A 144179-nucleotide genomic window follows, 5' to 3' on the forward strand; every position below is an offset into this window, starting at 1 on the left:
TATAAAAAAAGACTCTCCTAATTATTAGGGAGCTTCAAAATTATTCCACATTACCAATAAAAACAGAAAAAAAAAAAAAAAAAACCCCACCACGACACTAGTTTAGTTGAGAAAAAAATAAATAGTAATAATCCTTATTAAAAATCTGGATTATCGAATGTAAAATGGAAGTCGCCAAGCAAGGCAAAAATAAAGCCAAATCAATAATGATGGGAAATTTTAGGGATGTTATACAAGACAGAAGGATCGCCAGAAAAGTGATAAAAGGTATTTTTAGAAATAATTTTGTCGACAGAAAGCGTGAGAAGTATTTTAGCAAGTGAGTGGGACAGGAAGTGAATGTCCAAACATTTTGTTAGTAGCTCAAACAAGTTACACAAAACATTGCTAATGGATACATTGGAAAATTGTAAATAAACTGCAACGGTTTAAGAAAAATGATGAATAAGGCAGAACGTAAAAAGGTTCGAAATAGATATTGTACTGCACTGAGAAAGGGAAATTTGAGATTGATTGAGAGCTAAAAATTTGAAGATGAATGTAATTAAAAGAAAAAAAAAATACGATTTTATCGCAAGTGCATCAATCCAATGTTTCAAACTGCGCACCGTTCAAAAGAACGGTCGTGCATTTTTTTAAGTGAACGGACGGATCCGTTCATTTTAAGGATTCGTTCTTTTTGACCCATTCGTTCATGAACGACGACACACCCCTACTTCTAACACAGGTACATGAGTACATTCAATGCACGCATTCATTTGAATTATTAAACAACAATGATTATTTAATCGAAGTAAAATTAAGTAGTAAGGGGAAAGAAAGTTTTTTTTTTTTTTTTTTTTTTTTGCGTCTGAGATTTAAAATTGCCCAAAAAACCGTACAAAACGTAAATAAAAAACAAAAATACTGTACGACAATGCCTTAGAGTGAGCAAAAATGCATTTTAAGTAATTACCCCCCCCCCTCCAGTTTTTCGTGAACCGATACAAAAACGACTTACAGGAATTGATTTTTTAAATATTGACAATTTTAACATTGATTCAATGGATATTTTGAAAAATATTGCCAATAGCGCCAAACTGGCGCCGAATTTGAAATTTAATTTTCGATGATGTATTCCTAGGTTTGAGACAAAATTTAATATCCAAAAGATGATTTATGACATTTTTTTATGCAGTAAATTGCTCTGCACTTTTGCCAACACCGAAAAATTGACCAATTGAAATTTTTACCGAATTAATAATAATAACACCTCAAGAAACGTGTAAGCATCTCTTTTGGTCAGGGCTGCGGAGTCGGAATTAAAATGGCCGACTCCAACCCCGACTCCGACTCCTGGATTTTGAAACGCCCGACTCCGACTCCAACTCCGACTCCGACTCCGGATGTTTTTGATTTTTTTAATTGTATTTTTTCAACTCCCTCTCTCCCTTCAGGGGAAGGGGGAAAACCTCTAAACAGAGATTGAAATATTGATTCCTTTTCATGAAAATTTCGCATCTTGTTTTTTATTGTAAACCCAAGACGCATACAACGTTAGAAATTCAATTTAAAAATCAAATTTTCCAACAGTTACGAGTTAAGAAGCGAGATGACTTAAAAATCCCTTTTAAAAAATTTGAAAAGGATTATCTGCAATTTGCCCCCCTTTAATGTTTAACAAATAGATATTGATCAAATCGTATGCTTTCAATTTTTGAAAGCTGTAACTTGAGAGAAAAAAAGCTTCTTTTTTTTCTAAATCCAAGTTCTTGAGATTGAGAGGGGGTGGTTTTGCCTGGGTGACACCCATCAGGTAGATGACACCCAAAGTTAATTTCAGAGTTTATAAATACTTTAATTCTGAAAATTTTCGCGAATATATTTTAAATTATATTTCATCAATCAAATTTCAACGAAAATAGGGCACATATACATCAGGAGCTAATTTTACACAAAATGCGGCCGGTATACAAATTTGTACGAATAGCTTTTACTATACCTATATTTCTTCTTCGCTAAATTTTTAATTTAAATTTTATTGTCTGCTTTAGAATTAACCTTAATGTTAAGATTTTAAGATTAGCTGCAATTATTGAGTGTTGCAATCAAGAAATCATTTACACTTATTTTGTTCCATACTTTTTAGTGAGAACCAAGCTTATAGAAATAGTCTTAATAAAGAAAAAAACATTAGATTATTTTTCATCGGATCTTTTGGATTCGTGCTTTTGCGCCAGAACGTTTTTGAATTTGTCGATCACCCTTAAACGTTTCAACCTTAGCTACGGGCCTCGACTTATTAATTTGTTACGTTTCTTTCGCTATTTTATAACTGAGATCGAACAAAACACTATATTTCTATTTTTATTTGAAAGTGATTACTTGAAAATGTTAGGCAACAAAACCGTTTGCTGACAGTCGCTGTTAGTTAAGTTAAAAAGCAAGCAAACTAGAGGACGGCTACAGTAAGTTCGGTAAGCATTCAGGCTAGCTGATTGCCATAATGGCAGTTATTTTCTCATTAGTATCTTTTTATACATGTAATTAAACCAATTGGTAGTCAGTTTTTAAAAAATGCAAGGAGAGTCAGTGAAAAGGAAAGAAAAAAAGAAACCCGGAGTCGGAGTCGGAGTCGGCAAGTTTTCTAACAACTCCGACTCCGACTCCTTTACCCCAAAATCATTCCGATTCCGACTCTTCGACTCCGACTCCGACTCCGACTCCACAGCCCTGCTTTTGGTACATTTGAATGCATCCAAAAGGGGAGGTGAAAAACTGGATACTACTCAGAATCTAAGTACAAAATTTCAACCTTCTATTCATGCTATATTTGAATTATACAAGTTACACACTTACATGACCACTGTGCTGCTTTTGGAAAAAAAAAATGTTTGGGGAACTGACCTTGTGTTTTGGGAAGATTCACCAAAGTGAAAGGTAATTTGAAGCCGATGTACATTACATTTGCATTATTATTACAATAAAAAAGCCAAATTTTTCTGAGACCCAAATTTTTCTGTGGTAGGGGAGGGGGAGAGGGAGCTCCTCTCCCCTCTCCCCCTCTTATTGCAGACTTGCGAAAGCACATATGGACGTTAGAAGAAAACTCGTGATAAATAAAATTCGGAGATGAGTGGACGTGCCGAAAAGAGAAAAAACAAAGAAAAACTCGAAGGGTTGAAATTTAAGTTAAAATGTTTTCGCAAACGTATTTCTTCCTGTACTTTGTGCAAGAAAGTTAAAGAATTTGTTACGAGTTTGAATTTCATCTCGATTAAACAAAATCTTCCAACAAAGCAAAGAATTGAAAGATGCATTTATTTCTTTAATTTATCATTGACAAATTTATTGTACAATATTAATCTGTTTTAGCAGTGAAATGTATAACATTACATTTTTTCCTATCAGGAAGAAGGGAGTTGATTTGGGTTACAGCTCGGTAGAAGAACTTGCTGATGCTTTGTCTATTAAAACTCCAACAACATTGGCTGATTTTTTAAAGCCTTTTGATATCATACTGCCTCTTATAGCGTAAGTATTATCTTTTTGGTTTGAATATTTAGAAAACTGAACACATTTCTTTTTAATTTTATATAAAATTGTCTGTGAGTACAAGGATAAAAGTTTGTGTTTGCAAACATCAAGAATCAGAAATTCCGTGAAATAATATTTCCAGTAAAAATGTTAAAAAAAAAAAAACATCAACGAAAGTATTCCAATGGCGGACTAGACCCCGAGCTCGATTAAAATATGGTGGGCAAGGAGGGGGGGGGGGGGAGAAGGCAACGCCAAACTTTTTTTGAAGTCCCTTTATTGTCAAAATTTACAATTTTAGCCATTGTCTAAAACAAATTCACAAATTTAGCCATTTGGGGGTCTTTAAAGAGCCGGGGTCCTAGGTCAAGGAATAGGTCATCTATTCAGTAATTAGGCCCTGACTGGACCTGAAACAGGACGGTAGACAAGTTGCCCAAAAGGTGGCAACTTCTTTAAAAACTCGTTTCCACGAATAGCGTGATCATGGAACATGAACTGCTAATTTACGTCTCGGTTTACTCCCCTCCCTCCCCCCCCCCCTTCCTCAGCCACAGAAGGACAAATCTGAGACTCTTTAAAAATAAGTGTAAAGCAGGATTAGAAAAACACACACACACACACACACACACACACACACACACACACACACACACACATACATTTACAGTGCTGGTAAAAAAAATTGCACTACCCTCGTATTTTCACAACAATGGGATTTTGTGAGAAGTTTTGGTCGACCGATTAACGAAGAATGTATGTGAAATTCTGCAAAACTTATGCAGTAATCCGACAATTGTTTACGTAGATCGGGGCTGTTTCCGGGCCAATGCAAGCTGCTGACCCCATGCTCATTTTTCCATTTCTGAACCTGGCCGTGAGTTCAGAGAAAAAAAACTTATTTATCCCCAAGTCAATTTAAGTCTAATAGCAGGATAAAGGTTTTTAAATTGTTACTTACCAGTTTTGCCCTATGGCACGGAGCAGAATCATTCTGGAAAATGACGTTTGGAACTGAAGTAAAGTGATCCCGAATAGTAGGAAGAAATTTCTCCTCCAAAATGCCAATATACACCTGAGCGTTTACTGTCTTTCTTGCACAAAGTGAAGCCCACCAACTCCTTGATCAGAAATACATCCCCGAATCATCTGGAATACGGGATGCTTGAATGTGTGTTGAATGCAGTCGGGGCGATATTCCTCTCTTTTGCGGTGCGGGTGATGCAATAATTTTTTTTTTACCACCACTGTATCATTCATGTGCAGATAAATACTGTTTTTAAAACTGTTAGGGTTTGTAATTATTTCGCATGATTTATTTTCGAAGGACAATATTGCGAGCCACGTGGGCGAAAAACAGACAAACAAGCTAAAATAATAATTTGAATTTGTTTCAAACTCAGACAAATGGACAAATCACGTTTTGACAATGTTGTTGTTGTTGTCGTGTGCCGGCCAGGCTCGCAAATTGAGGTGCGTGCTTCACTTTTCCAACTGTTCCGTAATTTTGGCAATCAATGTTGAGATACAGTAAACTCCCGGTTATCGGCGGCCGGTTTATCCGCAGTTCGGATTATCCGCGGGTCTTTTCACTATTTTTTTTTAACAGTTATTAAATGCTTTTAAAACTTTTGATTGTGTTGTTTGTTTTTAGCTTTTACATATGTTTATCTTTTACATTCCATGTTAGAAGATGGAATATAGCAATGTTTTTAGTTATAATTTAAGTGTAAATGTGAGTGTTTTTCATATTTTCCAGCGATTGTGGTAGTAACTTCTTTTGCTTATTATTTGGATTATCCGCGGTTTTCGCTAATCCGCGATTACCGTGCCACCCTATTCACGGATAATCGGGAGTTTACTGTAAAAACCTATCACAGTAACAAAACAGAGAGAAAAGGAGAAGAAACGAAAGCATTTCGACGGATAGTAAAAATACGTACATTTTACCTCTACTCCAACTGCATAGTTCTTGAATAAATATAGCAAACGGCTATAAATATCGCTTCCATAAATAAATACAATAACAACATTAACAGAGCAGTTATAAAGAATCCCATCAGAAAGAGGTGTTTGCAAAAAAAAAAAAAACTCTCATTTACTATCATAGCATTGCCCGTTAAGAAAAATGTAAAGGCCAGTTGCTTCGCCTCAATATTTGTACAGGTAACTTTGTTATATGTATAGTAACATTATTTTTCAAACATCTATATAATGGGGTCGTTTCCGGCATTTTAAAAGTTTTTTTTTTTTTCTGAAAGAGCATGCAGGGTCATGGGATAATGACCATTTTTTAAATGATTTGTTTAAGTTTAATATTTTTAAAAAATCACTTAAATCGGTGCGCTTCATTGTTTATGTTTCTGCCCGATGACATCACAAATGATGAAATGCCATTCAGTGTTGCCATTCACAGACCAAAATATTTAATTCTCATCTTTACTCACGTGTATTGGCAACGATAGGGTTGATATCAAGCGTAGAGCGCAATTTTAATTCGCTTGTTGATTATCATAACGTGGAACCGTGGTAGAAAGATGCGCCAAAAAGCATAATTTTTGACGTCATAAAGACCACGCCTTGTTTGAAAAATCAGACATTTAAAAAAATTAATTGAAAAACAACTGTTGGGAAAATAAAAATATTTTCTGGGTCTAGGTTTTTTTTTTTTTTTTTTTTTGCTTTTTCTATCAATGTCAGTGACTAAAAATAGTACTTTCGACAAAGGAAACAACACCATTTCCGTAGAATTAAAAAATTTTCACCTATCGGTGAGCAGTTCATTAGCATCGGACAGTGGCGCCCAATCTTTTTCTGTTCGAGGGCCGGACCCAGGTTCGAAAATACTTTGATATATATCGGATATTTTGATATCCATCCGATATTCGTATATGTTATCGAATCTTTTATTTTCAATCAGCACAACTAAAGTCTTCAAAATAATAAATGCACCTTCAAATCACTCTTTATTTTCTTACATTATTGGTACAAAATGTAGACTTAAAATTATTATTTATAGCTAATTTTCTCTCATTCTTTATTTCTCAACCCTCAAATCACTTTATTTTTTTACATAATTGTAACAAAATGCAGACTTAAAATTATTATTTATATCAAATTTTCTCTCATTACTTATATCTAATTTTTCACTTTACATTTTTGTCAGTTTTAATGAAGTTAAGTTGGCATTAGCTGTTTTATTTATTTTTCTTCTGTTACATACTTTTACGTAATTATATGATTCAGAAATAAAAAAATTTGCATTAGTTGGTGCAAAGTCATAAAAAGTTTTACTTTTTTTTTCTGACCAATGTTTATTATTTAATTACGTACTTTTATTAAGATTTAAAATTCTAATAATAAAAATATAAATATTAAATAAAAATGAAATATTGTATTACTTTGCTGCATTAATGATGTATTAATACATCATAAAAATATAGGGTCTAACTTTTTCGTTATATTTAGCAATAAATGAACAATATTACTTTGATTAATATTATTTTTATATTGAAAATACCGTAGCTGAAAAAAAAATGTTTGAAAATATCAAAATATCATAATATTTAGAAAATAAATATCGGATATATATCGTGAGATACATATCATGATACATATCGACTGATATATATCGGTGAACCTTGGCCGGACCTTATATTAAAATCACTTTGAGGGGCCAGCAAACATATAAAATTGCAAAATATTTCATTCTTTTCAAAATAACATGGGAAAATATGAAAAAGAGAAGAAAACTACGAACTAAAATAGTTTTTGCATTGCTTAATGCTTTATTTATTGAGCGCATGCTTTTTAGAAAACAATTTCTGAGTATTTGGCTTCAAATTTGTGACATTGTCACAAATCGTGCTTTTCGATTTCTAACATTGAACGAAACAACGGGCCGCATAGATCAGCTTAGTGAGTCAGATGTGGCCTGCGGGACTTAGGTTAGGCACTTCTGGCCTAGGATAAACGTAAACAACTTTAACCGATTTATGTTTCATTAGAACATCTTTTACCCTAAAGTGGATGATCTTTTGAAAACACTTTAAAAGTTGCTGTTCAGCTTTAAACTTCCGTTTAAATCATGAGAAAAATGCTTAAAAAAATCATGATTTGATTTAGATATGGTTATAGTTAAACAACTACTTGGTAACATCGGGCTTCAATTGAAAATCAACAAATAATTTCCCATCCAATATCTCAAAAACATCGATAAAAATTTAATTACCTTACTATTTATGTAGTAGTAAAACTTTATTTGTCATCGAATTAAACGAAGTAGGTGTTTGAAAGCGCACTAAGCTTTAAAAAAAAAGTTCAACCTTTGCCAAAAGAGAAATTCATTTATGTTTATCATCAGATTGGTGCATTTACTGTTTTAAATTGATGTAATACAATCTTTAGTTAGTATTTTCTTGGCATAGGTACGTACGTAGTTTCAATTAGTTCTTATAATATTTTAGAAGGCTAGTTTATATGTTGCCAAGTGGCAACATATAGTAAGTGGCATTTAAGGGTTAAAAAGTGAAATCTTTGACGTAAAGAGATGCTTTTCAAATGGGTACGTATTTACAAAGTTTGACCACGGAGAGGACCTTGAAGCGGAAACATCATTTGTATCGTTTATAATGGGGTAGTTTCCAAAACTTTAAAATTATTTTTTTTTCTGAAAGAGAATGCTTAAAAACATAGGATCTGACCATTTTTCAAATAATTTGACAGAGTTTAATATTTAAAAAGAATATTTTAATCGGTACGCTTTCATTGTTTACACTTCTGCCGATGACATCACAAATGATGAAATGCCATTCACTGAGTATAATATTTAATTCGCTTCTTTAGTCACATGTGTTGGCAACGATATGGTTGATAGCAAGCGTAGAGTGCAATGTTTAATTCTCTTCTTGATTATCATAACGTGGAAACGCGGTATAGAGTTGCGGCAAAGTGCATCATTTGTGACGTCATAAATGCCACGCTTGATTTTCAAAATCGGACATTTAAAAAAAAAAAAATTAAAAATTAAGCATTAGGAAAATTAAAGATTTTCTCGCTTCATGTTTTTTTTTTTTTTTTTTTTTGCAAATTCTATCAATTTCAGGAACTAAAAGTAGAACTTTTGACTGAAGGAAAAAACCCCATTGGTAGAATCAGCCAGAAAGTGCCAAACAGAAATAGGCGCGTTCTCACTTACCCTATCTATTCCAAAATAATAACAGGCAACCTATTACAAATGATGCAAATGATGTTTCTGTTTTGTGGTTATCCGCAATCTCTTCGTGGTCAAGCTTTACCAGCGCATAAATCTGTCGTGATGTGAAATCCTCGCAATAAAATAAAAAAAAAAAACAATCAAGTAAATAGTGAAAGATTAAAAAACTAGATTTAATATGTGATCATAATAAATATATTGACATTGACTGACCCGTTTCAAAATGACAGGCAATTTATCAAAATGTAGAAACAATTTAAAATATCCTTTAAACGCACTGTAAAAACGATTCAGAAACGTTCCTGAAAATTAATGGACAGTTGATGAGCCCAATTTCTGACAGTAACGTATCTTGCAAAAACCAGGAACGTTTTCTGCTAATATTCAGTAACCTTCCTGAAATTAGGCTTGATTATTCTAAGGAATATGGAGATCTCTCCGGTTAAAACCATTCTAGAGAAATTCAGTATGTTTAATACAATAGTTTAGAACCTTCCAGAGTTACTAAGAATGCTCCAGAAGCATCAATGCAGCCACGTGCAAGACCCTAGGACAGAATTGAAAGTAAGAACCAAGCATCTCCCTTGCCTGCAATTCTTTGTCTTGCAAAGCTGCAGCTATCCAGAGACTTTTTCACTCTCATTGGGAGCTTAGTCAACCTGGATGGGCAGGATTCGCATGAAAGAAAATAAATACACTTAGTTAATCTTTAAACTGGAAGCTAAAAGTATTTTTCACGCCAGTGAGGAGTTTGCATTCGTATAGCTTGTAGCAATTCAAGAAACTTTTTGACACCGATACTTGATTTTCTCAGGAAGTGGATGAAAACCAGTCAAATCCCTAAACAATACACGGAGATAATCAGTAACGTTTTGAATTTTTTTTTTTTGCAGTGTACAAATGAAAGTTAAACCTATCTTTGAAAATTAGGTATTTTGCCTACCTTAAAATAATCAGTGTTGACAGTAACACCAAAGAAAAGTTTTCTAAAATAAATACGATAAAATACGAGCAATTGAAACTATTTTGCAAAGATACTTGATTTTACGGGGTAATAAGGAAAAACCCGTGAAAACCGATACGTTCCACGGAAATAATCAGTAACGATTCCGTATTTTTTTTACAGCGCGCTATCAATAAAAAACAAAATGAAATCGAAAGCAATGGTGCGGACTAAAATGAACGTGATGTTTATTTACTCTAAAAATAGGAAGCAACAAAAGTGCTTCTTCTGTAAGCGTCAAAAATTATCTTTACTAATATTCAAATATCCTCTCTTCAATCTTTTACTTGTCACGTTGTGTTGAAAGATAATCAGATAGATTTACAAAAAATATTAAAAAAAAGATGATTTAGTATTTATCGCTGGAAAAACCTTCAATGACCTCATGATGATACCAAAACTAGTCACTGTTCGAGAGATTTTGAAATGATAGGAATTGTTTACATTGTTATAAAAAAACTAATGTTTCACTCCATACGATTCTAGCGATGATTATTATCTCCTTTTTGTGTACAATTTAACTGATAGACCAAAATAAAAAAGATAATTTGTAACACGCATTTTCCTGTTAATTAAAAAATATCATGATGGTGAAAGGTAAAAGTAAACTTTAGTTTTAAAAAGCACACATTTTTTTAACACAATTTCAGTGGTTTTAGGATGTTTTACGCACTTAATGGAACTCTTTAGAAATTCTTTTCGAAACAAGAATTCACTCCATATGGTTCTAGCGATGATTATTATCTCCTTTTTGGGTACAATTTAACTGATAGACCAAAATAAAAAAGATAACTTGTAACAGGCATTCCTGTTAATGAAAATATATCATGATGGCGAAAATTAAAAGTGTAAACTTTAGTTTTAAAAAGCACACATTTTTTTTAGCATAATTTCAGTGGTTTCAGGATTTTTTACGCACTTAATGGAACTCTTTAGAAATTCTTTTCAAAACAAGGATTCACTCCATATGGTTCTAGCGATGATTATTATCTCCTTTTTGGGTACAATTTAACTGATAGACCAAAATAAAAAAGATAACTTGTAACAGGCATTCCTGTTAATGAAAATATATCATGATGGCGAAAATTAAAAGTGTAAACTTTAGTTTTAAAAAGCACACATTTTTTTTTAGCATAATTTCAGTGGTTTCAGGATTTTTTACGCACTTAATGGAACTCTTTAGAAATTCTTTTCAAAACAAGGATTCACTCCATATGGTTCTAGCGATGATTATTATCTCCTTTTTGGGTACAATTTAACTGATAGACCAAAATAAAAAAGATAACTTGTAACAGGCATTCCTGTTAATGAAAATATATCATGATGGCGAAAATTAAAAGTGTAAACTTTAGTTTTAAAAAGCACACATTTTTTTTAGCATAATTTCAGTGGTTTCAGGATTTTTTACGCACTTAATGGAACTCTTTAGAAATTCTTTTCAAAACAAGGATTTTTTCTCAAAGGAATTTTTCAATGCGAAGAAGATATGAAATTATACACTAAAAAAAAAAACGAAACGTTACTGAGTATTTCCGTGTAACGTTCCGGGATTTCAGTGGTTTTTATCCACTTCCTGGAAAAATCAAGTATCATCGTCAAAAAGTTTCCTGAATTGCTACAAGTCACACGAACTCAGATTTATAGCATCCAAAGGCTGCAAATCAGGATATGAACTACGTTATTTTGCAAGAATTGCAGGCGAGTAAATTCTTGATACTTGTTTGCAATTCTATCTTAGCTTTGGCCATGTTTACAATACAGCTTTTGGAGTTATTGCATTATACCAAACTAAGTTTACTCGAAAGTTCCAGAGACACGACTGGCTATAAACAGGACGGAACGTTCCTGACTTTCATAAGATATGTTACTGAAGGAAAATGAGCAAACCAGCTGCCCAATATTTTCCAGGAACCTTTCTGAATTGTTTTTACAGTGTAGATGGGAAAACCATTCAACAAAAACCAAATGTTCGCATGTGTACCAGTCGAAGGCCTTTACATAAATAAACTCAACTTTCGCACTGAAAAAAACAAACAATTGTGTGTGTAAAATCAATATTTTATAACACACTAAGAAGTAGTGGAATATAATGCTTTCTTTATTGGGCTGCTATCAAATACAGCGGAGTCAGTCATAAAATTGCATTGAAATAGAATGTTTATTAAAGAGTGAAATTTTTACCGGTATTCCGGAACTGAAATTATAGCTTGCTACTGAACCTGTTATAGATAATAGAATAAGGATGATTTAGAACATCTGTATGGAGTGGCTACTATTACTTTGTTGTTTATTGCCTTTGCATAAATGCTTCAAACTCAGAATTCAGAAGCTGTCAAAAGAGCGAATGTATACAAAATAAAGATATAAAGGAAAACTAGAATATTTATGAAATTATAATCTCTACTAATAATAAAGCTGAAATTCTGTGTATCTGGATCTCTGGATGTCTATTACGTGCATAGAGCCCAGGACCGTAGAGCCGATTTTCATGAAAGTATGCACAAAATGAATTCGTAGCATAGGAGTGAGGACCTCAAAGCGATTTTTTGAAAATTCGATTTTGTTCTTTTATACTCTAATTTTACCGAGCGAATTACCATACCATGGAGGAACAAATTACCACAACATGGACGAGCAAATTACCGTTACATGGACGAGCAAATTACCGTTACATGGACGAGCAAATTAACATAGCGTATTGGCGAGAAATTCATCATCCATTATTTGTAAATATACAGGCGAACCAAATGACCTTTTAATTTTCTGCTACGGGCAAAGCCGTGCGAGTACCGGTAGTATTTAATGTTTGCTTTCAATCCCATTTGCTTTTCGTAGTCTTTTTAACTGTTTCAAAGTCATTGGAGTTCTAATTTCTATCTTTAAGGCTGCAGCAGAATCTTGAAAAGTTGGTGCACTTCTAGAAAAAACTCATTGAAAAATACCAGCAATTTAATGTATGTTCCACAAAGAAACTGTTTTGAAACAATCCCTTTGAAATCGCTTGAACATGCTCCTTGGAAATTTGTTGCCTTCTTCATTATCACGTGACAATATTCTCTTTCCTACTTGGCTTGCAAATTTTTCGGCGATGATTGGTTTATGTTACTCCAGTCAGAAAAACTAACGAAAAAAATATTGAATGAAATCCTGTTTAAATGTTTTTCGAAAACGAAAGTAGTTCATTAACCCAAACTTTATCGTTTTCAGCGAAGGGGGTAGAGGAAGTGTTGGATTTATATGCATAAAATTTGTTAGCCTTGCAAGTAAGTTTCGAGATTTTTTATAAATAATTGCAAAATTATGGCATTACATATTTTTATAATAGTTTTGCGACATGAAAGCAGGGTAGTTAATAAAATAAAGCTTTCAATCAAAATTTCATTATTTTTCAGTGAAGAGAAAGACGCAAAATTAAATTCTAACTTCAAAACATCATTTGGAAAATGAATAAAAAATACTGAACATACTTTTTATTATCTATTCATTTATATTTATAATCGGCAATAACAGAAAAACGTCGCATACGAAGTAAAAAAGAGTGACATAGAAATGAAAACAATTCTATTTCATTTTTGTTCGCTAACATTTAAATCAACAAAAACTGCGATAAAAAATATCAAAAGTTGAAAAATTATCTACATACGTCCATAAAAAAAAAAAAAGAATTCGTTTTTATAGTTATTAAAGTTTTCTCTCTGAAGTATTTATAAATATAATAACAATAACACACTAAAACCAAAATATCTCAAAAATACTCTTAAAAAAGGAAAAACAAAAACAAAAAAAATAAAGAAAGAAAAATGTATACATATTTAAAGAGAGAAAAATAACCCATAAATATACTCAAAATCGCTGGCACGTTGTTCGGGGTTGCATTGAACCCCTTTTTAATGAAAAAATGGAGAGTTTCTGAATTTTAAGACTCCGTCTTTACCCATTTTAAGCCACTTTATTTCACGTTAACACTGTACAACTTATAAAAATCTAGAAACTAACCTTTAAAGCTAGAAATTTTGTTAATATCTATCCAACACTGACATCTCCCCAAATACCTTCGAAAACATTACAAGTTGGGTTAAAATACTTATTCATTTATTGACTACTTTCGTTTTACAAAAATAGTTACAATAGGATTTTATGCTGTATTTATTACGCCAATTTTGCAGTTTCCTACAATAACAACTAAAATAAATTTCTTAGCCTATCAATTTGATGACAGTATGAGAGATGATTCGTCAATCCAGAAACCAGGGCTGCCCACTAGAGGGGGGGGGGGAGCATGGTGCAGACTGCGCCAATGAAATTTTTAAAGGGGCGTGTTTTGAGGAGTATTTTCCTTTGGATATGGGGCTGCCATGTTAAGGGGGGAGTGTTTTTGCTGCAAGGGGGTGGACACTTCTGCGGAAACGACCGTTTTTTAGTTCGGACGTGAATAGTCGCGTGACAATGAAACAAAAAATCTTGTTTTATGTTGGTATATGGGAAACAGCATCAACTGCGCTAATAAAGAAATGTCGAGCAGTTACTGCAGTCTAGAGACTGCATTGTTAAGCTTTGGTAGTACTCCCTCATCGACACGGAGGAAAAGTAATGGGAGTAATGATCATCACCCTAACAGGTTCACCAAAGAAAAAATACACTGTTGAAGCTATTCAGAAACGTTCCTGAAAAATAATGGGCTGCTGTTCCCAATTTCTGACAGTAACATATTTTACAAAAATCAGGACCGTTTCTCTCTAAAAATCACAACCTTTCTGAAATTATCCCATGGATGTTTCTAAATAATACAGAAATCCCCTCGGGTTAAGCCAGTCTGCTTGATGGAGCCTTTAGCGGTATATCAGCTCCAACGGCATTATTGCAACCAAGGAGAAAGTTAAGACAGAATTGCTAGTGAGGGCAACGCGGTTCACTTGCCTGCAAATCTTGCAATGCTGCAAAAACCAAAGACTCGTTCGCTCTCATTGGAAGCGTAGATAGCCTGGACAAGGCACTGGCAATATAAAACTGACACATTTCATATATACACTCAATCAATCTATAAACTGGTAGAGAATAACATTTTTCAAAATCGTGAGAGTCTACATTCGTGCCAATTGTTGCAGTTCAGGAAACTTTTTGACAAAAATACTAAATTTTCTCAGGAAATTGGTAAAACCAGTAAAATCCTGACACCTTACACGGAAATAACTAGTGACGTTTCGGATATTTTTTAAAGTGTAAAGCTACAGTGGTGGTAAAAAAAATTGCATCACTCGCGCCGCAAAGGAGAGGAATATCATCCCAACTGCATTCAACACACAGTCAAGCATCCCGTATCCCAGTTGATTCGGGGATGTATTTCTAATCAAGGAGTTAGTGGGCTTCACTTTGAGCAAGAAACAGTAAACGCGCAGGTGTACATTGGCATTTTGGAGGAGAAATTTCTTCCTACTATCCAGGATCACTTTACTTCAGGTCCAAACGTCATTTTCCAGGATGATTCTGCTCCATGCCATAGAGCAAAACTGGTAAGTAACAATTTAAAAACCTTTATCCTGCCATTAGACTTAAATTGACTTGGAGTTAAGTATTTTTTTTTTCTCTAAACTCACGCGCAGGTTCAGAAATGGAAAAATGAGCATGGGGTCAGCAGTTTGCCTTGGCCCGGAAACAGCCTCGATCTACGTAAACAAGTATCGGATTCCTGCTGTTAAATGTTTATTTCATAAGTTTTGCAGAATTTCACATACATTAATCGTTAATTGGTCAAAAAAACTTCTCACATAATCCCATTGTTGTGAAAATGCGAGGTTGATGCAATTTTTTTTTACCAGCATGTATATTTTGGGGCTGATACTTCGAAATTTTAACCCCTGACTCTCTATGGATCCGCACTCTCAAGGCATCAAATCTTATCGATTTGTGCCTTGAAGGCTATTAAAGTTCATTGCATTAGAGATTCTTTGTTATAATTTTGCAACTCTTCGATCCAGGTTTCTTTAAGCTCACTGGGGATACCTCTATCAGCATCATACCTTGTTGCACTTTACTTTGCTCGTTCGCGAGTTAGAACTTCCATCTTCAACATAAAATACGTTTACTGTTAGCCTCATTTTGTCTTTCTAGGGGAGATGAAGATGCAATCGAAAGGATGGCCTATGAATTTTGCCAAGACAGTGCGGATCAAGGAGTACTGTATAGCGAAGTTCGTTATAGTCCACACCTGTGGATGAACAGTCCATCTTTGAATGATGGGCCCACACTTGACCCCGAACAGGTGGTTAGAGCAGTCAACAGAGGCCTATCTAGGGGATCCAACGACTTTAAAATAAAAATCAGAAGTATTTTGGCCTGTTTTCGAGGGCGCCCAGGTAAAGCCTTTTAAAGTTTCCTTTTTACCCTTTTTAGCAATACATATATATATATATATATATATATATATATATATATATATATATATATTTTATATATATATATAGATATATATAGACACACACAGGGTGTTCCGTTTTAACTTGCAAAAACCTCTATTTTCACAACCGTTAGTCCTAGATGCATACTTCCAATAGCAAAAAAGTTTAAAATCAGATGTAGAGTAAAGATATTGAAAATTTTAAGTGAAAATAAAAATGAGTACAAATATACAAAATATAACTTTTTATACGGGCTCCAAGTCCCCTAACTTTTATTTAGGGACATAATCTCCATTGAAAAATAATTCCAACACAAAAAGTTTGAAATTAGTTCGACCAATAATCACCGAGATATGAAACGCAGCGTTTTGTGACTTACACCACTTTACACTCGTCGTCAATAACAGCTTTTTGGGAGAATATGGCAATGAACAAGTGTTTAAAACTATATGTGTGCAGAGTGTGATTTTTCAAATTGATCGAGGTTTTGCAGTGTGTTTTTGTGTATTATGGCAAAACATTTGCATGAGTTTTTGAATAACAATGAAAAATATAAATACCTTGCTTTTTTTTTACTTTAATAACTTGTAACTCTTCTGAAAGGGCGATAAGTTCCAATCTCATCTTCTGCTTGATCCCCTAAAACTTTGAGCTGGAATATCTCCTCGAGTTTTGGTCGCACAAATGTCATGTTTTTTGTGTCAGTAATAGTTTTCAATGGAGTTTATGTCTCTAAATATAAGTTAGGGGACCTAAGGCCCGTAAAAATTGTTAAATTTTGTATTTTTTTATTTATTTTTATTTCGAACTTTCAATATCCTAACTCTGCATCTGAGTTTGAACATTTTTGAAATTGGAAATATACATCTAGGACTAATGGTTGCGAAAATATAGGTCTTGCAGGTTAAAACGGAACACCCTGTATATATGTGTATGTGTGTGTGTTTTACTATGCCATGGATTGGCCTCTTTAACTGCTATTATTTGTTTTATAATTGGTAGATAGGAAGTGCCATGATCTATAGAATAGGTATACGTATATCTGTATATGTGTTTTGTATGCTGTGTCTTCGAGGTTGGTCACGGGGCGTAAGGTCAAATCCTCTACACTTGTTATGTCATTTGCTTTGTTAGATTACAGCTGATGAAATGTACCGACTGCCCTGTTATGCCACCCACAGTTTACAGTTCCGTCCTTGTTATGGATTCACCTAGAACCCCTATAACTGGAGAGGCCGACGCATCCGCCATGTTGGAGCACGCGGGAGCAAGCGTACTTATCGCACAACAGGGAAATACGGAATGAAAGACACTCAGTAGAGCACTGCAACATGTTAGCAAAGATTACAGATCATTTATGACGTAATGATAGTAAAAGTATGAGAAATAAATCGATATTAACCTCCCACAAGCGAGCTCCATTTTCAAGCCGCCATTCGCTTCGTCGACTATTAATTATCCATTTCTCCAAAATGTCGGATGCGTCGGCTGCCCCTCTATAGTGGCCTTAGATTCACCGCATCTGCTGGAAATCTGCAGTGCTGAAATCCCTTTCTGGAGAGTCTGTGGTACAACCACCCATTTGACTCGATTTAACTTGTGTTAAAAAATGTAAACATCAGCAACAATGCTATCGCTGCGAAGCGCCGGATCAAGTTTGCTCCAAAATGTCGGATGCGTCGGCTGCCCCTCTATAGTGGCCTTAGATTCACCACTTCTGGAACAGAAAATTACCGAACTGGCGGCATGTGTCATCTGATTCAAGTCTGAGCGCCAACAAACTACTTACTAAAGAAGCTACCAGTTTGAAGAAGCTAACTTTTATCTACTAGTTTGTTGACACTTTCAACTTCAATGAGTTGACATCTGCCTCTAGCTCAGTTCTTTCCTGTTCTGTACTGATGAGTCTATAACAAGATCGGAAATGTAGTCTCGGGATGGTATAACCGGGCTGTCGATACACTTAATGTACAGTTCTACCTTAGTTCTGGCAAAAGGGCGGAAACTTGCTGAGTATTAGATTACAGCTGGTTAAAGGGCTTCTACATGTAATTTAAGTGAAATCTGCCAACTGTTTTCGAACGTTCATTTTGATATGCGCCTTCAATCATTAATTTAATTTTAGTCAGTAAAATACGGCTCTTAAATCAGAAATACGGTAGAACTTCATGTAATAAGCCGGCAGCTCGATTATGACATCAAGATTCTGCAGTTTCGTCTTGACATCTGTTTAAAGTTTGGTTTTTGACTCTTGCTGACTGATGATTTTGTAACAAGGACGAAATTGCAGTCACTGGATGTCATAACCGAGCTGTTGGTTTATTGCATGTAATATTTTGTTTTGTTACTTCTGTTTACAACGCGTCATTCGAAGAAATTTTCACCTTGTACACAGCGAGTAGAAATTAATTTCCTGCACTTAACCAAACGCTGCACCCAAAACATTTGCGACATTAAAGCCTTAAATATCATAAATACAGCATTTGCACATGTTTCACGATTTTAAAGAACTTCTCCTCCTACGGAGACACGATTTGTATTTGGAAATTCAAAATTTTTTCTGCATTGTAACAGAAGGGAAATTTCAATAACTGAAACCAAGTGTTATGATGCCAAAGATTATGCTCAATTAATCGAGAACTGATAGAAGATTGTAACAAAGCAAAGTACAGTAACGCTTGGTGGAGCCATTGCTTTTACGACGCTGTCAATATGGAAAACAGCGGGATTTTGAATGAACATTTTGAGAGGCATAAAGGTTGCACGACTTTTTTTTTTTTTTTTGAGATATCATTCTACATTCATGTTAAAAAGCTATTTAAAAAAAATAGTATTCTCTGACAGAAGAAATATTGATCTCGCTTTTTGGCCAAGCCTCATGTTTAGTACAGCCTTGACTGAAAAGCCACGAAGTTCTAAAGAAACGAAGGAGAAAAAAAACACTACCAACTAATACTAGGTCAATACGAAGAAGTTGATTGCCGTTAGCAGCAGGGTCCGACTAAAGTTTTTGAAGACACTGGGCACGAAATGTATTTGGTGCCCCCCTCCCATCCCAGGCGTATTTTATATGCAAAAGTAGTAAAATATCTTGATACTTTGCGTATTAATTTATCTGTAGTTAATTGGTGGTACCTTATGTTACAAAACGTAGGAGTGACAGAGTATTACGATAATTAAAGGTGATAATATAAGCTATCGTCAAACTTTGCCCGTTGGAAAAAGGTATTAATATCAACATTATCTATGGTATAACTTTAAAAAGTGCTGTAAATGTATAACGAACTTAGAGTGATTTTGGGATTTACGAAAGGTATTAAATTTTTACAGGGATTTTTTTTCTAGATTTAAGGTTTACATCTTGCTATAGTACGATGCGGAATGAGTTCAAAATCAAAATTTTACCTACAGATTAGGTCCCCCCCCCCAAAATGTTGGTGCCCTGGGCCCTTGCCCCATGTGCCCATGGATTAATCTGGCCATGCCCGTTAGGGAGCTCCGTCAGTGTTTTCCAAAGCATTAAAGAGGGGATGAATGTTTTTTTTTACTACTTGTAACTCCAAATGTTAAGTATTACGTAATTCTTGCTTTCCTAGACAAAGTTAACTGTTACAATTCCCACACAAAACCAAGCTATTTAAAAAACGAAATCCGATTCTTGAATGCTTTGCGTACGTTATCAATTAACAGATTTTGCTTATAGAATGGTCCGAGTCTGTACTGGATTTGTGCTTGGAATTCCAATCAAGGGGTGTTGTCGGTATTGATATCGTTGGCGACGAGGCCAGTTGCTTTGCCCATCCGTCAGACATAGAAGTTTTCAAAGTAAGTTTCTTAAAGTATTATGAATGAAATTCAGTTGAGCTTTGATAAAACGAACCCAAAGGGACCTTGAAAATGAACTCGTCTTAAGCGTAGTTCGCTTTATCCGAAAAACAATCAATATTATTATGTGTAAATAAAATAGGATGGGGAGGGCAAATGCAGTCCGTCTTAGCAGCAATTGGTTTTCAGTGTGCTCGTATTCACTGTGTTCGACTGCATTTATTGTTTATTATTCTCTGAGTATGCGCTCTACCGCTCAAGTAATCTAGTTACTCACTAGACAACGCCCCAGCGAATTCATTTGCTCTTCAAATGTAACGCAAGTGGCGTCATCTATTGAGAGGTAAATTGCACATTGATAGAATAGGGGAAGTAAGCCCAAAGCGAGTGCGTTAAGTTTGATGATGTTCCGTCCAGAACTAAATGAGCCTACTTTCCCGTTATCATTATCGAGTTTCCAGTATCTGATCAATATTCTCAAAATTAGCTAAAATCACAAATTATTTCAAACGTAACTTTTTAACGTTTTCACGTCTGATTATTGGAAATAAAATATGCCTCACTCATTTGAAGAAATAGGTGCATAAAAAATAAATAAACGAACAAATAAAGATATAGCACTTTTAACAAAGCAGCCATTGAAAATTTAATTAGTACTTACTAATAAGTACTTAATTCAGTCTAACACTCCCATTATCAGTCTCATATGTTTTAAAATTGGCTATAATATTTTCAGCTTTACTAAAAATATTAATTAGATTCTATCAAAATATTGAGTAAAAGAATATTTTAATCTAACTACTACTTCTCGCCGCAGCAACGCGTGGCTGGGTCAGCTAGTATATATATATATATATATATATATATATATATATATATATATATATATATATATATATATATATATATATATATATATATATATATCGTGACACGATGTACGATGTTTGTTCGGGGTAAACTCCGAAACTACTGGACCGATTTTTATCAAATTTCATACGTACAGTCATAGAAAAAAAAAACGAAACACTTTTAATTATTCAGCCATTATACATGCTAGGAAGGAAAGAAAGGTGTCATCCGACTTGGTTTAAAGTCTTCTTTAAATTTACGTTGGTAAAATTTTGATAAGGGACCATGTACAAAGCAAAATGAGCACCAACTCTTGATTTTCGAATAGGAACCCCTAATTTTTGCTACATAATTATGTTTAGACCGCAAAATACAGCCAGGGTACGAAATTTCACTGCATTCCGTGCAGTAGAACAGGAGTTATTAACGAAAAACGTTTTAGGGACCGTCACCACATTGAAAACGCTTCTTTCAAGGTCACGGCTTCAACGGAATGTAAGCACTTAAAAAATCGAGATTATCCAGCTCAATTCATGATTTTTTGAAGTTCTCTTTTTTTTCCGTAATTCGATACTTTTCAGCCGATTATGTAGCGGCAAAAAGCGATTTACAGTCGAAAACTTTTTTTTTTTTTTTTTTGAAAAAAAAAGTTAAAATATTTAAATATTTATTGATTTTTGTCTATCTGGATTAACCTAAGAAAGATGGATGGGGTTTGGCGGGTCCATCGTATAGACCGTTGTTTAGTAAATCGAATAATGACAAATTAAAAGTAATGGAACTTTTTGCCTTTTGTAATATGAACCTATTGGATTGCTTATATAATCATTCAGCAAATTAGCCTCATAGAAATGTAAATATGCAACCTTATAACTAGAAATATGATGTGAATATGTTTGATAAATGTATTGCACCTATGTTACAGGTTTATTTTGGAATGAACAGAAAGTCTTTTGATGTAAAATGGAATTGCGCGTTTTTAATTTCGCAGAACATCGGCAGAAGTTTGGGTCATCGAACACAAAAATATAAAAAATGTACCGCACTACGTGGTAAGACGCAGCATTAAATAGATTGGAGATTCGAGCGAAGCAAGGTCAATTTATTCCGTGAAAATTTGCTCTAAATACATAAAATGAACGAAGTATCAATCTAAAAAATAAAACAGAAACAGAATATAATTACCCGTTAATAAGCAAACCGTTCATACTCGAACTTTATTTGGGAAAAATTTGGTTATTTGAATTAACACAGTGGACAAACACATTAATAGTTCTAGCGGCTTTTTTGTAATTAAAAAAAGAGACTTTGTTTCAAATCCAAATTTGATGATAAAGATCATAATGCGTGGTATTATTTAAAAAGCATAACACAATCGGCGGTTTTAGTTAAACATGTAATGTCTCTTAAAAGCAATTTAGGAAAGTAATTTCCCAATGCTGTTTCTAGCAACGAGATTCGAGATGGTCCAATCCGTAATTAAAAAAGACCAAAGTTATTTTAGCTTAAACCAAGGTGAACCGAAATCTAAATTCTTGTCATTTCTTCGATTTTGCAACATTACAAACAAAACTTAGCATTATTTGATTTTGTTTCGCGCACTATATACCTGCATACTAACATTTTTTTGTAATATCAGGCTGGCGCACCTGTAGCAATACTATACGCAGCATACCCGACAGGTGGATTGATCTATCCAGCCGAGACAACAATTTCGTCCTGCTGTAGATTTCTCAGACTGGAATCGAAACTAATCATGCGAGAAGCAGAAGTCACCTTATTGAAGCTGAGAGTTCGAATAAACTGGTAGGTAAAGTAAATTTATCTGCTGTATGTTTAAGGCATCTCACTGGTGAGATAAATTTTCTTCATCCACCAGTTTGTAGGCACTCTCAGCTTCAATGACATGACACCTGCTTCAATGTTTGGTTAAATCTAGTTCAGGGCAGTTGTGCTCATTATTAAGACCCGCAGCAGCCATCGAAGGGGATAACTAAACCGCAATTATATCGTAGTGAAGACGCGGGCCGCATTCAGCCTTTGAAGCTGGTGCGTGTGGCCAGTTGTTTGCTTTATGATTAAGATCAGAAAGTAGGATTAATTCCAGTGTCATAAAGTTGGAGCCAAATATTCAGATATTGGATTCTGAAAAACATGCATTTAATAAGATAGGCATCTAGTAGTTAATAACAATAATTTATTATAACTCTTTTTTCGTCGATATTTTTCCATGTTATTCAAAAATGAAAATAATTTGAAATTTTATCTTTTTCTTGCGAGGATGATTTTAATGGAAATACACGGACAAAATGACCGAGAAAGTAAAAAGAAAAATAAGTATTTTAATTACAGTTAAGAATAGACAAAAACTCAACTTAATCTAACACGCAAATTAATGTTTTGTTAAATCTTTGACGAAGTCAAAAAAAGAAGTTCACAATTAGCTACAACTACTACTTTTGTGCAGAATACAGCTCAAAGCACGTTGCCTACTAATGCGACTGACATTTCCCTTCTTACATCTTAACACATTGAAAATTATTCAAACACTATACAAAAAATAATAATAATAATAATAATTTCTAAAAAACAGTAAACTTATCTAAGAGCAAATATTTTTCACCCATCTGAATACTGTTAAAGTCGAAACTTCACACCGTTGGCTATTTTTCGAGTGCTTTTTCCCGATTTTGGCAAAGCAATAATTTTTCCTTTTAGTAAATTATCACCGGAAAGAGCCATTAATTCTACACTGTCTATTGCAACATGACTAGCAAGACAATGAGGTTTTGTTGTATGTTTCTGTGAAAAAGTTGTGCATGTTAATTTTTTTGATCAATCACGATTGCTTATTGCTTTCATTTCACCGTCCTTGATGTTGTGGTTCTTTTTTCAGCTTGACCAGCACCACCGCCCACCGGCCAGGAGAAGCAGATAGCTCAGGATCGGAGCAGCCGCGCCGCGCCACCTGCAGAGGACGGTGGGCGGTGGTGCTGCAGAGGCTTCTGGTTCAAGCTAAAAAAGGCACGGAACATCAAAAACAGTCAAATGAGAACAATATGCAATCGTGATTGCTCGAAAAAAAAAAGAAAAAAAAGAAAGTATTTTAAGTGTAGCTTTTAATTTAAAAAGTTCTATAAAATATTCTTTTATTAGACAATGAAGTAGTGTTTCTCATTATTTAAACATTGATGTCTGAACGATATCCACAAAAAACTGACGGTTGCAATATTGTGTTGTTCTTCTGCAGAGACAGCGAAAACATTTATGCATTTAAAAAATTCATAGACGGCAACCTCTAATATAGAAAAACCGCGTTATAATTGGTTTGCTTATTTTGTTGAACAATTTTTTTCTTTTTTCACGAAGAAACCAACTTTCATAATTTCTGTTTTAAAAAAGTATACGGTCCCCTAAACTAGGAAAAAATGAATTTTTAAGCATAGCGCAAAAACTACTGAATATTTTGAGCTCAAATTTTGGATTTCCGCATAAAAGCTCTTCCAGATTGTTTTTCTGTTAAAATTTAATATGGTTTCAGATCATATTTTTTTCAAAAAATATTAAAATAATTCATAAAAAAACTAAAATTACATTTTAGGTGTTGTAAATTATGTATTTATTATTGGGTCGATTCATATTTTGATATAAAAAAACAATCTTTGCCGTGCCTAATCTAGTTTTTGTGTTATGAGTAAAAATATCAAAATACGTTTTAACATTACGAGAGGAATTTTTCAAAATTCGATTCTGAAGTAACGGCTGGATCGAATCAAACAAAACTTTGCATACAAAGTTAAAAAAGGATGCTGATCACAAATATGTGATAAAAAAATGGGGTTCTCATTGAAAAATTTGAAGTTGATGCTCGTTTTAATATGAAGACGACCCCTTAACAACAATTTTTTAATATAATTATGTAGAACTTTTTATTTCTGAAACAATGACACCTTACACGTGACTCTAGTGTTAATAGTCTTTGAATACGATCGAGTGTTTCGTTTTTTTTTCTATGACTGTACCTGTAATTTAGTCCTACTTAAATGATAGGCTTGTTTTTATAATCTTTTATCAAAAATAAATATTTATTAACACATTAATAGTGTGTATTGATTGTTTGGTTCTGTAAATTCTTAATAGATGGCGCTGTGAGTTTATTCATCCGCAAATATTTTATTCTTAAGTTAATTAAAATTTACAAATGATACTATGTTACGGATATTGACGGTTATTAATAATATCGCCGTAAAAAGGAGGAGTATAGAGGCCACACTTTTCAATGTAAATGTCAAATTTCTACTAATCAAGTTGAAATTGTTAAGCAGCGTGTCGTTCCATACTCACCACTACTTTTAAAAACCTATGAGGCTCATATAAATGTCGAGTTTTGCAGTTCCAATCTATTAAATAATTTGTCAGATACGTTATTAAAGGTCTTTATTAGATCGCATTAAGGCTCCTATATACGGGGAGCTGACTTATCTGACATTTTGGTTCCAAAATTGTCGGGGGAAAAAATAAACATTTGTACAAAAGCCTCATTGCAGAAAACTGGTGTCAAAGCTTTAAGTATGTTGTCCGATTGATGTTTGATTATTTTATTCTGTAGATGAAGACAATTTAATTAATACAAATTAAAAACAAATAAGGTGTGAAAATGAGGTTTATTACCGTAAACATTTCTCGATACATTTTTGCTGAATTTGAGAACGAAGTTATCTTTCTAAATTTACCTTAAGGCACATTTTACTCAACTTATCATCAATTAATTTACGACTTAGCAACCAGCGAATATTATAACGTATTTATAAATACTAGAAACGAGGTTGGATCCAATTCTGCCTTGGAACCAAAATGTCGGATAAGTCAGCCTGTCTTTTTCAAGGAGCTCTAGATCGCATTTGAGGTACGAGATGAGTGGATATATAAGTAGCAACGACGCTATCTGGCATAATTTAGTTTCCCCGTAATACGAAAGAGACCCTTCTGTACAGCATCTTGCAGTATATCTAGAAAACGGTCAACGAGTGTATCTTACCGAAGATATTTTCTACGAAAAGCACTTGAACCACCAAAATCGACCCTGATTTTTTACTTTCTTCTGTATCTAATATATAGAAGAAAGTATTGGATTCGTGCAAAATTTCGAATTTTGACGGATTCGAACTTTTTGAGGTGTGCTGAGTCCATTTTGACCATTTTTGGAAAATGTCTGTGTGTGTGTGTCACGTATGTGTGTGACCAGTTTTTTGTGGCCGCTCTACAGCAAAAACTACCGCATGAAATCGAACGAAATTTAGTACACGTATGTGCCCCTATGTAAACTTGTGCCCATTGGTTTTTGGCGCGAATTCCTCCAAGGGGGGTGGAGCAATGGGACGTTTTTTGAGTTATGCGTGCTTGCTGTTCCCCAAGAAGTAACTGGCGGAATCAAACAAAATTTGGTCCATATGTTGCCTCTAACAGAAACAGGAGCTGATTCAATTTTGATGTCACTAGCTCAAACGAGGGTTGAACTATAGAACGTTTTTTGTCGTCAATTGTGACTGCTGTATCTCAAGAAATATTGAACGGAATCAAAGAAAAATTTATCGACAAGTATCCCTTAGTGGGTAAAAGAGCTAATTTTATTTTGGTGTCAACAGCTGAAAAGGTGCGCAATCGCACGTTCTTTTTTTCCATTGTGAGAGCCATATCTCAAGAAGTAATGCTACGTTCTAGATGACATTTGGAATATATGTGAATCCATATGTAAACAGGCGCTGGTTCAATTTTGGCGCCAATCGCTCCAAGAGGTGTTGATTTTTTCTTTTCGAATAAAAATAGCTTTATTGATGCAACAATAAGAAAGATAAATCGTAATAGATTGTCGTCTGCGTATTTCTCGTGATTTTAATTGTATGGAAATGATCGGAAATATTATCTCAATGATTTAAAGTTTTAACTGTTGCCATTTTATGTTTGTTAACAAATAAAATATTTGTAATTTATTCAAGCAAGGCTTTTAAAATAACTATCAATTTTCGCTCTTTGCTTTGCTTTTGTAATAATTCAGACATTGAGATGGTCGTCAAGTTTTTGCATGTGTAATTTTGTTTTTGTTGGGAATATTGCTTCCTCGTCAAGCATGGGGAGGGATCAGAAAAAAAAAAAAAAAAAAGAAAAATATAGAAGAAAGTTTCGTGATGGCCACAACATATTAGTTTTTAAAGTTGTCCTGACTTTTGGATCACCCAGGGGGAAAAAAAACAGGCTGTATGTGAGTGCTTGTGTCTGTATGTATGAATGCATAAGGGTTGCCCAAATGAAAAGCGGACAAATTGAATAAAAACAACACTTTTAATGAAAACCAAAAGAAATCGCCAATGGCGTTGAAACACAGGTCTCGGCGTGGCGGCAGCAGGTTGATGCCTTTGATGTAGAAAGACCGGGGCTGATTCCTGAGGAAGTCCTGCACGGCTTCCTTCACTTCATCATCCGAATGGAAACGTCTCCTCTGTAATGCTCTCTTAAGTGGTCCAGAGATATAAAAGTCACAGGGTGACAAGTCTAGACTTTACGGAATTCGTTTAGGGTCGTTGTTTTGTGGATGATAGTGTGAACCGTTTCTTTACTCTGGTTGAGTTCGTCGCTGATTTCACGGATCTAATCTTTCGATTAGCTCGGATCATTTCCTCAAGGAAGGCAATGGAATGACTATTGATTGAGTTGTTTGCGTGGCCCGGTCTTGGCAGATCTGATGTCGTTTGCCGCCCTTCTCGGAACTTTTACACCACTTGTTTACAGCCGTACGACCTAAACAGTGGACGCCATTCACTGCTACCATTCACCAATTGATATCCGTATTACACTCACCTTCGGCAACCAGACACTGTACTTCCGCGCGTCGTCCTGATCTGGACGCATCCACAAATAGTACTCTTCTTTCGTATAATTTCCTCTACTGCAAATAGGTTTCACTGCATAACGGCATCTGAGATGCACACTAGGGTGGATCGAAAAAAATGAAATTTCGAATCTTAATTTGGAATACCCACCAAATACTGTGCATGTGTAAGAACGATAGACATGTAAAATATTATCAAGTTTGGACAACTCCTTGAGGGTCCTACCAAGGCTTGAATTTCTCCAAAAATAGGAAAAAAGTTCAATTTTCCAAAATTTTTATGAAAATAATAAGGTTTAAAATTTTTGTTCTAATACCATTAAAATGTTTCCTTTTAACACGCTTTTCATGTGTCTTCAAAATTATTTAAATTTTTTGCAGTATTAGGTTCGAGCACAAGTTCGTAAAATTTCGTGAAATTTCCTAAAACCGACTTTTTAAAAACTTTTTTGCACATTGCAATATTTTTTCTTTTAAAGTTCTTTTTTTTGCAATGCCTGTGCAGAATGCAGTTTTAAATGGAAAGAACATTATACTTTATTACATTAACATCTCAGCACCTACGACAAGGAGCATAATTGCTTCAAACTAGACCAGTGGTAAATTGTCGCACCTGTCTAGCAATTTACCTATTGGTCCTGCGAAAATTCACATGCACCAGCAGTTTCGCCATCAAGTAATGTGAACAAGTGAAGCAAAGGCTGCTTGCATGTAGTTCGCAGATTAACCATGGGACAGGATGTCCAATTTTATTCTCTATGGCCGCAACTGCACCGTTCTTTTTCTGGTATTCGTGACCGTGCCATCACAGCCAAAAGCTAAAAATATCCTTAAGGCTTAAACAAATTTTCATTTCAAAAATCGCATTGCTGTCGCGACATGTTTTCCCGTTCCAGAAGTTGGCGTCACATGACCCGAATAAAGAAAATTGGATTTTTCAACCATGGATTCCTCGCTTATGGTTCTTCTATGGTATCTGTCTCCAACCATTTCTTTTTGTCACAGTTTTGTCTTTTCGGCTATCGAAAAATTTACTTTTCAAACCCTTTCACTTCTAATTTGCAGGTTTTGAAGTGAAGCACGTACTTCGTCTGTGATATCTGTCACACTTCTGTCACTGCCTTCGAATTTTATTCCTATCAACGACTTTACAGCGATAATTACTTGACACAGTACCAAAATCCTGTAAGGTTGCTGAAGCAATTGCAGCAGCACATCGCACATCTGTCAAAAATGCCGTACTGGTCACACACTCTTGATAGCGTTGGCAGAGAAAGCCTCATTTGTTCCACTTTTGATGTGACATCAACACCAAAAGATGTTGATGGCTCTGTTGGCGGGAGTATAGCCGTTGCAATTTTTTCTTCTTCTGGAATTGAAACAAAACTTAGCTGTTCCTCATCAGTGTTATTACAGCATCTCATTACGCAAGTGAAAATCTGAAAACATTATTGATCCTGTCATTCAACGAGATGCCTATTTTTGCCACCCAGAAAATATTCTCTTAACAGTAAATATTCTCTTAACAGTGATCACTGATGAACGAAAGTACATCAGAGAACTGGCTTTGCGAAGATTTTGAAGGCCAGACAAGTGACTTCTGTTCATGAAGAAATAAGAAAATTCTATAATTCAAAGAATAACTTTAACGCATCAGACTACTCTGATGTTATCAACCGGCAATGTGCAATAACTGCCACCCCTCTCCTATTTCAGCTGGCATATCTAATGAAAGTCTTCAACAATAGATTGAAAACACCAACGCCGATTTTGCGTTCATTTAGTTCCCCTGTCACACTCAGGTGGTGGAATGCTGAGCAAATATGGTGACAGACGCTTCTTTGTTTGTCAATCGGCAAGAGATGGCTTCATATGAGCAAAAATCAAATCTCGAAGTATCATGTCATCTTTTGAGTCAAAAAATGATTTCAAAGAGGTTTCATGAATGGATGTAATGAACTGACTATTTTCTGTGGCTTTAAGTAACTGATACTTTTCAAGTCCCTCATTTTGTGAAATATTGATGCTTATATGTCAGAACGACTGTGTGTGAATAAATGTACATTCTTTGTAACTAATGCACTTCTCTCTATGTCTTTTTTAGTTAATACAACTAAATCATTTTGATAGTTTACTTCTAATGTAAAATGAATAATACATTTATACTTAATACGTGTGGCTCGGCAGATGGAAAAGGTAGAATGGAACTCGAAATGCAGCCACCTCTTTTTAGTGGATGCTGGGCTGTTAATGTAATAAAGTTTAACTTCACTTCCGTTTAAAACTGCATTCTGTACAGGCGTTGTAAAAAAGAACACTGGACTTTAAAAGAAGAAATATTGCAATGTGCAAAAAAGCTTTAAAAAAGTCAGTTTTTGGTTAATTTTGCGAAATATAATGGCTTATGTGCGAACTCAATGGTGCAAAGACTAAATAATTGTGAAGATACATGAAAAGAGTGTTCAAAGGAAGCATTTTAACCATATTATAACAAAAATTTTAAACACTAGTATTTTCATTAAAATTTTGGAAAAGTAAACTTTTTTTCTATTTTTGGAGAAATTCAAGCCTTGGTAGGACCCTCAAAGAATTGTTCAAACTTGATAATATTTTACATGTGTGTTATGCTTACACATGCACAGCTTTTGGCAGGTATTCCAAATTAAGATTCAAAATTTTGTTTCTTTCGATCCACCCTAATGCACACTTCATACCGCCCTTTACATACTTGTGTTATGGCGCTGTAACATTCATTCTGACGTTATCGCACGAGTCCGCTTTTCATTTAGGTAAACCTTATATGTGTGTTTTTTTCGCGACAAAAATCTGCAGTTTAAGCCGGAACTTTGCCAAATTTGGCTCAGAGGGTCTTTGTTGCTCAAGAATTGACAGAGGATGAACTTCACAGAAAAATCTGTGAAACGGAATGTTCAAGCCTATTAATAACAATGAGTGCATGTTTGGGATTTTTAAAAAATCCCAAGATATCTGAATTTAAATTTGGAGTAAAATAATTGCCTTTTTCTCCTATGAATGTACCTTTTATACAGAGAAAAAAATTCAAATCGGTGCAGTATTTCTCGAGATTACCTGGACACACATACAAATCCCGCTCTCTGTCTCTATTATATTAGAAAAGATGAAGAAAATAGATAAATACAACAAGAATGCTCAACAATACTCGAAATGCTGTGGCTATATACACACATATTTCAACAGATGCTCAGTTAATAATCATGAGCTGTACTAACGCAGTACACGCAACCACAGACATCGAGAAAAAAAGAAAGCGAGTACAGCGCATGTCCGACTTTTCGTTTCTAGAAACAACTAAGTCACTTCCGTCGCACAAAAGTTAGCAGATCAGAACTTAAAGACTCGCATAAAAAGTTAAACTTCAACAATTTAATGAGTAGTAACAAATTTACTTTATCTTTTTTGTCTTGAGGGGGGGAGGCGCACTTGCCCCCTGCTTCTTCCCCCAAAATAACTCTCAGAACTGAATAAAAATTTTTAGAATAAGAAATAATTGAACGGAAATGGAAAATGATAGTTTAAGAGACCCAGTGGGATGCGCGGTCTGTTCGTATACTCCGAAGTTAATACAAAAATTGTCTTTGATTTTGTGAATCAGCAAACGATAGACTATAAAATTTATCTGCTCTGGTATCTGATAATTTTTTGTAGTAAATTGTATGAGTGCCTGTGTTTTTTCTGTTACATTTAGTCTACTGAAAGTATTTTATTGTATCTACCAGTAAAACTAGCACGCAGAGTCTTATAAGTTTCCTTTCGGTTTTCGTTCGTTGGCTTTAAACGAATATTCTGTGTATCAAGTTTTGTATGCCCCTCCTCAATTGAAGGGGCATTATCTCACCATTGCAGATTTGTACAGTACACATGCTAAGAGGTTGGATGACAGAATTTGTCGTCATTGTCTAGAGTTAGGAAATGTCTTGTTCGGTTAATGCAGCACGTTCGCCGAGGAATCACACCGTAAAAAAATTCGGAAACATTACTAAGTATTTCAGTGAAACGTTAAGGGATTTTAATGGTTTTATGTACTTCCTGGAAAAATCATGTCAGTTTCCTGAATTGCTACAAGTTGCACGAATGCAGACTTATCACTGTTGTGAAAAATATTTTTAACTCCCAGTTTAAAGATTTCACTGAGCGTATAAATAAAGTGTATTGGCTCCTGTTCAAATACCATGATGGTCCATGCTGGTTAAGCACCCAATAGGAGCGAATAAGTATGGACTACGTTGTTTTGCTAGAATTGAAGGCGAGTAAAATTCTCGTTACTTATTTGCAATTCTGGCATTGTTTTGGCCATGGTTGTAATACTGCGTGTGAAACTTTATTCATAATTCAGGAAAGTGCCAAATGGGAGTATTTCTGAATTTTTCAGGAGGCTTCCGGGATAAGTTAGAAAGGTTGCTAAATATTAGTGGAAAACGTTCCTAGATTTTTCAAGGTATGTTCCTGGCAGAATTTTTCCACATCAGCTGCCCATTATTTTCCAGGAACGTTTCTGAATCGTTTTCACAGTGCACGTGTCTGCGACTGGTGCCCCTGTTTCAAGATTGTGTCTGTATGAATGAATGTATGTATGTTCCACACACAAATCGGCAGTTTACTCCGGATCTTTGCCAAATTTGGCGCAGAGGTCCTTTGTTGCTCAGGAATTGACAGAGGAAGGTTTTTATCAGAAATTTTTTGAAACGGGACGTTTCAATCTAGTAATAACAATAACGATTTTTGAGATTTAAAAAACATCCAAAGATGTTTAAATTTAAATTTGGAGTTTAAAAATTGTTCCTTCTACACGCTGACGAAAAAATTTTGAACCAATTTGTTTTCGTTCAAAAAAAAAAAAAAAAAAAACCTGATTGTTGGTGTCCCCGCCGTTTTGATATCCCCCTTGGTTTTCAGTTTCAATATTACCTTTTGATTTAAGAGTTGGGAGACAATTTTAACTGTCGCGGAAAGGGGAATTAACCTAATTTTTGAACGTGCATCACTTGAAGCAACTTTTATTGTCGAGGTAGACCGTACAACACTGGGAAACGCAGGTAGTCAAAGATAAATGACTATTCTGGAAATGCTCAATTTGAACCGGTCCTCCTCTGTTGAAATAAAACATATCGATAACCTGGATCTCTTTGACGTGCTAGCACCTAGACCGTGTGACCAATTTTCATGAAATTTGGCACAAAATTAGTTTGCAACATTTGGGTGTGTACCTCGAAACGATTTTTCGAAAATACGATGTTGTTCTTTTTATTCCAATTTTAGGCCCATTTTTCACGAAAAATTAAGAGATGGGGAAGAAAAAGATTTATTCACATTTTTGGTTTAGATCATTCGAAAGCTTGGAATTATCTGCATAAAATGAAATTTATTTGAAGATTCTACTCACTTTTGAAGAACTGTAGGTGCGCAAAAGCTTCGAAGATCACGAAGAAACGGCACCCACAGGTCGGCCGCAGTTCGTACGCACGCCGGAAGGTATTGAAAAAGTTCGCGATATGGTGAAAACGTGATCGTCGATTGACCATTCGAATACTAACCAACGAATTGAACATGGGCAAAGAGACGGTTCTGCGAATTTCGACGCAAGACCTCGGCAAGCGCAAGATTTGTTTCAGATTCGTTTCTCACGATTTAAGGAACGAAAGCAATTGAAACTGAACGAACTTATTGACAACGCTGATGCTGATTCTGTGTACCTGGATAGGATACGTTCCTTGAAGCAAAATTTAATGTTAATTCTTTGCTCCATTTTCGATTCAACAACAGAAATTTAAAAGCTACGTTTTGATGCGCCTTTCCACGAGAACCACTTACTTCAGAATGACGCCGATTGCACTGCAAATGAGCAAGACTCTCTTCAATATGCAATCACTACGGCCATCTTCCGGCTTTTCGTTCTCTTACAGTTATGTCAGTCCTGGAAATTAGTAGCCGGACCTTGTATATTCTTTTTACTAAACAATATATTTGAAAAACGGTGCAATTTATTAAGTACTAGTGGTACCCGCACAGCTTTGCCCGTAGTAGAAAATTAAAAGGTCATTTGGTTCGCCTGTATAGTTACAAATAATGGATAATGAATTTATCTCCAATTTTCTATGTTAAATGGCTCGCCCATGTTACGGTTCCACGTTATGAAAATTTCGTAATTTTCTCTTCCACGTTATGATAATTTGCTGGGTAAAATGTTCTTAAAAGGGGAATAGAAAAAGAACAAAATGGAATTTTCAAAAAAATCGATTCGAGGTGCAATCCCCCATGCTGCAAACTAATTTTGTGTAAAATTTCATGAAAATCGAACGAACGGTTTAGCGCAGTGCGCGTCACAGAGATCCAAACATCCAGACAGATAGAGATACCAATATCCAGACAGAGAGACTTTGAGCTTTAGTATTAGTAAAGATGAAGTACCGAGAGCGGCAGAAATAACTTAGACTTTTCAAATGTGAATAACAATTGCAATGGCAACATTTTATTAAAAAAAAAATATTTACTCCTTAAAATAATCATGTTTGCAGTTTATATTACATACATTTAATCTTTTTGCTTTGAAAATGACATGACATAAATGCCGAACTTCATATCCTAAACATTTATGGAGCTTCTCCCCGATGTTTTAGTGAAGTATTGATTTTTTGATACTTAGCTGCTTTCAGTTGATGTAATATTATTTCCTTACGTTAGTGCTTTTAATTTTTAAGTTACTTAAAACGAAATTCTTTGTTGCGAGCAATGTGGGGGGAACATGCAGACCCTGCAAAGTCAGCTCATGAAAAAATCAGGTATCCGTGAAACATTTGCAATGAGAGATTGAACTGGGCCTTTGCTGTGATCGCAACAGCACCATCCTGTTGGAAACACAAATTGAGACATCTTAAGTTCATTGAGTTTCTCCTGCAGGAAAATTTGTAGCTACTGTAAAGAGCAAAAGCCACTGTTGCTGATCTGTCCTTGTCAAAATAGTATGAGCCTATAATTAATTCCGAGATCACTAACTGCATACTTTACACGTGTGCTGTGATGAGATCGCTCATAGACTTGTAGAGGTTTCCTGTCAGAACCGGGAGATTGTTTACTGGCGCAGTCCGACAATAAAAGTATGCATGCACAAATGTAAATTTCATTCAGTGACAGAAATAAAAATGGTAAAACCCACACTAAAACAACTCATAATAATGACTAATGGCACACTATTAGCACCACAAAATAACGAAATTTTTTGCTTTAAAAATCACCACATAAGTTTGCAATTTGTCAAGCATAAAAAAATGCTTATTAATATTTTAAAGTATTATTTTTAATAAAATATATGAGGCGTCACGTGCTGGACAAAACGACCGTTTTCCGTGAAATGCCTCTATAAATAAACGCGTACGTCATTTTTTTGTCGAATATTTGTTTAAAAAAACCATAAAAATACCATAAATCTTCAGATATGAGGTATAAAATTCTTCACTACAAGCTCATAAAACTTCGTATGTACAACCTGTTGACGTCACATCCGCATCAATAATTGGTGTTAAACTCCACAAACATATTGCTTGCATTCTCGTTACTTCGCGAATCAATGTACTAAAGCTTAAATGGCTTTCGTAAGAAAAACATTCATCTGAAGATTATGTTTTCTTAACTTCTTTGTTTTTAACCCCCCAGAGAGCAGCTGCATCAGGGGTCCATCGCACAGTTCACGCCGGAGAAGCCGGTCCAGCAGCAAACGTTCGCACTGCATTGACTGAAATGAAAGCAGAGAGAATAGGTCATGGATATCATGTTGTAGATGACGCCATAATCTTTGTATCATGCATAGAAGACAAAGTGCACTTCGAGGTATGCCCGTATTCCAGCTGCTTAACGGGATCAGTTACTGTCACTGGAGACGAACATCCCATTGTCAGGTAAGAAACAGTGGTTTCAAAAAGTCCTTACACGTACCGGGTGATTCAAAAGTCAGGACTAACTTTAAAAATGAATTATTTGAAAATACTAATAAAGACAAGAAGATGCGGTTTGCACTAAACGGATGGAAAAGAAGCTGGGTTTTGTCTGTTAACGAACCAAAAGTTGTATTGTTGGCGCTCAACAGATAGCGATGTCAGATTTCTGATCTAAGATCACGCAAAAAAATAAACGATATAAAAAGGAGTAACGGCAGGAGGTAATGGTAATCGAATAATATGCATCGAAATGCTGTCCGTAGTTGAGAAAACTCGTTTAGTTAAACTGTATTATAAGAATTATGTAGAACTAGTTGTGTGGATAGCTGTAGTGCCATCTGTTGGGCGAAAACAGAACTATTTTTGTTTCGTTGCCACACAAAACCCGGATTCTTTTTGATTCGTTTAGTGCAAATCGCATTTTTTTTATCTTCATTTCTTTTCAAATTATTCATTTGTAAAGTTGATCTTGACTTTTGAACCACCCTGCACACCTGCACATAAACTACTGTATTAGGATCAGCAACAATGTTGAAACCAATGTCTTTCAAGGAGGTTTTGACCCCTATAGTCTACGCCGTTGCCTATACGGTCTGTGACTTTTTATAACCATTTCAGCATGAAATCTAGAATATTTATTGTTGTATCTGGACTATTTATTTAGTGTTTCAAGAAACAGGATCAGCTTCCCAAGTAGATCTGCATTAGCAATTGCAAAGAGCTATGTTAGCTTATTTTATAATGCAAATACATTTTATATACGATTTAAGTCTGATGCGTATTTGAGCCTTTGATTTGCACGTATCCTATTTTCTCCGCAACCAGGTCACAACCTCCTTAGAAAGTTAAAACTAACAAGAATGCGTGAATTTTCAGTTCTCTGATAATATCCGAGAGAAAGCTATTTTCAGTAATCTGTGCTCCAGGAAGTAATGGTCAACATACAGTAACTATAGTTAAGGAAAACCTAACCTGGCAGAGTCCTAACGCTGTAATTAGGATCTGCGTAGTCTTCACAAGGCTTCCAGGTTAGGTCTGCCCCATCTGTAGTTGGGGGCAAACCTAACATTGCAACGTCTTAATGCTGCGATTTGGATCTGCGAAGTCTTCACAATGCTGCCAGGTTAGGTTTGTCCCAACTAAAGTCGCACTAAAAAAACTATATCAACTGGTCCAGCCTTTTTTTTTTAATTTTGTTTTTTGCTTCTTACTTTTTTTTTCTTTGTTCTTTTCATTCAAGCAGCGTCGTATTTTGCCGATTAACCCTAAGAATATAGGAGAAGCTACCGTGATGCCTTCTCAACTCGTCAAGTGACCAAGAAATACTAAATCACATGACAAAAACTTCTCAGTTTGGTATGGAGCCGAGTAGGGTTCGTGCATAACCAACGACTTACTCTGCTGGCTCTAAGTACAGATATTGGTTCCGCAGGTTTTGTTTGCATGGTTAATTTGCGATGTTTGGTTCATTAGGGGGGGGAGGGGGTTATTGTGCGTGAGCTAGTGCAGAATTCATTATTTGTACATTTCACATTTGTATGTTATGGTCTAATTTCTTCCATCTAGGTTTGCAAAGCACAAGGCTAACTTCTCAGTAAGTCGTGATGACCCTACAATCATTCAGAAAACCTTAGATGAAGAATATTCTCTGCTAAAAACATGGGGACTTGAAGACAAAGATTTAATAAGAGCGGTAAGTTTAGGGATTCGTGATCAGTACATAAATCGACCTAAATAAGTACACATTTTTGCTAAAAGTCAGCAGAATCTTAAAAAATGCATATAGATGGTGCCAGGGAGAAGGAATAATATGAGAAACGGTTTGTCAGCATCACTCGGCTACGGTTTTTTTTTTGTCAAGACCAGAAAACAAAATGACGATAGATCACGCTAATAAAGCGACTTTAGTAAAAATATGCAAAGAAGAAATTGTCCTTCTTATAAATTCACAACCAGTTAGAATGAAAACTAATAGATTTATCAGGACAGCAGATTCTTATGAATGCTCACTCAAGTATTTCAAAATCTGACGATAGATGACGCTAGTAAAGCGACTCAGGTAGAAATATGCAAATAAGAATTTGAACTCTTTATTAATTCAAAGTGAGAATGTTAACTACTTGTATAAATGAAACTTTGAATAGCAACCAGTCGTAGAGTTATCAGGAGAGCAGATTCTTTATAAATGCTCTATTTAAGTACTCTTTCAATATCTGACAATTCGTGACGCTAGTAAAGAGTTTTCGGTAGAAATATTCAAACAAGAACGCTTACTTTTTATAAATTGTCAGTTGGACTGTTAACAATAATTGAAACGCTGAATGTTAACCAGTCATAGACTTAAAAGGAGAGAAGATTCTTATAAATGTTTCATTTTGCTTCCACTACTGGGTCTACCCTCACTAGCAGTTTTTGAAGTTATTTCAGTCTAAAAAGTTCCCGCGGTCTCGTGAACTAATGTTATCTGCAAGTCATTCAGTTGATGTCATATTCTACATATTTTTTGGGTCCGACAAAAATTATAAAACCTTAGGAGCTTCCCACAGTTTATAGGAAAATTCATTTGGATGTAGCTTAAAAGCAAGTCACCAGGTTATCTTTTTAGTGGCCAGGGTGATCTGCCTTAAGAAATTTTCCGTACGTTTTATACCCACCCACCACGTTTATTTATTAGTCATTTGCGAACTTCATTTATTGTGTTCGATTGAAGTCATTTGTAGTTTTTATTAAATATGTTCTTTTCGTTTCAGAACATTAATGCAGTCGAAAATTGCTTTCTCCCTGAAGATGAAAAAAGTCAACTACGAAACCAGTTGCTTGAAATCTATGGAATAACTGAAAATGATTTAACTGCAATGTGATCAGTGGCTAGCAACTTCTTCAGCATGACTGCAACATCTGAAGAAAGATGACTAACTTGTACAATAACTGTAAATTTTAACCAGTATGGAAACAAATGTATCATAATTGCTGTGCTATCAAATGTGATATAATATGTAAAAAAAATACTTGAAATTAAATCAATTTGTTAAGGAGATTAAAGATAACATATCTATACGTTAAAAAAATAATAATACAGCCTCGAATGTAAAAAGTAAATGTCAAAACATCAACAATGTGTCCCGGGGAGTTGTTGAAAGAAGTTATCACTTTCATTTCATGTTTGAATGCGTTTCGTCTTTCGTTTTCTTCCTCTCGTTGTTTTTATACCTTTCTTACCATATCAAATATTTTGTTGTTAGTTGCTCCGTGGATAATTTCCTCAATGAAAGTGCTAATTTCCTTCGTTTAGTAAAATATTATCTATATTTGAGGTAGTTAAGCAGAGCACCGAAAGAAAAGTCCGAAACGCCACACATTATTTTAGGTTAACATACCGGGATTTCACAGGTTTCCACTAATCATCAAGTAGGGGAAGTATGCCCAAAGTGGCATTAGATATACTGGAATGATCAAGACACGTTAAGCTCGCTCATTTAAGAAATTATATACGCTTACATATTAAAATTACTGGTAGGTACAAATCGACTGGGTATGAAACTTTCGGATGATGAATAGAGAAAGTAAACTCAAAGCAGGTTGGCCTTAGCATTCGCGATCCTTTAACACTTGTAAAAAACTGAGGGACTTAAAAGAATCTTCACGTATTGACTAGCTACGGGCAGTAACCACAGTTCCGTAGTGCACCCGTTTTTAAGTTAAGACGCAAGCAAAGTTTCGCAACCAAAAGTCAAAAATGGTTCATATTATATGTCCTTGTTAATTATAATTATCAATTTTGTGACATTTATGAATATTATTTTAGAAGTTTCTTAGAATTGAGGTTCCGATTGGATGAAATGAATTTATGTGCTTTGGCAAAGCCGGTATGGACAAAAACAAGTGCACCTTTATTTGTGCAAATTATCAGTTCAGTTTAATTTGTAAGTAGTGGGTAAATGCAAATGAAGAACGCCTCTGGGGTCGTGGGATTTCGATTGCGAGTTGCCAAGTCTAACTGATAGAAATACAAAGGTCTACACGCTAAGGGCTGATGAACGGAGCCTGAAGCTTTTGCCGGAAAGCTAAACTTCTTACAGATGAGCATGAGTTTTCTGATCTATATAGCTGCTATCGAAATCTATCAAAGCTCTGAGCTACATCACCGTGCAATTTGGTTTCATTTGACTAGTTAGTTTAACCACTTTGACTACCCGCTTTACTCATATCTCCTACTTTCTTTGGACCTATCCCACAGGCAAAGCGTGGAAGGGTTACGTATTTTGATGATTTTTATATTAAACACAAGTACGTGCCTAAATTTGTTCTTTCAAATGTAAACAATCATAAGTACAGAAAAATATGAATGACAAAAAAGTATCTAACGTAAACATAAACTATTTTTTATTACTATCAAAGTCCGAATACCCGCTTTGAACGTACCTCCCTTTTATGTTAGTCTCCATTCTTTTCACTTTTCTGCTACTTCTAGAGGGTTAAACATATTTTATACTGTGAGTTTATTGTGATCATCGCGCAACCTCACAAAGAAAAACGATTTCAAGGTTTTCTGAAAAAAAAAAAAAAACAATAATAATAATAATAACTTCATGCCTGTACCCCCGTCTTTTTCTCCCCCCCCCCAATGATGGAAAAGCATTATCCTAGTTATTTTCAAAAAGATAGATGGCAGCACTATTAAACGTAGTTCTTTGACTGCATCAGTTTTCAAAATACCCCCTTTTCTTGACTCATACATGAGAATTTACTTCTGAGATTGTTAAACCTATAATTTTTGCAAAATCAATCGATACGAACTTTGAATTTCGTTTTAAGTGCAAAATCTACGTCTAGTTTAATAACGAAGTTCCTCAAAAATGTGTGTGCGTGTGTGTTTACATTATGCTGGAAGGTTCAAAAATAATTGTGCGATTTCACCAATTGACCGATTTGAGAATACTGGATCTGCAGGTTTCTGGTGGAGCTTTCATGGAAGAGCGAGTTGTAAAGATTCAATCGCTTGCCCCCATTTGCAAGATTTTATGGGGAGAGGGGGGTGCTCAGATATTTTCCCATGGTTTAGCAGGATATCTTCTTCGTGGAAACCGATTTTAGTAAAGTTTAGAGTCTTTAAAATTTGACATTTTTAATAACTTATTCATTAATGGCTAGAAAAGAAATGTTTTTACATTTTTGCAAAGAATAAAGTCCTAAAATCAAGGAAGGTCTAATTTCGGGGGGGGGGGGCTAGAGACCCCATTTTCCCCCTCCTTCCCCATATGGGCGCCTATGCTTGCCACTTGACATCTCTGAGTGTTACTGTATGTGCTACACTTGCTATTTATTATTCAGTGGGTCAAAATGGCGATCACGGGGGAAGTGATTTAGCACTTTATGCTTGGTCCATTTAGGTCACCAGACCTAACACCACGTGATTTTTTCCAGTAGGGATGTGAAAAGGACACTCTGTTTTACCCTCATCACCTGCTAATATTGAATAACTGAAAAATAGGATCACTGTAGCAATTCCTTCTGTAATAACGTACATGGCGTACGGCAGGAGTGTGAGAATATGTGTTGTATCGTTCAGGCACTAGGTGGCAGGCACGTAGAATATCTTTAGAATAATTTAAGTGTGTAATCAAAAGTTCGTATTTTGATTCAATTTTTCCTTTTAGAAATATACATGATTGAAACACCACCATTCTTTTAAATCACCCTGTATTTCAGGTGACCCGTGCCTGAACTCGAGAGCAGAAACAGCGCGATGGTCAGGCTGACTTATCCGACATTTTGGTTCCAAGGCAGAATTGGATCCAACCTCGTTTCTAGTATTTATAAATACGTTATAATATTCGCTGGTTGCTAAGTCGTAAATTAATTGATGATAAGTTGAGTAAAATGTGCCTTAAGGTAAATTTAGAAAGATAACTTCGTTCTCAAATTCAGCAAAAATGTATCGAGATATGTTTACGGTAATGAACCTCATTTTCACACCTTATTTGTTTTTAATTTGTATTAATTAAATTGTCTTCATCTACAGAATAAAATAATCAAACATCAATCGGACAACACACTTAAAGCTTTGACACCAGTTTTCTGCAATGAGGCTTTTGTACAAATGTTTATTTTTTTCCCCCGACAATTTTGGAACCAAAATGTCGGATAAGTCAGCTCCCCTTATATAGGAGCCTTAGCGATGGTGAGAGGTGCGGCGCAGATTCACGAGCAAGGCTGCAGACTATTTCCTAGTTGGGGGAAAGAAAACCTAACCGTTTGATAAAAACAAAAGTTTTAAACTTCAGCTAATGAAGATGTGAACCATTTTTTTCTAGGATAAAATCCACAGTCAACATGTTATAGTATTTATATTTAAGTATTTTCATAGGAGACTTAGATTTTATGATTAGTCAATGTCACTTTATATAGCAGACCTTTTTTTTCTTGATCTGCGTTAGACAACTAAAAAAAAAAACAAATATCTACGACTGGCTGCCTGAAAGGGTTAAGCAGTACGAAGCACATATGTCACTGCGTAAGCATTTACAAGTCAACGCGGTTTATTAAACTACTTTTTGGTACAGAAGTACCTCTAGTAGAATTGTGTTTCTTTAACTTGCGACATTTTGAGCTCACCAAGTGCACGGTTTTTTTTAATTGTGCGGACAAAGCATCTATGTGCAATACCACCAATTACAGTGTGTAGCTTTCCGTATTCACATATCATTAATTATCGTCACAGTGTTAGCTCAAAATTTTCAAATATACCTCTCTGACTTAAAAAAAAACTTTCATAGGCTCAGTATCTCCTCTGATTATTTGTATGTTCATCTGCTTTGTTAACACGTTCGTGTGAATAATTTCGAAATATCAGCTAATGTCTAATTATTTAAGCTGATTGCATGAACCGTTTTTCAGATTTTCTGTCTTCTTCTTGGTTTCATTAAATACTAATGGTACCCGCACGGCTTTTCCCGTAGTAAAAAATTAAAAGGTCATTTGGTTTGCCAGTATGTTTACAAATAATACACGATGAATTTTCTCGCCTATGTTATGGTAATTTGTTCGTCCATGTTATGATAATTTAGTCGTCCATGTTGCGAGAATTTGCTCGGTAAAATGTTCTGAAAATTGGAATAGAAAGATAACAAAACCGAATATTTTAAAAATCGCTTTGAGGTGCACACCTCCCATGCTAAAAACTAATTTTGTGCCAAATGTTATGAAAATCGGCAGAACAACCGAGGCGCTATGCACGTCACAGAGATCCAGACAGAGAGACTTTCAGCTTTATTATTAGTAAAGATAAAGATTAGTTCCTTTACTGTTTTTTTTTTTTTAGGTATCAACTTAAAATTGATAGCCAGCGCAAGTGCACTAGTTAAAACGAGGGCGGATCCTGCTGTTAGTTCGGAAGAAATTATTGTTAAAATATGTGCACACAAATTTAGAAAACATATTTATGTATTGTGGTATTTGGGGAAAAATAGCAGGTCTGAGGCTCTACCCATGTAATTTCTTAAAATTTCAGTCCGAAAATGCAGTCATAGAATGTGTATGCTAACATTAGGGAGCAGGTTTAAGACAACTATCGCTCAACAACTGCATCAGTAAGTAGCAATCTACAACGTTTTGACGCACAAAGCGTTGTTGATTGCTACTTACTTTTCCGCACAAAGGTATCAGTGTTTGAATCATCCCATTCATTATCTTAGCACAAAACTATCCAATAAAAGACAAAAATCAATTAATTTCAGCTCTTCTCAATGGTAATTAGTAATTTCAGAGGCGGTCATCAAAATCTTCAAAATGATTCATTTTTTTTTTCTTCGTTGGCATAACCGAGAAATAATTTAGCATTATATGTGTTCTGCTGTATTAAGCACAAAAGTCGTATCTGCACTTTTTATCAAAATTGAGTTACGGTTACCAGGTAATTCTTTCTGTCATAATTTACCAAAATACAATGTTTTACGTTCATTTGTGAATGAGAAATATTTTTAAATTTTTTTGGAAAAGTGCCTTCTGAATTGAGTGTATTAAGGCATAAAACTTTAAAAAGAAATTTCTCATTTTGAACTCAGGTGCAGATACGACTTTTGTGTAGAGCACGGCAGTATTGCTTGGTGAAAATACAAGGAAAGCGCAGTAGTAAGAAAAATATATTTTAAGCGACTTAATTATTTTTTCAAGCTTTTGCAATTTCATTTTCAGCATTTTTTTTTTTTTTTTTTCATTGAAGGAAAAATCAAAATTTAGTTCATTACACACTAAAATAGGGTAAGATATTTTGCTATCTCTGTCAACGAAAGTCAATTCCGAACTTGGTATGGAGAGTCGATCACTAATACAAATCACGGCAATATCAAAAATTGTTAAAATTTTGTCTTTTATACTAGTCTGTTAAGCTTATCAATAAAGCATTGTTCGGCTCTGGTAAGCTGAAGTCCTCTCTCTCTCTCTCTCGTTGAAGAACTCATTTATTTTCAGGAAGTTTAGTCAAATTAGGAAGCCTTATTGAAGAGAATTTTTAACGGGTAATCTATTATGATCTCTAGTCACTATTGCCATGCTAGTCCACCTCAACTACGGGCCCCTTTCTTTAAACTTTCTAGGAAATAACGTACTCTCTCAAGGTCAAACACATTTTACATGAGTTTTAGTGTACGTCTCTTTTTTTACTTATTGGAAGATCTTTTCAATATCCAACGTTATCTGTTGATGACGTTTGGTCTGTTGTGCTTATTAATACTACACATCTATTTTTAATATCTGTTGATGGAATTTGGTCTGTTATGCTTATTAATACCACACATCTCTTTTTAATATGTATTGATGAAGTTTGGTCTGTTATGCTTATTAACACGACACGTCTCTTTCGAATATCTGTTGATGGAGTTTGGTCTGTTATGCTTATTAATACGACACGTCTCTTTCGAATATCTGTTGATGGAGTTCAATCTGTTATGCTTATTAATACGACACGTCTCTTTCTAACATCTGTTGATGGAGTTTGGTCTGTTATGCTTATTAATATGACACGTTTCTTTCGAATATCTGTTGATGGAGTTTGGTCTGTTATGCTTATTAATGCGACACGTCTCTTCCTAATATCTGTTGATGAAGTTTGGTCTGTTATGCAAAAAAAAGGCGATACATCTCTTTTTAATATCTGTTGATGGAGTTTGGTCTGTTATTGGTTTTAGTACGACACATCTCCTTTTAATATATTTTGATGAAATTTCTCTGTCTTGTTAATTTTGTTCATCAATAAGATTCATTTGCTTTCAGTGTCTGCTTGTAAATTTGAACTTCAAAGGTTTGTCTGGTGTGTTGATCAGTCTGGTCAAAATATCAATATCTTCATGATGGTATTCAACTTTAAACTGACGAATGATCTGAAAAAGAGAAAGAATATCAAATGTAAATATTGTGTTTTTGTTTAAATCCTAGCGGGGGGGGGGGGGGGAGGCGAGTACAGTTGATACAGGGTTAAAATCATACAGGACCTTCTGGTTTTAGTGTGTATGAGCCTTGAACTGAGAGTCTGAGCAAGACGATTCAGACTAAAACTGGTTTGACCGACGCATGCGGAGAACATTTTTTCTTTTGAAAGTTATTCGAAACAAAACTTTTTTTTTTCTTTCTATGCACAAAAGTAAATTTTTGAAGTTTTCATTCAATCACACTTAACAACTGGATGCTTAAGTCACTAAAAGATACTGCTGTGTTACTTAAATAAATTTTAATCCTAATCCCTAATTCCTTAAATTAATTGGATATTATTTTACTTAACAGAAATTGCTTGTATTCGATGCTTGCTTTTTACCGCACTTGAGTTAACATAATGGTGTATTTTTGGTCAAATTGATACATGGTGCTTTGATTTTTGGTAAAGTTTGATACCGTATAATAATTTCATTTAGAAGTTTAAATAATAAGTTTTTCAGTTTAATTTTTTTCTTTTTCCAGAAATGTTCTGAAATGACCAAAAAAACTGAAAGCGAGGAAATTCCTTTTGAAATATGTGATAGAGCGTTTCTTGAAGAAAATATTTGCATTAACGGTACATCAGAGATACGTTCATCATCTAACTCAGATCAAGCATTTTATGAGAGTTTTTTTTTTTTTTTTTTTAACTCTTAAAATATCATTTCGTTACTAATTACGCGCGTCCTTATAAAAGCTTTTTCCTTTGTGAATCAACCTGACCTAAATTCTGTGTAGTTCAAAATTCGAAAACATATTTATTATTTTTTTCATATGATTCTTTTTAGCGTTATTATTATTATTATTACAATTTTTACGAAGGTACTTTAGCAATTGATAGAAAGATATTAACAGTATTATAGTAGATTTTATTTTCAAGCACAACATTAGAAATAAAATTTAAAAAATCAAAATGTACTAACCATACCTAGTCTCCCCAATTTCAAAAGTTTTACGTATACTACATATGGCGATTTTCGTCCTAGTCCATCATCAAATGTGTGTCGCGCACTTATTCCCATTATTTTACGGAAGTGTTATATATTTATTAAGGAATTATTATTTAAGGAAGTGTTGTATATTCATTTCCGGAAGTGTTACATATTTATTTACGGAAGTAACTTCGCTTTTCTCTAACTCGTGATAATTTTCGGATTTATCAATTGAAAGCTTACACATATGCCAGAAAAATATTATCGTGATAATCAGGGAGAGGTTGGAGTTCAACCCTAACAGCTTTTGTTTTTAAGCTATATTGCTGATCCTAATATGGTATTTAATGTATTGCAAGGGCTGTCATGTGATTTCCCCCCCCCCCCCCAGAAGAAAAATTCTGGCGCCAGTGTAGACTCTCCCGTTCCGAAGATGTCATTCATTTCATTTGTCGTTGCAGAGTTTCATGTGACAGAGACATCTTTCATTTAATGTGTCTTTATGGTGTGCTTGGCGTCTTGGGGTGTCATTCATTTCATGTGTCACTGCAATATCTTCGACTTCTTCGAGGTATTATTCATTCAGTGTGCTATTGTAGAGTTTTGTGTTTCCGAGACGTCATTGATTTTATATGTCATTGTAAACGACCATGCTTCCATGAATTCATTCATTTCATGTGTCACTGCAGAGTTTCATGTTTTAGGACCTTATTCATTTCATGTGTCTTTATAGTGTGCTTGACGTCTTGGGGGTGGCATTTATTTCAGGTGTCATTACAGCGTCATCGTCTTCATCGAGAAATTATTCATTTAATGTTCTATTATAGATTTGTGTGTTTTCGAGACGTCATTCACTTTAATGCGCCATTGTAACCGATCACGTTTCCGAGATGTCATTCATTTTATGTGCGACTTCTTATGTTTCAGAACCGTCATTCATTTCATGTGTCTTTATAACGTGCTTGACGTCTTAGGGATGTCATTCGTTTCAGGTGTAATTACAGCGTTTTTGTCTTCTTCTAGAAATTATTCATTTAATGTGCCATTACAGACTTTTGTGCCCTTGAGGCATTCATTTTAATGCGCCGTTGTAAAATACCACATTTCAGAGACGTCATTCCTTTCATACCGACACCTGGTCGCTTTCGCTAACCACTACCGTGGTTGCTTTAAACACTAATTACACTTCTTATCGACAAAATATCCTAACAGTAGTTAGTAAGCGTTGCTGAATTTTGTGCTCACTGACACACAAGAGAAAAAAAAAACAGATTAATCAAAAATAAGACTATACTAATCCAACAGACATTTGCCGATTCGTTACTATAGAATGCTTGGCTTGGTGCATCAAAGGATGCTGTTTCGTGTTCCAAAGTTCTGCACTACTGTATTTTCTTCAAAAAATGTTGTAAAGTCTGATGCATTAAAAGAAAAAAAATCTAAAGGCGAAATAAATACATAAAAAAAAAAAAAAAAAACTAAATCAGGTCTGACCAACAAGCTTGTGTCTCGCTATACGTGCTCCCGCGCTCATCACGACGCGCGGAAGCTCTTATTGGTTGAAGTATTCGATTCAAATGGATGATCAAAATTGATTCAATGCAGGCCAGGACCTCTGCAACAAAATTTATTGGGACCCTCCGTAGAAGCCAGCAGTGTACAGGGTGTCCCAAAAATGACCGGTCACTTTTAAAAATCAATAAAAACAAAACGGGTGGAGATAGAAAGACTCGATTTGTTGCATTAGTCTTAGGACAACAGTAAATTTTCATACACTCAAAAATAAAACAATAGTTACAATGTTCCTCAACAGATGGCGCTACAGGTAGTTTAAAAATATAACAGAAAACGCAGTCTGTAAGTTCGCCAAAATGACCGGTATACTTGAAAAATCAATAAAGATTAAACGGACAGCGACAGAAATACACCGTTTATTTGTAATATACTTGAAAAAACAATAAATTTTTTAGACACACACGCCTGAACCCTTCTCGAACTACCTGCATCGCCATCTATTGTTGAACACTGTAACTATTTCTTATGTTTGCATATATGAAAATTTTCTGTTCTACAAAGCATATGGCAACCAACCGCGTCTTTCTGTCTCTATCCGTTTAGTTTTTATCGATTTTTAAAAGTGACCGGTCACTTTTGTGGCACCCTGTATATTTGCAACGTTATTAAGTCTTAGTGTTAGTTTTTCTTTCTTTCTGTCATTTTTTTTTTTTTTTTCATTTTTTTTTTTTAAATTTCTTGGGCTATTGGCAAAGACGGATCCAGAAAATTTTCAAGGAGGGGGCGATTGATCTCAGATACTTACCCTGTTATAAATTTCAAAACTTTTGCCTCCCTAACATCATGGAAGATCGTTTCAAATTAAGGGGGTTTTTTTTTTTTAGTTTAGAACTTCCATTTCTAAAAAAAGCCACCAAAAGTGTCCTATAATTGCTCTTTTTGTGCTTCAATTCGAAAACCATTCTAGGGGAAAGCCCCCGAAACCCATGTATGTCATCTAAGATAGACAAAAATTGAGTATTTGGAACTTCAATAAACTTTCTGTGCAAAGTTCCCATACCTGTCTTTAAAGTCTTAAGAGATGTGCCACAATTACATTTTCAAGAGTACAATTCGGACAAAAATTCGAGGAAGAGCCTTGTTTTTCGTAACTTTATTGAAGATCGTGTCTAAAATTAAGTTTTTCGAACTTCATATGTCAAAAGAGAGTTCCTGCATCTTGGCTCAAGGAGGGGGCGATCGCCCCTCCTTGTATCCGTCCTTGGCCATTGGCCCCTTTAAGGACGCCCCCCTGTCCTCGACATATTACAACAAAAAAGTCGATAAATGCGGGGGCGTAATAAACTAATGCGATTTCTGAAGCGAAGTGCCTAAATTCACCCCATAGTCGGACATCGAGTTAGGAACTGCTTAGTCCGCTTGGTCTCAGCTTATGTACTCATTGTCTAGAAATGTTACTGCCTAATATAGTTAAAATGCTTAAAATAAATAAATCGAGTTAAAAAACGAGTTGGTTGAGGAAAACTATAAAAGAGGTATATATATATATATATATATATATATATATATATATATATATATATAAAGAAGAAGAGTTATTAGCTCCGACTAAAATACGTATTTAAAGTAAGAATTAGAGTAAACTTTTAAAAGGCGCCTGTTAATTTCTGATGCAAAATTGGTGCAAGCTGAAACCAATTTTTAATTACGTAAAATACAAAAACTTAGCAGCGACGCGCAAAGACCGGGGGAAAGTATTTCAACAGGGGTGCCCAACTGAGGGGGGGGGGGGCGTGGCGCAGACTGTGACAGTAATTTTTTGGGGGGGGGGGTGTTTTGAGGGGCATTTTTTTTCTAGGGGAGGCTCTTGCTTCTGGGGGGGGGTCTTCGCGATATTCAGGGAGGGGGAGCGCTCTTGCTCTTAAGGGAGGTGGGCACTCCTGATTTCAAGCAATAGCAATGAATCGGACAAGCTCAGGTTCAACCCAATTACAAAGCCTATAAAACCAGAAATTCAAGAAACGCGCACATGCACGATGCACATATGTCATACCTCCGTAGTCAGACAAATAATTTCTAGCTCGGCAAGTCTTCTACCCATGCAGCTACGAACTCCATAACCAAAGGGAAGAAAACTGAACCGGTGAACCAAAGGCTCTCTGTCTAGCCATCTCTCTGGTTCGAAAGCTAGGGCGTTCTTGAAATACTTTTCTTGGCGGCAGATTTCTCGGTTGTTCACAATAACGATCGTCTGGAATGAAAACAAAGAAATATTAATAATTTCGAAGCTTCTAGTGAAAGTCATTCATAGGTATGTGTATACTGTAAGAGAATTCCAAAACGTCACAGATTACTTCTGCTCAGTTTTCCAGGATTTCATGGATCTTCACCAGTTTCCTGTGAAAAACAAGTAAATAAGTGAAAAAGTGTAATGAATGCTGCCCGCCTTGTCTAGTGGTCAGAGGCGTCTGACAGCGATGAGGTGATCCCGGGTTCGAATCCCAGCTCGAGCATGGACGTACTTTCTCTCTGCTGTCCTTGTCCTTCCTTTGTGTGAATGTGTTGTTATGCTGTGAATGGTTGCCTACCCTATAAACGGGTCCTTATGGCATGTCTGTACTGTGGAAGTCGGACTTCACACCAAATTACGGTACAGTTTGAAAAGTGAAGCAACGCACCCCTAATTGCCTGCCTAGCTGGCAAAAGACAACAACAACAACAATAGTGTAATGAATTGCCACAAGTTGCAGGAGAGAACTAAAAAAAATCCGAACATTTTACTGATAATTTCCATGAAACATTTCGCGGTTTCATAGGTTCTCCCCCAATTCCGGTGAAAATTAAGAACCTCTGTCAAAAAGTTTCCTGAATTACTACTAGTTGCACAAATTGAGACTTCTCACTGTTAGGAAAATACCTTTAGCTACCAGTTTAAAGACCAACTGAGCGTATTTATTAAAAGTGATCGACTTTTGCACGATTCCCCCTCCCCTTCAGATTGACTGTGGTCCCAATGAGAGCGAATATGTCTTTGGACAGCTGCAGCGAGGCAACAGTTTCCGGTGGAGGAGATGCTTGGTTCTTACTTGCAATTCTGTCATAGATATGGCCATGGTTTCATTAATGCTTCTGGCTCATTTTGGTAAGGTTTTGGACACTATGGTAAAAACCCTGGTGTCCAAAACTATATTTTTAGAGAAAACATCAAAAACAGAATAAAGTGTATCAAAGTTATGTTTTATATTGAGCATTTATTCAATGTGTGAACTTTCAACTTATTTATACAGCAGATTTTAATCTAGTTACATCATAAAAGTTGAATTCTTGATTAAAATTTCAATTTGTGTGCATGAGTTTATTTATTTATTTATTTATTTATATTTTGATATTAATAACCAAATTTCCCTATGTTTGTGCATGTGTACAAATGAAAGCAAAGTTGCCAAGGTTTTTTACCGCCCTGTTCAAAAACCCTTGGGTCCAAAACTGTCCTAAAGTGTCCACAACTATTTTTTTGAAGACCTATATTTTGTGAGATAGTTTTAAAAACAGAACAAAATGTGTCAAAATTATGTTTTTTTTTTTTTTTTTTGACTATTAAATGTATCTATTCAATGTGAATATGCAAGTATAAATATTATGTAACTTATTTACACAACTGATTTTAATGGTTTATTTCAGAAAAATAACTTGCTCTTATTGGGCAGGTTTCGAAAATTTTCGGAAAGATTCGGGGTTAATTTCAGGAATGTTTCTGGTTTTTGCGGGAAACGAAACTGCATTTTCCCAGATATCTTACTGGCAGAAATCAGGCTCATTAGCTATCCATTTTTTTTCAAGAACGTTTCTGATTTTTTTCACAATGTGTGATAGGAAATAAGGCCCCTTTTACACTCAAAAGCTTTTTGTATAACTTTCAACCAATAAATATATATTTTTTAGTTTTGTCTGTGTGTTGCTTTGAAACCAGTAAAATTTGGATTACTTCTTCTAATGAAGGGAAGAGTTCGATTTCTACAGAGGAAAGCAAAGGGTTGGCTTTTTTGAGTTTAGAGCAAAATGCTTGCAAAGTTAAAACAGGTTTTTTTTTAAAATTTTAATTATTATTATTATTTATTATGATTATTATTTTTGTTATTATTGTTGTTGCTGTTCTTTATGTTATTTTTATTGCTGTTATTGTTGTTAATGTTGTTATTATTATTATCGTCGTTATTGTTATTAATAGTATTATTATCATCATCATTATTATTACTACTATTATTAGTATTATTATCAACATTGTTATAATAATTATTATCATTGTTATAATAATAATTATCATTATTATCATCATTATAATTAAATAATAATTTTCTATTATGGTTATTTTTAACACGGAAATGTTTTGACAGCATATAAGCGTCAATTGTATTTGTGAAGTAAAATAATAAAAGGGGAATTTGGGTGGAGGGGGGGGGGGGTATTTAAGGAAACTATTATTATTATGATTATTTGCTATTATTACTATTAATATTATTATTACTATTACTGATATAATGATTGTCATTTTTAATACGGAAATGTTTTGACATCATGTAATGCTTTTTTCTCTTTGTGAAATGAGGAAATAAGTACTCTGCTTTTAGTGTCACCTATCTGATATATTTCAACTGCGTTGTAACACATATTCCAGTCAGGATAAAATTACCTCTGAAGCTAAGAGTTAATGATAATACACACAATTTGCAAAAAATAGATATTCATATTGTAATATTTAACTGCAAAACAAAATTATTTTTGCTATTATAAAGTGATAAAGTTCTTGTTATTAAAAGTTTAGATATTAGTATTAAACTTCTAATACCCAAAGTAGTATTTATTTAGTTAATATGAAGCTTATTTCAAATATTTTGTTCCATTAGTCGAGTACCTGCGGGGCAAAGTGAAATAGTTTTTTTCGTTTGCTCATCCAATCATTTACTGAATCATTTATGCATTCATTTATTAATTAATTCACTTATATTCCTTCATTTAGTAATTCACCTATTTATTCGTGCATTCACTTATTTTCTTATTCTTTCACTGTTTTATTCATTTATTAATTTTTTTTCAATGCCTAAATAATTTATTAATTGAATCCCTTGTTTATTGTTTCAGTTATTCATTTGACCTTTTACTTACTCATTCATTTGATCAAAAATAGTTTTTCATAATCAAATAAAAAATATTTCATTAGAAAAATATTTACTTTTTATTATGTCCCACGAAAAAAAAAGGAAATTTTTCCACTTTTTTTTTAAGCCCAAATTTCCTGCCACAAGAAAAAATAATGTTTTAATGCAAATTTTATTATAAAATAACTATAAAAAGAACGTCCCTTCTTTACGTTCTGTACTTTTTCAAAACACAATTCCAATTTGATAATTTTTAAAATGCTCAGACATCACAATTTCACTTTGCCCCACATTCCCCTACTTACAAAGTTAGTCAAAAAATATTACTTACTCCGGCAGGTATTCTATAGCCAGCTATTACTACTTCCTTCATGAGCTTTCGAGCTACGCCTGGAATTATTGGAAATAACCTGAAACAAAACGTAATATTTAAACTGTTGAAATTCCTCGGTATTCATGCTGTAAACCACGTATGGGGTAACAGCACCAGAACGGACAAAGGTTCAGTAACAGGCAGTCATAAGTTTGGATTTGAATCATGAGAATTTTTGGCAGGTAAAAGTGATGTTTTCTGAGGCTCATGAATACGGTGCAACCATCTAGTGTTATCAGAGTGAATTTTATGAGCCAGTTGGTATTTATACAAAGCAGTGTTGGAAGGTTATGAACAGCTACCACGAGGTCAGCTGCTGTTACATGCTCATTTGGTGCAACCATCTGGTGATATCAGAGTGAATTTTATGAGCCAGTTGGTATTTATACAAAGCAGTGGTGGAAGGTTATGAACAGCTACCACGAGGTCAGCTGCTGTTACATGCTCATTTAAGTTTAATAAAGCTTTAGTCTTAAAAATAATAAAATTTTGCACATTTTGAATAGAAAAGGGCACTTTGTCCATTACTCCTCCTTTCCTCATCCTATCTATCCGGGTGTCAACAGATTTTTCGGTTGTCTGTTATTGGGAGTCGGATATTTTTTTCGAAATTGAGCAAATAAAAATAGAACCAACTCATTCTGAGGCACCAGAAGCAGCCAAACGTCAAATGGTATGCAGTTGCACGAGAGAAAAATAGTTTAAAAAGTCTAAATACATTAAAAGGTTCAGAAAACTGAGTTAACCCGAGAGCGATGTCTGAAGCATGTTTGCTACTTGGGCCGTTACCCAAGTTTAGCTCCGATAACTTCATCTCCGATTAACGAATTTTCTATTCCATTTGCGCAAGTAGGGAGGAGGAGAGTTGGTTAGTAGTACAGTAGAGTCTCGAAAATCCGAGTCTCAAAAGTCCGAGGTTCCGCTTAATCCGAGGTGCTTTGTTGATATTTTTAGTGAATACTTTTTATAGATAAATAATGTTTTAATCTGAAAAATGAAACATTTTGTAACGTGGAACTATGTACAATAAGGTAATAAAAAGAAGTTGAAAAGTTTAGAAATGCCTTGGAGGAAGTAGGAAGTAGGTTGATACAAAAAAATAACTTGAAATTAAAACATTGTTTTGCCTCAAAGGACGAACAAACAGCTCTTTTGGAATATCCGGTTGAAATTTAAAAGGGAAATGCAAAACTTGACTCTGCGAAATTTTATCCTTCAATGACTTACGTTTCTGTATTATGTGAGGTACACACATAATACACGCAGAACACACATAGAAACCAATGTCGCGACAAAACTTATTCGAGGATGATCAAAGGGCAGTTTTTAGTTGCCTGCAAGTTTACACACAAGTACATGCAGATATCAAAAAAAAAAAAAAAAACTTATCAAAACTCGTTTAGTATTAATTAAAACATAAATTTATGTTGATAATTAAGTGATAAGTTTTTAGAGGAGACAATATTTCTTTTTCATTGCGTAAGGAAGTAAACAGCGCATGTCCTTATGTAGTCTATAGAATTTTCCGGATAATTCGAGTTTTCAGTGATCCGAGGTGGATCGAGCCCCATTTACCTCTAACTTTCGAAACAATACTGTATTTGTTTGCAGGAGCGAAACAACAGTTCACGCCTGCTTTTTTAAATTTTGGACAAGGTAAATGCCTTTGAAAGGGTGAGAATTCTAAATTGTATAAAGCTCTTGTATAGAAAAAGAAAACTGGTGGATATAACAGTACTATGTGAATTGAAAATTCAAATTGAAGCGTTTCATTTTTTCGATTAAAGTGTGAAAGATTCTTTTACTAGCATCAGCTTAGTTATGAAAGTTGTCCAATAAGAAGAACAGTGTCATTCATACCTTTTAACCATTTAAAGCCCCCTCCCCCTGTTTTCAAAAAGCAACATTTGCCTCTCTCATCGAATGAAATAAACACTTAAAAAATAAATAAACGAACAAATAAAGTAGTTCCACCTTTTAAAAATGCAGCTTCATGTATTTTTTTTCCATAAAAAATTCTTTAATCGCGCAAAATAAAAGAATTAAAAATAAAAAGCTAATCAAAATATATACAATTTTTTTTCAAAAAAAAAAAAAAATCACTTTTTCTTGGTAAAAATAAAGTACCTGAGATTTTATTTTTCCAATTTTGCAAAAACTAAACTGAATAAGTATATAGTAAAATGTCTTCCGAAAAAAATAATTTTTTATCATAAAAAAGAAACTTCTGCGAAGCTGTTTCATTCTGTTGAAATTGTAAAACACTCCGAATTATATTTTTTTTCTTGCTGTCAAAATTTAAATAAAATTGATTAATTAAAACTGTCGAATGAAAATTTAAACAACTAATATCAAGAATCATTATTTCACATTAAAAACCAAGGCTGATAAGTCGAAGTCGAACTGATTTTGGGGTAAAAGAGTGGAGTCGGAGTTGGGAGTCGAAGACCAGTCATCTTCTGTCCGACTCCGCAGCAATCTAGTAAAAACATTTGTACTTTGAAATTATTTAATTTTGATTCAGTCATCTTTATCTCAGAATTGAGTCACCGAGATAGATATATTTCCATTTTTATTACTAACTTCATTCTTATTTATAAAAATCAAAAAATAAGTAATTTTGCTTTATCAGAGAAAAAGGTTTGAAAACCGCTCTCAGGCATTAATGTTAAAAGTTTTTTGATAGTTGAAAAAATACCCTTAAAATAGCTTAACTGAAAAAAAAAAACGATCTTTATCGGGCATACCTTTTATCGGGAGTTTTTTCTAACAAACTTTGTTTGAAGCAAATCCGTCATTCAGTTCTTAATCAGTATTTGTTTCAAATTTTCCCGTGGACGCTAACGTTAAGTTCTTTGGAACATCTCAAAATTATTCACAAAGTTACGCTCTATAGCCAGGGCTAAGGAAGAAATACCTGAAATACACCGCCAGCTCAGTCAATTTCAGCCGAGGACTGCAGTTTCGTGCTTATTTAGCACTCATCAGCCCGGCGTAGGAGTGACTGAGCTGGAGGTGGGAAACCTCAAAGTTGGAGGTTTTCCACCAAGGAGCTCGGAGGTTTTTGAGCTGGAGGTTTTCCACCTCCAGCTCAGTCACTCCTATACTGGGCTGATGAGTGCTAATAAGCTCGAAACTGCAGTGCTCGGCTGGAATTGACTGAGCTGGTGGTGCATTTCATGCAGCTCAAAATTGTACAAACCAAAAAGTGAAATTCGGGAATGAGGTATCTTCGCTGAGATCGTTCGAACAAAATGTTTGTTAGAATTATTATACAGATCAAGTGGGGAACTGACAGACACGCATTTTCCCAAAATGCAAATTCAAATATACAGGTTGTGCAGCAAAGAACTCCCTGATTTCAAAATTAAATATCTCTAAAACAAAGGACGATATTGGAATAAAATAAACGACATGTTTATTATGAAACCCATAACAATCATGTACTGAAACTTTGAAATTAGTAACAAAAATCGTCAACAGATAGCGCCGCAAGCTATAAATGCAATAGAAGTTAGAATAAATAATTAGATAAAAATGGAACAACGTTTAAAAGTACAAAAAGGATAAAAAGTTTTTAAAAACGCAGACATGTTTCGGAGGCAATAGCCTCCTTCCTCATCCATTTGTTCATTTCGCATTGAGGAAGGAGGCTATTGCCTCCGAAGCATGTCTGCGTTTTTAAAAACTTTTTATCATTTTTGTACTTTTAAACGTTGTTCCATTTTTATCTAATTTACCTTGCACAAAGTTATCGCTTTTCAATCCAATAAATAGTGTTGCGAAGGGGTTGGGCGTTTCAGCAGTATTTTTGTGCCACTAAGCCTTTCAGAGGTTCTTACATTACACTAGAAATTATCGTCCAACTCCTTCGCAGTACTATTTATGGGGACTTCTATTGTCATAACAGCATGCAGGCAATTTTTTTTTTACTAATTTCAACGTTTCAGTATATGATTTTTATGGGTTTTGCATTGAACATACCGTTTACTTCATTCCAATATCGTCATTTGCTTTCCAGAGTTTTAATATTTAAATCAGGGTGTCCTCCGCTGGATATCCTGTACAAAGTAAATAAACATTCGAGAACAATATTGCAGACAACATTTCGTCGCCTCAGAGCAACAGTAAGATACGTAATCCAAGGAAGACTGTTGCTCTGAGTCGACGATTTAAAAGTTATCACAAAATTCACGTAAGGAAATTTCGTTAAGGTATTTCTTCCTTTTTAAAAGAAAAAAAATCTTAAAGAGAACGAGCAAAAATCTATGAGGGTCGGTCAAATTTTTCCGTGGACCGGTACCGGTCCGCAGTACCACATATTGAAAATCGCTGGTCTAGTCTATGCCATTACCCCTTCCTCCCTCCCTCTCCTCGGCAGCCCTGCAGCAATTAGATTAAATTGCTGGAATAGCTGATTTATCGAGACGACCGATAGTGAGCTCCCAGTGTATTTTTCATAGAAATGACTTCAATTTTTATCCTGCTAACACATTCTACTCTTTATGGGCACTGTATCTAAGCACAAGAGTAGATGTATTACATGCGATGTGTACTGCGCCATCTATTAACAAACTCTAAAAAGCATCAAAACTTTGGTTTTAAGCTAAGAAGACGACACGAGTATAGCTCGTTGTAGAAACAAGTAAATTCTTTTTTATTCAAATTACTAACTAGAAAAGCATTTGAGGGCGTTTAAGATGATTGGATATGAAACTTTTAATGAGCTGCGTTTTCATAAATAAACACGATTTGATTTTTAAACACACCAACCACTTTTTTTTAAACACGAAGCGTAATATATTTTTTGAAAGTATTGTTTTTCTAGAAAACCGTAACAGAACGCTGTCAAATTTAAGTTACGGAGCGTTCCATTATGAAGACGTATCCGAGGCTTATTAAAAAAAAACGAGCTGATGTGTGCATCACATGACTTCCTTTTACTCCAATTTAATGTCATTTCCCCATTATTCGCTATTTTAATGTGATTCAATATTTATTCTCTAAATATCACCAACAATGGCCAAATTGAAACCAAAAAAAAAAAAAAAAAACTCCGCCAAATTTGTCGCCAAGTTGGCGAACAAAAGACTGGCGATATATCGCCAAGTGTCCGACAAATTATAACGCCACTTGAGTTTACATCGAAATTAACAATGATTTCCCCCCAAAAAGGTGCAAAAGACCCCCTTAGGAACATCCGAAAGCAACCAAAAGGGGAGGTGCACAACTAGACCCCACTACGAGTCTATGTACCAAATTTCAACTTTCTAGGACATACCATTTTTGAGTTATGCGAGATACATACGCACATACGCACATACGCACATACACACATACGCACATACATACAGACGTCACGAGAAAAGTCGTTGTAATTACCTCGGTGATGGTCAAAATGGATATTTCGCATGTCTATACATTCTTAGGCACTTTTCCGCATGTGGTCGAATCGAAAAAAAAAACTCAACATTCATTTGGGGGTGAGCAAAATGGAAATTAAGGGCGATTTTTGAGTGAAAATTTTTTCGCGAATACAATACTTCCTTTTTTGTAAAAGGAAGTAAAAATCAACGTTTTAGTTTATCTTCCTTTGCCTTGAATTTCCCCAAGTTGCTAAACCCTTTTTTGCCGGAGAAATTTGGTCTCTTTGTGTTTCTTACTTAAAGTAATGCGCAAACGATATTTTTTCTTTATAATGAAAATTATTTTTTGAAGTTGACATTATGTTGTTTTTTATTTATTTTGAAAGTATTTTTTTGGCAACAGGGGAGAAACAAACGATTTCTTTTTTCCTCTTTTTTAGCACAATATATATGTCTATATTTTTATTTTAACGTGAGCTCATTGCTTTTCATTATTATTTTTATTTTTTTTTTCGTTTTAAAAGCGATTAAAGATTTTTTTTATAATGGAAAAGCTAGATTAACTCATTTATTTAATAGGTTTCACTACGTTATTTGACGTTTATTTAATTTTTACGTATATATTTCTTTAGATGAGGGAGGCATATTTCAATCCTATAATTCAGATTAAAATGTTAAAACGTTACGTTTGAAATAATTTGCGATTTTAGCTAATTTTGAGAATATTGATCAGCTACTAGAAAACCGATATTGGTATACGGAAAAGTAGGCTCGTTTAGTTCTGGACAGAACTTCTTGTTTTAAATTAAAACGTTGTAATTTTGTTACATTTCTTGGAACAGTTGTCCATTTCTCTGATTTCTCATCAAATTATAATTGTAGAATGCTTTTCTCTTCGAGGAAACAAAGTAAGGTTGTCAAAAAAGGAAGAAAGTTGTGAAGAAATATTAACCCCGACCTTTTCCTATGTTCTAAGTTTATATTTAGCACCTCGAAAACGTATTACTAACAACCAAGCGAAGGAAGAAGTCCTGAATGAAAACGAGCTGATGTGTGCATCACATGACTTCCTTTTACACCAATTTAATGTTATTTCTCTATTATTGCAATTTTAATGTGATTCTCTCTCTAACTCTCTAAATATCACCAACAATGGCTACATTAAAACCAGATTTTAAAAAAAATAGCCAAATTTGTCGCCAAGTTGGCGAAAAAATTTGGCAACAAAACGGCTACCAAAAGACTGGCGATATATCGCCAAGTGTCCGCCAAATTGTAACACCACTTGAGTTTGCATCGAAATTAACAATGAATTCCCCCCAAAAAGGGGCAAAAGTCCCCGTTAGAAACACCCGAATGCAACCAAAAAAGGAGGTGCACAACTAAACCTCACTAGGAGTGTACGTACCAAATTTCAACTTTCTAGGACATTACGTTCTTGAGTTATGCGACATACATACGCACATACGTACATACAGACGTCACGAGAAAACTCGTTGTAATTAACTCGGGAAACTTCAAAATGGATATTTCGAGCGTCTATACGTTCTTAGGTACATATGTACGTGTGGTCGGGTCGAAAAAAAAAACTCAGCATTCATTTGGGGGTGAGCAAAATGGAAATTAAGGCCGATTTTGGAGTGAACATTTTTTCGCGAATACAATACTTCCTTTTTTGTAAAAGGAAGTAAAAAAGAGTCACCACTGAGCTGAATATATGTTTTTTTAATCTCATTCTTATAAAATAACAAATCAGGAATGGCTAGGTATATTTGGCAGGAGAACAATTAATTTATAAGAAGCACAAAAAAAAAAAAAAAAAAATCGTCGCCAAGTTGGCGAAAAAACTTGGCGACCAAAAGCTTGGCGATACGTCACCAAGTGTTTACCAAATTATAACACCACTTAAGTTTGCATTGATATTAACAATGATTTCCCCCCAAAAAGGTGCAAAAGACCCCCTTAGGAACATCCGAAAGCAACCAAAAGGGGAGGTGCACAACTAGACCCCACTACGAGTCTATGTACCAAATTTCAACTTTCTAGGACATACCATTTTTGAGTTATGCGAGATACATACGCACATACGCACATACGCACATACACACATACGCACATACATACAGACGTCACGAGAAAAGTCGTTGTAATTACCTCGGTGATGGTCAAAATGGATATTTCGCGTGTCTATACATTCTTAGGCACTTTTCCGCATGTGGTCGAATCGAAAAAAAAACTCAACATTCATTTGGGGGTGAGCAAAATGGAAATTAAGGGCGATTTTTGAGTGAAAATTTTTTCGCGAATACAATACTTCCTTTTTTGTAAAAGGAAGTAAAAAAATTACATTTTGCTAAGACATGGTAAAAAAATTCCGAAGCGTTACTAAATTTGCAGGGAACGTTTCGGAATTTCACAGGTTTTCACCAATTTCTTGTGAAAGTTACGAATTCTGTCAAAATGTTTCCTGAATTACTCCAAATTGTACGAATGCAAACTATTCATTGTTGAGAAAAATATTTCTAGCCACCAGTTTAAAGATTAATTAAACGTATTTATTAAGTGAATCGGTTTACGGGTGATTAAGGTTTGGTCAGCTTTAAAAGACTCCGAGTGGAAGCAAACCACTCTTTGGATTCCGCAGGTATAAATGAGTAGAAAGCGAGTGCGTATACTAGGTTACTAGTCAATCTCTCTCAGAGTTGGCCTCAGTTGCAATAATGCTTTAGTTGCCAATCAGGAAGGTGCAAAGCCACAACTCATATCTACTTCTGTTTTTCCTGAAGTAAACCGGACATTTTTCTGGGTTATTTCGAAAGGTTAGAGGGTGATTTCAGGAAGGTTTTTAGCGGAAAACATTCCTGTTTTTCGCAAGACATGTTACTGGCAGAAATTGGGCACATCAGCTGCCCATTATTTTCGAGGAACGTTTCCGAATCGTTTTTACAGTGAAGAATGTTGTGCATATTTTGTACTACAGTTTTTACTTCGTGAATTAGTTTTTCAACCGTCTTGCAAATAGAGTAGTTTCGAAAATTTAGGTTTTTTAGGGTAAGTTTAGTATTTTTAAAAAAATATTTTACCGGTGCGCTTTTACTGTTTACGCTTCCTCCGATTACACCACAAATGATAAATGCCATTCGCTGGTGTAATCTCTGCCACCAGATGCCATTATCATTGCGCAATGTTTAATTCGCATCTTTACTCACGTGTACTGGCAACGATATGGTTGATAGCAATCGTAGAACGCAATTTTTAATTCGCTTTTTGATTATCATAACGTGGAAACGCCGTAGACAGATACGCCAAAGTACATCATTTGTGACGTCGTAAAGACAACGTCTTATTTTAAAAATGGGACATTTGAAGAAAATAATTAAAAACTAAGCGTTGGGAAAATGAAAGTTTTTTCTCTCCCCATGTTATTATTATTATTTTTTATTCTATCAATTTCAGTGACTAAAAGAATAACTTTTGACTGAAGGAAACAACCCCATTTAACCATTTACTTATGCGTACTGTATTCTGACAGCCATAATTAAGAAATATAGAAAGAAATTAAGAGAAGTGAGAAGTTAAGAAAGTTCCGCATATATGCTTCCCCCCCCCCCGCTTATATGGTCTGATTGTCTACAAGAGGGATGGCTAACCTTTCTGAGAAGAGTTGAAACAAAAAGTTCTGCATTCCTATTTAAAGGTTTTCAGCACACTGAAAAAATGGTACTTATCAGCTGATTATATGACTCTTTCTCAAATAGCATTTTTCTTTTCTTAGTAAGTCTGAGTGTGGAGAAGCTCGGTACAGGCAAGCTCGTCGACACAGAACTCTAACAAAATATGAATTAGGCGTGAGCTCCTATTTTGTTAAAACAGCGCCCTACAGTGTCGGTAACAGCAGACAAGTTTATTCACTTGGCATAAAGAGCTTCTTGATGGATAAGTTGTAGTAGAAAATAGTTGACACAAATTAAGTTCTTCAAAATAATGGAAATAGCCATTCACATAGCATACAAATATTCTAAACTTCGAATGGTCTATAGTGTCAGTTTTCATGCAAAGCTTATGAAAAGTACCATATTGTAATACAGACAATTTGAAACAACCTCCTTGCCCATTTTAGCTATCCTGCGGCTAGATAAAGCTACAAGTTATATATTAATTATCTTTTAACACCATCATATTTACAATTGAGCCTAAATTGTTCACAAGTTAGATTTTAAAGATTTCCTCCGAGCATGAGACCGTTTACACAATTTGACAAAATTTCAGAAAATAATATTAATTTCTGAATTAAAAAAAGAAAAAAATCAATAAATCTTCGTGTGCCACTCTTAATGCTCAGCTGAGACACACAATTGGCCAAGTGCAACTCGATAGGAGGTCACTAAATGTCACTATGACCTCCCAAAGGTTTTCTTATTTGGTAAATTTTAGCTGACGATTCGGAAAATTTTTAGTTTCCTTCGGCAAATTTTTCGACTTGAGACTTTCCCCTCTTCCTAAAATTTGAGTTTGGGGCACAAATGACTGTGGCACGCGGGTTGGCCATCCCCGTTCTAGACCGCTGAACGGACCATAGTCCGGATAATGACTGCTTTAAATACTGCTTAACATTTGTATGGTAATTACATGTCATTGAGAGGCAAATGTCAATACTAACCTTTGGGACTCTTTTAAGCAACCTTTGACGTACCGCAGCTGGGTGAACACTTCAGGTGTTATTTTGCTTTCTTTGGATGGGAGAAGATAATCTATTTCTTGATACAAGATCTCCTGTTTCTCTTGATTTTTGGCCAATTGGTACAGAAGAAAACCCACAGAATGCGACGTCTAAAAGAAATAGAACCGAAGATAGTTTTCTTATGCTTAAAAATATTGACTTTACTGTCATATCGTGGAAACTTAGAGCCATGTTGGTTAGCTTTACTGCTAAAGGTACGGTCTTGCATATAGAAATAAAATTTACATAAAAGAAAAACTTTTTACTAGTTTTTTTTTTTTTTTTGAGCAATCACGAAATGTTTACTGTTTTCACTTGACCATTTTAGATGTCCTGCCGTCCTTTGGTTTTATTTTTGCCTTCGCCTCGCTCTGCAGCACTACTGTCGATCGGCTTCCCGATGCTGCTCCTCCACCTAGCTGCTAGACGGTGGCGCCCATATCCTACCCTCATACGCCTGTACACACACACGCCCGCACACACACACAAAACTGCACACACACACACACACACACACAAACCTGCACACACACACCTGCACACACACACATCTGCACATACACACGCCTGCACACACACACACACCTGCACGCTTACATACACACCCACACACACAAACACACATACACGCTCCCCACACACACACAAAGACACGTACCCGCCCACACACATACACACGTCTACACGCACAAACACGCCCATATACACACGCACGCCCACACACACGCCCACAAACACATCGACACACACGCCTACACTCTTACACAAGTCTAAACACACATACACTCCTACACCCCCCCCTCACACACACACACGCCTACACTCAGACACACGTCTACACACACATACTCACATCAACACACAAACACACACAAATCGTCCACACAAACACACAACCACACACACATGCCCACGCACACAAACACGCCCACACACATACACACGTCTACACACACATATACGCCTACACACTCACACACGCCTAACGCACAAACGCCAGCACACACACACAACTGCACACACACTTCTGCACATACACACGCCTGCACACACACACCTGCATGCTTACATACACACCCACACACACACACACAAGCACACATACACGCCCACACACAAACACACGCACACGCCCATGAACACGTCGACACACATGCCTACACTCTTACACAAGTCTAAACACACATACACTCCTACACCCCCCTCACACACACACGCCTACACTCAGACACACGTCTACACACACATACTAGCCTACACACATACTCACATCAACACACAAACACACACACATGCCCAAGCACACATACACGCCCACACACATACACACGTCTACACACACATATACGCCTACACACTCACACACGCCTATACTCTTACACACGTCTACACACACATATACGCCGACACCCCCCATCACACACGTGCCTACACTCATACACACGTCTACACTCACATACTGTCTACACACATACACGCCTACACACGTACTCACATCTACACACAAACACACACAAATCGTATACCCACACGCACACACACACACACACACACACACACACACACACACACACACACACACGCGCGCGCGCGCGCGCGCGAATGCGAAAAGCATAATTTGAATTCAAGATAGCAAGAACTCGATTTTTTTTTCAATGCAGAACTTTTTTCCCAAATACGCCTCGTAGCTAGCTGCCTCCGGCAAATCTGACTAGAGATGATGACTCTGAACAGTGAGTTTACGAGAGATGCACTCCCGCACTGACGTTGGGTCTCTACTGCAGGGCCAACAAGAGTCCATGTTAGCCTAGTCGGAAACTAGGGGCCGTCTCGGAATCAGAATAGTGAAAGTTTGATACGTTTTATGGGGGAGGGGGTATGCTTAGACTCTAGACGATCATGGAGATATCTTCCATGCACCAGATGGTATGAAACAAGTATTTGGTGAATTTTAAAGTTGTGATCATGGTAAAAGCCAAAATGTTCAACTTAGAGACAAATCTGCGAGTTATGCTGCCATCGACGATGGTTTAATTTCACCCGCTTTGCTGAAGGCCTCTACCTGCGTTGAACCTATCTCTCGGGGAAAGCGGGAATGTAAAGGAAAACTTTTTCCGAGCAATTACAAATTATTTATTGTCCTCACTTGGCCGCACTGTCGATGTTTCTTCGAGTCTCCAAATATCCATGGCGACCAAAATAAGTCTAGACCTCTGATTTTAATATTTTTTGGAGACATTAGTTTTTGCTGTTATGATCACAAATCGTCTGCAGGCTAACTCAGGCAGGTTTAAAATTACAAAACGAATTTTTTTGTGAGTTCAACCTCATGTTTTTCACAAAAAAACTCCCTACATAGAAAAACTTAAAAAACCTAACTTCATCTAAATATAAAATTTCCAGATTACTTATTCCCATCATTTAAGATTGATAAGAGATGAAAATACCATAACGGTATATGCTGTAAATATAATCTTTATGATAACCATAATTAACATATCTTTTTTTATGGATATGCCTCGTATTACCTCTAGAAAATCACCATTCATAATATGATGTGTGCGAATTCCTTTTTCAGTTCCATTCCATTTGTAGAAACGAGAAACTCAACGAGTATGGGCCTTGTCGTAGTTCTTGATTGCGAAAAACATAATTTAAGTTCAAGACGTCAAAACTTAAATGAATGTCAGGGGCCTGGACTCTGGATTTTCGTTGAGTTTTATCTTAAGAAGAAGTATTTGCCTAACTTTGTACCCCAGGAGACAGGTTGACGAATCCGACATTTTGGATCTTTGGAATATCATGAACCCTAAGATCCCAAAAGACACTATTTTTTGAGCTTAAAGAGTCAGGGCTTTTTATTCCCCTAAACTCCAATTTAAAAACAATAATTTTGTAAAACAATTCACTGATAGAATAAAATTTCTTTGTTATATAGATTTTATTTGAAATTAAATGAATTATTTATATTTTCAATAATATCGATGTTCACGAGCCATTCGATGGTTTTTTTTCAAGGAAGAAGAGGGGGAGGACGATAGGTGTCACTCAACCTCTGAAGTGGGTGATGAGTCCGAACAAAGTCGACACATGTACGGTGGAAGTTAGCAGTTGGAACGCTTTTTTATGTCGCCCCCCCCCCCCTAGTTTAGTCCTACAGCCCAACCTGTCATAAAAAGCATAGTTTCAAACTTTTATCTATACTCAATCTGACATAATTCTTGCTGATTCTTATGTAAAATGACCCACTGAAACCAAATATAACCCCTCATCACGTTCCATTTCTTAGAAATGTCGCCCTCCATTTTTTTTTTCCAATTTTCGACGGTTTTATGGACATTATTTTAATTTGGAAAGACAGGGAGCATAATAATAACCGTTATTAAGATGCAAACCTCAAAAGCATGAGATTTTGGAGCAAGCAGGGGGATGCAGGAGAATGTTTTCCCCAAAAAATATTCTTAAAATCAACAAAACTGATAATTTTTCCCTTCTGGAGGTTTGTTTTGCAACTTTTTCACTTCTATTTTAGCATAAAATCATAATATATCAGGGCTGTAGAGTCAGATTCGAAGAGTTTGAGTTCGGCTGATTTTGCAGTCAACGAGTAGGAGTCGCAGTCGCTTAAAATATTCCAACTCCGACTCTAGACTTCGTTTTCTTTTCCTTGCGACTGACTCTCTGGACATTTTTTTTTGGTCTTTTTCACTGCAAAAACGATTTAGAAACGTTCCTGGAAATTTTTGGTCAGCTGATGTTTCCAATTTCCGCTTGTAACATACTTCTATCTTACAAAAACCAGGAACGTTTCCACTGAAAATCCCTGAAATTAGCCTTGAATCATTCAAAAGAATATGGAGATCGCTCCCGTTAAAGCTCGTCTAGAGCGTTAATGCTATAAGTTGACCACAAAAAGAAGGCGGGTGACCTTGAAGCAAAAACATCATTTGTAACTGGTTTTTTGGTATTATTTTGGAATACATAGGACTAGCGAGACCGCACCTCTTACTATTCGGTACTTTCTACCAGATTCTACCAATTAAGAATAATACAAATGATGTTTTGCTTCAAGGTCATCCGCCATCTATTCGAAGTCAAGCTTTACTACGGAAAGGCAATACTGCAAGTAAGATCCAAGCAACAACCTTGCCTGCAATTCGCACCTTGCAAAGCAGCAGTAGTTCAGTGACTTAGCCTCTCTCATTAGGAGCATAGCCAACCTGGACGATCCATAATCGCTATAAGGACAATACACTGAATAAATACACTCAGTTAATCCTTAAACTGGTAGCTAAAAATATTTTTCACACAAGTGAGGAGTCTGCATTCATGCAAGTTGAAGTAACTCAGAAAACCTTTTTCCAAAGACACTTGATTTCACAGGGAACTTGGTGAAAACCTGTGAAATCCCGCTCCGTTCCATGGAAATAAGAATTGACAGAGGAAGGACTTCACAGGAAAATCTGTGAAACGGAATGTTCAAGTCTATTAATAACAACTAGTCGACCCGTGCGGAATTCCGCACTGTACTTCGAATCGTTTCATAAGGCATTTCGCTCTTTAGAAATTTCAAAGAAAGAGTATTATGAAGAAAAACCGAAAAAAGTAAGCGCACAAGAGAAGGCATGTAATTTGAAGACATCAGTAACAAAACCTTGTTAAATACAACGTTGTGATAATTTGACCATCGCTCCCCTTTTGGTTGTACGTATTTTCAATGCAAATATAAATATCATTAAAAGTGTGGCTGAGTGACACGTGAAAAATCAGCAATTTTGCATGTGAAAAAAACAGGTTGTGACAAATACAGTCCTGCCCATGTGAGCATCCGACGGAAAAAAACAGAAACATTAAAGAGATATTTAGTGCTACGGAATCGAACTGGCGCCATTCTGATTAACAGTACGACGCCCCAACAAACCTAGCAGCTGTGCCTTCCTTTTCGAATGCTATTCATTGAAGGAATGCATAACAAAACACAGTAAAAAAGTTTTTCGCCGAAAAAAATAAAATAAGATCATGCGTCTATGTTTTGTCATTAGCCAGCATGATACGATTTAAAATTATTCGTAAAACATTCTAGAGAAGTAATAAATTCGGTTGAAAAAATAAGTGTTTTTATTTTTGAATGTTCAACAGTTTCCCATAGCAGGCTTCTTTAACCTGTACGGCTTAAAAGCCCGCACTTGTTTTTCTTTTAATCGAACACTTAAAATTCAAAACCAAAACCAGTTGAACTGAGTCCGTTTTTTAGGTGTAATTTTTCGAACGTAGACAAAATGTTTTTTTTTTTTCCAGCCGAAAGCAGAGGAGTAGAAAATGATTTCTTACTAATGAAGTTGATAATATTTTTAATGTTTTACATCGGTATTCGAATAAATAATTAAAGATTTACTGGTTGAAACTCGTAGTTTTAATTTGGCGTAGTATTGTTTCATTTGTACAAAAGTTCGAACACTGCTTTTAGAAAAGTCTACATTTCAGCATACAATGAAAATGTTTTTCTGCGTAAAAAGGATTCCCTTGAGGTATATCTAATACTTTTTTTTATGCTTACATTGTGCTCAGGGGTCTGGACGGAGTCAAAGCTTAAATAAAAGGGAAGAACACCCTTCGATTAGCAGTCAACTTATCTGAATGATAACGGTAGCCTGCATAAAGGAGTCGAAACACCAAATAGCATTCCCACTGCATTTATTTTATTACGTGTTTCATCTGTTGTATGTTATGAGTACATGTAATGCGTAATATTACTGTAAATTTGTTATTATGTCGGACAGCCCGAACTGTCCCGAAGTTCGGACAGTTTATAGCCGGACGCTCTACCGAAAAAAAAAAAAAAAAAAACCACAGGTAATTTAAAAAATTTTCTCGCCTGGAAGTGTTTTTATTTTTGAAAATTTTTACAATTTGTTATCGCAGGCTGTTTGAACCGTTATGACTTAGTTGGCAGCACGTGTTCATCATTTAACAGCACGGTTAAAATACAAAATAATTTGAACTAAGTTCTTATTTAAGCGTAGCTTTTCAAATATAGTAAATATGTGATACGCTATTTGTTTTTTTGCAAAAAGAAGAAAAATATATATATTACCCTTTAAATTGAGATAGTATTTTTTTATTTGTACAAAGTGTCAAAAACTCATTAGAAGAATCTATTTTTCAATATACGATTTATTATATTTTACTGAACAAAAAACAATTCCAATGTAGTCTGAAATCTTAAACCTGATACTAATATTTTCGCTTACATTATGCTTTAATTTTCTTCCCGGAGCCAAAGCTTTAAAAAAAAACTTACAATTGAGTATCAATTTAGCTCCGTGTTGCATCAAGTTTTCGTAACAGCTAGAAGCTTTTTTACCTCATGTATTCTCTGATATTTGTTATTCATTGTTCATGTAATGCGCGATATTTTTCTAATTTTTTTGATGCAGATTGTACGGACGTGCGCCCGAACACGCATTTTCCTGTTTACCAGTCGAACGCTCTGCCGATCAAGCTATTCAGCTCTGTCCGTTACAATGCAAGTTAAAGTTATAAATTTAACCAAAAATCTCATTCTGGTTCTTTAAAACAGGTTTTTTTGCCCGAAAAAAAATTTTTAGACCGTGGGTCTATTTTTCGTCAGTAGCCTGCACGATAAGCTTTAAAATAAGGTGTAAATCAAAGAAATCGATCAAGAATTTAGGAAAATCTCGCGTAGAAACCAAAAACAGGCTACAGAAATAATATATAAGGATGAGTGAATGTTTGGGATTTTAAAAAAAATCCAAAGATATCTAAATTTAAATTTGGAGTAAAAAAATTGCCTTTTTCTCCTATGAATGTACCTTTTATACAGAGAAAAAAATTCAAATCGGTGCAGTATTTCCCGAGATTACCTGGACACACATACAAATTCCTCTCTCTGTCTCTATTATATTAGAAAAGATGAAGAAAATATGTAAATACAACAAGAATTCTCAACAATACTCGAAATGCTGTGGTTATATACACACACATATTTCAACGGATGCTCAGTTAATAATCATCAGCTTTACTAACGCAGTACACGCAACCGCAGACAGCGATAAAAAGAGAAAGCGAGTACAGCGCATGTGCGACTTTTCGTTTCAAGAAACAACTACGTCACTTCAATCGCACAAAAGTTATCAGATCAGAACTTCAAAGCCTCGCAAAAAAGTTAAATTTCAACAATTTAATGAGTAGTTACAAATTTACTTTATTTTTCTTGTTTTGAGGGGGGATTCGCACTTGCCCCCTGTTTCTCTCCCCCCCCCCAAATACCCCTCAGAATTGAATAAAAATTTTGAGAAGAAATAATTGAACGGAAATGGAAAATGATAATTTTAAGAGATCTAGTGGGATGCTCGGTCTGTTCGCAGACTCCGAAGTTAATACAAAAATTGTCTTTGGTTTTGTGAATCAGCAAACGATAGACTATCTGCTTTGCTTTCAGTTAATTTTTTATAGTGAATTGTATGAGTGCCTCTGTTTTTTCTGTTACACTTAGTCTACAGAAAGAATTTTATTGTATCTACCAGTTAAGCTAGCACGCAGAGTCTTATAAGTTTCATTTCGGCTTTCGTTCGTTGCAGTAAATGATATTTTCTTAAGTACAGTCGAGTCCCGACCTACGCGAGGGAGGAACTCGTTCCAAGACTCCTCGCTTAAGTCGAAATTTCGCTTGTGGAAAAGTGTTGTGTATTTGTTGTTTTATTGGCATACCCAATCACTTTAGACATTTTTTATAACACTTTTTAAATCATTTTAGATCATTTTTTAACTATACTAGTCGACCCGTGCGGAACTCCGCACTGTGCTTCAAATCGTTTCATAAGGCATTTCGCTCTTTAAGAATTTCAAAGGAAGAACATTATGAAGAAGAACCGAAAAAAAAGTAAGCGCAGAAGAGAAGGCATGTAATTTAAAGACATCAGTAACAAAACCTCGTTAAATACAACGTTGTGATAATTTGATCATAGCTCCCCTTTTAATCGTACATATTTTCAATGCAAACATAAATGTCATTAAAAGTGTGGCTGAGTGGTGACTCGTGAAAAAGCAATAATTGTGCATGTGAAAAAACAGGTTGTGGCAAATACAGTCCTGCACATGTCAGCATCTGACGGGAAAAAAAGAAACATTAAAGAGATATTTATTGGCACGTATTCGAATTCGCAAAATTCTAACTCTATTCGAATTGGCGCCATTCTAACTAACAGCCCGACACCCCAACAAACCTAGCAATTGCGCCTTCCTTTTCGAAAGCTATTCATTGAAGGAATGCGTAGTAAAAAACAGCAAAAAAAGCTTTTTGCCAAAAAAAAAAATAAATAAATAATAATAATAATAATAAGATCATGCATCTGTGTTTTGTCATTAACCAGCATGATACGATTTAAAATTATTCGCAAAGCATGGAATTTGATTAAAGAATGACGAAGATCTCATGTAGCGATTGAAACAAACATTCTAGAGAAGTAATAAATTTGATTGAAAATAAGTGTTTTTATCTTTGAATATTGAACTATTTCACATAGAAGGTTGCTTTAACCGTTACGGCTTAAATGCCCTCACATGTTTCTCTTTTAATCGAACACTTAAAATTCAAAACCAAAACCAGTTGAACTGAGTCCGTTCTTAAGTGTAATTTTTCGAACGTAGACAAAATGTATTTTTTTTTTTCAGCAGAAAGCAGAGGAGTAGAAAATAATTTCTTGCTAATGAAGTTGATAATACTTTTAATGCTTTATATCGTATTCGCGCGAATAAAAAATTAAAGGTTTACTGAGTGAAACTCGTAGTTTTAATCGGGCGTAGTACTTTTTCATTTGTACAAAAGTTCGAACACTGCTATTAGAAACATCTACATTTTAGCATACAATAAAAATGTTTTTCTGCACAAAAAGGATTTCTTTAAGTGAATCTAATACTTTTTTATGCTTACATTATGTTGAGTGGTCTGGATGTAGTCAAAGAACACAGTTCGATTAACAATCAACTTATCCGAATGATAACTGTAGCCTGCATAAAGGAGTCGAAACACCAAGTAGCATTCCCACTGCATTTATTTTATTAGGTGTGTATGTTATGAGCACATGTAATGCGTAATACTAATATAAATTTGATATTATGTCGGACAGCCCAAGCTTGCCCGAAGTTCAGATAGTTTATAGCCGAACGCTCTACCGAAAAAAACTTATCAATTAAACCGAACAACTTAAGTCCCGTGCTGTTAAGCCTTATTAAAATATGAACACACACAAAGGCTATTTTTTTTTTTTTTTTTTTTTTTTTTTTTTTTTTTTTTTGCCGCGAAAGCGACGTAAAAAATGGAAAACTGCATTAGAACTTTGTTTTAAAAAATGCATAAGAACTACAGGCAGCATCAAGGTTTTGAAACAGCAAGAGGCGATTTCGAAAACTTGAATTTTCGACCGTAAGTCTTTTTTTCGTCATTGGACAGCCTGATAGGTTTTAAAATGAGAGGGGATTAATATATAAGATAAGATATTGAAGAAAAATGTTTTTATTTTTGAAAATTTTTACAATTTGTTATCGCAGGCTGCTTAAACCGTTATAACTTAGATGGCAGCACGTGTTCATCATTTAACAGCACGGTTAAAATACAAAATAAATTGAACTATGCTCTTTTTTAAGCGTAGCTTTTCGAATGTAGTAAAAATGTGATAAGTTATTTGTTTTTTAGCAAAAAGAAGAAAAAAATACATATTTTACCTTTCAAATTGAGGTAGTATTTTATTTATTTGTACAAAGAGTCAAAAACTCATTAGAAGAATATATATTTCAATATACGATTTATTATTTTTTTTCTGAATAAAAAACAATTCTATTGTAGTCTGAAATCTTAAACCTGTTACTTATATTTTCGCTTACATTATGCTTTAATTTTCTTTCCAATGCCAAAGCTTCAAAAAAAAAAAAAAAAAAACCACGTGCAATTTCGAAGTAATTTAGCACAAAATCACTGAATGTTTTCATATCAGCAAGGAGCATTTCCTTCTCATTTATTCTATTCCCTCATAGTTGTTATTTATTTAATTCAGTGTTCATGTAATGCGCGATATTTCTCTAATTTTTTTGTTGCAGATTGTCCGGACGTGGGCCCGAACCCGTAATCTCCTGGTTACGAAGAGAACGCTCTGCCGATCAAGCTACTCAGCTCTGTCGGTCATAGCGCAAATTAAAGTTATAAGTTTGACCGAAAACCTTATTATGGTTCTTTAAAACAGGTTTTTCGGCTAAAAGAAACAATTTTTAGACCTTGGGTCTATTTTTCGTCAGTAGCCAGCACCATAAGCTATAAAATTAGCCGTAAATCAAAGAAATCGATCAAAAATTGAGGGAAATTTGGCGTAGAAACCAAAAACAGGCTACAGAAATAATATATAAGGATATTACCGTTTCTTTCATAAAGAGCTGAATTTTTTCCGTATTTTTAAAAAAAGCTGCAATTCAACATAAAATACTGTTACGATACACAAAATCAATGATCAACGGGAGAGAGAGACATAAAAATAAAACAGTACGATACTTACAGTATGCAGTAATAATAAAAGACTGCACTGTAAGAGTATTAGACATGAGATACAATAAGTTATATTTATAACTTACAAATTGAAGATGATTTATACTGCGCAATCTGATCGTCATTCTGATATAATTTTAAATGCAGTAGCTTCGCATTTACTTTAATATCATTTACACCTACGGTAACACCCCTCTTTCAGGGTCTCTATAATATACAATACAAGAGCAGACTCGAATTTCATATTGTTTGCATTTTGCTTAAACACTGCTCTGCGAGCTTCATATTAAAACTAAGGTCTGTGCTAATCAAGAATCTTGACCTTTTCTTAAATTGCCACAAACTTTCGCTTTTTGTTTCCATCTTCAAACTTTAGATGAAACAGCGTGCCTATATATAGGGTGGTAGGTGCCAAAATATTTCATCACCTTTCACATTTAGAATAAATAAATGAAAAATGAGGAGTGACATGTACACACCTGAGTTGAACCGAACCATTGCTTCGGTCACTCGTCTGGTCTGCTAATTCTATATTAGCTACCAGTTTGTTTCGCACTCTTGGCTTCCTTAAGAGGTTTTCCATCTCCAGCTCGGTCACATTCCTATGCCGGGCTGATGAGTGCTAATAAGCACGAAACTGCAGTCCTCGGCTGGAAATGACTGAGCTGGCGGTGTATTTCACGTAATAAAACTCTGTTTATATTGCAATGTGTGGGAACTTGCTTAGTCAGTGATACTGAAGGAATGAAAGTACGTTCCCGAAGTCAATGTTTAGTAGTCAATAACAAAGCAGAAACTTAGCATTCGTTGCTCCTGATAAACTGGCGTTATAGCCATTTCGCCTAAGTCGGATCGCGTTGTAGCGGGAGTCGACTGTATCACGTTTCGTATGCCTCTCCTCATTTAAAGGGTTGAGCGGCATTATCTCACTATTGCAGGAGTACACATTAGGGTGGGCCAAAAAATCTCATTTTTGTATTTCGAGGTTGTAATAGCGCAGAAAAGTTGCTAATTATAAAGACAAACAAAAGAAAAAAAGAATTATGGACATCGGTTGACGTCTTTCGTTCGCGCATGGGGCCTAAAGTTTGACAAAATATGAAAAAAACATCATTTTTGAGTTTTTTTTTTAAATTAGATGATTTCTTAATGTAATAGTTTCTAACGTCTTTAAACAGAGCCTTAAAACATTGTGTTTAAATTTGGTTTTGACAGCTAATATCTTTCGGTCGCGAATGGGCCTCAAAATTTTCCAAAAGAATGAAAAAGTTACCTTTTAATGGGTTTTCGGCATTTGATGAATAATCAGTATTTAAATTTTAAAGACGAAGTGTATTTTCAGTCGAAATGAAAATGAGATAGAAAAAGAAACTGTCAGGTTCAGTAAATGTTTTCCGGTAGTGCAAAGCCTTAGATACTCTCGTGCGCATGCGTCAGACAGCAATCCTTACAACGTCACTTGCCTGGCTGGGGGCGCTCCCATCCACGCCATCCCCGCCATCCTAGAACCACGTTAGCGGTCTCCCAACATTGTTTTTTCAGTCTGCATCCGTCACTAAGGATCTCAGTAAACTATTATTTAGTTCGATCTAGCTGTTTTAGTTCTGCAATTCTTGTAGTTTTCTGTCATGATATATGACTGTGCAATGAGTAGTTTGTCTCTTACATTTCGATGAGCTGCCAGTCCACCACATGTTTCAGCTCTTGGATGGCAAGACAACGGGGTCTAGCACCTCTAAAGGGTCAATTGGGGAAAAGTTAGTTGACTTCCAGAATCTTCCGGTAGTTAACTTTCAGAGTAATGATTGCCTGGTCCCAGAGATAGACCAAACCGCGTTCAGCAAACATCAGCATCATTAATTTAATATTTCAAAGACAATTGAATCAGGAACCAGTAAAAAAGATTTCGCTGTACGAACTACTCGGCGTTTATCACATTCGAGGTGGTTGACAAAGCCAAATAGAACTCTCAGATTGTGTATAAAAGAGAAGAAAGCATCGCATCTGAACTTCAAGAATTATTATAGTTTATATTGATATCATTCATGCCAATATGGTTTTCTATCAAACCATCTTAAGACGACCCAAAACTTGTTTGCCAAGCAATAAAATATATCAGGTACTTGCCAAAACCTTTGCTTTATCTTGTCAACCCTGCAATCGAACGGAATGGTTTTTTTCGCTTAACAAAAAAATTACTGTTTAGCCATGACTCAAGATTACGATAAATACATAAATGCTCGGAGTTCGAAGAATTCTGAAGTCAAGTCAACTGGATGTACTGGGAATTATCTTCTTCCCCATTGTTGCTACAAATCAGTGACGACGACGACATCGAATCACACATCGACAGTGACTCTATCCCCGACTTTGAAGACCTATTTGCTGGTGTAGTTAGGTATGGATGATCTGGACAATAAGGTGGTTCTTATAAATCCGTCTCGAGATTCAGCTCCACAAACTTTTCCTGAGAATACCGTGACGATTTTTACAAACTTTTCACCAAGACCAGTAGGCCCTTTAGAGGTACTGAGCTCCGTTGTCTTGCCATCCAAGAACTTAAAATTGTGGTGAAATGGCAACTCATTGAAGTGGAGGAGACAAACTGTCCGTTGCTCAGGCATATTTCATGACAGAAAACTACAAGAGTTGCAGAATAAAAATAGCTTGATTGAACTGAATAATAGTTTACTGAGATCACTACTGACATATGCAGACTGAAAAAGCCATGTTGGGAGGCAGCTAACGTGGTTCTAGGAAGGGGGGATGACGTGGAGTAGACGCCCCCAACCAGGCGAGTGTTATTGTCTGGATTGCTGTCCAACGTCTGAGCACGAGAATTTCTAAGGCTTCACGCTACCGAAAAACATTGACTGAACCTGACAGTTTTTTTTCTACATCATTTTCATTTCGACTGGAAAAATACTTCGTCTATTATATTTAAATACTGATTAGTCATCAAATACCGAAAACCCATGAAAATGTATTTTTTTCATTATTTTGGAAAATTTTGAGTCTCATGCGCGACAGAAAGATATTAGCTGATCGAAACCAAATTTAAACACAATGTCTTGAGGCTAAAGACGTTACAAATTATTACATTAAAAAGATATAATTAAAAATTTTTAAAAAAAATCTCAAAAAATGATGTTTTTTCCATATTTTATCAAATTTTAGGCCCCATGCGCGAACGTAAGATGTCAACCAATTTCCGTAATTATTTTTTTTTTCTTTGTTTGTCTTTATAATTCGTAACTTTTCCGCACTATTACAACTTCGAAATACAAAAATGAGATTTTTCGGCTCACCCTAATGTGTATTCTTGTCAAAGTGAGATAATGCCGCTCAACCCTTCAACGTGGTTCTAGGAAGGGGGGATGACTTGGAGTAGAGCGCCCCCAACCAGGTGAGTGTTATTGTCTGGATTGCTGTCCAACGTCTGAGCACGAGAATTTCTAAGGCTTCACGCTACCGAAAAACATTGACAGAATCTGACAGTTTTTTTTCTACATCATTTTCATTTCGACTGAAAAAATACTTCGTCTATTATATTTAAATACTGATTAGTCATCAAATACCGAAAACCCATGAAAATGTAACTTTTTCATTATTTTGGAAAATTTTGAGTCCCATGCGCGACAGAAGGATATTAGCTGATCGAAACCAAATTTAAAACACAATGGTTTGAATCTAAAGACGTTATAAATTATTACATTAAAAAGATATAATTAAAATTTTTTTTAAAAAAATCTCAAAAAATGATGTTTTTCCATATTTTATCAAATTTTAGGCCCTATGCGCGAACGTAAGATGTCAACCGATTTCCGTACTTATTTTTTTTTTATTTGTTTGTCTTATATAATTCGTAACTTTTCCGCACTATTACAACTTCGAAATACAAAAATGAGATTTTTCGGCTCACCCTAATGTGTAATCTTGTCTAAGTGACATAATGCCGCTGAACCCTTCAAATGAGGAGAGGCGAAAAGTGATACACAGAAGGACACCTCTTCGACTGCGACGATTGATAGCCGAAACGAAACTTATAAGACTCTCCGTGCTAGCTTAACTGGTAGATACAATAAAATTCTTTCTGTAGACTAAGTGTAACAGAAAAAACAGAGGCACTCATACAATTCACTATAAAAAATTATCTGAAAGCAAAGCTGATAAATTTTATAGTCTATCGTTTGCTGATTCACAAAACCAAAGACAATTTTTGTATTAACTTCGGAGTCTGCGAACAGACCGTGCATCCCACTAAGTCTCTTAAAATTATCATTTTCCATTTCCGTTCAATTATTTCTTCTTTTCAAAATTTTTATTCAGTTCTGAGGGGTATGAATTCTTAAATATAATAGTTCAGTTAAACTTTTGAAATACTTATTTTATCACTTCAAATAAAATTTGCGAAGGAATACACAGTAATTTTAAGTGTGTTTAGTATGTACAGTTATAGTGCCTAGAAAGAGTAGTGTGCCGACCGGCGCTTTTTTCCCCACGATTCTTGACGACAAATTGTATGAAAACCGCTAGATGGCAGTGCGGTCGAGATGTACGTTCAATTTCGCGGTGTTTATATTAGTAGACGCGGGATTTTGTTACAATTTAGTTCCACGTTTCTCTTTTTTACCTTTATTTCGTGAATATTTCATGAAACAGCGTTTAAGGCTTTTAATGGAGGCATCAAAGTTTAACATTGGAAGAAATAAAGCTTCATCTTGTTTCGTATCAGGGTGCAAAAGTGGGTACAAAACATGCAAGGAAAAAGTTTCGCTTTTTAAAGCTCCAGCAGATGAAGAAAAACTAAAGTGGAACTCGTTAATTCCCAGGTTAGATAAAGTTTTTGATAAATATTGCTCATTTTGTGCTTTGCATTTCGAAAAACATTTTATTGAAACGCATTTTAAGCATATTATAAATGGTGAGGAAGTTTTGATTCCTCGGGGAAAACCTTTTTTGAAAGATGAGGCAATTCCGACAATTTTCCCAAATCTGCCAACATACTTTATTAAAAAATCACCAAAGAAAAGTTCCATCAGGAATTATGCAGTTAAAAAAAATGTTCCCTGTTTGAAAAAAATAAAACTTGATCTTTCCGCAGATGAAACTGAAATAACCACGTAGCTTTATTATTAGTAGAGAAATAAGAGACGCGCAGTTATTGAATACTTAGGGGGCCATTCATTAATTACGTAAGGATGATTTTGGCCATTTTTGATACCTCTCCCCCCATGTAAGGCTACGTAAGATTTTTCACCCCCCCCCCCTATTCTTCCGTAAGATTCCATTTCGTTTTTCAAAATGATAAAATAACAAATTTTGGAATCGTTACATCACTAGAATCGTTATTAAATTTAACTTTTTGCGTAAAGAAATAGTTACTGAAAAGTTAGAATCTAAACTGAATGTTTTTCGACATTTTTTTTTTTTTGATGTAATATTAATTAAAAATAAAACATGCCATACATAATGCGACTCTTTTATTATATTTTACACTATTCATTCTTTGTAAAACAAATAAAAAAAACATCTTATCCTAACACGTTTCTTACCTTCCATACGCAAATGGAACATAATCTCTGCCAAATCACTTGTTGACCGCGCAATTTCTAATGTGAAATACCGACTTGGAAAACATTACGTAAGAATGAGTTTGACCCCCCCCCCCCCAAAGGTACGTAGAAGCTTTTCCAACCCCCCTCCCCCTCAGGATCCTTACATATTTAATGAATGGCCCCTTATAGTCTACTATTTTCATTGAAGATAAATTAGCATAAGGTAATTTTATACTCTTCAAAAAATAAATGAACACCCATGTAACAAATAGCACTTATTACAGAATTTGTCTTTTGTGCAGAAATAAGTTCAATCCGTAAAACAGGGCTTTTAAACTGCGAAATGAGCATGCAATCGCTGATTTAAAACGAGTCTGATTGAGGTGCATAACGTACACCTCGAGCGCAGCGCCATCTGGTTTTTCCTCAGATCTGACCTCACTTTTTCCCCGTCGATCGGCACACTACTCTTTCTAGGCACTATAGTACAGTCATAGAAAAAAAAAACGAAACACTCGTTCGTATTCGAAGACTATTGGCGCTAGAGACACGTGTAAGGTGTTATTTTTTCAGGAATAATGTGTTCTACATAATTATGTTGACAAATTGTCGTTAAGGGGTCGTCTTCATATTAAAACGAGCATCAACTTCAAATTTTTCAATGAGAACACCCATTTTTTATCACATATTTGTAATTAGCATCATTTTCTAACTCTGTATACAAAATTTTGTTTCATTTGATCGAGCCGTTGCTTCAGAATTGAGTTTCGAAAAATCCCTCTCGTAATGTTAAAACGTATTTTGATATTTTTGCATATATCACATAAACTACATTAGGTACGGCAAAGATTTTTTTTTAATACAAAAATATGAATCGACGCAATAATAAAAACATCATTACAACACCTAAAATGTAATTTCAGTTTTTTTTATGAATTATTTTAATATTTTTTGAAAAAAATATGATCTGAAACCATATTAAATTTTAAAGCAAAAACAATCTAGACGATATTTTATGCAAGAATCGAAAATTTGAGCTCAAAATATTCAGTAGTTTTTGTGCTATGCTTAAAAATGCATTTTCCCTTCATTTAGGGGACCATATACCTTTTTACAACAGAAATTATGGTAGTTGATTTGTTCGGAAAAAAAAGAGCAAAATTGTTCAACAAAATAATCAAACCAATTGTATCGTTGTTTTTTTGCATTAGTTACGTCTATGAACTTTAAAATAAAAAAATTATCCGCTATCTATGAAGAAGAACGACACATAATTGCTAGCGTCAGTTTTATGCAGATAATCGTTACAGCGTCATTATGCAAATTATGCGAAACGTTATTTTATTCTATAATAAGAAAGTATTTTCCCGAATAGTTTAAACTAAAAGTCACACTTAAAATATTTTGGTTTATTTTCTGCGTTTAGCCATTACAATATACTTCTTTTGTAAAAAATCATACGCAAAAATTTGCATTCACAGCCTTTCCGCAGTTGCATAAAATAAAACCTCATCGCCTTGCTAGTCATGTTGCAGTAGGAAGTGTAGGATGGCTCGGCATTGTGATGATGTGTTAAAAGGGAAAATTATTGCCCTGTATCAATCGGGCAAAAGCACTCGAAAAATAGCCGAAGTGTGCGGAGTTTCTCCTTCAACGGTATCCAGATGGGTCAATAGGTAACATTTGCTTTTACATTAGTTTGCTGATTTTAAAGAATTAGTTTGCTTGTAAATTGTTTGATTAAATTTTCAATTTTTTAAGGTTTAAAAGGGGAAATATTAGTCGCCAGAGTGGCAGTGGCCGGCCGCATGCTATGAGCCCTAATTCTGCTCGCGAAGTTGTTGCTGTGACGTCTTGTGACCCTTTTCTGACTTCATCAAATATTAAACAAAGCCTTGATTTGAATGTAAGCTAAAGTAAAGTTTTGTCTATTATTTTTTATTGCGTAGAATAATTATTTAGGTTTTGATTATTGTTTTAAATTATAGGTTTCGGATCGCACAGTCCGAAACATACTGAAAGAAGCCAGACTATTCAGTCGAGTTGCAGCTACGAAGCCTTCACTAACAAATTTCCAAAAACAGCAGCGATTGCAGTTTGCCTACAGGTATGCAAACTGGACCCCGACCAATTTGAGATGCGTCCTCTTTACTGACGAGAGCTGCGTGCAATCGTTTTGCAATTCGTCTGCTCGTGTATACATACCACAAACGACTCGTTTTAATGCGAGGTATACAAAAAAAATGCGTCGTAGCGGCAGGGTCGTTGTCTCAGTTTGGGGATGCATGTCCGCGAAAGGGCTCGGATGCTTGCACCGAATTTCCAGACGCCTAACATCCTTATCGTACTGTGACATATTGGAGCATGTTATGATACCAGACGTTCTGGACAACCATTTTGCAGATGGATTGTTTTTATATCAACAGGTAGTGTTTAATATACCTATATGCAAGTTGTTCTGCTTTAAACATTTATTAATGTAGATTTCAGACTTCAGAACACTTTTAATTTTTTAGTATATTAAGAGAAAGAATAATTTCTCTTTCAAATAGTTTTAAGTAGTTAAGTCTGAGGCGTGAGAACACTTGAGTTAAGACACTCTGAGTTTTGAACACTTTTTTTACACGCCTTATCCTAAAACTAGATATTTTACTTCATTCTTAAAGCTTCAGTTTCAGTTTGTAGACACTACAATGTGATAAATATTTATAAAAATATGTTAATGGTTATTTTAAGCAACAGTGCTGCGTATTTATAAAGATGGACCTTTATATTATATTATGTATTTATTTATTTCTTTGAATAAAGAAATTGAAATGAATAGTAATATTATTGAAAAAAAATAAATAAATAAATTATACGAATTAAATACATTGAAACTTCTGATGATAAAGCATTCCTTAAAATGAATTTTGTTACAGTTACATTAGTATTTACTAAAAGATACAGGTTCAATTGTTCAACTGAAACCGGGACTACAATGTCGGACTATCGGTGGTTATATGCTTAAAACATTCTTCCATATGAACAATTTTATGCGCAAACCTATAATCTTTCAAAATATTTCCTTTCTCTTTCTAAATAACATGGAAAAATATGGAAATAGAAAGCTTTGTAAAAGAATAATTGTCTTTTTTATTTACTTGACACATATTTCATTGCATGCATGTTCTTTAGAGAACAATTTCTAGACATTAGGCCTTAAATTTTCGGAATGGTCACGAATCGTGCTTTTCGAGTTGTAGCCTTTAACCAAACAACGGGCCACACGGGTCAGGTTCGCGGCGTGGATGTGGGCCGCGCAGCGTAGGTCATTTTCATTGAAAGTCCACCAGATCCCGTTATTGCATCCAAGTAACGGGCGGGAATAGGGAATATCCGTGCAGGAATCATATTTCAACTGATTAAAGCTGAGATTACAAACAAACTGGTGGATAAAGTAAATTTATCTCCTCGGCGAGGATTCGTAAACATACAGCACATAAATGTACTTTATCTACCAGTTTACTCGCAATCTTAGCTTTAATGATATCACATCTGCATCTAGTTCGGTTAGATTGTTGATCCAGATTGCTCAGTCCACATCAAGGACGAAACAACAGCTTCTGGATGGGTAACCTGGCTGTAGCTATATTGCATGAGGCTTGCAGAAAAGCTTGTTTGGTAGAATATGCTGTGCGGAACCAAATTAAATAATATGAATTAATTGCAAGTACCGAATTACAAAATCCAGGATATAAGTAGAAGTCTGATTTCGGCGCTGGAATCAGCATCTGGAAAAAACTTACTGAAATGAATAGTAGGATATTCAAGAACAACCTTTATAGTCCAGTTGCATACTTAGGGTAAAAGAACCTCCGTGGGAAATTTCGTGAGGAAATTGTGAGACCAATTCTAATGCATTCCTTATGGCCTATATAACTATGCCTCACCGGGTGTTTTGCTTGAATTTGTGTCAGACGGTCTGTGTGACGTCATTAATCCAAGATGGCGGCTGCACTAGATATTGATGAAAATTTTCGGTTTTGACTCATTTTTAAGGCATATTATGAAATGTTTTCAACTTTTATTATATATTTAATATTTTAATACTATTATATTTCAAATTTAAAAACAAATTATCTGTATAAAATAAATTATTTATTTTGTTATTTTTGACTTTCGATATAGATTTTATGAACTTTTTTAGTAAACAATAGCAGTTAAAAATATTTTGGAAAGCTTGTACGATAAAAATCAAATTTATTATTCCAAAAAACCTGTAAAATTATTTGCATACACGTGTTTTTGGGTTATAAGAAGCTTTTTTTTTTTTTTTTTTTTTAATGTAGAAAAAATTTACAACTTCCGTTACTTAATGTCAGAAGCAATGACAATATTATTATTTACATTTTTTGTGCTTTAAGTAATGAATAAATAATTTAAACTCTGATTTTAATTCAAAAATATAGATTTAAAAGTATACAAACAGGTCTCACTTTTAAAATGTCATCAATATCGCTTTATTGACTGCTTTTCACATAAGTCCTCATCACTGTCACACATACAAAGTTCAGTGCATGCAATGTTTTAAGATTTGCATTTGCATGAAACAATGCATTTGCCCTTTACGCAGCTTCATCGAACTAATTTCAAGATGGATTCAGATGCACATGAAAGTACACATAACTCAAGCAGAGAAGTTGTCTTTCTTTTCCCATCCGAAGTCTAACGGTGATGGTGAATTCGGGTGCTGCTGGTCAGCAAGATGCCACTCTGATATCTGATAATGCGCTCTTAAAATATATGAGGACAAAGATGCTCTTGTAGGAGGCAAAATTTCATTTTGAGCCTACTGCTTGGAAACGAAGTTCTCCAATACCTGAAACTTTGGTCAGCGGCATATAGTTCAAGGAGCAAATAAATTCTTCAATAGCAACTTTATCATTTGCATTAAATTCTTCGGTTGACCCCAGATGACTCAGAGCATCAAGAGTATTTTTGTCTGCCATCTTATAAATTTTTCAAAAAGATGGTTTCACTTCTTAGAAAGTGAACCTGTTGTACCACATCCTGATAGAGCATGGAGTCCTAATATTCCTTGAGTTTTTTCTGGTCCTAATGCTGTCATAATGCCTTTAGTATCTCTCTTTGTGTTTTCTTATCTTTTAATGCTTCCCCATATGCTGAACATTTGGGCTTACTAGTCTTTGCATGCAATTTGTCTATCCGAGTATTTTTTCTGTTGATAAAGTACCATTACAATGCCATGCAAAGTACCCTTCCCATAAGATGCGTCTTCAAGGAAATCAATGTTATCTGCAGCACAAAATCTTGCCTTTTTCAAATCAGGAGGAATATACATCCCGTCACTATCGTCCATGCGCCTTATTAACCCATTTGCTATCTATGTTTCTAAACGTAGAACTTTAGCATAATCAATCGAAGCACCTAGTTTATGTAAAACATCAATTATATATTTGCTTCGGGTAACAGAGTACATAGTAAGGCCAACACCAACTTGCAAAGGCATAAACAGTTTCTTTCGATGCTTGGTATGGAGACAGTATTTTATACATGAATATGTGTGATAGTCTTTTAGCTTTATTCAGTATGATATTGTCCTGTACCTTAGAAATAAAATTAATTTCGAATTTTCCGTTGCACGCAGAGCCGTGTCCCAAGGGGAGGGTTTTAGGGGTTAAACCCCTCCTATTGAAAGAAAAAAATCATTGAATCATTAAACGATTTTCCAAAATGTATTTTAAGTTTTAATTAATTTAAGAGTTAAACTCTGATACAGTATTCACCCTCTTTAATATTTCCCCATGTTTAACAATTAGCATTTTCCTCAAGTGTAGGATTCCCAAGTCCCTTCGCTTCTAAGCACTTGAAAAAATTAACGACGGAGGAATTGACTGAAGAGTCCGGCAATGCTGTAAGCATGCAGGGGAAAATTATTTAAAGGAATATTAGACAATGACGTAGCCCCCCCCCCCCCCCCAAAAAAAAAAACTTAGGGGCAGGGAAAATGGTTACTTAGCTTACTGTTAGGTTTTTTTTTTTTTTTTTTTTTGTACGCCTTTAGTGTTGGATGAATTAGTCTTTTCACACATTAGAAAAGTGTTTCTATGCGAAACAGCAATTTCTTTTAAATAAAATTTTTATTTTCATTAAATTCCCGTTCAATGTTATTTGATGGAAAAACAAAACAAAATTTAAAAAAAAGAAAGAAAGAAACTAGCATTAGGTGGCATAAAAGAAATATGTGTGCTTTTACAAAATGTTCAACTGTACAAATAAGATTTTATTAAAAAAAACACAAAACGTATTTAAAAAAAAAAGCCTAGTTATCGAACTAAAATGAACTATTCAACACGCGTAGTTAGTTTTCCTTTGACAACGTAAGTTACAAAGGTAAAAAGTTTCAACCCCTCCCTTTATGAAATCCTGGACACGGGCCTGCGTTGCAGCACCATTTAAAAAACTGATCAACTTCGATTGGAACGGCATCAACTATCTGATTCTGTTCAAAAGATCCTGTAAATGTCCATTTCTGATCAGATAAAACTGCTTTGCGTAAAATGTTTGAAGCTTCAAAGATAGTTCTCATGTATTTTCCAATGTCTATAAAATAATCTTCTGCATTAGATGGGGTAATACCTGCAGTTTCCTTTAATGATACGCGTTGCGACTCATTTACACTTTTTGGATTACTAAATATAGCGTCATCAATTTCTTCTTGAATGAGATTTTTAATTTCTTTTCACGTTTTATTTTTTCCTAAATTTTTATTTGCAATAGACTGATAATTCATTTCAAGGTCTGCTATTGTAGTAATTTCTCTGAACAAGAAAGTCATTTAATGCCCACAGGAATTCTACGTCTGTTGCTTTATTAGAAATAATATCTTGTGACTTTGTTACTACATCAGGATCGCAATTTTTTTTTCGGAAAACATTAAATACATGTTTTGTCCAGCAATATTTATGGTGTAAAATGTTCTTTTGCATGAGGGTCTCCTGGATCTGTACAGTCACTGAGTTTAATTTTGAAAGTTTCATTTTTGGAAATTTCAATGGCTTTTTTTAATTGCTGTCCTGCAGAATCTGTTTTTCATCGCCACCAATGGTTTTCTTACACCGCCTTTTCCGAGGCAGAAAAAACCACTTATTTTTGTTACCAACGACAATTTTTTTGGATCTCGTTGTGTGTAACCTACAACATTGTCTTCATGAATGGAAGTAGAACAATATAGTTTATTCTTATTCATTTCGTGAAATCTCTTACTTCTATCCATGTTTGCTTTATGAGTGCACTTCTCTTAGCATCCTGCATGCCATGATGCGGTTTTCATTTTTCAATTCTTCTACGGTCACATTCGTTAATCGTTCAATAAGTAATGTATATACTCTTTGTCATTCCATTCTACTCTCTTATTCTAACACTTTATCATAACCAATGGGTTTAACTAATGGGCACTTCTTATTAATCTGACAAAAAGTACACAGTTTGTAATTAATTTGTAGCCTTGCTTTTTTTTGAACATGGAGGCAAAGAACTTGTAAATGAGTTTCAGGGATAGAAGACATCGTGAATAAAACAGCAGAAATAGGTTAAGGAAAAAATAACCGTACTTGAAGATTTGCAGATTATTCACCAACGAACCGAGAAACAATACTTTCTCTACGCAGAAGCTTTCTCTTCTACTCTCCCTACAAATTCCTTAAGAGCATCCCCAATGTACGATATTCATATCTGGTCAAAGAGTTTAAAGGGTCAGGTTGTATACAGGTTATTAGAATTCTGTCAAACGATTATACAGTCAAACCTCGGTAAAACGAACTCAAAATGACCTTCAAAGGGAATTTGTCTCAACAGTAGCTCGTTTTATCTGAAAAACAATAGTCTTAGGTGTGTTAAGTAATTTTCAACAGAAGGACGGGGATCGCAAATGCAGTTCACTTTAGCAGTAGTTCGTTATAATCGTGTTCGAATTAACGAGGCTCAACACTAATATTTAGTGACCTTAGCCTGAAAATTAAAAGTATTTTCAACTGCGAAAGTTCACCCGAGATACTTTTAAAACAGCTAATTCTGAGAGCCACAGTGAAAAAAGAAGATTTATCAGAAATTCATCTTTTTAAATGAGTTAATAAACAAAAAAATAATAAATATTTTGTTTTTAATTTGTAATAAGAAGATGAATAGAATATTAATCAAGTAAATTCACCAGAAAATTATCACAAAATACCCAAAAATTAGCTCATAATTGCAAAAACTCATTAAAGCCGCCATCTTGGATTGATGACGTCATACAGGCCGTCTGACACAACTTCAAGCAAAACAACCGGTGAGGCGTAGTTACACAGACCATAAGGAATATATTAAAGTTGGTCTCACAATTTCCTCACGAAATTTCCCACGGAATGTAGCATGCCCCCCTACTAAACTGAAAATCAATTTCAATTCTTGTTGCGGCTTGTCGAGAAATATACCAATAGCAAAAAATAGTTTTATCTGTACTAGAACAATCACATCCGTAGTGATTTAATTATAATTGTTGCATTATAATTTTCAACTTGCAAAATGCTAAAGAATTAAATGAAACAAAGTTGTATTGCTTTCTTAGCCTTTCTCTTTAATTTTGCATTTTATTGCGTAAAATCAAATATTACCGAACTTTGGGGATGTTGAGCTATCTCTAAAAGTGAAAATTAGGAGCTCAAACTTCACCACAATGGATCCGAAAAGGTGGGTAAGACTAGTGGAAATCAAGAAATTTTTAAAACAGAGCCTTTTTTGCACCACCCTAGTATGCAGTCAAAAGACAATATCCTTTTTCTAGACCAACTTTAAATGTTTAACCAAACTCTTTTAATATATATTAAAATAGTGACATTGTCTTGCATCAAGAAGAAATCTGGCCATCTATGGATTTTTTGCCTGATCGCCTGATTTTTTGTGCATACTATTTATTTGCATTCTATTTTCTTGTGCATATTATCACTAAAAATTAAAATTTATAGCTAAAGATTTGAAACAAATAAATATAAATGAAAAATCCAGGAATAGAGAGGCCATTTGTATTAATGCAGGAATAGAGAGGTCATTTGTATTTTCAAATTTGAAAGATTCAGAATGCAAAACTTTTATTTACATTAATAAAAATTGTTTAGTACATATAGGAAAGTTTAGACCAATCTGGTACTAACTTTTACAGTCAACGTTATATGCCTTGTAAAAGTTTTGAACTACGGTGGAGGGATGAGAAACATTATAGTTCTAAAATTGTATTTGGCAAAAAATACTGTTTTGTTTCCGATGCAGACGTAGAATTATTTTTAGCTATACAACTTATTGTTTACGTCTAAAAAGTTACACGGTTTACTAAGAACTCCTTTACATCGATCACTGTTTTAAAAGGAAATCTGATCTTTCTTTACAAGAAAACTAGCATGTTTTTAACTTAAATCTTGCAAAGTTTTATAAGAAAATGTTTTCACATTAGTATAGGAATAGTTAAATAATATCAAATCTTTTCAGCTGTTTCTATGTGAAGATGCTGGTGTCAAGTTTGGCTCTGTGTGACTGGACATCTCATCGTCGGGAGATCCCATTCGGATGCGAGTGATTTTCAATTGTTGAACAGTTCTCCCATAGGTATGCTGTTGCGACAGTCTTTTGAAAGAGGCCATTCAATGTTGCTCTCCACAACATCGTAAAATAATATTTTGTGACAACACAGTAGAGTTTTTAAAACTTTGGAATCGAAGAGTACATGTTGAACATGGCCGATGTATAAACACCTTTCACCCGCAAGAATTACAAATACAATATGCGAGGAGCTTATTTATGTCTTTTTTAAACTTCATATTTTAAGTATAAATGTAGAGTCGTTGGAAAATACATACCTTTGACAACCAATGTTTTCATTAGATTGTTGATAAAAATCCGGGATCTTGTGATTATTCTCTATGGACATTGCTTAGCAACAGAAATGTGAAACACTTTTTCTAGTTACAAATTGTGGTGCATCTGCTCTGCATAATGTAAACTTTGACGGTTTATATGCTGAATAGAAAAAAAGAATCATGTGGCATTTTATGTGTTACACTGGCATATTATTGATTTTCTCTTTTAAAATCTGCTTTTAGGCTTTTGCTTCATTCGGAAAAGAAAATTGAATTATTTTGGCATGTCTGTTCCTATAGAAACGAACTCCAATGTGCTTGAAACATTGTACACTAATGAAAAGCCATATTCTTGTGAGTACTGTAAAAAGACATTTTCTGATAGTTCAGGATTTAAAAGACATTTGAGGATACACACTAATGAAAAGCCATATTCTTGTGAGTACTGTAAAAAGACATTTTCTGATAGTTCGAGTTTTAAAACACATTTGAGGATACACACTAACGAAAAGCCATATTCTTGTGAGTACTGTAAAAAGACATTTTCTGATAGTTCAGGTTTTAAAAGACATTTGAGGAAACACACTAATGAAAAACCATATGCTTGTGAGTATTGTAAAAAGACATTTTCTGTTAGTTCAAATTTAAAAAGACATTTGAGGATACACACTAATGAAAAGCCATATTCTTGTGAGTACTGTAAAATGACATTTTCTGATAGTTCGAATTTTAAAACACATTTGAGGATACACACTAATGAAAAGCCATATTCTTGTGAATACTGTAAAAATATATTTTCTGTTAGTTCAAGTTTTAAAACACATTTGAGGATACACACTAATGAAAAGCCATATTCTTGTGAGTACTGTAAAAAGACATTTTCTGATAGTTCGGGTTTTAAAAAACATTTGAGGATACACACTAATGAAAAACCATATTCTTGTGATTATTGTAACAAGGCATTTACTCGAAACTCAAGTTTGATAAAGCATTTGAGGATACACACTAATGAAAAGCCATATTCTTGTGAGTACTGTAAAAAGACATTTTCTGATAGTTCGGGTTTTAAAAGACATTTGAGGATACACACTAATGAAAAGCCACATTCTTGTGATTATTGTGGAAAGACATTTTCTGATAGTACAAGTTTGAAAACTCATTTGAGGATACACACTAATGAAAAACCATATTCTTGTGATTATTGTAACAAGTCATTTAATCGAAACTCAAGTTTGAAAAAGCATTTGAGGATACACACTAATGAAAAGCCATATTCTTGTGAGTACTGTAAAAAGACATTTTCTGATAGTTCGAGTTTGAAAACACATTTGAGGATACACACTAATGAAAAGCCATATTCTTGTGAGTACTGTAAAAAGACATTTTCTGATAGTTCGAGTTTTAAAAGACATTTGAGGATACACACTAATGAAAAGCCATATTCTTGTGATTATTGTAACAAGGCATTTTCTCGAAACTCAAGTTTGAAAAAGCATTTGAGGATACACACCAATGAAAATCTTTATGGTTGTGATTAGTGCGAAGAATCTTTTACTGCCCCTTCATGTTTAAGAAGACTTTGCAGAGAGCACACTGATGGCAAACCACTCTTGTAATTATTGCAAAAAATATGTGAGGATATGCACTAATGAAAAACCATATTCTTGTGACTTTTGTAAAAGAAACTTTTCTGGGGAAATCACCTTTGTATCCACTTTTAGAATGTACGGTAAAGACAAAAGTTAGTGTTGTAAAATGACATTTTTTCCGAATTCGCATTTTGTAACAGATTTAAGTATGCATACTAATGTAAAACTAGATTCTTGTGACTGTTGCAAAACCAACCTTTTGCTCAACGTGCAGATTTGAATACGCATTTGAGAATACATGCTAAAGAGAAGCAATATTTGTATGTGACTAACTGTAAATAGCCTTTTAGTCGTTCTTTATATATAAGAGTACGTAATCTCTCTAGTGTCATGAAATTCATCGGCTGCCTTTCGTAATGAACTACCTGCAACTACTTCTTTAGCCACATCCAGGTATGTTTCTTTAGGTGTTTTGCCCCTGTCCGTCTTGTTTTTATAGTCCTCCGCCATATCACATTTAAAAAGAAAACATAATATTAAATTAAAACTTGCATGGGGCAAGTTGTTACTTGTAACAACTAACCCCATCAAAATTGTAACAACTTGCCCCATACGACGCCACTTTAGTTCTTGGCACATATTACTAGTATTATATCTTTGTACAAAACTTTTAAATATGTTAGAACTTACTTAAAAATGTAGGCTTTCACATGGTATAGAAATAAATTCATTACCTGCAACGGCTTCGCCAGAAATAGAAAAATAACAGCGGAAAGAAAATTACTTCCAGACTCAAAAAACCGTTTTCCTTGAGCACTCTCTATGCTACTGACTGCAAGAACTCCAGTGATTGTCAGGGAATGCAGATGGGTGAGTGCTATCATCTACTGCAAGGAAAGTCAGTTTCTCCTGGCGGTTACTTTTAAATTCGAATGTAACAACTTACCCTGTTTGAGTTGATTGAGGTTATGTTCCTGGTAGGTAGATAAATAAAAAGCAGACAGTGCTGCCACCTGTAAACATTAAATTTTGCTAAAATAATGTAATAATCAGTGTAATCCGTATGTACTGTACTTTAACAGTAAAATAAATAGTATTTTAGTACAAATAATGTACAAAAAACAAAAGAAACTCTTTAGTTTAATAATTTGGCCAGCACTGTAATTACAATATGTAAACTTAAAAGAAAGGTATCTTTCACTGTTTATATCTAATATTTCATTTTATATTTCTACCAATTTTAATAGAGTTAACTTAGCATTAGCTGTTTTAATCATTTTTCATCTGTTAGTTACTTTTACGGTTATATGATTTATCAGAAATAAATAATATGCATTAGTCGGTGAACAGTCATAAGTCTTTCTTTCTGAGCAACGCTTAATATTGAATTATGCACTTTTAATATGAATTCAAATTGTTTACATTACTAATAATTTTATGGAGTAAGAAAACAAGATTGTATTACTTTGTTATATTATTGATGTATTAATGCATCATAAAAATATAGTACATAACTTTTTAGTTATTCTTAATAATAAATGAACAATATCACTATGATTACTAATTTTTTTAGATTGAAAATATATACCATAGTTGAAAAAATAAATATCAAAATATCGTGATATTTTCAAAATAAATATCGAATATATATCGACTGATAATATATCGGCGAACCCTGCTTGTGAGTATTGTTAAAAAGAGCATTTTCTCATTTTATGAGTTATAAAAAACACTTCATGAAGTGTATCATACAAGAAACCAATTTTGTAGGGGTAAAAAATAAGCACCCAATCCCAACATTTGATACAACCTGATGTAAAACTGCAAGATTCGTGATTCGTGCACCAATACTTGTATTTTATTACCCAAAATTGTTTTTTAAAAGAAAATAAATAGTCGTTGCATTAGTTTTCGTCATTCAGAATTTGAGCACTCGTCCAAAACCATTTATAAGGGAAATTCTTTGCACAGAGATGTAAAATTTATGGAAATTTCGAGGCGGCATCGTAAGTCTTTTTTCCCGTTTTTTTTTTCTGGAAAAAATAGAAAATTTGATTTTTTTCCAAGTTGTATTTATTCGGCAAGTTATATGTTATATATTCATTCATTAGTTAACCTCTTAACTGCGTAGCCCGAGCTGAGCTCGTTGTGAGGTTTATGTACCTTTAACTGTGTAGCCCGAGCCCCTTGAGTAGGGGCAGTGGACTTTCCTGCAGTACTCGAAGCAACTAACCGCGGGTGTCTTAAGATAAATTCCGAAAAAAGGAGCAACCGCGAGTAGGTGGAGAGTCAGTTGTCGATCTAATTTATTTCCGCTCACTGGACAGGCGCACGTGTTCGAGAGCTATGAGTAAGTTCACCCTAACGCTGCTTGAAATGGATGTGTACTCAGAAATTGTGTATTTTTAGATTGAAATTAGGTACTAAAAATGAATATTCTCGCAAAATGCTGAAAATGAAGTTTTCATTATAATTAATTATCAAATACAAAAAGATCTGAATTAGAAATCTTAGTCAGAAATAAATATAAAAGTATAACTAGCGTCCCAGCATAAAATCTTTATTAATCTGTTCAAATATAAATAACCTGTCAATTATACTTTTTCAAAAATATCACAAATTTAATCTCTCTTATAAAATGAAAGTTCATGGCACTAGTGTCCCTAAGAACTCTAAGTGACACTATTGTCCGATGGAATATGAACTTAATCTAATAATGTGGGTTATTTCATGTATCTCTTTTTTTATTATTAATTCTTTTCGATTTTTTGCGTTAAATCCGGAATTGAGAGGAAAATTTTCTTGTCACACAACACAGTTCCGTAAAATTAAATTTTTAATATTTGCAAAAAAGATCATGCTTACAAGTGGTTTAAAATAATGAAATAAAAGCACCATTTTGGTTTTAAAAAAATGCAAAGTCCCCCCCCCCAAAAAAAAAAATGCTGTCATCTGTTTTGGAGTTACAAGCCCGTTTTTCAAAGCAAAAAGATACAAGCTTATTGGTATAAAATGCATACTTTTCCATTAATTAAATTATTTTTTATGAAGTATGTAATACCATCACGAAACTCTTATGCTTTATCAACTCTTGAAGAGGAAGTATGAAAGGTTTTTAGAGCAAATTCAATGTGTTCAGAGTACTCCCCTAAACATTCGAGGTAATCTACTATACTTATCACTTAAAATTAATCCTGAACTTGGACTGATATTTGCAATTCAAGTCTTCTGAAATATCTTTATTTACGAACTGTTACGACAAACCCCTCTCAAGATAAAATTCTAACTTGTTATACCGATATCTGTTTTGCGCTTTTCTTTTCTCTACAGAATGCCTTTCCGTCAAGCTCTTAATAAATTTCCTAGTATGAAATAAATAAATATTTGAACTAAAAAGCAAATGGGGAAAAAATCAACAACTTTGGAAACAGCACAAGTTTACCAAAAACTCCAGTTACATGTTTCGGGAAAGGGGGGGGGGGCAAGGAAGACCTTTTTCATAGAATTTTTTTTTTTTTAACTTAGATATGGACTTTATTGGATGTTCCAATTACCTTATAACATTCAAAGCTCACATCTTCTTATATTACAAGTTTCTGATTGCAATCCTCCTCTTCACTGCAATACCCTTCTATCTGCACCTATTTTTTTTTTTTTTTTTGCAAATTAGTGCTGTTTTAAACGATGTTAAACTTATTAATCACCTAGTGCTTCAAGTTTTTATTTAAAAATAGAAAAATATTACATATTGCACCTTTTATGCAAATGTTTTCAAAGGAAAATATTAATTATTTTAAAATGAAATTGCGAAACGCTTCTCATACACCTGGTAAAGCTCGAACTGAAAAAACTGCAGAGAAACATGATGCATTATTATATATGCAGGGTGTCTCAGTTAAATGTTTCAGAGCTCCTAGGAGGGGTGGGATCCATCCTGACGACTTGAAATTATATCACATTGCGGGGTCGGAAATTCTTTCTCTACCCGAGAAATTCTACATATGCCAGAAGTATTGTGCGAGTTTTGTTGGCAAAAAAAGAGCATTAAATTGAGATTTAAAATAAATATCTAGTACGTTTTTCTCAAATTTTGAGTTGTGTCACTTTCCTTGCAAGAGTGCAAGAGATAAAGATATAATTAGAGAGAACATAAGCAGCTGGTGCACAAAAAAGTTGGAGATACCTGAGGGGAGGGGAGGGGGGTAGGTAGACGGTGCCTGTACAGTGTACAGGTGACTTTTTCTAAAATTTAATTTTAACGTTTATTATTGATTAAAAGACCTTTTCTCAAAATGTCCGGGGCACGACCTCAAATATTGGGACTAATGGTCATATGGTACTTCTTTCAATTCGATATTACATTTTTTAATTTTTATAAAATAATAGGAACCTTTTCTTTTGAAAGAAAAGAGGGCAGTTGTCCCCCATACTAGTCGATTATAAATATATGTAAACAGAGAGAGAATCTAGTTGGACGTTTTTATTTTATTACAAAGAGTCAGCTGAATCTAAACTTGTGCGGCGTTTTAGTTTGTGTAAACTAAACGTAGTGCAAAAAAATCGTGGCATAACGTGAATCAATTAAATGTACCAATCTGCAATGATGTAGTTTAATAGAACGAAGGGGAAGGGATGCTGCCCCCCGAAATATTTGAATTTCTACGGCAAAAATAATGCAAATTGTTACGTAAAATCGTTCAAAACCACCTTTACTTATGCTGTTGCTTTTTGTGGTCCCAAACCCAAGTTGAGGCTAGTAGTTTTCCTTCTAATCAATATATGTTCTTCCTGTTTTTCCTTTTTTTAAAAAAATAAGATTTAAAAAGTAGCAGTTATCACATCGGGTCACTTTTACTATTATAGAGTGACAAGGTAGAAAATACAACACGTGTGTGTGAGCTGTTTGCACCCCAAAAAGATATCTATTCAGAAAGGCTTAGAATCCGATGCGAATAAAAGACTTCAGACACTCCCGAGAGAGACAGATGAATACGGAAACAGGTTCGCTGTCGTATCAGTGCATTCCATTAGCCCTACTTTCTTTGCCACAAACACAATTGTGGAATGTGAAGTTTTATAATAGCAAGATTCACTAACAGCTGGTGAATTTGAATAAAAAATCTTAAGTCAAAAAAATGTCAAAAAAAAATAAAAAATAAAATAAATAAATAAATAAATAAATAAAATAATAATAAATTTAATCAATGATAAAAAAAAAATCATTAAATAATACAGTAAAATCTCATTGCAGCGAATACCTATGCAAAGAAATTTCCATTTCAACGAAATAAATATTCAATCCCATTTTTATTTCTAGTATACATTCAATACAAGATGACTGGTTTTAGAAGAAATTGATCAGAGAATATTCTTACTTTTCATTCTAAAGCTGAAAAAGTAAACTATAGTTCTGCTATAGGAAAAAAATATTTAAAATCAGTGAAACATAGTAAAAGGCTCTAGGTTTCACGAACAGACATTATGTTTATAAGACCTAAGGAATAGTATTTCTTCCTCGTCAAAAGTATTATCACTTCACCAGTAAAAACTCTACCTGTCTCTTCACCTCAAAACATCTTTAATGTAAAGTAAATTTCAAGTAAAGTTTATTTTAATATTTTCAGTTAAGAGTAAATGACGTAATCCTGTATTGCGTTTTTTTTTTTTCGTTTTTTTTCTTCAATGTGTTTAAAATCAATATGTGATGAAAAATTCTTTTTCTTTTTTTTCCCTTTAACACATTTAGTTCTCTTCCGGTAATACTTTCCATAAAATTAAAAAAAAAAAAAATCTGTTCGGAGTATCCGAAGATTCGGACATGCAAGGTTCTACTGCATATAGTAAACAATCTAGAATGTAAAATAAAAAATAACAACGTCAAAAAGCACGATTGCAGACTACTGCAAACACGTGTTTCGGCGTTACAAGGAACGCCTTTTTCAACGCAAAAGAAATGAGCTAATGGAGGAAAAGACATCCGAAAGCTCATTTTTTTGCATTGAAAAAGGCGTTTCCTTGTAACGCCGAAGCACGTGTCTGGAGTAATCTGAAGTTTGCGCTTTTTTGACGTTGTGTCACTTCTTATTTTACTTTTTTACACAAAGGTATTTATTTTACTAATCTTGGATGTATTCAAAACGAAGCAATATTCCTACAATTCACGATATATTTTCAATAAATATGAACAAGAAAATTAAATGATGCTTTGATTATACACATAAATTAGATCGATATTAGGAGAAGAATACTTCTTATACGCTCTTTTCGTTATTTCCCTTCCCCTTTTATTCTCCTCCCTTTTAACAAATGTTACAACCGAATCCAAGCAATTTAGTTTTTATCATGATCAAATTTTCACCGTCACTTGGGACGTTTAGCCATGAAGATGAAAAATTAAGAAACAAGAACATATTTTAATAGTTTGAAAGAAGAAAGGATAAAAATACAAAAATGTATGCTTTCCCCTCTTTTTTATATATACACGTATAATATATGTGCATTAGTTTAAACATATACTAAAACAACCCAGATCTTTTTCGAGTACTAATACTAATCACAGAAACTAGATTCTAATGCTCGTTCAAGCACGAATTCCCACGTTGATTCTTCTACAATAGTTCAGGTTTTCTTTTGAAAGGGCATTAATTCTTTGCTCTTGCTTTTCATGGGTGCAATGTCTGACTGATAAGGTGTATACTGGCTGTGCATGCGTACTTCACAGTAGCTACATTGTTGTATCTACAACGAGAAGGCCTTCATTCATTGTTGAACATTCGATGCATTTAGAACATTTTCTTCTTAGCGAATACTTATATGCTTCATAATGTCAGACGCAGATTATTCGAGCAACGACAGCTCTGATTATAGTATTTATTCTAATGACCAAGAATCTTCTGATGAAGAAAACAGCACAGATGACAATTTAGCCAAATACCCCCCCCCCCCTATCTCCGCCGAAAGAATACGTACTCCCACGACCCGACAACGATACTTGGGTCGCTAGTCACCATCTTTATTTGTGGGCCCTCCCCTCCCCTGCTTGGTGGTTGGGTGGACCGGTACCAGTAAGGAGGAAAAATTTGCCGGTCCTCAGGGTTTTTTGCTCGTCCTCGATTTAAAATCTATATAAATAAAACAGTCAATATATATATATACGTATGTGTGTGTGTATGGCGCCCTATATAAATCCACAGTTTACGTCGGATCTCGAACAATTTGGCAGGGAGGTACTTGAGCACCCAAGAAAGAACGTAAGGGGGTTTTCGAACGCGAAAAAAAAAGAAAAACCAAACCGTTTGAATTCTAATAATAAGATCCAAAAATGGCGTTTTTCTATAATATGAGGGCAAAAAAAAAAAAAAAAAAAATGCTCCCAAAATTAGAATAAAATATCCATGGAAACCACTGATTTTTCTGCATCATTTGTTCCAATGTCCCAAGGTGATTAGAACGAGAGTTACAACTGTTTTTAACTAATTTCAATCTTAAGATGTAGGTAAGCCTTCAATTTGAAATTCGTTGCTGCTTACGGTCATTGTTGAACAATGATTTTATAAAAATTAGTAGCGTGACGAAAATCATTGAGAAGAGAGATCTGTTGCCGTTTTTTTTTTCTCGAATATGGACAAAAAAATTCTACCTTTTGTTTTGAGGCTTTTTCAATAATTGGGGGATTTAAAAATTTTCTATTTTGGTAACTTTTTTTCACTTCGTCAGGAAATTTTGAAGATTTTTAATATTATTTAGCCTGATCGTTTGACATAACTTTTATTTTCGAGGTAGACCGATTGAAGCCCAGGTGACGCAGCTATGAAATAAACAAATTAAAAATTCTTTATTCAAAAACAAATAAAGAAATAAATGTAAAAGTCTAATAATATTCTATGTAACGGTTTTTACATGAATTTGGTGATTAATTTTCAAAATTGTCTGATTTTTCTCAAATGCTCACTTACTTATGGATAGTTGTTACAACAATTAGCTATCTACAACCTTTGCTATAAAATGTTTTGCAACAAATCTCTAATATGTAGTTAAAAAAAAAAAAAAAAAAAAAAAAACGACTGCCCACTAACTTTTTCCACAACAATCCGCAAGTCAAAAATTTCCCTTTTTTTGAGAAAAAAAGAACAAAAAATAAAAAGAAAAGGAGAAAAAAAGGGGAGGGGGGATTCTCCGGTCAGATTAGATTTTTAGCAGATTTTTCAGGTTCTGCGAGTCATTTTCTTTTTTTTTCATATAAAAAAATAATAATAAATAAGGCAAGAAAAAAAAAACTGACCGGTCCGGCAGTTCTTTTAAAAAGATGTTGCCGACCCGCGGGTCAAAAAAGGTTGAAAGAAAAATCAATTTAGTGTTTAGGTATTATAACAGTCACTGGCGTAATCAGAATTACCATCTGGGAACTGGGCCGTAGCCTACGGCTACTGCTTTTGAAATGCTCCCAAGTGACTAAGATTTTGATTTAGCCAATGGCTAAATCCAGTGGCGCACATGACAACCCCGCGGTGCGGGGGGGGGGGGGCGCAAGAAGTATGAGGGCGTACGTTCAGAAAAATAAGCACTATGTTGAAATTTAAATCTTGCGGGGGGGGGAGAGCAACAAAGTCTATCTACGCCCCTCTCCCCATATCTTAGTCGGATCCTGCATTTGATTTTGATTTCAGCTACAGTTGAGGTAAACCTAACCTGACAGCGTCGTGATGTTATCATTAGGATCTGCTCAGCCTTCAAAATGCTGCCAGGTTAGGTTTGCCCCATCTACAGTTACATTTTGTAAGCAAACTCTTCTTCAATTGTAAGTTTGTAGACGTCGGTTCCGAATGACAATATAACATATACGAAGCATTCAAGTTTATCGTTTAAAAAAATACAATCGCTATTGAATTTTTTGCCGGCTTGAAATTATTAATATAGAACAGGATAAATTATAAATGTTTCAGTCTGAATTTCATTGCTAGAAAACATTGGTTTTAAGTTGGTTGGAACCAAGGAAACAGTAGCACACCCAAGTAAATCGGTGTGACTCAAGCCATACGTGATGAAAGTTAATGCCCCAGCTTTTGGCTACTATATTAAAATTTATGCAGCAAAACTACAAACCGTTAGTTTGTAAAAAAATAACATTGCTTATCATAGTATAATCATGTAGCAAATACTAAGCTTCGCAGTTTTAATAAGCAATCTAATTATCCATAGAATATAAAGAACTTCATGTTAAAGTTTGTGGTAAGGAAAGTTATTTCAACTTCCATCAATTTTTTTTTTAATCTTATTTTTTCAATTTTTAAATTAAATTGATTTAGTTGTGCAGTTTTAAAAGTTGAACAGCAAATTTCAATAACTAAACTAGTTTGATTAGCATTTACAAAATATATAACGTCTCTCTGAATATAAGTAAATATTTCGGAATTTCGTAGTAAAATGCTTAGAGGTCCTTTTGAAGCTAGCAGAATTTCAAAATGGTTTCCAGAACAAACCTAAGAAAAGAGAAAGCCAAAATGAATACATTCCAGCTGTCATCGTCAACCTACCCCTTGCACCTCAGGGACAACGTTCCCTCCCACTCTTTAGAAACCATCGCGCGCTGGATCCCCATAATGGCTAGATTGATCAAGCAGAAGCTCCTTTGTAAAACGAAAGGAGTAGCAACCCAGGAGGTCCCGGAACCAAATGCATTGCTGGAAAGTGAACATTTCTCTTCAAAATGTTTACGCATAAAAGGACCTTTTTTGGCGAAGAAGTTCTCACAGTAAAGAGGTTAATTATTCGACCTGTAAATTTCAAAGTGTTTGAATCAATAATTACCAAGGTGCATTTTTTGTTTTTATTATATTTAAGACTTCCATCGACAGAGCTCCGATAGCCTAATGGCTAGACCGTTGGGTTCCAAGCGCGTGGTACTGGGTTCGAGTCCCGGCCGGAACGAAAATCTTCCATGTATATATTTCTCTTCTAATTTGAAGATTCTTTTTTTTTCAATTTCTTTCTTTTGCAAATATGGATTATTTATGTACGGAAGAAAATTCTGAGTCAGTTTAATCATTCGACCTTTAGATTTCAAAGATTTTAGATCAATAATTACTAAGGTGCATTTTTTGTTTTTATTATAATTAAGACACCGATCAACAGAGATCCGATAGTATATTGGCGAGAGCGTTGGGCTTCCATGAGTGTCGCCCTGGGTTCAAATCCCAGCCGGAAAGGAAATCTTAAATGCAAATATTTTTTTCTAATTTTATAATTCTTTTTTTTATTTTTCCCTTTTGCGAAGTCAGTCAGTCTGTCTGACAGTCAATCAGTCAAGCACTCAGTCATTCAGTCTCAGTCAGTCAGTCCAGTCAGTCAGTCACTCAGTCAGTCAGTTAGTCCTTCAGCCAGTCAGTCAAGCAGTCAGTCATTTAGTCTCAGTCAGTCAGTCATTCAGTCAGTCAGTCAGTCAGGCAGTCAGTCAGTCAGTCAGTCGGTCAGTCCTGTGCAGTCAGTTAGTCACTAAAGCAGTCAGTCAGTCAGTCTCAGTCAGTCAGTCAGTCAGTCCAGTCCAGTCTCGGTCAGTCAGTCAGTCAGTCTCGGTCAGTCAGTCAGTCAGTCATTCAGTCAGTCAGTCAGTCAGGCAGTCAGTCAGTCGGTCAGCCTTATTCAGTCAGTCTGTCAGTCAGTCAGTCAGTCAGCCTTATTCAATCAGTCTGTCAGTCATCCTTATTCAGTCAGTCTGTCAGTCAGTCAGTCGGTCAGTCCTGTCCAGTCAGTTAGTCAGTCAAGCAGTCAGTCAGGTAGTCAAACAGTCAGTCAGTCAGTGTCAGTCAGTCATTTAGTCATTCAGTCAGTCAGTGAAATAGCCAGTCAGAGAGTCAAGCAGTCAGTCAGTCAGTCTCAGTTAGTCAGTTAGTCAGTCAGTCAGTCAGTCAGTCAGTCAGTCCAGTCTCAGTCAGTCAGGCAGTTAGTCAGTCCAGTCTCAGTCAGTCAGGCAGTTAGTCAGTCAGTCTCGGTCAGTCAGTGAGTCAGTCAGTCAGTATCAGTCAGTCAGTGAGTCAGTCTGTCAGTTAGGCAGTATCAGTCAGGCAGTAAGACTCCGCTCGACAGAACTCCGATAGCCTAATGGCTAGACCGTTGGGTTCCTAGCGCGTGGTACTGGGTTCGAGTCCCGGCCGGAAAGGAAATCTTAAATGCAAATATTTTTTTCTAATTTTATAATTCTTTTTTTTTATTTTTCCCTTTTGCGAAGTCAGTCAGTCAGTCTGACAGTCCATCAGTCAAGCACTCAGTCATTCAGTCTCAGTCAGTCAGTCACTCAGTCAGTCAGTTAGTCCTTCAGCCAGTCAGTCAAGCAGTCAGTCATTTAGTCTCAGTCAGTCAGTCAGTCAGTCAGTCAGTCGGTCAGTCCTGTGCAGTCAGTTAGTCACTAAAGCAGTCAGTCAGTCTCAGTCAGTCAGTCAGTCCAGTCCGGTCTCAGTCAGTCAGTCAGTCTCGGTCAGTCAGTCAGTCAGTCATTCAGTCAGTCAGTCAGTCAGGCAGTCAGTCAGTCGGTCAGCCTTATTCAGTCAGTCTGTCAGTCAGTCAGTCAGTCAGCCTTATTCAGTCAGTCTGTCAGTCATCCTTATTCAGTCAGTCTGTCAGTCAGTCAGTCGGTCAGTCCTGTCCAGTCAGTTAGTCAGTCAAGCAGTCAGTCAGGTAGTCAAGCAGTCAGTCAGTCAGTGTCAGTCAGTCATTTAGTCATTCAGTCAGTCAGTGAAATAGCCAGTCAGAGGGTCAAGCAGTCAGTCAGTCAGTCTCAGTCAGTCTCAGTCAGTCAGTTAGTCAGTCAGTCAGTCAGTCAGTCAGTCAGTCCAGTCTCAGTCAGTCAGGCAGTTAGTCAGTCAGTCTCGGTCAGTCAGTGAGTCAGTCAGTCAGTATCAGTCAGTCAGTGAGTCAGTCTGTCAGTCAGGCAGTATCAGTCAGGCAGTAAGACTCCGCTCGACAGAACTCCGATAGCCTAATGGCTAGACCGCTGGTCTTCCAAGCGAGTGGCCTGGGTTCGAGTCCCAGCCGGAGCGAATATCTTCAATGTATATATTTCTTTTCTAATTTGAAAATTCTTTTTTTTTTTCAATTTCTTTCCTTTGCAATTATTGATTATTTATGTAGGGAAGAAAATTCTGAGTCAGTTTAATTTTTCGACACGAAGATTTCAAAGTGTTTAAATAAACAATTACCAAGGTGCATTTTTTGTTTTTATTATATTTAAAACTCCCACCGACAGAGCTCCCATAGACTAATGGCTAGAGTGTTAGGCTTCAGAGCGAGTGGCCCTGGGTTCGAGTCCCAGCCTGAACGAAAATCTTCAATGTATACTTTTAGTTTCTAATTTGAAATTTCTTCTTCTTTTTTTTTTAATTTTTCTCTTTTGCGAATATTGATTATTTATGTAGGGAGAAAAATTCTGAGTCAGTTTAATTATTCGACCTGTAAATTTCAAAGTGTTTGAATCAATAATTACCAAGGTGCATTTTTTGTTTTTATTATATTTAAGACTTCCATCGACAGAGCTCCGATAGCCTAATGGCTAGACCGTTGGGTTCCTAGCGCGTGGTACTGGGTTCGAGTCCCGGCCGGAAAGGAAATCTTAAATGCAAATATTTTTTTCTAATTTTATAATTCTTTTTTTTTTATTTTTCCCTTTTGCGAAGTCAGTCAGTCAGTCTGACAGTCAATCAGTCAAGCACTCAGTCATTCAGTCTCAGTCAGTCAGTCCAGTCATTCAGTCACTCAGTCAGTCAGTTAGTCCTTCAGCCAGTCAGTCAAGCAGTCAGTCAGTCAGTGTCAGTCAGTCAGTCAGTCATTCAGTCAGTCAGTCAGTCAGGCAGTCAGTCAGTCAGTCAGTCGGTCAGTCCTGTGCAGTCAGTTAGTCACTAAAGCAGTCAGTCAGTCTCAGTCAGTCAGTCAGTCAGTCAGTCCAGTCCAGTCTCAGTCAGTCAGTCAGTCAGTCTCGGTCAGTCAGTCAGTCATTCAGTCAGTCAGTCAGTCAGGCAGTCAGTCAGTCGGTCAGCCTTATTCAGTCAGTCTGTCAGTCAGTCAGTCAGTCAGCCTTATTCAGTCAGTCTGTCAGTCACCCTTATTCAGTCAGTCTGTCAGTCATCCTTATTCAGTCAGTCTGTCAGTCAGTCAGTCGGTCAGTCCTGTCCAGTCAGTTAGTCAGTCAAGCAGTCAGTCAGGTAGTCAAGCAGTCAGTCAGTCAGTGTCAGTCAGTCATTTAGTCATTCAGTCAGTCAGTGAAATAGCCAGTCAGAGAGTCAAGCAGTCAGTCAGTCAGTCTCAGTCAGTCAGTTAGTCAGTCAGTCAGTCAGTCAGTCAGTCCAGTCTCAGTCAGTCAGGCAGTTAGTCAGTCAGTCTCGGTCAGTCAGTGAGTCAGTCAGTCAGTATCAGTCAGTCAGTGAGTCAGTCAGTCAGTCAGGCAGTATCAGTCAGGCAGTAAGACTCCGCTCGACAGAACTCTGATAGCCTAATGGCTAGACCGCTGGTTTCCCAAGCGAGTGACCTGGGTTCGAGTCCCAGCCGGAGCGAATATCTTCAATGTATATATTTCTTTTCTAATTTGAAAATTCTTTTTTTTTTCAATTTCTTTCCTTTGCAATTATTGATTATTTATGTAGGGAAGAAAATTCTGAGTCAGTTTAATTTTTCGACACGAAGATTTCAAAGTGTTTAAATAAACAATTACCAAGGTGCATTTTTTGTTTTTATTATATTTAAAACTCCCACCGACAGAGCTCCCATAGACTAATGGCTAGAGTGTTAGGCTTCCAAGCGAGTGGCCCTGGGTTCGAGTCCCAGCCTGAACGAAAATCTTCAATGTATACTTTTAGTTTCTAATTTGAAATTTCTTCTTCTTTTTTTTTTAATTTTTCTCTTTTGCGAATATTGATTATTTATGTAGGGAGAAAAATTCTGAGTCAGTTTAATTATTCGACCTGTAAATTTCAAAGTGTTTGAATCAATAATTACCAAGGTGCATTTTTTGTTTTTATTATATTTAAGACTTCCATCGACAGAGCTCCGATAGCCTAATGGCTAGACCGTTGGGTTCCAAGCGCGTGGTACTGGGTTCGAGTCCCGGCCGGAACGAAAATCTTCCATGTATATATTTCTCTTCTAATTTGAAGATTCTTTTTTTTTCAATTTCTTTCTTTTGCAAATATGGATTATTTATGTACGGAAGAAAATTCTGAGTCAGTTTAATCATTCGACCTTTAGATTTCAAAGATTTTAGATCAATAATTACTAAGGTGCATTTTTTTTTTTATTATAATTAAGACACCGATCAACAGAGATCCGATAGTATATTGGCGAGAGCGTTGGGCTTCCATGAGTGTCGCCCTGGGTTCAAATCCCAGCCGGAAAGGAAATCTTAAATGCAAATATTTTTTTCTAATTTTATAATTCTTTTTTTTTATTTTTCCCTTTTGCGAAGTCAGTCAGTCAGTCTGACAGTCAATCAGTCAAGCACTCAGTCATTCAGTCTCAGTCAGTCAGTCCAGTCAGTCAGTCACTCAGTCAGTCAGTTAGTCCTTCAGCCAGTCAGTCAAGCAGTCAGTCATTTAGTCTCAGTCAGTCAGTCATTCAGTCAGTCAGTCAGTCAGGCAGTCAGTCAGTCAGTCAGTCGGTCAGTCCTGTGCAGTCAGTTAGTCACTAAAGCAGTCAGTCAGTCTCAGTCAGTCAGTCAGTCAGTCAGTCCAGTCCAGTCTCAGTCAGTCAGTCAGTCAGTCTCGGTCAGTCAGTCAGTCATTCAGTCAGTCAGTCAGTCAGTCAGTCGGTCAGCCTTATTCAGTCAGTCTGTCAGTCAGTCAGTCAGTCAGCCTTATTCAGTCAGTCTGTCAGTCATCCTTATTCAGTCAGTCTGTCAGTCATCCTTATTCAGTCAGTCTGTCAGTCAGTCAGTCGGTCAGTCCTGTCCAGTCAGTTAGTCAGTCAAGCAGTCAGTCAGGTAGTCAAGCAGTCAGTCAGTCAGTGTCAGTCAGTCATTTAGTCAGTCAAGCAGTCAGTCAGGTAGTCAAGCAGTCAGTCAGTCAGTGTCAGTCAGTCATTTAGTCATTCAGTCAGTCAGTGAAATAGCCAGTCAGAGAGTCAAGCAGTCAGTCAGTCAGTCTCAGTCAGTCAGTTAGTCAGTCAGTCAGTCAGTCAGTCAGTCCAGTCTCAGTCAGTCAGGCAGTTAGTCAGTCAGTCTCGGTCAGTCAGTGAGTCAGTCAGTCAGTATCAGTCAGTCAGTGAGTCAGTCTGTCAGTCAGGCAGTATCAGTCAGGCAGTAAGACTCCGCTCGACAGAACTCTGATAGCCTAATGGCTAGACCGCTGGTTTTCCAAGCGAGTGACCTGGGTTCGAGTCCCAGCCGGAGCGAATATCTTCAATGTATATATTTCTTTTCTAATTTGAAAATTCTTTTTTTTTTCAATTTCTTTCCTTTGCAATTATTGATTATTTATGTAGGGAAGAAAATTCTGAGTCAGTTTAATTTTTCGACACGAAGATTTCAAAGTGTTTAAATAAACAATTACCAAGGTGCATTTTTTGTTTTTATTATATTTAAAACTCCCACCGACAGAGCTCCCATAGACTAATGGCTAGAGTGTTAGGCTTCCAAGCGAGTGGCCCTGGGTTCGAGTCCCAGCCTGAACGAAAATCTTCAATGTATACTTTTAGTTTCTAATTTGAAATTTCTTCTTCTTTTTTTTTTAATTTTTCTCTTTTGCGAATATTGATTATTTATGTAGGGAGAAAAATTCTGAGTCAGTTTAATTATTCGACCTGTAAATTTCAAAGTGTTTGAATCAATAATTACCAAGGTGCATTTTTTGTTTTTATTATATTTAAGACTTCCATCGACAGAGCTCCGATAGCCTAATGGCTAGACCGTTGGGTTCCAAACGCGTGGTACTGGGTTCGAGTCCCGGCCGGAACGAAAATCTTCCATGTATATATTTCTCTTCTAATTTGAAGATTCTTTTTTTTTCAATTTCTTTCTTTTGCAAATATGGATTATTTATGTACGGAAGAAAATTCTGAGTCAGTTTAATCATTCGACCTTTAGATTTCAAAGATTTTAGATCAATAATTACTAAGGTGCATTTTTTGTTTTTATTATAATTAAGACACCGATCAACAGAGATCCGATAGTATATTGGCGAGAGCGTTGGGCTTCCATGAGTGTCGCCCTGGGTTCAAATCCCAGCCGGAAAGGAAATCTTAAATGCAAATATTTTTTTCTAATTTTATAATTCTTTTTTTTTTATTTTTCCCTTTTGCGAAGTCAGTCAGTCAGTCTGACAGTCAATCAGTCAAGCACTCAGTCATTCAGTCTCAGTCAGTAAGTCCAGTCAGTCAGTCACTCAGTCAGTCAGTTAGTCCTTCAGCCAGTCAGTCAAGCAGTCAGTTATTTAGTCTCAGTCAGTCAGTCATTCAGTCAGTCAGTCAGTCAGGCAGTCAGTCAGTCAGTCAGTCGGTCAGTCCTGTGCAGTCAGTTAGTCACTAAAGCAGTCAGTCAGTCTCAGTCAGTCAGTCAGTCAGTCAGTCCAGTCCAGTCTCAGTCAGTCAGTCAGTCAGTCTCGGTCAGTCAGTCAGTCAGTCATTCAGTCAGTCAGCCTTATTCAGTCAGTCTGTCAGTCAGCCTTATTCAGTCAGTCTGTCAGTCAGTCAGTCAGCCTGATTCAGTCAGTCTGTCAGTCAGCCTTATTCAGTCAGTCTGTCAGTCAGTCAGTCGGTCAGTCCTGTCCAGTCAGTTAGTCAGTCAAGCAGTCAGTCAGGTAGTCAAGCAGTCAGTCAGTCAGTGTCAGTCAGTCATTTAGTCATTCAGTCAGTCAGTGAAATAGCCAGTCAGAGAGTCAAGCAGTCAGTCAGTCAGTCTCAGTCAGTCAGTTAGTCAGTCAGTCAGTCAGTCAGTCAGTCAGTCAGTCCAGTCTCAGTCAGTCAGGCAGTTAGTCAGTCAGTCTCGGTCAGTCAGTGAGTCAGTCAGTCAGTATCAGTCAGTCAGTGAGTCAGTCTGTCAGTCAGGCAGTATCAGTCAGGCAGTAAGACTCCGCTCGACAGAACTCTGATAGCCTAATGGCTAGACCGCTGGTTTTCCAAGCGAGTGACCTGGGTTCGAGTCCCAGCCGGAGCGAATATCTTCAATGTATATATTTCTTTTCTAATTTGAAAATTCTTTTTTTTTCAATTTCTTTCCTTTGCAATTATTGATTATTTATGTAGGAAAGAAAATTCTGAGTCAGTTTAATTTTTCGACACGAAGATTTCAAAGTGTTTAAATAAACAATTACCAAGGTGCATTTTTTGTTTTTATTATATTTAAAACTCCCACCGACAGAGCTCCCATAGACTAATGGCTAGAGTGTTAGGCTTCCAAGCGAGTGGCCCTGGGTTCGAGTCCCAGCCTGAACGAAAATCTTCAACGTATACTTTTAGTTTCTAATTTGAAATTTCTTCTTCTTTTTTTTTAATTTTTCTCTTTTGCGAATATTGATTATTTATGTAGGGAGAAAAATTCTGAGTCAGTTTAATTATTCGACCTGTAAATTTCAAAGTGTTTGAATCAATAATTACCAAGGTGCATTTTTTGTTTTTATTATATTTAAGACTTCCATCGACAGAGCTCCGATAGCCTAATGGCTAGACCGTTGGGTTCCTAGCGCGTGGTACTGCGTTCGAGTCCCGGCCGGAAAGGAAATCTTAAATGCAAATATTTTTTTCTAATTTTATAATTCTTTTTTTTTTTTATTTTTCCCTTTTGCGAAGTCAGTCAGTCAGTCTGACAGTCAATCAGTCAAGCACTCAGTCATTCAGTCTCAGTCAGTCAGTCCAGTCAGTCAGTCACTCAGTCAGTCAGTTAGTCCTTCAGCCAGTCAGTCAAGCAGTCAGTCATTTAGTCTCAGTCATTCAGTCAGTCAGTCAGTCAGGCAGTCAGTCAGTCAGTCAGTCGGTCAGTCGTGTGCAGTCAGTTAGTCACTAAAGCAGTCAGTCAGTCTCAGTCAGTCAGTCAGTCAGTCAGTCAGTCAGTCAGTCTCAGTCAGTCAGTCAGTCAGTCTCGGTCAGTCAGTCAGTCAGTCATTCAGTCAGTCAGTCAGTCAGGCAGTCAGTCAGTCGGTCAGCCTTATTCAGTCAGTCTGTCAGTCAGTCAGTCAGTCAGCCTTATTCAGTCAGTCTGTCAGTCATCCTTATTCAGTCAGTCTGTCAGTCAGTCAGTCGGTCAGTCCTGTCCAGTCAGTTAGTCAGTCAAGCAGTCAGTCAGGTAGTCAAGCAGTCAGTCAGTCAGTGTCAGTCAGTCATTTAGTCATTCAGTCAGTCAGTGAAATAGCCAGTCAGAGAGTCAAGCAGTCAGTCAGTCAGACTCAGTCAGTCAGTTAGTCAGTCAGTCAGTCAGTCAGTCCAGTCTCAGTCAGTCAGGCAGTTAGTCAGTCAGTCTCGGTCAGTCAGTGAGTCAGTCAGTCAGTATCAGTCAGTCAGTGAGTCAGTCTGTCAGTCAGGCAGTATCAGTCAGGCAGTAAGACTCCGCTCGACAGAACTCCGATAGCCTAATGGCTAGACCGCTGGTCTTCCAAGCGAGTGGCCTGGGTTTAAGTCCCAGCCGGAGCGAATATCTTCAATGTATATATTTCTTTTCTAATTTGAAAATTCTTTTTTTTTTCAATTTCTTTCCTTTGCAATTATTGATTATTTATGTAGGGAAGAAAATTCTGAGTCAGTTTAATTTTTCGACACGAAGATTTCAAAGTGTTTAAATAAACAATTACCAAGGTGCATTTTTTGTTTTTATTATATTTAAAACTCCCACCGACAGAGCTCCCATAGACTAATGGCTAGAGTGTTAGGCTTCCAAGCGAGTGGCCCTGGGTTCGAGTCCCAGCCTGAACGAAAATCTTCAATGTATACTTTTAGTTTCTAATTTGAAATTTCTTCTTCTTTTTTTTTTAAATTTTTCTCTTTTGCGAATATTGATTATTTATGTAGGGAGAAAAATTCTGAGTCAGTTTAATTATTCGACCTGTAAATTTCAAAGTGTTTGAATCAATAATTACCAAGGTGCATTTTTTGTTTTTATTATATTTAAGACTTCCATCGACAGAGCTCCGATAGCCTAATGGCTAGACCGTTGGGTTCCAAGCGCGTGGTACTGGGTTCGAGTCCCGGCCGGAACGAAAATCTTCCATGTATATATTTCTCTTCTAATTTGAAGATTCTTTTTTTTTTCAATTTCTTTCTTTTGCAAATATGGATTATTTATGTACGGAAGAAAATTCTGAGTCAGTTTAATCATTCGACCTTTAGATTTCAAAGATTTTAGATCAATAATTACTAAGGTGCATTTTTTGTTTTTATTATAATTAAGACACCGATCAACAGAGATCCGATAGTATATTGGCGAGAGCGTTGGGCTTCCATGAGTGTCGCCCTGGGTTCAAATCCCAGCCGGAAAGGAAATCTTAAATGCAAATATTTTTTTCTAATTTTATAATTCTTTTTTTTTATTTTTCCCTTTTGCGAAGTCAGTCAGTCAGTCTGACAGTCAATCAGTCAAGCACTCAGTCATTCAGTCTCAGTCAGTCAGTCCAATCAGTCAGTCACTCAGTCAGTCACTCAGTCAGTCAGCCAGTCAGTCAAGCAGTCAGTCATTTAGTCTCAGTCAGTCAGTCATTCAGTCAGTCAGTCAGTCAGGCAGTCAGTCAGTCAGTCAGTCGGTCAGTCCTGTGCAGTCAGTTAGTCACTAAAGCAGTCAGTCAGTCTCAGTCAGTCAGTCAGTCAGTCAGTCCAGTCCAGTCTCAGTCAGTCAGTCAGTCAGTCTCGGTCAGTCAGTCAGTCAGTCAGTCAGGCAGTCAGTCAGTCGGTCAGCCTTATTCAGTCAGTCTGTCAGTCAGTCAGTCAGTCAGCCTTATTCAGTCAGTCTGTCAGTCATCCTTATTCAGTCAGTCTGTCAGTCATCCTTATTCAGTCAGTCTGTCAGTCATCCTTATTCAGTCAGTCTGTCAGTCAGTCAGTCGGTCAGTCCTGTCCAGTCAGTTAGTCAGTCAAGCAGTCAGTCAGGTAGTCAAGCAGTCAGTCAGTCAGTGTCAGTCAGTCATTTAGTCATTCAGTCAGTCAGTGAAATAGCCAGTCAGAGAGTCAAGCAGTCAGTCAGTCAGTCTCAGTCAGTCAGTTAGTCAGTCAGTCAGTCAGTCAGTCAGTCCAGTCTCAGTCAGTCAGGCAGTTAGTCAGTCAGTCTCGGTCAGTCAGTGAGTCAGTCAGTCAGTATCAGTCAGTCAGGCAGTATCAGTCAGGCAGTAAGACTCCGCTCGACAGAACTCTGATAGCCTAATGGCTAGACCGCTGGTTTTCCAAGCGAGTGACCTGGGTTCGAGTCCCAGCCGGAGCGAATATCTTCAATGTATATATTTCTTTTCTAATTTGAAAATTCTTTTTTTTTTCAATTTCTTTCCTTTGCAATTATTGATTATTTATGTAGGGAAGAAAATTCTGAGTCAGTTTAATTTTTCGACACGAAGATTTCAAAGTGTTTAAATAAACAATTACCAAGGTGCATTTTTTGTTTTTATTATATTTAAAACTCCCACCGACAGAGCTCCCATAGACTAATGGCTAGAGTGTTAGGCTTCCAAGCGAGTGGCCCTGGGTTCGAGTCCCAGCCTGAACGAAAATCTTCAATGTATACTTTTAGTTTCTAATTTGAAATTTCTTCTTCTTTTTTTTTAATTTTTCTCTTTTGCGAATATTGATTATTTATGTAGGGAGAAAAATTCTGAGTCAGTTTAATTATTCGACCTGTAAATTTCAAAGTGTTTGAATCAATAATTACCAAGGTGCATTTTTTGTTTTTATTATATTTAAGACTTCCATCGACAGAGCTCCGATAGCCTAATGGCTAGACCGTTGGGTTCCAAGCGCGTGGTACTGGGTTCGAGTCCCGGCCGGAACGAAAATCTTCCATGTATATATTTCTCTTCTAATTTGAAGATTCTTTTTTTTTCAATTTCTTTCTTTTGCAAATATGGATTATTTATGTACGGAAGAAAATTCTGAGTCAGTTTAATCATTCGACCTTTAGATTTCAAAGATTTTAGATCAATAATTACTAAGGTGCATTTTTTGTTTTTATTATAATTAAGACACCGATCAACAGAGATCCGATAGTATATTGGCGAGAGCGTTGGGCTTCCATGAGTGTCGCCCTGGGTTCAAATCCCAGCCGGAAAGGAAATCTTAAATGCAAATATTTTTTTCTAATTTTATAATTCTTTTTTTTTATTTTTCCCTTTTGCGAAGTCAGTCAGTCAGTCTGACAGTCAATCAGTCAAGCACTCAGTCATTCAGTCTCAGTCAGTCAGTCCAGTCAGTCAGTCACTCAGTCAGTCAGTTAGTCCTTCAGCCAGTCAGTCAAGCAGTCAGTCATTTAGTCTCAGTCAGTCAGTCATTCAGTCAGTCAGTCAGTCAGGCAGTCAGTCAGTCAGTCAGTCGGTCAGTCCTGTGCAGTCAGTTAGTCACTAAAGCAGTCAGTCAGTCTCAGTCAGTCAGTCAGTCCAGTCCAGTCGCAGTCAGTCAGTCAGTCAGTCTCGGTCAGTCAGTCAGTCAGTCATTTAGTCAGTCAGTCAGTCAGGCAGTCAGTCAGTCGGTCAGCCTTATTCAGTCAGTCTGTCAGTCAGTCAGTCAGTCAGCCTTATTCAGTCAGTCTGTCAGTCATCCTTATTCAGTCAGTCTGTCAGTCAGTCAGTCGGTCAGTCCTGTCCAGTCAGTTAGTCAGTCAAGCAGTCAGTCAGGTAGTCAAGCAGTCAGTCAGTCAGTGTCAGTCAGTCACTTAGTCATTCAGTCAGTCAGTGAAATAGCCAGTCAGAGAGTCAAGCAGTCAGTCAGTCAGTCTCAGTCAGTCAGTTAGTCAGTCAGTCAGTCAGTCAGTCTGTCAGTCCAGTCTCAGTCAGTCAGGCAGTTAGTCAGTCAGTCTCGGTCAGTCAGTGAGTCAGTCAGTCAGTATCAGTCAGTCAGTGAGTCAGTCTGTCAGTCAGGCAGTATCAGTCAGGCAGTAAGACTCCGCTCGACAGAACTCTGATAGCCTAATGGCTAGACCGCTGGTTTTCCAAGCGAGTGACCTGGGTTCGAGTCCCAGCCGGAGCGAATATCTTCAATGTATATATTTCTTTTCTAATTTGAAAATTCTTTTTTTTTCAATTTCTTTCCTTTGCAATTATTGATTATTTATGTAGGGAAGAAAATTCTGAGTCAGTTTAATTTTTCGACACGAAGATTTCAAAGTGTTTAAATAAACAATTACCAAGGTGCATTTTTTGTTTTTATTATATTTAAAACTCCCACCGACAGAGCTCCCATAGACTAATGGCTAGAGTGTTAGGCTTCAGAGCGAGTGGCCCTGGGTTCGAGTCCCAGCCTGAACGAAAATCTTCAATGTATACTTTTAGTTTCTAATTTGAAATTTCTTCTTCTTTTTTTTTTAATTTTTCTCTTTTGCGAATATTGATTATTTATGTAGGGAGAAAAATTCTGAGTCAGTTTAATTATTCGACCTGTAAATTTCAAAGTGTTTGAATCAATAATTACCAAGGTGCATTTTTAGTTTTTATTATATTTAAGACTTCCATCGACAGAGCTCCGATAGCCTAATGGCTAGACCGTTGGGTTCCTAGCGCGTGGTACTGGGTTCGAGTCCCGGCCGGAAAGGAAATCTTAAATGCAAATATTTTTTTCTAATTTTATAATTCTTTTTTTTTATTTTTCCCTTTTGCGAAGTCAGTCAGTCAGTCTGACAGTCAATCAGTCAAGCACTCAGTCATTCAGTCTCAGTCAGTCAGTCCAGTCATTCAGTCACTCAGTCAGTCAGTTAGTCCTTCAGCCAGTCAGTCAAGCAGTCAGTCAGTCAGTGTCAGTCAGTCAGTCAGTCATTCAGTCAGTCAGTCAGTCAGGCAGTCAGTCAGTCAGTCAGTCGGTCAGTCCTGTGCAGTCAGTTAGTCACTAAAGCAGTCAGTCAGTCTCAGTCAGTCAGTCAGTCAGTCAGTCCAGTCCAGTCTCAGTCAGTCAGTCAGTCAGTCTCGGTCAGTCAGTCAGTCATTCAGTCAGTCAGTCAGTCAGGCAGTCAGTCAGTCGGTCAGCCTTATTCAGTCAGTCTGTCAGTCAGTCAGTCAGTCAGCCTTATTCAGTCAGTCTGTCAGTCATCCTTATTCAGTCAGTCTGTCAGTCATCCTTATTCAGTCAGTCTGTCAGTCAGTCAGTCGGTCAGTCCTGTCCAGTCAGTTAGTCAGTCAAGCAGTCAGTCAGGTAGTCAAGCAGTCAGTCAGTCAGTGTCAGTCAGTCATTTAGTCAGTCAAGCAGTCAGTCAGGTAGTCAAGCAGTCAGTCAGTCAGTGTCAGTCAGTCATTTAGTCATTCAGTCAGTCAGTGAAATAGCCAGTCAGAGAGTCAAGCAGTCAGTCAGTCAGTCTCAGTCAGTCAGTTAGTCAGTCAGTCAGTCAGTCAGTCAGTCCAGTCTCAGTCAGTCAGGCAGTTAGTCAGTCAGTCTCGGTCAGTCAGTGAGTCAGTCAGTCAGTATCAGTCAGTCAGTGAGTCAGTCTGTCAGTCAGGCAGTATCAGTCAGGCAGTAAGACTCCGCTCGACAGAACTCTGATAGCCTAATGGCTAGACCGCTGGTTTTCCAAGCGAGTGACCTGGGTTCGAGTCCCAGCCGGAGCGAATATCTTCAATGTATATATTTCTTTTCTAATTTGAAAATTCTTTTTTTTTTTCAATTTCTTTCCTTTGCAATTATTGATTATTTATGTAGGGAAGAAAATTCTGAGTCAGTTTAATTTTTCGACACGAAGATTTCAAAGTGTTTAAATAAACAATTACCAAGGTGCATTTTTTGTTTTATTATATTTAAAACTCCCACCGACAGAGCTCCCATAGACTAATGGCTAGAGTGTTAGGCTTCCAAGCGAGTGGCCCTGGGTTCGAGTCCCAGCCTGAACGAAAATCTTCAACGTATACTTTTAGTTTCTAATTTGAAATTTCTTCTTCTTTTTTTTTAATTTTTCTCTTTTGCGAATATTGATTATTTATGTAGGGAGAAAAATTCTGAGTCAGTTTAATTATTCGACCTGTAAATTTCAAAGTGTTTGAATCAATAATTACCAAGGTGCATTTTTTGTTTTTATTATATTTAAGACTTCCATCGACAGAGCTCCGATAGCCTAATGGCTAGACCGTTGGGTTCCTAGCGCGTGGTACTGGGTTCGAGTCCCGGCCGGAAAGGAAATCTTAAATGCAAATATTTTTTCTAATTTTATAATTCTTTTTTTTTTATTTTTCCCTTTTGCGAAGTCAGTCAGTCAGTCTGACAGTCAAGCACTCAGTCATTCAGTCTCAGTCAGTCAGTCCAGTCAGTCAGTCACTCAGTCAGTCAGTTAGTCCTTCAGCCAGTCAGTCAAGCAGTCAGTCATTTAGTCTCAGTCAGTCAGTCATTCAGTCAGTCAGTCAGTCAGGCAGTCAGTCAGTCAGTCAGTCGGTCAGTCGTGTGCAGTCAGTTAGTCACTAAAGCAGTCAGTCAGTCTCAGTCAGTCAGTCAGTCAGTCAGTCAGTCCAGTCCAGTCTCAGTCAGTCAGTCAGTCAGTCTCGGTCAGTCAGTCAGTCAGTCATTCAGTCAGTCAGTCAGTCAGGCAGTCAGTCAGTCGGTCAGCCTTATTCAGTCAGTCTGTCAGTCAGTCAGCCTTATTCAGTCAGTCTGTCAGTCATCCTTATTCAGTCAGTCTGTCAGTCAGTCAGTCGGTCAGTCCTGTCCAGTCAGTTAGTCAGTCAAGCAGTCAGTCAGGTAGTCAAGCAGTCAGTCAGTCAGTGTCAGTCAGTCATTTAGTCATTCAGTCAGTCAGTGAAATAGCCAGTCAGAGAGTCAAGCAGTCAGTCAGTCAGTCTCAGTCAGTCAGTTAGTCAGTCAGTCAGTCAGTCAGTCCAGTCTCAGTCAGTCAGGCAGTTAGTCAGTCAGTCTCGGTCAGTCAGTGAGTCAGTCAGTCAGTATCAGTCAGTCAGTGAGTCAGTCTGTCAGTCAGGCAGTATCAGTCAGGCAGTAAGACTCCGCTCGACAGAACTCCGATAGCCTAATGGCTAGACCGCTGGTCTTCCAAGCGAGTGGCCTGGGTTTAAGTCCCAGCCGGAGCGAATATCTTCAATGTATATATTTCTTTTCTAATTTGAAAATTCTTTTTTTTTTCAATTTCTTTCCTTTGCAATTATTGATTATTTATGTAGGGAAGAAAATTCTGAGTCAGTTTAATTTTTCGACACGAAGATTTCAAAGTGTTTAAATAAACAATTACCAAGGTGCATTTTTTGTTTTTATTATATTTAAAACTCCCACCGACAGAGCTCCCATAGACTAATGGCTAGAGTGTTAGGCTTCCAAGCGAGTGGCCCTGGGTTCGAGTCCCAGCCTGAACGAAAATCTTCAATGTATACTTTTAGTTTCTAATTTGAAATTTCTTCTTCTTTTTTTTTAAATTTTTCTCTTTTGCGAATATTGATTATTTATGTAGGGAGAAAAATTCTGAGTCAGTTTAATTATTCGACGTGTAAATTTCAAAGTGTTTGAATCAATAATTACCAAGGTGCATTTTTTGTTTTTATTATATTTAAGACTTCCATCGACAGAGCTCCGATAGCCTAATGGCTAGACCGTTGGGTTCCAAGCGCGTGGTACTGGGTTCGAGTCCCGGCCGGAACGAAAATCTTCCATGTATATATTTCTCTTCTAATTTGAAGATTCTTTTTTTTTTCAATTTCTTACTTTTGCAAATATGGATTATTTATGTACGGAAGAAAATTCTGAGTCAGTTTAATCATTCGACCTTTAGATTTCAAAGATTTTAGATCAATAATTACTAAGGTGCATTTTTTGTTTTTATTATAATTAAGACACCGATCAACAGAGATCCGATAGTATATTGGCGAGAGCGTTGGGCTTCCATGAGTGTCGCCCTGGGTTCAAATCCCAGCCGGAAAGGAAATCTTAAATGCAAATATTTTTTTCTAATTTTATAATTCTTTTTTTTTATTTTTCCCTTTTGCGAAGTCAGTCAGTCAGTCTGACAGTCAATCAGTCAAGCACTCAGTCATTCAGTCTCAGTCAGTCAGTCCAGTCAGTCAGTCACTCAGTCAGTCACTCAGTCAGTCAGCCAGTCAGTCAAGCAGTCAGTCATTTAGTCTCAGTCAGTCAGTCATTCAGTCAGTCAGTCAGTCAGGCAGTCAGTCAGTCAGTCAGTCGGTCAGTCCTGTGCAGTCAGTTAGTCACTAAAGCAGTCAGTCAGTCTCAGTCAGTCAGTCAGTCAGTCAGTCCAGTCCAGTCTCAGTCAGTCAGTCAGTCAGTCTCGGTCAGTCAGTCAGTCAGTCATTCAGTCAGTCAGTCTGTCAGGCAGTCAGTCAGTCGGTCAGCCTTATTCTGTCAGTCAGTCAGTCAGTCAGCCTTATTCAGTCAGTCTGTCAGTCATCCTTATTCAGTCAGTCTGTCAGTCAGTCGGTCAGTCCTGTCCAGTCAGTTAGTCAGTCAAGCAGTCAGTCAGGTAGTCAAGCAGTCAGTCAGTCAGTGTCAGTCAGTCATTTAGTCATTCAATCAGTCAGTGAAATAGCCAGTCAGAGAGTCAAGCAGTCAGTCAGTCAGTCTCAGTCAGTCAGTTAGTCAGTCAGTCAGTCAGTCAGTCAGTCAGTCAGTCCAGTCTCAGTCAGTCAGGCAGTTAGTCAGTCAGTCTCGGTCAGTCAGTGAGTCAGTCAGTCAGTATCAGTCAGTCAGGGAGTCAGTCTGTCAGTCAGGCAGTATCAGTCAGGCAGTAAGACTCTGCTCGACAGAACTCCGATAGCCTAATGGCTAGACCGCTGGTCTTCCAAGCGAGTGGCCTGGGTTCGAGTCCCAGCCGGAGCGAATATCTTCAATGTATATATTTCTTTTCTAATTTGAAAATTCTTTTTTTTTTTCAATTTCTTTCCTTTGCAATTATTGATTATTTATGTAGGGAAGAAAATTCTGAGTCAGTTTAATTTTTCGACACGAAGATTTCAAAGTGTTTAAATAAACAATTACCAAGGTGCATTTTTTGTTTTTATTATATTTAAAACTCCCACCGACAGAGCTCCCATAGACTAATGGCTAGAGTGTTAGGCTTCCAAGCGAGTGGCCCTGGGTTCGAGTCCCAGCCTGAACGAAAATCTTCAATGTATACTTTTAGTTTCTAATTTGAAATTTCTTCTTCTTTTTTTTTAAATTTTTCTCTTTTGCGAATATTGATTATTTATGTAGGGAGAAAAATTCTGAGTCAGTTTAATTATTCGACCTGTAAATTTCAAAGTGTTTGAATCAATAATTACCAAGGTGCATTTTTTGTTTTTATTATATTTATGACTTCCATCGACAGAGCTCCGATAGCCTAATGGCTAGACCGTTGGGTTCCTAGCGCGTGGTACTGGGTTCGAGTCCCGGCCGGAAAGGAAATCTTAAATGCAAATATTTTTTTCTAATTTTATAATTCTTTTTTTTTATTTTTCCCTTTTGCGAAGTCAGTCAGTCAGTCTGACAGTCAATCAGTCAAGCACTCAGTCATTCAGTCTCAGTCAGTCAGTCCAGTCAGTCAGTCACTCAGTCAGTCAGTTAGTCCTTCAGCCAGTCAGTCAAGTAGTCAGTCATTTAGTCTCAGTCAGTCAGTCATTCAGTCAGTCAGTCAGTCAGGCAGTCAGTCAGTCAGTCAGTCGGTCAGTCCTGTGCAGTCAGTTAGTCACTAAAGCAGTCAGTCAGTCTCAGTCAGTCAGTCAGTCAGTCAGTCCAGTCCAGTCTCAGTCAGTCAGTCAGTCAGTCTCGGTCAGTCAGTCAGTCAGTCATTCAGTCAGTCAGTCAGTCAGGCAGTCAGTCAGTCGGTCAGCCTTATTCAGTCAGTCTGTCAGTCAGTCAGTCAGTCAGCCTTATTCAGTCAGTCTGTCAGTCATCCTTATTCAGTCAGTCTGTCAGTCAGTCAGTCGGTCAGTCCTGTCCAGTCAGTTAGTCAGTCAAGCAGTCAGTCAGGTAGTCAAGCAGTCAGTCAGTCAGTGTCAGTCAGTCATTTAGTCAGTCAGTCAGTGAAATAGCCAGTCAGAGAGTCAAGCAGTCAGTCAGTCAGTCTCAGTCAGTCAGTCAGTCAGTCAGTCAGTCAGTCAGTCCGTCAGTCCAGTCTCAGTCAGTCAGGCAGTTAGTCAGTCAGTCTCGGTCAGTCAGTGAGTCAGTCAGTCAGTATCAGTCAGTCAGTGAGTCAGTCTGTCAGTCAGGCAGTATCAGTCAGGCAGTAAGACTCCGCTCGACAGAACTCCGATAGCCTAATGGCTAGACCGATGGTCTTCCAAGCGAGTGGCCTGGGTTCGAGTCCCAGCCGGAGCGAATATCTTCAATGTATATATTTCTTTTCTAATTTGAAAATTCTTTTTTTTTTCAATTTCTTTCCTTTGCAATTATTGATTATTTATGTAGGGAAGAAAATTCTGAGTCAGTTTAATTTTTCGACACGAAGATTTCAAAGTGTTTAAATAAACAATTACCAAGGTGCATTTTTTGTTTTTATTATATTTAAAACGCCCACCGACAGAGCTCCCATAGACTAATGGCTAGAGTGTTAGGCTTCCAAGCGAGTGGCTCTGGGTTCGAGTCCCAGCCTGAACGAAAATCTTCAATGTATACTTTTAGTTTCTAATTTGAAATTTCTTCTTCTTTTTTTTTTTAATTTTTCTCTTTTGCGAATATTGATTATTTATGTAGGGAGAAAAATTCTGAGTCAGTTTAATTATTCGACCTGTAAATTTCAAAGTGTTTGAATCAATAATTACCAAGGTGCATTTTTTGTTTTTATTATATTTAAGACTTCCATCGACAGAGCGCCGATAGCCTAATGGCTAGACCGTTGGGTTCCAAGCGCGTGGTACTGGGTTCGAGTCCCGGCCGGAACGAAAATCTTCCATGTATATATTTCTCTTCTAATTTGAAGATTCTTTTTTTTTCAATTTCTTTCTTTTGCAAATATGGATTATTTATGTACGGAAGAAAATTCTGAGTCAGTTTAATCATTCGACCTTTAGATTTCAAAGATTTTAGATCAATATTTACTAAGGTGCATTTTTTGTTTTTATTATAATTAAGACACCGACCAACAGAGATCCGATAGTATATTGGCGAGAGCGTTGGGCTTCCATGAGTGTCGCCCTGGGTTCAAATCCCAGCCGGAAAGGAAATCTTAAATGCAAATATTTTTTTCTAATTTTATAATTCTTTTTTTTTATTTTTCCCTTTTGCGAAGTCAGTCAGTCAGTCTGACAGTCAATCAGTCAAGCACTCAGTCATTCAGTCTCAGTCAGTCAGTCCAGTCAGTCAGTCACTCAGTCAGTCAGTTAGTCCTTCAGCCAGTCAGTCAAGCAGTCAGTCATTTAGTCTCAGTCAGTCAGTCATTCAGTCAGTCAGTCAGTCAGGCAGTCAGTCAGTCAGTCAGTCGGTCAGTCCTGTGCAGTCAGTTAGTCACTAAAGCAGTCAGTCAGTCTCAGTCAGTCAGTCAGTCAGTCAGTCCAGTCCAGTCTCAGTCAGTCAGTCAGTCAGTCTCGGTCAGTCAGTCAGTCAGTCATTCAGTCAGTCAGTCAGTCAGGCAGTCAGTCAGTCGGTCAGCCTTATTCAGTCAGTCAGTCAGTCAGCCTTATTCAGTCAGTCTGTCAGTCATCCTTATTCAGTCAGTCTGTCAGTCAGTCAGTCGGTCAGTCCTGTCCAGTCAGTTAGTCAGTCAAGCAGTCAGTCAGGTAGTCAAGCAGTCAGTCAGTCAGTGTCAGTCAGTCATTTAGTCATTCAGTCAGTCAGTGAAATAGCCAGTCAGAGAGTCAAGCAGTCAGTCAGTCAGTCTCAGTCAGTCAGTTAGTCAGTCAGTCAGTCAGTCAGTCAGTCAGTCCAGTCTCAGTCAGTCAGGCAGTTAGTCAGTCAGTCTCGGTCAGTCAGTCAGTCTCGGTCAGTCAGTGAGTCAGTCAGTCAGTATCAGTCAGTCAGTGAGTCAGTCTGTCAGTCAGGCAGTATCAGTCAGGCAGTAAGACTCCGCTCGACAGAACTCCGATAGCCTAATGGCTAGACCGCTGGTCTTCCAAGCGAGTGGCCTGGGTTCGAGTCCCAGCCGGAGCGAATATCTTCAATGTATATATTTCTTTTCTAATTTGAAAATTCTTTTTTTTTCAATTTCTTTCCTTTGCAATTATTGATTATTTATGTAGGGAAGAAAATTCTGAGTCAGTTTAATTTTTCGACACGAAGATTTCAAAGTGTTTAAATAAACAATTACCAAGGTGCATTTTTTGTTTTTATTATATTTAAAACTCCCACCGACAGAGCTCCCATAGACTAATGGCTAGAGTGTTAGGCTTCCAAGCGAGTGGCCCTGGGTTCGAGTCCCAGCCTGAACGAAAATCTTCAATGTATACTTTTAGTTTCTAATTTGAAATTTCTTCTTCTTTTTTTTTAAATTTTTCTCTTTCCGAATATTGATTATTTATGTAGGGAGAAAAATTCTGAGTCAGTTTAATTATTCGACCTGTAAATTTCAAAGTGTTTGAATCAATAATTACCAAGGTGCATTTTTTGTTTTTATTATATTTAAGACTTCCATCGACAGAGCTCCGATAGCCTAATGGCTAGACCGTTGGGTTCCTAGCGCGTGGTACTGGGTTCGAGTCCCGGCCGGAAAGGAAATCTTAAATGCAAATATTTTTTTCTAATTTTATAATTCTTTTTTTTTTATTTTTGCCTTTTGCGAAGTCAGTCAGTCAGTCTGACAGTCAATCAGTCAAGCACTCAGTCATTCAGTCTCAGTCAGTCAGTCCAGTCAGTCAGTCACTCAGTCAGTCAGTTAGTCCTTCAGCCAGTCAGTCAAGCAGTCAGTCATTTAGTCTCAGTCAGTCAGTCATTCAGTCAGTCAGTCAGTCAGGCAGTCAGTCAGTCAGTCAGTCGGTCAGTCCTGTGCAGTCAGTTAGTCACTAAAGCAGTCAGTCAGTCAGTCGGTCAGTCCTGTGCAGTCAGTTAGTCACTAAAGCAGTCAGTCAGTCTCAGTCAGTCAGTCAGTCAGTCAGTCCAGTCCAGTCTCAGTCAGTCAGTCAGTCAGTCTCGGTCAGTCAGTCAGTCAGTCATTCAGTCAGTCAGTCAGTCAGGCAGTCAGTCAGTCGGTCAGCCTTATTCAGTCAGTCTGTCAGTCAGTCAGTCAGACAGCCTTATTCAGTCAGTCTGTCAGTCATCCTTATTCAGTCAGTCTGTCAGTCAGTCAGTCGGTCAGTCCTGTCCAGTCAGTTAGTCAGTCAAGCAGTCAGTCAGGTAGTCAAGCAGTCAGTCAGTCAGTGTCAGTCAGTCATTTAGTCATTCAGTCAGTCAGTGAAATAGCCAGTCAGAGAGTCAAGCAGTCAGTCAGTCAGTCTCAGTCAGTCAGTTAGTCAGTCAGTCAGTCAGTCAGTCAGTCAGTCAGTCCAGTCTCAGTCAGTCAGGCAGTTAGTCAGTCAGTCTCGGTCAGTCAGTGAGTCAGTCAGTCAGTATCAGTCAGTCAGTGAGTCAGTCTGTCAGTCAGGCAGTATCAGTCAGGCAGTAAGACTCCGCTCGACAGAACTCCGATAGCCTAATGGCTAGACCGCTGGTCTTCCAAGCGAGTGGCCTGGGTTCGAGTCCCAGCCGGAGCGAATATCTTCAATGTATATATTTCTTTTCTAATTTGAAAATTCTTTTTTTTTTCAATTTCTTTCCTTTGCAATTATTGATTATTTATGTAGGGAAGAAAATTCTGAGTCAGTTTAATTTTTCGACACGCAGATTTCAAAGTGTTTAAATAAACAATTACCAAGGTGCATTTTTTGTTTTTATTATATTTAAAACTCCCACTGACAGAGCTCCCATAGACTAATGGCTAGAGTGTTAGGCTTCCACGCGAGTGGCCCTGGGTTCGAGTCCCAGCCTGAACGAAAATCTTCAATGTATACTTTTAGTTTCTAATTTGAAATTTCTTCTTTTTTTTTTAATTTTTCTCTTTTGCGAATATTGATTATTTATGTAGGGAGAAAAATTCTGAGTCAGTTTAATTATTCGACCTGTAAATTTCAAAGTGTTTGAATCAATAATTACCAAGGTGCATTTTTTGTTTTTATTATATTTAAGACTTCCATCGACAGAGCTCCGATAGCCTAATGGCTAGACCGTTGGGTTCCTAGCGCGTGGTACTGGGTTCGAGTCCCGGCCGGAAAGGAAATCTTAAATGCAAATATTTTTTTCTAATTTTATAATTCTTTTTTTTTTTATTTTTCCCTTTTGCGAAGTCAGTCAGTCAGTCTGACAGTCAATCAGTCAAGCACTCAGTCATTCAGTCTCAGTCAGTCAGTCCAGTCAGTCAGTCACTCAGTCAGTCAGTTAGTCCTTCAGCCAGTCAGTCAAGCAGTCAGTCATTTAGTCTCAGTCAGTCAGTCATTCAGTCAGTCAGTCAGTCAGGCAGTCAGTCAGTCAGTCAGTCGGTCAGTCCTGTGCAGTCAGTTAGTCACTAAAGCAGTCAGTCAGTCAGTCGGTCAGTCCTGTGCAGTCAGTTAGTCACTAAAGCAGTCAGTCAGTCTCAGTCAGTCAGTCAGTCAGTCAGTCCAGTCCAGTCTCAGTCAGTCAGTCAGTCAGTCTCGGTCAGTCAGTCAGTCAGTCATTCAGTCAGTCAGTCAGTCAGGCAGTCAGTCAGTCGGTCAGCCTTATTCAGTCAGTCTGTCAGTCAGTCAGTCAGTCAGCCTTATTCAGTCAGTCTGTCAGTCATCCTTATTCAGTCAGTCTGTCAGTCAGTCAGTCGGTCAGTCCTGTCCAGTCAGTTAGTCAGTCAAGCAGTCAGTCAGGTAGTCAAGCAGTCAGTCAGTCAGTGTCAGTCAGTCATTTAGTCATTCAGTCAGTCAGTGAAATAGCCAGTCAGAGAGTCAAGCAGTCAGTCAGTCAGTCTCAGTCAGTCAGTTAGTCAGTCAGTCAGTCAGTCAGTCCAGTCTCAGTCAGTCAGGCAGTTAGTCAGTCAGTCTCGGTCAGTCAGTGAGTCAGTCAGTCAGTATCAGTCAGTCAGTGAGTCAGTCTGTCAGTCAGGCAGTATCAGTCAGGCAGTAAGACTCCGCTCGACAGAACTCCGATAGCCTAATGGCTAGACCGCTGGTCTTCCAAGCGAGTGGCCTGGGTTCGAGTCCCAGCCGGAGCGAATATCTTCACTGTATATATTTCTTTTCTAGTTTGAAAATACTTTTTTTTTTCAATTTCTTTCCTTTGCAATTATTGATTATTTATGTAGGGAAGAAAATTCTGAGTCAGTTTAATTTTTCGACACGCAGATTTCAAAGTGTTTAAATAAACAATTACCAAGGTGCATTTTTTGTTTTTATTATATTTAAAACTCCCACCGACAGAGCTCCCATAGACTAATGGCTAGAGTGTTAGGCTTCCAAGCGAGTGGCCCTGGGTTCGAGTCCCAGCCTGAACGAAAATCTTCAATGTATACTTTTAGTTTCTAATTTGAAATTTCTTCTTCTTTTTTTTTTAATTTTTCTCTTTTGCGAATATTGATTATTTATGGAGGGAGAAAAATTCTGAGTCAGTTTAATTATTCGACCTGTAAATTTCAAAGAGTTTGAATCAATAATTACCAAGGTGCATTTTTTGTTTTTATTATATTTAAGACTTCCATCGACAGAGCTCCGATAGCCTAATGGCTAGACCGTTGGGTTCCTAGCGCGTGGTACTGGGTTCGAGTCCCGGCCGGAAAGGAAATCTTAAATGCAAATATTTTTTTCTAATTTTATAATTCTTTTTTTTTTATTTTTCCCTTTTGCGAAGTCAGTCAGTCCAGTCAGTCAGTCACTCAGTCAGTCAGTTAGTCCTTCAGCCAGTCAGTCAAGCAGTCAGTCATTTAGTCTCAGTCAGTCAGTCATTCAGTCAGTCAGGCAGTCAGTCAGTCGGTCAGTCGGTCAGTCCTGTGCAGTCAGTTAGTCACTAAAGCAGTCAGTCAGTCTCAGTCAGTCAGTCAGTCAGTCAGTCCAGTCCAGTCTCAGTCAGTCAGTCAGTCAGTCTCGGTCAGTCAGTCAGTCAGTCAGTCCAGTCCAGTCTCAGTCAGTCAGTCAGTCAGTCGCGGTCAGTCAGTCAGTCAGTCATTCAGTCAGTCAGTCAGTCAGGCAGTCAGTCAGTCGGTCAGCCTTATTCAGTCAGTCTGTCAGTCAGTCAGTCAGTCAGCCTTATTCAGTCAGTCTGTCAGTCACCCTTATTCAGTCAGTCTGTCAGTCAGTCAGTCGGTCAGTCCTGTCCAGTCAGTTAGTCAGTCAAGCAGTCAGTCAGGTAGTCAAGCAGTCAGTCAGTCAGTGTCAGTCAGTCATTTAGTCATTCAGTCAGTCAGTGAAATAGCCAGTCAGAGAGTCAAGCAGTCAGTCAGTCAGTCTCAGTCAGTCAGTTAGTCAGTCAGTCAGTCAGTCAGTCAGTCCAGTCTCAGTCAGTCAGGCAGTTAGTCAGTCAGTCTCGGTCAGTCAGTGAGTCAGTCAGTCAGTATCAGTCAGTCAGTGAGTCAGTCTGTCAGTCAGGCAGTATCAGTCAGGCAGTAAGACTCCGCTCGACAGAACTCCGATAGCCTAATGGCTAGACCGCTGGTCTTCCAAGCGAGTGGCCTGGGTTCGAGTCCCAGCCGGAGCGAATATCTTCAATGTATATATTTCTTTTCTAATTTGAAAATTCTTTTTTTTTTTCAATTTCTTTCCTTTGCAATTATTGATTATTTATGTGGGGAAGAAAATTCTGAGTCAGTTTAATTTTTCGACACGAAGATTTCAAAGAGTTTAAATAAACAATTACCAAGGTGCATTTTTTGTTTTTATTATATTTAAAACTCCCACCGACAGAGCACCCATAGACTAATGGCTAGAGTGTTAGGCTTCCGAGCGAGTGGCCCTGGGTTCGAGTCCCAGCCTGAACGAAAATCTTCAATGTATACTTTTAGTTTCTAATTTGAAATGTCTTCTTCTTTTTTTTTTTAATTTTTCTCTTTTGCGAATATTGATTATTTATGTACGGAGAAAAATTCTGAGTCAGTTTAATTATTCGACCTGTAAATTTCAAAGTGTTTGAATCAATAATTACCAAGGTGCATTTTTTGTTTTTATTATATTTAAGACTTCCATCGACAGAGCTCCGATAGCCTAATGGCTAGACCGTTGGGTTCCAAGCGCGCGGTACTGGGTTCGAGTCCCGGCCGGAACGAAAATCTTCCATGTATATATTTCTCTTCTAATTTGAAGATTCTTTTTTTTTTCAATTTCTTTCTTTTGCAAATATGGATTATTTATGTACGGAAGAAAATTCTGAGTCAGTTTAATCATTCGACCTTTAGATTTCAAAAATTTTAGATCAATAATTACTAAGGTGCATTTTTTGTTTTTATTATAATTAAGACACCGATCAACAGAGATCCGATAGTATATTGGCGAGAGCGTTCGGCTTCCATGAGTGTCGCCCTGGGTTCAAATCCCAGCCGGAAAGGAAATCTTAAATGCAAATATTTTTTTCTAATTTTATAATTCTTTTTTTTTTATTTTTCCCTTTTGCGAAGTCAGTCAGTCAGTCTGACAGTCAATCAGTCAAGCACTCAGTCATTCAGTCTCATTCAGTCAGTCCAGTCAGTCAGTCACTCAGTCAGTCAGTTAGTCCTTCAGCCAGTCAGTCAAGCAGTCAGTCATTTAGTCTCAGTCAGTCAGTCATTCAGTCAGTTAGGCAGTCAGTCAGTCAGTCAGTCGGTCAGTCCTGTGCAGTCAGTTAGTCACTAAAGCAGTCAGTCAGTCTCAGTCAGTCAGTCAGTCAGTCAGTCCAGTCCAGTCTCAGTCAGTCAGTCAGTCAGTCTCGGTCAGTCAGTCAGTCAGTCATTCAGTCAGTCTGTCAGTCATCCTTATTCAGTCAGTCTGTCAGTCAGTCAGTCGGTCAGTCCTGTCCAGTCAGTTAGTCAGTCAAGCAGTCAGTCAGGTAGTCAAGCAGTCAGTCAGTCAGTGTCAGTCAGTCATTTAGTCATTCAGTCAGTCAGTGAAATAGCCAGTCAGAGAGTCAAGCAGTCAGTCAGTCAGTCTCAGTCAGTCAGTTAGTCAGTCAGTCAGTCAGTTAGTCAGTCAGTCAGTCAGTCAGTCAGTCAGTCCAGTCTCAGTCAGTCAGGCAGTTAGTCAGTCAGTCTCGGTCAGTCAGTGAGTCAGTCAGTCAGTATCAGTCAGTCAGTGAGTCAGTCTGTCAGTCAGGCAGTATCAGTCAGGCAGTAAGACTCCGCTCGACAGAACTCCGATAGCCTAATGGCTAGACCGCTGGTCTTCCAAGCGAGTGGCCTGGGTTCGAGTCCCAGCCGGAGCGAATATCTTCAATGTATATATTTCTTTTCTAATTTGAAAATTCTTTTTTTTTTTCAATTTCTTTCCTTTGCAATTATTGATTATTTATGTAGGGAAGAAAATTCTGAGTCAGTTTAATTTTTCGACACAAAGATTTCAAAGTGTTTAAATAAACAATTACCAAGGTGCATTTTTTGTTTTTATTATATTTAAAACTCCGACCGACAGAGCTCCCATAGACTAATGGCTAGAGTGTTAGGCTTCCAAGCGAGTGGCCCTGGGTTCGAGTCCCAGCCTGAACGAAAATCTTCAATGTAAACTTTTAGTTTCTAATTTGAAATTTCTTCTTCCTTTTTTTTTAATTTTTCTCTTTTGCGAATATTGATTATTTATGTAGGGAGAAAAATTCTGAGTCAGTTTAATTATTCGACCTGTAAATTTCAAAGTGTTTGAATCAATAATTACCAAGGTGCATTTTTTGTTTTTATTATATTTAAGACTTCCATCGACAGAGCTCCGATAGCCTAATGGCTAGACCGTTGGGTTCCAAGCGCGTGGTACTGGGTTCGAGTCCCGGCCGGAACGAAAATCTTCCATGGATATATTTCTCTTCTAATTTGAAGATTCTTTTTTTTTCAATTTCTTTCTTTTGCAAATATGGATTATTTATGTACGGAAGAAAATTCTGAGTCAGTTTAATCATTCGACCTTTAGATTTCAAAAATTTTAGATCAATAATTACTAAGGTGCATTTTTTGTTTTTATTATAATTAAGACACCGATCAACAGAGATCCGATAGTATATTGGCGAGAGCGTTGGGCTTCCATGAGTGTCGCCCTGGGTTCAAATCCCAGCCGGAAAGGAAATCTTAAATGCAAATATTTTTTTCTAATTTTATAATTCTTTTTTTTTTATTTTTCCCTTTTGCGAAGTCAGTCAGTCAGTCTGACAGTCAATCAGTCAAGCACTCAGTCATTCAGTCTCAGTCAGTCAGTCCAGTCAGTCAGTCTCGGTCAGTCAGTCAGTCAGTCATTCAGTCAGTCAGTCAGTCAGGCAGTCAGTCAGTCAGTCAGGCAGTCAGTCAGTCAGTCAGTCGGTCAGTCCTGTGCAGTCAGTTAGTCACTAAAGCAGTCAGTCAGTCTCAGTCAGTCAGTCAGTCAGTCCAGTCCAGTCTCAGTCAGTCAGTCAGTCAGTCTCGGTCAGTCAGTCAGTCAGTCATTCAGTCAGTCAGTCAGTCAGGCAGTCAGTCAGTCGGTCAGCCTTATTCAGTCATTCAGTCAGTCAGCCTTATTCAGTCAGTCTGTCAGTCATCCTTATTCAGTCAGTCTGTCAGTCAGTCAGTCGGTCAGTCCTGTCCAGTCAGTTAGTCAGTCAAGCAGTCAGTCAGGTAGTCAAGCAGTCAGTCAGTCAGTGTCAGTCAGTCATTTAGTCATTCAGTCAGTCAGTGAAATAGCCAGTCAGAGAGTCAAGCAGTCAGTCAGTCAGTCTCAGTCAGTCAGTTAGTCAGTCAGTCAGTCAGTCAGTCAGTCAGTCCAGTCTCAGTCAGTCAGGCAGTTAGTCAGTCAGTCTCGGTCAGTCAGTGAGTCAGTCAGTCAGTATCAGTCAGTCAGTGAGTCAGTCTGTCAGTCAGGCAGTATCAGTCAGGCAGTAAGACTCCGCTCGACAGAACTCCGATAGCCTAATGGCTAGACCGCTGGTCTTCCAAGCGAGTGGCCTGGGTTCGAGTCCCAGCCGGAGCGAATATCTTCAATGTATATATTTCTTTTCTAATTTGAAAATTCTTTTTTTTTCAATTTCTTTCCTTTGCAATTATTGATTATTTATGTAGGGAAGAAAATTCTGAGTCAGTTTAATTTTTCGACACGAAGATTTCAAAGTGTTTAAATAAACAATTACCAAGGTGCATTTTTTGTTTTTATTATATTTAAAACTCCCACCGACAGAGCTCCCATAGACTAATGGCTAGAGTGTTAGGCTTCCAAGCGAGTGGCCCTGGGTTCGAGTCCCAGCCTGAACGAAAATCTTCAATGTATACTTTTAGTTTCTAATTTGAAATTTCTTCTTCTTTTTTTTTAAATTTTTCTCTTTCCGAATATTGATTATTTATGTAGGGAGAAAAATTCTGAGTCAGTTTAATTATTCGACCTGTAAATTTCAAAGTGTTTGAATCAATAATTACCAAGGTGCATTTTTTGTTTTTATTATATTTAAGACTTCCATCGACAGAGCTCCGATAGCCTAATGGCTAGACCGTTGGGTTCCTAGCGCGTGGTACTGGGTTCGAGTCCCGGCCGGAAAGGAAATCTTAAATGCAAATATTTTTTTCTAATTTTATAATTCTTTTTTTTTTATTTTTGCCTTTTGCGAAGTCAGTCAGTCAGTCTGACAGTCAATCAGTCAAGCACTCAGTCATTCAGTCTCAGTCAGTCAGTCCAGTCAGTCAGTCACTCAGTCAGTCAGTTAGTCCTTCAGCCAGTCAGTCAAGCAGTCAGTCATTTAGTCTCAGTCAGTCAGTCATTCAGTCAGTCAGTCAGTCAGGCAGTCAGTCAGTCAGTCAGTCGGTCAGTCCTGTGCAGTCAGTTAGTCACTAAAGCAGTCAGTCAGTCAGTCGGTCAGTCCTGTGCAGTCAGTTAGTCACTAAAGCAGTCAGTCAGTCTCAGTCAGTCAGTCAGTCAGTCAGTCCAGTCCAGTCTCAGTCAGTCAGTCAGTCAGTCTCGGTCAGTCAGTCAGTCAGTCATTCAGTCAGTCAGTCAGTCAGGCAGTCAGTCAGTCGGTCAGCCTTATTCAGTCAGTCTGTCAGTCAGTCAGTCAGACAGCCTTATTCAGTCAGTCTGTCAGTCATCCTTATTCAGTCAGTCTGTCAGTCAGTCAGTCGGTCAGTCCTGTCCAGTCAGTTAGTCAGTCAAGCAGTCAGTCAGGTAGTCAAGCAGTCAGTCAGTCAGTGTCAGTCAGTCATTTAGTCATTCAGTCAGTCAGTGAAATAGCCAGTCAGAGAGTCAAGCAGTCAGTCAGTCAGTCTCAGTCAGTCAGTTAGTCAGTCAGTCAGTCAGTCAGTCCAGTCTCAGTCAGTCAGGCAGTTAGTCAGTCAGTCTCGGTCAGTCAGTGAGTCAGTCAGTCAGTATCAGTCAGTCAGTGAGTCAGTCTGTCAGTCAGGCAGTATCAGTCAGGCAGTAAGACTCCGCTCGACAGAACTCCGATAGCCTAATGGCTAGACCGCTGGTCTTCCAAGCGAGTGGCCTGGGTTCGAGTCCCAGCCGGAGCGAATATCTTCACTGTATATATTTCTTTTCTAGTTTGAAAATACTTTTTTTTTTCAATTTCTTTCCTTTGCAATTATTGATTATTTATGTAGGGAAGAAAATTCTGAGTCAGTTTAATTTTTCGACACGCAGATTTCAAAGTGTTTAAATAAACAATTACCAAGGTGCATTTTTTGTTTTTATTATATTTAAAACTCCCACCGACAGAGCTCCCATAGACTAATGGCTAGAGTGTTAGGCTTCCAAGCGAGTGGCCCTGGGTTCGAGTCCCAGCCTGAACGAAAATCTTCAATGTATACTTTTAGTTTCTAATTTGAAATTTCTTCTTCTTTTTTTTTTAATTTTTCTCTTTTGCGAATATTGATTATTTATGGAGGGAGAAAAATTCTGAGTCAGTTTAATTATTCGACCTGTAAATTTCAAAGAGTTTGAATCAATAATTACCAAGGTGCATTTTTTGTTTTTATTATATTTAAGACTTCCATCGACAGAGCTCCGATAGCCTAATGGCTAGACCGTTGGGTTCCTAGCGCGTGGTACTGGGTTCGAGTCCCGGCCGGAAAGGAAATCTTAAATGCAAATATTTTTTTCTAATTTTATAATTCTTTTTTTTTTATTTTTCCCTTTTGCGAAGTCAGTCAGTCCAGTCAGTCAGTCACTCAGTCAGTCAGTTAGTCCTTCAGCCAGTCAGTCAAGCAGTCAGTCATTTAGTCTCAGTCAGTCAGTCATTCAGTCAGTCAGGCAGTCAGTCAGTCGGTCAGTCGGTCAGTCCTGTGCAGTCAGTTAGTCACTAAAGCAGTCAGTCAGTCTCAGTCAGTCAGTCAGTCAGTCAGTCCAGTCCAGTCTCAGTCAGTCAGTCAGTCAGTCTCGGTCAGTCAGTCAGTCAGTCAGTCCAGTCCAGTCTCAGTCAGTCAGTCAGTCAGTCGCGGTCAGTCAGTCAGTCAGTCATTCAGTCAGTCAGTCAGTCAGGCAGTCAGTCAGTCGGTCAGCCTTATTCAGTCAGTCTGTCAGTCAGTCAGTCAGTCAGCCTTATTCAGTCAGTCTGTCAGTCACCCTTATTCAGTCAGTCTGTCAGTCAGTCAGTCGGTCAGTCCTGTCCAGTCAGTTAGTCAGTCAAGCAGTCAGTCAGGTAGTCAAGCAGTCAGTCAGTCAGTGTCAGTCAGTCATTTAGTCATTCAGTCAGTCAGTGAAATAGCCAGTCAGAGAGTCAAGCAGTCAGTCAGTCAGTCTCAGTCAGTCAGTTAGTCAGTCAGTCAGTCAGTCAGTCAGTCCAGTCTCAGTCAGTCAGGCAGTTAGTCAGTCAGTCTCGGTCAGTCAGTGAGTCAGTCAGTCAGTATCAGTCAGTCAGTGAGTCAGTCTGTCAGTCAGGCAGTATCAGTCAGGCAGTAAGACTCCGCTCGACAGAACTCCGATAGCCTAATGGCTAGACCGCTGGTCTTCCAAGCGAGTGGCCTGGGTTCGAGTCCCAGCCGGAGCGAATATCTTCAATGTATATATTTCTTTTCTAATTTGAAAATTCTTTTTTTTTTTCAATTTCTTTCCTTTGCAATTATTGATTATTTATGTGGGGAAGAAAATTCTGAGTCAGTTTAATTTTTCGACACGAAGATTTCAAAGAGTTTAAATAAACAATTACCAAGGTGCATTTTTTGTTTTTATTATATTTAAAACTCCCACCGACAGAGCACCCATAGACTAATGGCTAGAGTGTTAGGCTTCCGAGCGAGTGGCCCTGGGTTCGAGTCCCAGCCTGAACGAAAATCTTCAATGTATACTTTTAGTTTCTAATTTGAAATGTCTTCTTCTTTTTTTTTTTAATTTTTCTCTTTTGCGAATATTGATTATTTATGTACGGAGAAAAATTCTGAGTCAGTTTAATTATTCGACCTGTAAATTTCAAAGTGTTTGAATCAATAATTACCAAGGTGCATTTTTTGTTTTTATTATATTTAAGACTTCCATCGACAGAGCTCCGATAGCCTAATGGCTAGACCGTTGGGTTCCAAGCGCGCGGTACTGGGTTCGAGTCCCGGCCGGAACGAAAATCTTCCATGTATATATTTCTCTTCTAATTTGAAGATTCTTTTTTTTTTCAATTTCTTTCTTTTGCAAATATGGATTATTTATGTACGGAAGAAAATTCTGAGTCAGTTTAATCATTCGACCTTTAGATTTCAAAAATTTTAGATCAATAATTACTAAGGTGCATTTTTTGTTTTTATTATAATTAAGACACCGATCAACAGAGATCCGATAGTATATTGGCGAGAGCGTTCGGCTTCCATGAGTGTCGCCCTGGGTTCAAATCCCAGCCGGAAAGGAAATCTTAAATGCAAATATTTTTTTCTAATTTTATAATTCTTTTTTTTTTATTTTTCCCTTTTGCGAAGTCAGTCAGTCAGTCTGACAGTCAATCAGTCAAGCACTCAGTCATTCAGTCTCATTCAGTCAGTCCAGTCAGTCAGTCACTCAGTCAGTCAGTTAGTCCTTCAGCCAGTCAGTCAAGCAGTCAGTCATTTAGTCTCAGTCAGTCAGTCATTCAGTCAGTTAGGCAGTCAGTCAGTCAGTCAGTCGGTCAGTCCTGTGCAGTCAGTTAGTCACTAAAGCAGTCAGTCAGTCTCAGTCAGTCAGTCAGTCAGTCAGTCCAGTCCAGTCTCAGTCAGTCAGTCAGTCAGTCTCGGTCAGTCAGTCAGTCAGTCATTCAGTCAGTCTGTCAGTCATCCTTATTCAGTCAGTCTGTCAGTCAGTCAGTCGGTCAGTCCTGTCCAGTCAGTTAGTCAGTCAAGCAGTCAGTCAGGTAGTCAAGCAGTCAGTCAGTCAGTGTCAGTCAGTCATTTAGTCATTCAGTCAGTCAGTGAAATAGCCAGTCAGAGAGTCAAGCAGTCAGTCAGTCAGTCTCAGTCAGTCAGTTAGTCAGTCAGTTAGTCAGTCAGTCAGTCAGTTAGTCAGTCAGTCAGTCAGTCAGTCAGTCAGTCCAGTCTCAGTCAGTCAGGCAGTTAGTCAGTCAGTCTCGGTCAGTCAGTGAGTCAGTCAGTCAGTATCAGTCAGTCAGTGAGTCAGTCTGTCAGTCAGGCAGTATCAGTCAGGCAGTAAGACTCCGCTCGACAGAACTCCGATAGCCTAATGGCTAGACCGCTGGTCTTCCAAGCGAGTGGCCTGGGTTCGAGTCCCAGCCGGAGCGAATATCTTCAATGTATATATTTCTTTTCTAATTTGAAAATTCTTTTTTTTTTTTCAATTTCTTTCCTTTGCAATTATTGATTATTTATGTAGGGAAGAAAATTCTGAGTCAGTTTAATTTTTCGACACAAAGATTTCAAAGTGTTTAAATAAACAATTACCAAGGTGCATTTTTTGTTTTTATTATATTTAAAACTCCGACCGACAGAGCTCCCATAGACTAATGGCTAGAGTGTTAGGCTTCCAAGCGAGTGGCCCTGGGTTCGAGTCCCAGCCTGAACGAAAATCTTCAATGTAAACTTTTAGTTTCTAATTTGAAATTTCTTCTTCCTTTTTTTTTAATTTTTCTCTTTTGCGAATATTGATTATTTATGTAGGGAGAAAAATTCTGAGTCAGTTTAATTATTCGACCTGTAAATTTCAAAGTGTTTGAATCAATAATTACCAAGGTGCATTTTTTGTTTTTATTATATTTAAGACTTCCATCGACAGAGCTCCGATAGCCTAATGGCTAGACCGTTGGGTTCCAAGCGCGTGGTACTGGGTTCGAGTCCCGGCCGGAACGAAAATCTTCCATGGATATATTTCTCTTCTAATTTGAAGATTCTTTTTTTTTCAATTTCTTTCTTTTGCAAATATGGATTATTTATGTACGGAAGAAAATTCTGAGTCAGTTTAATCATTCGACCTTTAGATTTCAAAAATTTTAGATCAATAATTACTAAGGTGCATTTTTTGTTTTTATTATAATTAAGACACCGATCAACAGAGATCCGATAGTATATTGGCGAGAGCGTTGGGCTTCCATGAGTGTCGCCCTGGGTTCAAATCCCAGCCGGAAAGGAAATCTTAAATGCAAATATTTTTTTCTAATTTTATAATTCTTTTTTTTTTATTTTTCCCTTTTGCGAAGTCAGTCAGTCAGTCTGACAGTCAATCAGTCAAGCACTCAGTCATTCAGTCTCAGTCAGTCAGTCCAGTCAGTCAGTCTCGGTCAGTCAGTCAGTCAGTCATTCAGTCAGTCAGTCAGTCAGGCAGTCAGTCAGTCAGTCAGGCAGTCAGTCAGTCAGTCAGTCGGTCAGTCCTGTGCAGTCAGTTAGTCACTAAAGCAGTCAGTCAGTCTCAGTCAGTCAGTCAGTCAGTCCAGTCCAGTCTCAGTCAGTCAGTCAGTCAGTCTCGGTCAGTCAGTCAGTCAGTCATTCAGTCAGTCAGTCAGTCAGGCAGTCAGTCAGTCGGTCAGCCTTATTCAGTCATTCAGTCAGTCAGCCTTATTCAGTCAGTCTGTCAGTCATCCTTATTCAGTCAGTCTGTCAGTCAGTCAGTCGGTCAGTCCTGTCCAGTCAGTTAGTCAGTCAAGCAGTCAGTCAGGTAGTCAAGCAGTCAGTCAGTCAGTGTCAGTCAGTCATTTAGTCATTCAGTCAGTCAGTGAAATAGCCAGTCAGAGAGTCAAGCAGTCAGTCAGTCAGTCTCAGTCAGTCAGTTAGTCAGTCAGTCAGTCAGTCAGTCAGTCAGTCCAGTCTCAGTCAGTCAGGCAGTTAGTCAGTCAGTCTCGGTCAGTCAGTGAGTCAGTCAGTCAGTATCAGTCAGTCAGTGAGTCAGTCTGTCAGTCAGGCAGTATCAGTCAGGCAGTAAGACTCCGCTCGATAGAACTCCGATAGCCTAATGGCTAGACCGCTGGTCTTCCAAGCGAGTGGCCTGGGTTCGAGTCCCAGCCGGAGCGAATATCTTCAATGTATATATTTCTTTTCTAATTTGAAAATTCTTTTTTTTTTCAATTTCTTTCCTTTGCAATTATTGATTATTTATGTAGGGAAGAAAATTCTGAGTCAGTTTAATTTTTCGACACGAAGATTTCAAAGTGTTTAAATAAACAATTACCAAGGTGCATTTTTTGTTTTTATTATATTTAAAACTCCCACTGACAGAGCTCCCATAGACTAATGGCTAGAGTGTTAGGCTTCCAAGCGAGTGGCCCTGGGTTCGAGTCCCAGCCTGAACGAAAATCTTCAATGTATACTTTTAGTTTCTAATTTGAAATTTCTTCTTCTTTTTTTTTTAATTTTTCTCTTTTGCGAATATTGATTATTTATGTTGTGAGAAAAATTCTGAGTCAGTTTAATTATTCGACCTGTAAATTTCAAAGTGTTTGAATCAATAATTACCAAGGTGCATTTTTTGTTTTTATTATATTTAAGACTTCCATCGACAGAGCTCCGATAGCCTAATGGCTAGACCGTTGGGTTCCTAGCGCGTGGTACTGGGTTCGAGTCCCGGCCGGAAAGGAAATCTTAAATGCAAATATTTTTTTCTAATTTTATAATTCTTTTTTTTTTATTTTTCCCTTTTGCGAAGTCAGTCAGTCAGTCTGACAGTCAATCAGTCAAGCACTCAGTCATTCAGTCTCAGTCAGTCAGTCCAGTCAGTCAGTCACTCAGTCAGTCAGTTAGTCCTTCAGCCAGTCAGTCAAGCAGTCAGTCATTTAGTCTCAGTCAGTCAGTCATTCAGTCAGGCAGTCAGTCAGTCAGTCAGTCGGTCAGTCCTGTGCAGTCAGTTAGTCACTAAAGCAGTCAGTCAGTCTCAGTCAGTCAGTCAGTCAGTCAGTCCAGTCCAGTCTCAGTCAGTCAGTCAGTCAGTCTCGGTCAGTCAGTCAGTCAGTCATTCAGTCAGTCAGTCAGTCAGGCAGTCAGTCAGTCGGTCAGCCTTATTCAGTCAGTCTGTCAGTCATCCTTATTCAGTCAGTCTGTCAGTCAGTCAGTCGGTCAGTCCTGTCCAGTCAGTTAGTCAGTCAAGCAGTCAGTCAGGTAGTCAAGCAGTCAGTCAGTCAGTGTCAGTCAGTCATTTAGTCATTCAGTCAGTCGGTGAAATAGCCAGTCAGAGAGTCAAGCAGTCAGTCAGTCAGTCTCAGTCAGTCAGTTAGTCAGTCAGTCAGTCAGTCAGTCAGTCAGTCCAGTCTCAGTCAGTCAGGCAGTTAGTCAGTCAGTCTCGGTCAGTCAGTGAGTCAGTCAGTCAGTGAGTCAGTCTGTCAGTCAGGCAGTATCAGTCAGGCAGTAAGACTCCGCTCGACAGAACTCCGATAGCCTTATGGCTAGACCGCTGGTCTTCCAAGCGAGTGGCCTGGGTTCGAGTCCCAGCCGGAGCGAATATCGTCAATGTATATATTTCTTTTCTAATTTGAAAATTCTTTTTTTTTTCAATTTCTTTCCTTTGCAATTATTGATTATTTATGTAGGGAAGAAAATTCTGAGTCAGTTTAATTTTTCGACACGAAGATTTCAAAGTGTTTAAATAAACAATTACCAAGGTGCATTTTTTGTTTTTATTATATTTAAAACTCCCACCGACAGAGCTCCCATAGACTAATGGCTAGAGTGTTAGGCTTCCATGCGAGTGGCCCTGGGTTCGAGTCCCAGCCTGAACGAAAATCTTCAATGCATACTTTTAGTTTCTAATTTGAAATTTCTTCTTCTTTTTTTTTTAATTTTTCTCTTTTGCGAATATTGATTATTTATGTAGGGAGAAAAATTCTGAGTCAGTTTAAGTATTCGGCCTGTAAATTTCAAAGTGTTTGAATCAATAATTACCAAGGTGCATTTTTTGTTTTTATTATATTTAAGACTTCCATCGACAGAGCTCCGATAGCCTAATGGCTAGACCGTTGGGTTCCTAGCGCGTGGTACTGGGTTCGAGTCCCGGCCGGAAAGGAAATCTTAAATGCAAATATTTTTTTCTAATTTTATAATTCTTTTTTTTTTATTTTTCCCTTTTGCGAAGTCAGTCAGTCAGTCTGACAGTCAATCAGTCAAGCACTCAGTCATTCAGTCTCAGTCAGTCAGTCCAGTCAGTCAGTCACTCAGTCAGTCAGTTAGTCCTTCAGCCAGTCAGTCAAGCAGTCAGTCATTTAGTCTCAGTCAGTCAGTCATTCAGTCAGTCAGTCAGTCAGGCAGTCAGTCAGTCAGTCAGTCGGTCAGTCCTGTGCAGTCAGTTAGTCACTAAAGCAGTCAGTCAGTCTCAGTCAGTCAGTCAGTCAGTCAGTCCAGTCCAGTCTCAGTCAGTCAGTCAGTCAGTCTCGGTCAGTCAGTCAGTCAGTCATTCAGTCAGTCAGTCAGTCAGGCAGTCAGTCAGTCGGTCAGCCTTATTCAGTCAGTCTGTCAGTCAGTCAGTCAGTCATCCTTATTCAGTCAGTCTGTCAGTCATCCTTATTCAGTCAGTCTGTCAGTCAGTCAGTCGGTCAGTCCTGTCCAGTCAGTTAGTCAGTCAAGCAGTCAGTCAGGTAGTCAAGCAGTCAGTCAGTCAGTGTCAGTCAGTCATTTAGTCATTCAGTCAGTCAGTGAAATAGCCAGTCAGAGAGTCAAGCAGTCAGTCAGTCAGTCTCAGTCAGTCAGTTAGTCAGTCAGTCAGTCAGTCAGTCAGTCAGTCCAGTCTCAGTCAGTCAGGCAGTTAGTCAGTCAGTCTCGGTCAGTCAGTGAGTCAGTCAGTCAGTATCAGTCAGTCAGTGAGTCAGTCTGTCAGTCAGGCAGTATCAGTCAGGCAGTAAGACTCCGCTCGACAGAACTCCGATAGCCTAATGGCTAGAAGGCTGGTCTTCCAAGCGAGTGGCCTGGGTTCGAGTCCCAACCGGAGCGAATATCTTCAATGTATATATTTCTTTTCTAATTTGAAAATTCTTTTTTTTCAATTTCTTTCCTTTGAAATTATTGATTATTTATGTAGGGAAGAAAATTCTGAGTCAGTTTAATTTTTCGACACGAAGATTTCAAAGTGTTTAAATAAACAATTACCAAGGTGCATTTTTTGTTTTTATTATATTTAAAACTCCCACCGACAGAGCTCCCATAGACTAATGGCTAGAGTGTTAGGCTTCCAAGCGAGTGGCCCTGGGTTCGAGTCCCAGCCTGAACGAAAATCTTCAATGTATACTTTTAGTTTCTAATTTGAAATTTCTTCTTCTTTTTTTTTTAATTTTTCTCTTTTGCGAATATTGATTATTTATGTAGGGAGAAAAATTCTGAGTCAGTTTAATTATTCGACCTGTAAATTTCAAAGTGTTTGAATCAATAATTACCAAGGTGCATTTTTTGTTTTTATTATATTTAAGACTTCCATCGACAGAGCTCCGATAGCCTAATGGCTAGACCGTTGGGTTCCAAGCGCGTGGTACTGGGTTCGAGTCCCGGCCGGAACGAAAATCTTCCATGTATATATTTCTCTTCTAATATGAAGATTCTTTTTTTTTTCAATTTCTTTCTTTTGCAAATATGGATTATTTATGTACGGAAGAAAATTCTGAGTCAGTTTAATCATTCGACCTTTAGATTTCAAAAATTTTAGATCAATAATTACTAAGGTGCATTTTTTGTTTTTATTATAATTGAGACACCGATCAACAGAGATCCGATAGTATATTGGCGAGAGCGTTGGGCTTCCATGAGTGTCGCCCTGGGTTCAAATCCCAGCCGGAAAGGAAATCTTAAATGCAAATATTTTTTTCTAATTTTATAATTCTTTTTTTTTATTTTTCCCTTTTGCGAAGTCAGTCAGTCTGTCTGATAGTCAATCAGTCAAGCACTCAGTCATTCAGTCTCAGTCAGTCAGTCCAGTCAGTCAGTCACTCAGTCAGTCAGTTAGTCCTTCAGCCAGTCAGTCAAGCAGTCAGTCATTTAGTCTCAGTCAGTCAGTCATTCAGTCAGTCAGTCAGTCAGGCAGTCAGTCAGTCAGTCAGTCGGTCAGTCCTGTGCAGTCAGTTAGTCACTAAAGCAGTCAGTCAGTCTCAGTCAGTCAGTCAGTCAGTCAGTCCAGTCCAGTCTCAGTCAGTCAGTCAGTCAGTCTCGGTCAGTCAGTCAGTCAGTCAGGCAGTCAGGCAGTCGGTCAGCCTTATTCAGTCAGTCTGTCAGTCAGTCAGTCAGTCAGCCTTATTCAGTCAGTCTGTCAGTCATCCTTATTCAGTCAGTCTGTCAGTCAGTCAGTCGGTCAGTCCTGTCCAGTCAGTTAGTCAGTCAAGCAGTCAATCAGGTAGTCAAGCAGTCAGTCAGTCAGTGTCAGTCAGTCATTTAGTCATTCAGTCAGTCAGTGAAATAGCCAGTCAGAGAGTCAAGCAGTCAGTCAGTCAGTCAGTCCAGTCTCAGTCAGTCAGGCAGTTAGTCAGTCAGTCTCGGTCAGTCAGTGAGTCAGTCAGTCAGTATCAGTCAGTCAGTGAGTCAGTCTGTCAGTCAGGCAGTATCAGTCAGGCAGTAAGACTCCGCTCGACAGAACTCCGATAGCCTAATGGCTAGACCGCTGGTCTTCCAAGCGAGTGGCCTGGGTTCGAGTCCCAGCCGGAGCGAATATCTTCAATGTATATATTTCTTTTCTAATTTGAAAATTCTTTTTTTTTTCAATTTCTTTCCTTTGCAATTATTGATTATTTATGTAGGGAAGAAAATTCTGAGTCAGTTTAATTTTTCGACACGAAGATTTCAAAGTGTTTAAATAAACAATTACCAAGGTGCATTTTTTGTTTTTATTATATTTAAAACTCCCACCGACAGAGCTCCCATAGACTAATGGCTTGAGTGTTAGGCTTCCAAGCGAGTGGCCCTGGGTTCGAGTCCCAGCCTGAAAGAAAATCTTCAATGTATACTTTTAGTTTCTAATTTGAAATTTCTTCTTCTTTTTTTTTTAATTTTTCTCTTTTGCGAATATTGATTATTTATGTAGGGAGAAAAATTCTGAGTCAGTTTAAGTATTCGGCCTGTAAATTTCAAAGTGTTTGAATCAATAATTACCAAGGTGCATTTTTTGTTTTTATTATATTTAAGACTTCCATCGACCGAGCTCCGATAGCCTAATGGCTAGACCGTTGGGTTCCAAGCGCGTGGTACTGGGTTCGAGTCCCGGCCGGAACGAAAATCTTCCATGTATATATTTCTCTTCTAATATGAAGATTCTTTTTTTTTTCAATTTCTTTCTTTTGCAAATATGGATTATTTATGTACGGAAGAAAATTCTGAGTCAGTTTAATCATTCGACCTTTAGATTTCAAAAATTTTAGATCAATAATTACTAAGGTGCATTTTTTGTTTTTATTATAATTAAGACACCGATCAACAGAGATCCGATAGTATATTGGCGAGAGCGTTGGGCTTCCATGAGTGTCGCCCTGGGTTCAAATCCCAGCCGGAAAGGAAATCTTAAATGCAAATATTTTTTTCTAATTTTATAATTCTTTTTTTTTATTTTTCCCTTTTGCGAAGTCAGTCAGTCTGTCTGACAGTCAATCAGTCAAGCACTCAGTCATTCAGTCTCAGTCAGTCAGTCCAGTCAGTCAGTCACTCAGTCAGTCAGTTAGTCCTTCAGCCAGTCAGTCAAGCAGTCAGTCATTTAGTCTCAGTCAGTCAGTCATTCAGTCAGTCAGTCAGTCAGGCAGTCAGTCAGTCAGTCAGTCGGTCAGTCCTGTGCAGTCAGTTAGTCACTAAAGCAGTCAGTCAGTCTCAGTCAGTCAGTCAGTCAGTCAGTCCAGTCCAGTCTCAGTCAGTCAGTCAGTCAGTCTCGGTCAGTCAGTCAGTCAGTCATTCAGTCAGTCAGTCAGTCAGGCAGTCAGTCAGTCTGTCAGTCAGTCAGTCGGTCAGTCCTGTCCAGTCAGTTAGTCAGTCAAGCAGTCAGTCAGGTAGTCAAGCAGTCAGTCAGTCAGTGTCAGTCAGTCATTAAGTCATTCAGTCAGTCAGTGAAATAGCCAGTCAGAGAGTCAAGCAGTCAGTCAGTCAGTCTCAGTCAGTCAGTTAGTCAGTCAGTCAGTTAGTCAGTCAGTCAGTCCAGTCTCAGTCAGTCAGGCAGTTAGTCAGTCAGTCTCGGTCAGTCAGTGAGTCAGTCAGTCAGTATCAGTCAGTCAGTGAGTCAGTCTGTCAGTCAGGCAGTATCAGTCAGGCAGTAAGACTCCGCTCGACAGAACTCCGATAGCCTAATGGCTAGACCGCTGGTCTTCCAAGCGAGTGGCCTGGGTTCGAGTCCCAGCCGGAGCGAATATCTTCAATGTATATATTTCTTTTCTAATTTGAAAATTCTTTTTTTTTTCAATTTCTTTCCTTTGCAATTATTGATTATTTATGTAGGGAAGAAAATTCTGAGTCAGTTTAATTTTTCGACACAAAGATTTCAAAGTGTTTAAATAAACAATTACCAAGGTGCATTTTTTGTTTTTATTATATTTAAAACTCCCACCGACAGAGCTCCCATAGACTAATGGCTAGAGTGTTAGGCTTCCAAGCGAGTGGCCCTGGGTTCGAGTCCCAGCCTGAAAGAAAATCTTCAATGTATACTTTTAGTTTCTAATTTGAAATTTCTTCTTCTTTTTTTTTTAATTTTTCTCTTTTGCGAATATTGATTATTTATGTAGGGAGAAAAATTCTGAGTCAGTATAATTATTCGACCTGTAAATTTCAAAGTGTTTGAATCAATAATTACCAAGGTGCATTTTTTGTTTTTATTATATTTAAGACTTCCATCGACAGAGCTCCGATAGCCTAATGGCTAGACCTTTGGGTTCCTAGCGCGTGGTACTGGGTTCGAGTCCCGGCCGGAAAGGAAATCTTAAATGCAAATATTTTTTTCTAATTTTATAATTCTTTTTTTTTATTTTTCCCTTTTGCGAAGTCAGTCAGTCAGTCTGACAGTCAATCAGTCAAGCACTCAGTCATTCAGTCTCAGTCAGTCAGTCCAGTCAGTCAGTCACTCAGTCAGTCAGTTAGTCCTTCAGCCAGTCAGTCAAGCAGTCAGCCATTTAGTCTCAGTCAGTCAGTCATTCAGTCAGTCAGTCAGTCAGGCAGTCAGTCAGTCAGTCAGTCGGTCAGTCCTATGCAGTCAGTTAGTCACTAAAGCAGTCAGTCAGTCTCAGTCAGTCAGTCAGTCAGTCAGTCCAGTCCAGTCCAGTCTCAGTCAGTCAGTCAGTCAGTCTCGGTCAGTCAGTCAGTCAGTCAGTCAGTCAGGCAGTCAGTCAGTCGGTCAGCCTTATTCAGTCAGTCTGTCAGTCAGTCAGTCAGTCAGCCTTATTCAGTCAGTCTGTCAGTCATCCTTATTCAGTCAGTCTGTCAGTCAGTCAGTCGGTCAGTCCTGTCCAGTCAGTTAGTCAGTCAAGCAGTCAGTCAGGTAGTCAAGCAGTCAGTCAGTCAGTGTCAGTCAGTCATTTAGTCATTCAGTCAGTCAGTGAAATAGCCAGTCAGAGAGTCAAGCAATCAGTCAGTCAGTCTCAGTCAGTCAGTTAGTCAGTCAGTCAGTCAGTCAGTCAGTCAGTCCAGTCTCAGTCAGTCGGGCAGTTAGTCAGTCAGTCTCGGTCAGTCAGTGAGTCAGTCAGTCAGTGAGTCAGTCTGTCAGTCAGGCAGTATCAGTCAGGCAGTAAGACTCCGCTCGACAGAACTCCGATAGCCTAATGGCTAGACCGCTGGTCTTCCAAGAAAGTGGCCTGGGTTCGAGTCCCAGCCGGAGCGAATATCTTCAATGTATATATTTCTTTTCTAATTTGAAAATTCTTTTTTTTTCAATTTCTTTCCTTTGCAATTATTGATTATTTATGTAGGGAAGAAAATTCTGAGTCAGTTTTATTTTTCGACACGAAGATTTCAAAGTGTTTAAATAAACAATTACCAAGGTGCATTTTTTTGTTTTTATTATATTTAAAACTCCCACCGACAGAGCTCCCATAGACTAATGGCTAGAGTGTTAGGCTTCCAAGCGAGTGGCCCTGGGTTCGAGTCCCAGCCTGAACAAAAATCTTCAATGTATACTTTTAGTTTCTAATTTGAAATTTCTTCTTCTTTTTTTTTTAATTTTTCTCTTTTGCGAATATTGATTATTTATGTAGGGAGAAAAATTCTAAGTCAGTTTAATTATTCGACCTGTAAATTTCAAAGTGTTTGAATCAATAATTACCAAGGTGCATTTTTTGTTTTTATTATATTTAAGACTTCCATCGACAGAGCTCCGATAGCCTAATGGCTAGACCGTTGGGTTCCAAGCGCGTGGTACTGGGTTCGAGTCCCGGCCGGAACGAAAATCTTCCATGTATATATTTCTCTTCTAATTTGAAGATTCTTTTTTTTTCAATTTCTTTCTTTTGCAAATATGGATTATTTATGTACGGAAGAAAATTCTGAGTCAGTTTAATCATTCGACCTTTAGATTTCAAAGATTTTAGATCAATAATTACTAAGGTGCATTTTTTGTTTTTATTATAATTAAGACACCGATCAACAGAGATCCGATAGTATATTGGCGAGAGCGTTGGGCTTCCATGAGTGTCGCCCTGGGTTCAAATCCCAGCCGGAAAGGAAATCTTAAATGCAAATATTTTTTTCTAATTTTATAATTCTTTTTTTTTATTTTTCCCTTTTGCGAAGTCAGTCAGTCAGTCTGACAGTCAATCAGTCAAGCACTCAGTCATTCAGTCTCAGTCAGTCAGTCCAGTCAGTCAGTCACTCAGTCAGTCAGTTAGTCCTTCAGCCAGTCAGTCAAGCAGTCAGTCATTTAGTCTCAGTCAGTCAGTCATTCAGTCAGTCAGTCAGTCAGGCAGTCAGTCAGTCAGTCAGTCGGTCAGTCCTGTGCAGTCAGTTAGTCACTAAAGCAGTCAGTCAGTC

At 36.8% G+C, this 144179-nt stretch overlaps 2 protein-coding genes across 2 annotated transcripts; one reads left to right on the plus strand and one right to left on the minus strand.

Moving 5' to 3' along the window:
• Window positions 1-3390: 3390 nt before the first annotated feature.
• LOC129227892 (adenosine deaminase-like) lies at window positions 3391-38753 on the plus strand (the record flags this gene model as incomplete). The annotated part of the gene is given in 6 exon segments (XM_054862511.1): window positions 3391-3513; window positions 15843-16087; window positions 19833-19954; window positions 35382-35623; window positions 37229-37355; window positions 38413-38753. Coding segments are annotated over 6 exon segments (970 nt in total), but the record flags the coding sequence as incomplete, so codon positions are not given.
• Window positions 38754-43802: 5049 nt separating this feature from the next.
• On the minus strand, window positions 43803-63384 carry LOC129227949 (probable cytochrome P450 12a5, mitochondrial). The gene is made up of 5 exons (XM_054862572.1): window positions 63358-63384; window positions 63133-63302; window positions 53065-53143; window positions 49631-49828; window positions 43803-45039 (listed from the first exon to the last, which is right to left on the minus strand). The coding sequence occupies exons 1-5, from the start codon at window positions 63382-63384 to the stop codon at window positions 44929-44931; spliced, it is 585 nt and encodes a 194-aa protein (XP_054718547.1). The 3' UTR covers window positions 43803-44928.
• Between the last annotated feature and the right edge of the window lie 80795 nt (window positions 63385-144179).

The sequence above is a fragment of the Uloborus diversus genome, chromosome 8, assembly GCF_026930045.1.
Source record: "Uloborus diversus isolate 005 chromosome 8, Udiv.v.3.1, whole genome shotgun sequence".
Classification (NCBI taxonomy): Eukaryota; Metazoa; Arthropoda; class Arachnida; order Araneae; family Uloboridae; genus Uloborus; species Uloborus diversus.

Excerpts from the sequence above, each read along its gene's own strand:
- LOC129227949 (XM_054862572.1), bottom strand. The coding sequence starts at position 63,384 with ATGGCTCTAAGTTTCCACGATATGACA. Across the intron at positions 49,829-53,064 it reads GCTATAGAATACCTGCCGGA|ACGATCGTTATTGTGAACAA; the intron begins GTAAGTAATATT and ends TTTTCATTCCAG. Across the intron at positions 45,040-49,630 it reads TTATTTGTCTGACTACGGAG|ATCATTCGTCAGTTTAAAGT; the intron begins GTATGACATATG and ends TCTCTTTTTCAG.